Below are 144,179 nucleotides of genomic sequence, written 5' to 3' on the forward strand. Positions count from 1 at the left end.
TTGGACTTGAACAGAGATTATTAGCTGAAGGCACTGCGAATATAGATCTGGGACAGGAAGTCACGCTGATGCAGAATAATGTTGTAATAAATTTTGCTTTGGACACCCGGGGAACTTTACAATTCCAATAAAATGTCACACTGAACAGGGATACAGAAGACACATACTCTGACTCAGGGAGATTTGAAATGAGACCAGAAAACCTGGAAGGTCAAGCAACATCTGTGGAGAGAGAAAATGAGTTAATGTATCAGATCAGTGATCTTTCATCAGAACACAATGAACAAAGCGGCTGTGAAGCAAAATCTCGAAACACAAAATGCCAAATCGGGTAAAGATGCAGATCATCAGCAGAAACCGTGATATCCTTAACAACCAATGACTTGCTGTAATACCTTACCTGGAACACCGACAGCAGCGAGAAGCGGATAGTAAATGGCAAGTATTGGACTGTTTCCAGGAGCGTGCATTCTCAGTGAGAAACGAATTGCTGGAGACAGTAGCTCCAATATGAGTTGTGGCTCATTCTAATGATCCCTTAGTTATACCGAATGTTAATCCCTAGTGAGCCAATCAGATTATGCAATTTTATTGTGAGCTACGGTCATTGAAACAAACAAATTAAGGCAGCCATTTTCGAGTTCACCTTTTCTACATTACAATAACTTCCAATGAATATTGCACCATGTGGCAGGGGAAAAAAGACTTCCATATCTTTCCAAGGAAAATATAATGTAAATCTCCATCTGGACATTCGAAGATGGCATAAAACCATACACAGCATAGAGGTCCGAGTTCAATTCCTGGTGTTTTCTTTTGAACTATGGGGCACAGTCTCAGGATAAGGGGAAGCCCATTTAGGATCGAGATGAGGAGGAATTTCTTCACTCAGAGGGTTGTGAATCTTTTGAATTCTCGGCCTCATCGGGCTGTGGATCCCGAATCTCTGAATATATTCAAGACTGAGGTAGATAGATTTTTGGAGTCTATGGGGAATCTGGGGATATGAAGATTGTGCAGGAAAGTGGAGTTGAGTTCGATGATCAATCATGAATTTATTGAATGGCAGAGCAAGCTCGAGAGGCATAGGGCCTACTCCTGCTCCTATTTCTAATGGTTTGTTATGTTCCTTAATCAGACCCAAATTATCTCAATGGGAGAAAGCAGTTGTGCGATCTAATGATAACTTTTGTCTCCCATCCTGCAATAAAGCAGTCATAGTGTAGTAGGTGGTGCTATCTTTGGACAGAGCACCCCTTGTTCTGCAGCAAACCGTCATACGGCAGAAGGGGTGCGAAAATTATAAAGCACATCCCTCATCATCCGATAAATCAATAATCGGGATGGTACAACGAGACAGACAAATAAGATGTAAACAGAAACGTGTTTTATCAATTAAAAAATGCAATACTCAAATAAACAGGGTTGAATACAGGAAACAGCTAAAGAAAATGATGGCTGCTATCACATCATCAAACACTAATGGACTAATGGTTTGTAGACAACTGTGGCAGTAATGGGATCAGCATTTTTCTTTACGTGGTGAATCAGAGACTTATCAAAGATTGTATTGGGCCACTGAAGGGTGTTCAAGGGCAGGTTTCAAAGGAATCACTAAGAATGGTGGAAATATTACATTTGTACTTTGCATCAGTCTTCACCCTTGAAAATGATTCTCGATTTTAGAATTTAATTCTACTAGTTTTGTTAGCAGCATTACCAAAGATAAAAACGTTAGGGTAAAAATAATTAAGAACTTGAAAATAGACAGAGCAGCCGCGCTGGATGATATCCACCTGATGGTCCTCTGGGAGATAAGACATGAGCTGTGAGAGCTGCTGGCCTGTATTTATAATAGCTCACTGCTCTCTTGAATGGTTCCTACAGATTGGATGGAGACTAATGCAGACCCCATTTTTGAAATAGGTGACAAGACAGACTCGGGCAACTATAGGCCCATCAGTTTAACATCAGTAATATGTAAGATGCTTGAAGCAAACATAAGGGATTTAAGAATACTTGGATAGGGAGGGACATTTTCGGCATACTAATATGACTTCATAAAAAAGAGGTAGTATCTCACAAATCTAATTGTATTTTTTGAAACAGTTACGAAGTTTGTGGATCAGGGAAGCCCAGTAGACATTGTCCACTCAGATTTCCCAAAACATTTTGAAAAATACCGAACAAAAGGCTTTTGTATAAGACCGGAGCCTCTGGTATACGTTGAAATATATTGAGTTGGATTCAGAACTGGCTGGCAGGAAACAGTCAAAAAGTAATAATTGATGGATTTGAATCTGATTGTAGACTAGTCACCCGTGGTGTCCCGCAGGGGTCAGTGTTGGGTATATTGTGTTTTACTATTTTTAATAATGATCTAGATTTTGGGATTGCGCGCAAAACTTTTAAATTTGCAGATGATACCAAGATCTGAGTGAGATTTTGAATTATAGCAGATGCTCGACTGCTTCAGGCAGATCTTAATGTGCTGTTAGATTATGCTCAAGGCTGGAAAATTATGTACAACTTAGATAAGTGCATATTTATGCATGTAGTTAGGGCAAATGTTCACATTCTTACACCCTCCAGGGAAAGGTATTAAAGTTGGCGCAGATAGAAATGGAATTGCGCATTCTAGTACATACATCCTTAAAGTTACATGAGCAATGCCGTGCAGTGATAGTTACAGCAAATAAGGCATCGGGGTGTATCCAAATGACTTTTGATTATAATAGGACGTATACTGTTATGTCCTTGAACAAGGCGTTAATCAGACCGAGCTTTGAATACTGTGTCCAGTTTTGTCCTCCTCACATGATCGGTGATATTGACACTCTGAAAAGAAGAACAAGAGGGTCACGAGGCTATTTCCAAGTATAAAGCATTTTAATTACCAATATAGGTTGAATGAGTTGGTACTCAATTCCTTAGATCAGCGTAGACTTAGGGGGGATCTGATTGAGGTTTATATAATAATGAAGGAAATAGAAGGTTTTCCAACCGATAGTTAATTTCAATTAAATAGGTTAGGTTGGAACAGGTATCACACATTTAAGTTGTATAGGACTAGATCTAGGTTAGATGTCAGGAGGTGGATCTTTTCCCAGAAGATAGTAGATCACTGTACAATCTGTCGTTTCATGCAATGAATGCAGACTCACTGAATTCCTCAAGTGAAAGCAGGATTTGTTTCTGGCTGCGGTAGAGATCACATGTTACAGAAGGGAGGTACTGCAGGGAATTCAAGGCCAGAGTAATCACCTGGACTAGTTTCGATCATCTAGATGGATCAGAGAAGAATTTGCCAAATTTCTTCCCCCAAATTGGCCTGGGTTTTTAATCAGACTTTTGCTACTTCCAGGAGATCACATGGTTTCGGGCGGCGTGGGACAGGCTCAATGGACCAGATGGTCTTAACCTTTCCATCATTGCATGTATGCTCGTATCTTTGTTTGTAGAGTGTCCGTTCTCTTGCAGTAAATCTGTCATATGGCAGTGGGCGTTGCTAAATGTCTACAGAGCGTCGTTTGTCTTGCGTCAAATCAGTCAGAGGGAGGCAGGGGGCGCAACAATTATTAAAGAACATACTATTCCATGCGTTAAAAAATTAAGAAAGCAGTAGGGGGCGCTACAATTATAAACGAATAAAGATATTGAAAAAGAGATAAATTCCTAGATCTAGAGATGGATAGATAGATAGATAGATAGATAGATAGACAGATAGATAGATAGATAGATAGACAGATAGATAGATAGATAGATTGATTGATTGATTGATTGATTGATAGATTGATTGATAGAGTGATAGAAAGAGAGAGGGATAATCTGCCAGATAGGCAGATAGAAAGATAGACAGACAGCCAAATAGATTGATAGTTACATAGATCGACTGATACATACATAGATAGATAGACAGACATACCGACAGACAGACTGATAGACAGACTGACAGACTGACTAACAGATAGATAGTTAGACAGATAGACAAAGAGGGCTAGAAGAATCTATAGATATATAGACAGACTGAAAGATAGATATTGATAGGGCACACAGATAGCTCGGTAGATAGGTAAATATCATGTTGAAAGCAACATATTAATGAAAAGAATGTCCTTGAAGAGAAAATGAGCGCTGTTTGCAGTTCGAGTTGTGTGTGTGGAAAAGTTACAATTTCAAAATCAAGTTATGGAAATCTCATTTTGTACTGACATGTAATGCACTGCATGGTGGGACTGGTGACCAGAGTCTGCAATAACATAATGCAGGAGAGGGGCGAGGGTCAGGAGATGGAAACAGCAGGGTGTATTGACACTTGATAAATGTACATTTGGCACACTGTAATTAAAGAATGTAAACAACTTGCTCATCCAGTCTGAATCAGACCGACCTTCATCTCCTTTCCTTGTTGCTGGATGTGATGCTATGTCTCAGGATCAAGTGGACACTATCGCAACAGTCCTTAAAACCGTGGATGTACATTACGAGTCACATCAGAAATTATATTCAAATGAAAATCAGTGAGGCACAATGCAGGGATACATAATAACATAAAAAATCGGAGCAGCAAGAGGCCATTTGGCCCTGCGAGTCTCTCCGCCCTTCAGTAAGGTAATGGCTGATCTTGTACCTCAACTGCACTTTCCAGCACTATCAAGAATCCCTTGATTCACTTATTATCCGACAATCTATCGACATGTGCATTGAATATACTGAACGAGTATGCCTCCACTGCCCTCTTGAGCAGAGAATTCCAAAGAATCACCCCCCATGTGAAGACATTTCTTTTCATCTAAGTCCTGGTTTATCCTGAGATAGTGAAAGCCTAGTTCTAGCCTCTCCTGCCAGATCTTCCCTGCGTCTACCCCGTAAAGCCCTGGATGAATGTTGTAGTTTTTATATGACATTTTATTCTTCGTAACTCAAGAGGATATAGGAGAAGTCTACTCAATCTCTCCTTATAGAGTAATCGATAGATAGATAGATAGATAGGTAGATAGATAGATAGATAGATAGATAGATAGATAGATAGATAGATAGATAGATAGATAGATAGATAGATAGATAGATAGATAGATAGATAGATAGATAGAGAGAGAGATAGACAGATAGATAGATAGAGAGATAGATAGATAGATAGATATATAGATAGATAGATAGATAGATAGATAGATAGATAGATAGATAGATAGATAGATAGATAGATAGATAGATAGATAGATAGATAGATAGATAGATAGATAGATAGATAGATAGATAGATAGATAGATAGATAGATAGATAGATAGATAGATAGATAGATAGATAGATAGATAGATAGATAGATAGATAGATAGATAGATAGATAGATAGATAGATAGATAGATAGATAGATAGAAAGATAGATAGATAGATCAATCGATCGATATCTACCTGAGCAAACAGGGACTAAGAGGCACCCGTCACCGTGCAGATATTACCATGAGGGTTTCAGACTGAGACACCAGTCGATGTACTGATATGTCCCTGAGGAAGGAAGTCATATGGATACCAATCAATGTCGAGATCTCCCCCTGAAGGAGAGGGAGTGAGAGAAATCAGTCAATGTACAGATATCTCCCTGTGGAGTGGAACTGAGGGACATCAGTCAATATTCTGATATCTCCATGAAGGAGAGGGACAGAGATAAACCGTCCATTGTACAGATAGCTCCTCAGGACATCAGACAGAGAGACACCCGTCAGTGTCCAGATATCTCTTGAGTATGCAGTTATAGCCATGAGGGATAGGGGAATGAGGACAACAGTCGATATATTGATACCTCCATGCTGGAAAGGGATGGAGAGACACTAGCCAGTGTAGAGCTATCTCTCTCAGGGAGAGGAGACTGAGATGCCAGGCACTGCACAGATATCTCTTGTGCGAGCAGGGACTGAGGGACACCAGCCAGTCTATAGAAATCTCCCTGAGTTGGGAAGGGACTGAGAGATACCAGCAGTGTACAAACATTTCTTGAGTGAAAGAGTCTGGGAGACACCAGTCAATGTAAATATGTTTTCCTGCGAGAGAGGTGGGGGTCATCGAGACATCTGTAAATATACAGTTAACATCGGGAGGGAGTGGGACTTAGATATTAGTCAGTGCCCAGATATCTCGCTTTCTCACGTATAGGATGACATTATTTTCAGTATTTCAATAACTTTAATCATATCCGTCCATTTACAGGATGCAATTTCCTCCTTGATGTGTGAAATTATGCATGCTGGAACCTCAGGGATCTCTTGTATCTACTGGTTTCCAAAGATTTCAGAGAGGAACATCATAGAATCACAAAAGTTTACAGCACGGAAGGAGGCCATTTCCTCCCATCGTGACTATGCCGGTCAATCAGAGGCAAACCAGCCAAATCCCACTTCCCATCCTTGGTCCGTAACCCTGCAGGTTACGATACTTCAACTGCACATTCAAGTACTTTGTAAATGTGGTGAGGGTTACGCCCTATACCACACTTTCAGCCAGTGAGTTCCAGACCTCCGAAACGCTCTGCATTAAGAAATTCCCCTCAAATGCCCTCTAAACCTTCTACCAATTACTTTAAATTTATGCCCGCTGTAAGTCGACCCCTCTGCTATGGGAAATAGACCCTTTCTATCTATTCTATCTTGGCCCCTCATAATTGAATACACCTCAATCAGTTCTCCGCTCAGCCTCGTCTGTTCCTAGGAAAACAAATTTAGCCAATCCAATCTGTACTCACAGCTAATATTCTCCACTGCTACCAATATCCTCCTAAATCGCCTCTATACCCTTTCGAGTGCAATCACGTCCTTCCTGTAATGTGGTGACCAGGACTGCACTCACTACTACAGCTGTGGCCTAACCAGTATTTTATACAGTTCAAACATAAACCACCTTTCTTGTATGCTTTGCTTTGCCAAATAAAGGCAAGCATTCCGTAAGCCTTCTTAACCAGCTTATCTACCTGGTCTATTACCTTCAGGGATCTGTGGACATGCACTTTGGACATCCAAAGTCTCTTTGTTCGTCTACACTTCTCAGTTTCCAACCATTTAAAGTGTATTTCCGTTCCTTGATAGCCATCCTCAAATGCATTACCTCACAGTTCTCTGGATTCAATACAAATTTGCACTATTCTGCCCCCCTGACCAGTTGATTGATATCTTCCTGCATTACGCAACTTCCCTCTTCATTACCAACCATATAGCCAGTTTTAGTATCATCTGCAAACTTCTCAATCATACCCCCATATTCAAGTCTAGATCATTGATGTATATCACAAAACGTTGAGATCGAGTACTGAGCCCTGTGGAACCCCACTGGAAAGATCCTTCCAGCCACAAAAACACCCATCAACCGTTACCCATTGCTTCCTGCCTCTGAGCCAATTTTTGGTCCAACTTGCCACTTTGCCCTGTATCGCAAGAGTTTTTACTTTTGTGATCAGTTTGCCATGTGAGACCTTATCAAAAGCCTAGCGAAAATCCATATTCACTACTTCATATGTTTGGCTCTCATCGACCCACCTGGTTAATTTCTCAAAAAGGAGGTAACTTCAACCAGTCAAACCCAGTGAGATCGGATTAACATGGTGGAGAAGCAACTGATAACTTCAACAACAAATAACCTTACATTGCAGTATCAACTGTTTTTGGAGAATATATCTTTAATTTACCCCATATTTTGATCGGTTGCTCTTTATTATTTGCCACAACATCAAATGGTTAGTTTTGAGAGTTGGAACGCAAGTCAACAGATCAGGGTCGGAGATCAACTCATCCAATCAGACTGGGCCCTCGATGGACAACGCCTATGACGAAGTGGCACAGAACAAAACCATCGTCCTTCCCTGTTTCCTTGTATTAGTGCTTGTATCGGGCATTACCGGGACCTCAAGTGCACTGTGGCATATCGTACGAATGAAGAAGGTCTCACAAGCAAGTGATGTCCTCCTTCTGGATTTAATGATCACCGACTTCTTGATTATCCTGGTCTCTATACTTTCTCTTATTCAATTTATCCTTGGAAGCAGATTATGGAGTAATTCCGTGATGTCAGTGCACTCTTGCGTCTAATCAATCTTTATGGCAACGCACTTTTCATGACCTGCATTGCTATTACATAGAAACATAGAAAATAGGTGCAAAAGTAGGTCATTCGGCCCTTCGAGCCTGCACCACCATTCAATATGATCATGGCTGATCATGCAACTTCATTACCCCATTCCTGCTTTCTCTCCATACCCCTTGATCCCTTTAGCTGCAAGTGCCTCATCTAAGTCCCTTTTGAATATGTCTAACCAACTGGCCTCAACAACTTTCTGTGGTAGAGAATTCCACAGGTTCACATTTCTCTGAGTGAAGACGTTTCTCCTCATCTCGGTCCTAATTGGCTTACCCCTTATCCTTAGACTCATGGTGCTGGACTTCCACAAGATCGGGACCATACTTCTTGCAACTAACCTATCCAATCCCATCAGAATTTAGCATGTTTCTATGAGATCCCCTCTCATTCTTCTAAATTCCAGTGAATATATGCCTAGTCGATCCAGTCTTTCTTCATATGTCAGTTCTGCCATCCCGCGAATCTGTCTTTTGAACCGTCGCTGCACTCCCTCAATAGCAAGAATGTCCTTCCTCAGGTAAGGAGACAAAAACTCTACACAAATATCAAGGTGTGGCCTCACCAAGGCCTTGTACAACTTCAGTAAGACCTCACTGCTCCTATATTCAATAACTTTCGCTATGAAGGCCAACATGCCATTCACCGCTTGCTGAACCTTCATGCCAACTTTCAATAACTGATGTACCATGACACCCAGGTGTCGTTGCACCTCCATTTTTCTTATTTGTCACCATTCAGATAATATTTTGCTTCCCTGTTTTTGTCACCAAAGTGGATAACCTCACATTTATCTATATTATACTGCATATGCCATGCATTTGCCCACTCACCTAACCTGTCCAAGTCACCCTGCAGCCTGTTACCATCCTCCTCACAGTTCACACTGCCATCCAACTTAGTGTCATCTGCAAACTTGGAAATATTATTTTCAATTCCTTCGTCTAAATCATTAATGTATATCGTAACTAGCTGAGGTCCCAGCACTCGTCACTGTCTGCAATTCTGAAAAGGAACCGTTTATTCCTACTCTTTGCTTCCTGTCTGCCAATCAATTCTCTATCTACGGCAATACATTACCCCCAATACCATGTGCTTTAATTTTTACACACTAATCTCTGATGTGGGACCTGGCCAAAAACCGTTTGAAAGTCCAAATACACCACAACCACTGGTTCTCCCTTGTCCACGCTACTGGTTACATCCTAAAAAACTTCTAGACGATTTTGCAAACCTGATTTCCCTTTCATTAATCCATGCTGACTTGGACCGATCCTGTCACTGCTTTCCAAATGCGCTGCTATTACATCTTCAATGATGGATTTCAACATTTTTCCCACTACCGATGTCAGGCTAACCGGTCTATAATTCCCTGTATTCTCTCTCCCACCTTTTTTAAAACGTGGGGTTACATTAGCTATCCTCCAATCCATAGGAACTGATCTAGAATCTATAGAATGTTGGAAAATGAACACCAATTCATCCATTATTTCTAGGGCAACTTCCTTAAATACTCAGGGATGCAGAATATCAGTCCCTGGTGTTTTATCGGCCGTCAATCCCATCAATTTCCCTAACACCTGATTCTGACTGCAAGGGAACTATATTTGTCCTAACTAATTTTTTTCTCTTTACATATCTATCGAAGCTTTGCAGTCAGTTTTCATGTTCTCGGCAAGCTTCCTCTCATACTCTAGTTGCCCCCTCCTAATTAAATCCTTTGTCCTCCTCTGCTGAATTCTAAATTTCTCCCAGTGCTCAGGTTTGCTGCTTTTCTGGCTAGTTTATATGCCTCTTCCTTGGATTTAACACAATCCCTAATTTCACTTGATAGCTACGGTTGAGCCAATTTCCCCGTTTTATTTTTATGCCAGACAGGGATGTGTAAATATTGAATTTCATCCATGTGATCTTTAAAAGTCTGCAATTGCCTATCCACCGTCAACCCTTTAAATATCATTCGCCAGTCTATCCTAGCCAATCCACGTTTCATTCCATCGAAATTAACATTCTTTAATTTCAGGAATTTATTCTCTGAATTAACTGTGTCACTCTCCATCTTAATGAAGAATTATATCACATTAAGGTCACTCTTCCCCAAGTGGCCTCGTAGAACAAGATTGCTAATTAATCCTCTCTCATTACACAATCTAGGATGGCCAGCTCTCTGGTTGGTTCCTCGACATATTGGTCTAGAAAACCATCCCTTATACACTCCAGGAAATCCTCCTCCACCATATTGCTACCAGTTTGGTTAGCCCAATCTATATGTAAATTAAAGTCACGCATGCTAACTGCTGTACCTTTATTGCACGCATCCCTAATTTCCAGTTTGATGCCACCCCAACCTCACTATGACTGTTTGGTGGTCCGTACACAAATTCCACTAGCGTTTTCTGCCCTTTGGTGTTCCGCAGCTCTACCCATACAGATTCCGCTTCATCGAAGCTAATGTCCTTCTTTACTATTGCTTTAATCTCCTCTTTAACCAGCAAAGCTACCCCATCTCCTTGACCAATATATTATTTTGTCCACCACATTAGGTCTCATGTCTGGTGAAGGCCTTGATGCTACCTCATTCTAGTCTATTCAATTTGGGTGGCAGTGTTGGCCCTGAGCCTGATAGCCTTTTCATAATGAGAATTAGCAGATAAGGTGTCATGCAAATATATGCAATTATCGTGGCAAATTTTCAGGCAATTTTTTTAAATTAAATTATTTCCGATCCTGATGTTGTTGATCTGCTATACCCTAACCGCAAAAGTAATGATAGAAGTGGGAGCTGAGAAGGAATCTATAGAGCTGATGAAGAAGAAAGTGCTGAAGTACATTCGTGTACTTTTGGTGCTTCTTTTCTGCTGTGACCCTTATCACATCCTTGAACTGTATTTTGATTGTATTTTGAGATTAAGGATTTGCTAGATCCAGCGAATCCATTCCCAGTTTTTTTACAGGGGCAATAGTAAATTTTACAACTGGACCCTCCCTTCATTCATTGCCTTCCTCAATCCCTTGCTGTACATTTTCAGGTCGCAGAGCTGTGAATGGCGATCGCGCTGCTGCACTGTGTAACATGCTCGAAACAGTAACCCACACGCTCACATCAGCAGGGTCTGAGTTAGAGTGTAAGAACTCACCATCTGCTTTTCCACATTAAGTACGGAGAGAATGTGCTGAAGACACGGACATCAGGAGCAACAGTGTTTGTCCAGTTGTTGCGACTGAGCAAACAGGCTACAAATTATAGCAGATTGAACTTGCCTGAAGTGAAATCATTCCAAACTTAGCTTATGTGTCCATCAAGAACGAATGATTACATTTATCTATCAATGTTACGTACTCATAAATTTGTTTTCTGTTGATTTATCTTACCGCGTATCACTATAAGTACCGTTTAACCATATGCATATCTATCCAACCATCCATCAATTTCCATCTTTCTATGTATGTTGCTGTTGATGCATCAATTAATATCTCTATCACAGAATCCTTCTACCATTATCTACATATTTATGTATCTCCATAATATATCTATCTCTCTATCTAACTTTATTTATATGTTGCTATCTAAATCTGTTTATCTCTCCATCTATCTGTATCCATCACTCCTTCTATCGATCTGTCTCTATCGAATATTATTGGCCTGAATTTGCGGTCAGAGCTTTCCCATGGTCGAATGCCTCTGAACGACAAGAAAATACGAACTTAACTGATGGTCACGGAAGTTCGAACACTGGTGCTCCTGGGCCTCTACAGGTACGCATGCATAAACGTCCACATATCCCAGGGGTGCACGCGTTTAGCATGTGACCCTGGGACCATTTGGGCCAGGCCGACCAAACAAAAGGTGAATCCCAGTTATGTTCATGGAGATTCTACTAACTTTTGGAATCAACAAAAGCATAAATAGGAATGTGCCTGTTGGACATGGCCAGAAAAAGCAGCAAACCTGAGGACTGGGAGAAATTTAAAATTCAGCAGAGGAGGACTAAGGGTCAATTTCGGACCGTGGAATATAGATTATGAGAGGAAGCTTTCTGGGAACATAAAAACTGACTGCAAAAGCTTCTATAGATATGAAAAGAGGAAAAGATTAGTGAAGACAAACGTAGGCCTCTTTCAATCAGAATCAAGTGAATTTATAATGGGAAACAAAGAAATGGCAAACAAATTGAACAAATACTTTTGTTCTGTCTTCACTGAGGAAGACACAAATAATGTTTCAGAAATACTAGTTCCTCCTTCTCGATGGTCTATCGAGAAGGAGGAACTGAAGGAAATTCTTATTGGACAGGAAATTGTGTAAGGGAAATTGACGGGATTGAAGGCCGATAAATTCCCAGGGCCTGATAGTCTGCATCCCACGAGTACTTACGGAAGTGACCCGAGAAATAATGGATGCGTCGATGATAATTTTCCAACAGTCTATCGACTCTGGATTAGTTCCTATGGACTGGAGGGTAGTTAATGTAACACCACTGTTTAAAAAAGGAGGGAGAGAGAAAAGGGGAAATTATAGACCAATTAGCCTGACATAAGTACTGGGGGAAATGTTGGAATCAATTGTTAAAGATGAATTAGCGACATTTGGAAATCAGTGAAAGGAGCGCTCCAAGTCTGCATGCATTTAGGAAGGGAAATCATGCTTGAAGAATCTTTTAGAATTTTTGAGGACGCAACTAGTGGAGTGGACAAGGGAGAACCAGTGGATGTGATGTATTTGGACTTTCAAAAGGCTTGTGACAAGGTACCACACAAGAGATTGGTGTGCAAAGTAAAGCACATGGTATTGGGGGCAATGTATTGACGTGGATAGAGAAATGGTTAGCAGACAGGAAGCAGAGAGTCGGGTTAAACGTGTCCTTTTCAGAATTGCAGGCAGTGACTAGTGGGGTGCCACAGGGGTCAGTGCTGGGATCCCAGATATTTACAATATACATCAGTGATTTAGATGCAGGAATTGAGAGTAATATCTCCAAGCTTGCAGATGACACTTAGCTGAGTAGTGGTGTGACCTGTGAGGAGGATGCTAAGAGACTGCAGGATGACTCGGACAGGTTAGGTGAGTAAGCAAATGCATCACAGATGCAGTATAATGTGGATAAATTTGTGGTTATCCAATTTGGTGGCAAAAACGTGAAGCCAGAATATTATCTGAATGGTGGCAGATTATGTAAAGGAGAGGTGCAACAAGACCTGCGTGTCATGGTACATAAGTCATTGAAGCTTGAAATGCAGGTGCAGCAAGTGGTGAAGAAGGCAAATGGCATTTGGGCGTTCACAGCTAGGGGTTTTGAGTATAGGAGCAGGGAAGTCTTCCTGCAGCTTTACAGGGCCTTGGTGAGGCCTCTCTTGGAATATTGTGTTCAATTTTGGTCTCCTAATCTGAGGAAGGAAGTTCTTGCTATTGAGGGAGTGCAGCGCAGGTTCACCAGACTGATGCCCGGGATGGCAGGACTGACATCTGAGGAGAGACTGGATCGACTGGGCGTCTATTCGCTGGAGTTTAGAAGAATGAGAGGGGATCTCCTACAAACATACAAAATTCTGACGGGACTGGACGGGTTAAATGCCGGAAGAATGTGCACGATGTTGGGGGAGTTCAGAACTAGAGGTCAGAGTCTAAGGTTGAGGGGTAAGCCATTTAGGAACGAGATGAGGAGAAACTACTTCACTCAGAGAGTTGCTCTCCTGTGGAATTCTTTTCCGCAGAGAGTTGTTGATGCCAGTTCGTTAGATATATTCAGGTGGGAGTTGAATATGGACCTTATGGCTAAAGGGAGCAAGGGGTATGGAGAGAAGGCAGGAAATGGGTATTGAGGTGAACATAGAAACATAGAAAATAGGTGCAGGAGCAGGCCATTCAGCCCTTCTAGCCTGCACCGCCATTCAATGAGTTAATGGCTGAACATGAAACTTCAGTACCCCCTTCCTGCTTTCTCGCCATAACCCTTGATCCCCCGAGTAGTAAGGACTTCATTTAATTCCCTTTTGAATATATTTAGTGAATTGGCCTCAACTATTTTCTGTGGTAGAGAATTCCACAGGTTCACCACTCTCTGGGTGAAGAAGTTTTTCCTCATCTCGGTCCTAAATGGCTTACCCCTTATACTCAGACTGTGACCCCTGGTTCTGGACTTCCCCAACATTGGGAACATACTTCCTGCATCTAACCTGTCTAAACCCGTCAGAATTTTAAACGTTTCTATGAGGTCCCCTCTCATTCTTTTGAACTCCAGTGAATACAAGCCCAGTTGATCCAGTCTTTCTTGATAGGTCAGTCCCGCCATCCCGGGAATCAGTCTGGTGAATCTTCGCTGCACTCCCTCAATAGCAAGAATGTCCTTCCTCAAGTTAGGAGACCAAAACTGTACACAATACTCCAGGTGCGGCCTCACCGAGGCCCTGTACAACTGTAGCAACACCTCCCTGCCCCAGTATTCAAATCCCCTCGCTATGAAGGCCAGCATGCCATTTGCTTTCTTAACCGCCTGCTGTACCTGCATGTTAACCTTCAATGACTGATGTACCATGACACCCAGGTCTCGTTGCACCTTTCATTTTCCTAATCTGTCACCATTCAGATAATAGACTGTCTCTTTGTTTTTACCACCAAAGTGGATAACCTCACATTTATCCACATTATACTTCATCTGCCATGCATTTGCCCACTCACCTAACCTATCCAAGTCACTCTGCAGCCTAATAGCATCCTCCTCGAAGCTCACACTGCCACCCAACTTTGTGTCATCCGCAAATTGGGGGATACTGCATTTAATCCCCTCGTCTAAATCATTAATGTTCAGCCATGATCTTATTTAATGGTGGTGCAGGCTCGAAGGTCCGAATGGCCTACTCCTGCAGCTATTTTCTATGTTTCTATGCTTCGATGTTCCTACTGACCTGCTCTATCAGTTCCTCTCTACCTGGTTTTCAGAGATCACATTGTAGGTGAGCACCTTAATCGTGGATCAGTTTGCGGAATGGTGCGTAGTATACTAACACTGTGCCCCGCCCCCAGCCCCCCACCCCGGCACCAGTTCCAGCACGTGACTCTCCTGCGCTTTCCGATTCTCTCTCCAACAGCTCACACTTTTGTCGTTGGTTGTTTTCTAGTGACCACGTATATTCTGGCCTCGTGTCTCGATTTCGCTGCTAGCCACCTGTGACGGTATTTTCTGCATCTTCCCTGGGTCCCGATCTCCTTGTTGGTCCGTGCTGTACCTTTCCTGGTCACAACCTACCTGTTGGACCGTGCTGTACCTTCCCTGGGTCCCGATCACCCTGTTGTTCTGTACCTTACTTTCCTCGAGTACCGATATTGCTGTTAGCCTCAGCCTCCGACCTCACTGCTGGTTTGTGATGAACCTTCCCTGGATGCCAACTTTATTGCCTGTCTTGGCTTCCCGACCTCGCTTCTGCGCTGTGCCTCACGACCCTGCAGCTGGTCCGTGCTGTTTCTTCCCAGGGTCCCGACCTTACTGCTGGCCTTGGCTTCCCGACCTCGCTCCTGCACTCGGTCTCCGGACCTAGCTGCTGGTCTGTGCTGTACCTTCCCTGTGTTCCGTACTCGCTGCTGACCCCTGCTAAACCGTTCATGGGTCCTCCGATCCTCGCCGGCCATCGATTCCCACCGGTCCTCCGATTCTCCATTCCCGCCGTCACCCAGCAACTGGTTCCACGTATTTTTACCGGGGTTTTACCTGTTTTCTTGCCAATCGCTGCCCGACTTGGATGGATTGGAGACACCCGGTGTTTGCGCCACACACACCTTGACACCCATGCAGCAGAGCCTCGTCTCCAATCATCTTGCATCCCCTTGCCATTGGACCAAGACTTAGTCTGTCAGGTTTGGTGGTAGCTCGTGTGCAAGGGACACACCTCAGTAATATAATTCATGCAGGGGTATCTTCTAACCTTTAAAATGAAGTTCAGGACCTGAAAACTTTAGGACCCTCATGGACAATCCCAACATTAACAGACCAGAACGTCATACTGCTGCCATTGTCCGGGAACTGAGATGCTTCGACATCGACAACACTGCCCTGAGTGATACAAAGTGGGCAGGACAAGGTCAGCTCAAGGAACTAGGTGGTTGATACACATTCTCAAACGGCACACCAGAAGAATAACACCGTCTCAATGGGGCATACGCACCAACCCTGGAAACTACGGACACGGACAAAGAGGAATTATACTCCAGCCTGGAACAATCCCTGTCCCGACTCCCAACAGGCAACACGCTGATTATTCTTGATGAGTTGCAAAGGACACAGACCTCATGAGAGGGGTGATTGCCAGGGAAGGAGTAGTGAAAACCAACTCCAATGGGATCCTCCTCCTGAGGAATTGCTTATAACATGGTCTTGTCATATCCAACACCTTGATTCGTCAGAATGACTACTACAAGGCCACATCGCAACAACCTCGTTCCAGGCACTGGCATCCGATTGAGGGACCACAAGGATGTCCGCATCACTCATGACATGACAGGAGCTGCTGACTGCTGCATTGACCACCGCCTAATCCGTTCTATTATCTCCATCAATATAGCCTCAAAACAGCAGGGGCAACATAAATCCTGCCGTAAAATATCAACATTGAAGGTCTCAAAGACCTTGCAAAGAAAGTCCTAATCAGCCAACTGCTCACAGCCTACCTAACGACTTCCAATCAACCAAAGCCGCAGAGTGTCCATAGTGCCTGTTCTGCCCTAAATCCACTAAAATTAGCATCTGCGAATAAACACTTGGCTACAATACCAGAAAATATCAAAACTGGTTCGATGCGAATGACCAAGAGATCCAGGAGCTAATAAACCGCAAACGCAAATCATTTCTGAATTGGAAACAACACCACAACTCGAGTGAAAGCAAGCAGTTCTAGAGACAACTAAAGGCTGATGTACAACAAAAAACTCGTGACATAAGAACAGATGGTGGGTGGAAAACGCGCAGGAGATCCAGCAATTAGCTGACAATCATGACGTGCGTGGATTTTTTTTAGCACAATCAAGATCACCTACGGGCCAAGCACACTGTCCGATTCTGCAGAGAACCGAGAATGGAGGAGTGCTCTTCATGGACAGAGAGGCAGTCATTAGCCACATGAAGGAGCACTTTGTGGATCTCCTCAACCAAGCCTCTGTCATTGATGTGAGTGTCCTTGAACCCATCCCACAATATATAACCCGTCACCACATCGGTAAAATCCTGACCCAGCACGAGAGTGAAAAGGCTATCTGACAACTAAAGAACAACAAGACCTCAGGAATCCCCGCCGAAGCACTAACATATGGTGGAGTAATACACTTGGCGCGAATTCATGTCCTCATATCCCTTAACTGGAAGGAGGAGAGCATACCAGGGCCTCTCAAAGATGCGGTAATCGTGCTCATCTTCAAGAAAGGTGACAAGTCCGATTGCAGTAATTACAGAAATCCGCAGGGAATATTATCGCACAAGTCATCCTCAATTATCTCCTGCCAATGACTGAAGAGCTCCTCCCACAGTCGAAATGCGGATTCCACAAACTAAGGGGCACAATGGGCATGATATTCACCGTGTGACAATTCCACGAAAAATGTATAGAGCTACTTCAATCTCTGTACATCGCTTACTTTGCTCTCACAAAGGTCTCCGAATCGGTCAACCATGAGGGATTATGGAGCGTCATTGTTGAAAAAAAAATGTAGTGGGAACCTAATTGGTTAATAAGGGGACCTAATTAAGTAAAGCTAAAAATTAAAAGCAAGTTTGTAAGAGAAAAAAATACGTGCTACGAACATAGGGAAAATGATAGAACTAGAACGCTCAGGAAGATATATCAACTTATCACAGTATAAACCAGACAGTTTGGAAAAATACATTCCAAGGCTAGGTTACATGGGGTAGTAAGAGATTACGGGAAACAAAAGATGATTGAAGAATATCTCACCTGATTCAAAGCAGTTAGGCAAAGAGGAGAAGAGCAAAGATTGATGTGACACTTCACTTATCAGATAAAAAGTGCACAAGGACGTAACGAAGCTTGCTTTCAAAGCAATTGCATTAACCAATTAATATTTGTAATCGTAGTAGGTAGGCGAACATTTTGTGATGCAGCAGGAAAACAACAAATGGAAAGCCTCTACATGGAACTTTATGATTTTGTATGTATTCATAGACAAACTTGTGTCGAGTATCTTTTTAATACTCCATATCAGTCATTCTCAAATTTGGATCTCCTCTGAAATTTGTCACCAACGGATCTACTACAAACACAATATAAGTGCAGAAGGAGGTTAAGCAAGGCTGTGTCATCACAAGGACGCTCTTCTCAATCTTCCTCGCTGCAATGCTTCACATCATCTTTAAAAATCTCCCCACTGGTGTGTAGTTAATCTAATGGACAAGCAGGAAATTGTTCAACCTGTGACGCCTCCAGTACAGATCCAAGGTAGGTCCAGGCTATTTCATTGAATTACAGTATTCAGACGTTGCTTGCTTTTGTGCACATTCGGAGCCCATACACCAAACCTTCATTGACACTTTCACTGCAGCATACGAGAGTGTGGGCCTTTCATTAAGCATCAGTACGACAAACGTTCTCCAGCAACCCGACCCCGCTGCACAGTACTACTTCTCGATTATCAAGATCCATGTCGGGATCTTTGACAATCGGGACCACTTCCCATAACTTGGAAGCCTACTTTCAGCAAGGACAGACATCGATGACTAAGTCCATCACATTATTCAATGTGCCAGTGGAGCCTTTGGTCGTCTGAGGAAAAGAGTGTGCAAACACCAAGATCTCAATCCCAGCAACAAGCAAATGGAGTAAAGTGCAGTCGTGGTATCCGCCCTCTTCTATGCTTCAGAGACATGAACTATGTACTGTAGGCACCTCAAAGCACTGGAGAAGTAGCACCAATGCTTCCTCCGTGAGATCATGCGAACTTATTGGCAGGATAAGCGCAACAACATCAGGGTTCTCTCTCCGACAAATTCCCTTGTATCATGGCATTTAATATGCTCGATCAGTTCCGATAGACGGGCCACATGGCCCACATGTCCGATACTAGAGTTCCGAAACAAGCATTCTACTCTGAGCTATGTCACAGCAGGCGAGGTCGAGGAGGGCAGAGAAAACGCTTCAACGACACCATCAAAGCCTCCTTGATAAAAATTAGCATCCCCACTGACCCTTGGGAATCCCTGGCCCAAGTGGATCAGAAGAATCCTAAAAGGCACCAAGGACTTCAAGTTTCTCCGCCGTGATCAAGTAGAAGCCAAGTATAAAGAGCTGAAGGAGTGAATGACAAATCAAGCACCCCATCCACCAGTCCCTCCAAAAACCCTCTGCCCCACCTGTGAGAGAGACTCTAAATCCAGCATTGTTCTCAGCAGTCACCTTAGAACCCATTTTAGTTTGGAAGCAAGTCATCCTTAACTCTGGGCTCTGCCTAAGAGAAGATAATAGGAAGCCCCTAATAACAGAACTACACACCTGTTAATTATAAATCAAGCAATACATCAAAATGAATTAAAATACAATTAAAGTAAACATTTTAAACAAATATTAAACTTTTTTAAAAATAAATGTAAACGTTTTCAAGAAGTTAAGTTAACATAATAACTTTTAAAGGTTTTATTATGTTTAAATGATTAAAATATATTTTAATAATAACTGCAATCTTACACTGGTAAAATAAAACACTCTGCCTCCTTTTAACAGGTGCAAGATTTTCATGGGCATTCGCTAGGCAAATAGCCAAAATCTCCACCATCAAATGTCCATTTCCCAGGGATGCGGCCGATCTGTCAAGCAAAATCTTGACAGATTGCAATTTCTGGGTTTTCATGCATGCGCATCACTCCCAGAAAGCTGGAACTTGCGTGGCACTTATGGCCCCATTGGCACCATGTATGCATTAAATGCCACGGAAATTCCTGGCCATTATATTTATGTAACTCTATATGTGTCTAAACCGTGTTGGAGATATTCCCACTGTTATGATGCTCATTATTTCTGCGAACCAATCACCAACTTGCCGTACTGGACACTGGGCAGGGGAATGGAGAGGGATTCACAAATGGGACTTGTTCTGGAATATTCTCTTGTCCCTTTGAAACCAAAGCAGGGCAGTACACTGTAGGATATGGGCAAAATGCAAGATCTGAAATGGAGGACTTGAAAGAACCTGCAACGACCATCAGTCCATCCGCTTCACAGCAGCTGTCCAACGTTGTAGAGTTTGCTGACTATACAATGTACCACTTGCTTAAATTGTGGCGTAAATTTTACAAATTCAATGTTAATTTTTTTGATCAGTATGATAATTGATGCAAATTCAAAATAAATGGTGGAGTTTCAGAATAAATGTAACTTACGTTGATTGTAATGTATTATATACATGTTGAGAAAAAGCTGATGTGGCAACCTGGAGGGTCTGGAGCTGCCTTAAGGCGCTAATAGGAATAAGTAGCATTTCTTAATGTGCTGATATGTTGAGAACCTGTGATTATTCCATCACGTGCAAGTCAGAATGACATTTCAATGGATGCTGTAGCTATGTTAGTAACAAGCTATTGTCATCGTAAGGCATGACGTTTCGTTTGGCCATTTGTAAGCTGAACATGTTAAAACTGCAGGCTTAGCAGTTTAGAACAAAGGACAGAAATTTCAACTTGAGACTTCAGATATGGTGGTTTAGAACCACCGAACGTGAGATGTAAATGTCTTGATACTGAAACATTTGAGATAACGGAAAGCATCTTCCAAAGTATACGTGCGAGACTCTGATCGCTTTGGAAGAGACATGGGTGTATACATTAACCAGTCACATGGGCAGAGCCAACGGTTGAACAGCTGCTAGTCACAGACATATATGGATGTTTTTTATCATTGTAAATTGTCAAGCTTACGCTTCCGCACAATCATTTATGAAACCTGATGCAATTGTTTATCGGAGAGAGCCTTTGCTAATATTCTCTCCCCTGCATGCTTGTAATAACGTTTCTCACATCATAGCCTGCCCACGACCCAGGGTAGTTTCTTTCCACATCAACAACTGAGGAGTACTGTGAGGTAGGATGAGGTGGAGCAATTGGAATGATGTAAAACAAAAATCAGAAGCCACTATCAACCAGGACCCAGAGATTGTTTTTCACTCTTGAAGCATGCTGCCAGTGCGTCTGCCGTATAATACCGGAAATTGGGTTTTTGAAGTCCTTTTAATTGGACTCTGGATTTGTGGGACATGAATACACCAGAATTGTAAATTAGGCTATATTTTACTGTCTGATACAAGCATTATTTTGCTTTCGATGATTACTAGTCGAAATCACCTAGCATTTTATATAGTGACCAAGAAACAAGTGTAGTTATCAGTTTAAATGGAGTTGGAAAGGTGAGGGAGAATTAAGATCAGAGATATGCAGAAATAATTCATCAATGATATAGATACAGGAATTGAGAGTAATATCTCCAAGTTTGCAGATGACACTAAGCTGGGTGGCAGTTTGAGCTGTGAGGAGGATGCTAAGAGGCTGCAGGGTTAATTAGACAGGTTAGTTGAGTGGGCAACTGCATTAAAGATGCAGTATAATGTGGATAAATGTGCGGTTATCCAATTTGGTGGCAAAAACATGAAGGCAGATTATTATCTGAATGTTGGCAGATTAGTTAAAGGGGATGTGCAACGAGACCTGGGTGTCATGGTACATCAGTCATTGAAGGTTGAAATGCAGGTGCAGCAAGCGGTGAAGAAGGCAAATGGCATGTTTGCCTTCCTGGCTAGGGGATTTGAGTATGGGAGCAGGGAGGTCTTGCGGCAGCTCGACAGGGCCTTGGTGAGGCCTCACCTGGAATATTGTGTTCACTTTTGGTCTCCTAATCTGAGGAAGGACGTTCTTGCTATTGAGGGAGTGCAGCGAAGGTTCACCAGACTGATGCCCGGGATGGCAGGACTGACATATGAGGAGAGACTGGATCGAATGGGCGTCTATTCGCTGGAGTCTAGAAGAATGATAGGGGATCTCATAGAAACATATAAAATTCTGACAGAACTGGACAGGATAGATGCAAGCAGAATGTTCACGATGTTGGGGGAGTCCAGAACCAGGGGTCACAGTCTAATGATAAAGTGTAAGCCATTTAGGACCAAGATGAGGAGGAACTTCTTCACTCAGAGAGTTGTTAACCTGTGGAATTCTTTTCTGCAGAGAGTTGTTGAGGCCAGTTCGTTAGATATATTCAAGCGGGAGTTGATTATGGACCTTACGACTAAAGGGATCAAGAGGTATGGAGAGAAGGCAGGATCTTATTGAATGGTGGTGCAGGCTCGAAGGGCCGAATGGCCTATTCCTGCACCTATTTTCTATGTTTCTATATTTCTATGTTCCTACTGACCTGCTCCCTCAGGTCCTCTCTAAAATGTTTTCTGTGATCACAGTGTAGGTGAGCACCTTAATCTTGGAGCGGTTTGCAGAATTGTGCATAGAATATTAACACTGTGCCTGCCACACCCCCCGCGCCAGCCCCGCACCAGCACCAGCATGCGGCTCTCCTGCGCTTTCCTATTCTCTCTCCAACCGCACACACTTTTGTCGTTGGTTGTTTTCTAGTGACCACGTTTATTCTGGCCTCGTGTCTCGACCTCGCTGCTCGCCTCGTATCCCGGCCATGCTGCTAGCCTCCTGTGCCAAACTCCCTGATGGTCTTTTCTGTATCTTCCTTGCGTCCTGACCTCCTTGTTGGACCGTGCTGTACCTTCCTTGGATCCCGACCACCCTGTTGTTCTGTGCTGCTCTGTACTTCCTCGCGTCCTGACCTCGCTGTGGGTCTCAGCCTCCCACCTTACTGTTGGTTCGTGCTGTACCTTCCCTGGGTCCCGAGCTTACTGCCGGCCTTGGTTTACCGACCTCGCTGCTGCGCTCTGCCTCCCGGCCCTGCTGCGGGTCCATGCTGTACCTTCCCTGGGTCCCGAGCTTACTGCTGGCCTTGGCTTCCCGACCTCGCTGCAGCATTTGGACTCCGGATCCTGCTGCTGGTCTGTGTTCTACCATCCCTGGATTCTGTCCTTGCTGCTGACCCGTTCTAAACCGTTCCTGGGTCCAGACCTCACTGGTTGTCCGTGCTCACTCTTTCCTGGGTCCTCGCGACTCGCCGATTACTGCCAGTCCTCCGATCCTCGCCGGCAATCGTTTCCCACCAGTCTTCCAATTCTGTAGGCCCGCTGTCACCCGGCAACTGGTGCCGCATTTTCTTTACCGGGATTTTACCGGTTTTCTTGCCAATCGCTGCCCGACTTGGACGGACTGGAGACGCCGGGTGTTTGCGCCACATACATCTTCACCGACTGCCAGTGCGTCCGCCTAAATAATGCCAGAAATGGGGTTTTTGAGGTCCTTTTAATTGGACTCTTGATCTGTGGGACATGAATGCACCAGAATTGTAAATTAGAATATATTTTACTGCCTGATACAAGCATTATTGTTGCTTTAGATGATTACAAGTGGAACTCACCTGGCATTTTATATAGGGCGCAAAAAACAAGTCTAGTGCTCAGTATAAATGGGGTTGGAAAGCTGCGGGAGAATTAGACCAGAAATAATTGCAGAAATAAGTCTTCTCCATTTTAAAGTTATACATGCTGCATTCGTTTCATTATATTATGTTTTGGTTTCATGTTATTACCTTTAGGTAAATAACAAGAGTTAGTGTATTTTGGGAAGGAGAGAAGTAGATTTGTATCGAAAATCGGGCATTGCTTGCTGTCGAGGCGGGGAAGGCTGGGGATGCAAAACTGAGGCACTACAGCGCCACCGCTATCGGGAGAGTGTAATCAAAGCGTGGCACGTTTGCATAAGTAGTTTCCATTATAAATGTAGAGATAGGAACATAAAATGCGAGAAGTTCGCACAAAGATCGCAAAGATATAAGATTTCTATGATATTATAGATAGATATATGGGTCCTGAATTTGAGGTCTGAGGCATACACCCGGAGTACGCCACCGACACGAAAATAAATTGGTATCTCTGGAGCTTTGGAGTCTTCAGGTCTTGGGAGTCAATGCATATATCTGCATAAAGGCCAATGGATCCCAGGGAAGCAGGCGGTTCGGAAGCATTCCTGGGATCACCTGGCTGGGCCAGCCCAACCAATTAAATAGAGGGATTCACCATTACCTTATGGGGCTTCCAATTACAAAATAAATTCCCATAAGCTTGTGAGAAATCTCTCAATAAAACACAATTCTAATAAAAATAACGAATCCCCTGTTCCAAATGAATGAAAAGTCCCTTTTATTAAGCATTTAAAATGTTTCAGGGGCATTCGGTGGGGCGCAGTTGGGCCCTGCACAAGGAAGAGTGTTTTCGGGGTGATCGCAGATGATCAATCAAGATGAATCTTGACAGATCGGAACTTCCGGGTTTTACGTGCATGCGCAGCGCATATGGAAAGTCAGAAGTTGCGGACCCATTCTGAGGACTTACGACGGCGCACGCTGTGCAGACACCATCATCAGCCCGGCTAAATCGGGGCAATTATGAATATTCATCATTTTATTCCAATCGTAAATGGACAGACAGACATATCGATAGATAGACAGTTAGATAGACAGATCGACAGATAGACAGATAGATAGATAGATCGTAAGATAGATAGATAGATAGATAGATAGATAGATAGATAGATAGATAGATAGATAGATAGATAGATAGATAGATAGATAGATGGATAGATAGGTGGAAAGATATATCGACATATATACAAACATATAGTGAATGTTGTTGATATAAATTATGACATATAGAGCAATATATAAGTAGACATGCAGACAGACAGACAGTCAGATACAGAGAACGGTACAGTGATGCAGAGAGATCGATAATACTTTGCACAAATCATTTTAATATTTTAAGAGACTAATGAGTAACCTTGAGTACAGATGGATAGATTGCCATGGTGAATGAGTGTTTGTTTGCTGTTCGTGTTAAGAAAATGGAAAAGGCTCTTTGTAAACATGAGGGTATGGAAATCTCAACGTGCAGTGGCATCTGATCTATAGCAATGTGGCATTGGGTACCAGAGTCTGTAATAATATAATTGAGAAAGGGGGACAGGAGCTGGAGATCTCCCTCTGTACTGACTTCTGATCTACAGCAGTTTAGGACTGGTCCCGGGACTGTTATAATATAATGGGGAAGGGGTGGAGAGGTGGGGGGGGGGGGCGGTTGCCTTGTGTAGTGAAACCTGATAAAAAGTAGTGTGCGATTTGACTAAAATATGTAGACAAATCATGGTGGTGGGAGGGGGTGGGGCAGAGAATTGAATATCAGTGAGTACAGACACTTGAACTACTGAAGGTTGGGACGGGGTGCCAGAGTCTGTAATAATATAATGTCAGAAGATGGAAATCTTAATGAATACTGAACTACTACGGGGCAGTTCAATTAGTACTAATCTTGCCCCATAGCCATTTACATCTTTATTTTTGAAGAATATATCAAGGTAATTATGAAGGTTACTAATAAAATTTGCTTCCACCTCCCTCTCAGACAGTGCATACCCTGTCACAATATCGCGCTGCACAAAAATGCCTCCTAATTTGCCATCTCTTTTAATACCGATTAACTTAAATCGATATTGCCTGGTTACGATCCTTCCTCCAGTGGAAACAGTTCAGTTTTATTTATTCTATCGATATCTTGTCTAATATTGAAGACCACTATCAAATCTCCACGTAATCTTCTCTGCTCAAGGCGTCAGCGTTTGCTCAGCAGTCGCACCCGCACCTCTGACATCAGAAGGTTGTGGATTGAAGTACCGCTACAACGATTTAAGCACATAATGTAGTCTGGCACCCAAGTACATTGTTGAGGGAGTGCTGCACTGTCGAACGTGCCGTCTTTCTAATGAGATGTTGGTCTGAGGTTTTCCCTGCTCTCTGATGTGAATACAAAAGAACCCATGGCAGGGGAATTTTCCTGGTGCTCCGGCTAATATTTATCCCTCACCCACCATCATTAAAGTACATTATATGCTCATTAATCTCATTGCTGTTTGTCGGGTCTTGCACTGCATCGATTGGCTGCTGCGTGCCCTACAATGAACAGTGGCTTCACTTCAAAAGTACTTCATTGATTCTAAAGCGTTTTGAGACGTCCTGAGCTCATCAAGCGCGCTAAATTAATTCGTTATTTATTTCCTTTCCACACGCAAACAAGAAAAAATCTCCTTCCCTTCACCCTTCCCCCACTCCATCAGGGCCTACCCATTGGTTTGAGTAGAAACCTCTTTCCACACACTGCCAAAAGCCAGGGCTACTCTTCGCGGTCTCACGCTGTTAACTGGTGTCCCATAAGTATCTATCCCTGGCCCCCAGATATTTCTCATCTAAACGGCGCCCGTCGGGGCCGTCATCCAAAAACACAATATCACGTTCCACATATATGCTAACGACACCCAGCTCGACCTCACCACTACCTCTCTCCACCCCACCAGTTTCTCTAATTTTTCAGGCTGCTTTTGTGACATACGGTATTGGATGAGCAGAAATGTTCTCCAACAAAATATTGGGAGTACTGATGCCATCGTCTTTGCTCTCGCCACAAACTCTGTTCCATAGCCACCGACTCCATTCCTTTCGCTAGCGTCTGACTGAAGCTGAACCAGTCTATCTGCAATCTTGGTATCGTATTTGACTCCGAGATGAGCTTCCAACCACCTTTGCGCGCCATCACCAAGATTGCCTATTTTAACCTCAGTAACCTCGCTATACACCACTCCTACCTCAGCTCATCTGCTGCGGAAACCCTCATCCATGCCTTTGTTACCTCTAGACTTCACTATTTCAACGCTCAGATGGATGGGCTCCCATCTTACACCCTCTATAAACTTTACCATATCAAAAGCTCGGCTGCCCGTGCCCTAACTCACACCGACCCGTTCCTCCATCACTGACCTTCATTGGCTCTCGTTCCAGAAAAATCTCCATTTAAAACTCTCATTGTTTTTTTAATTCATCCCTTTCTCGCTAAGCTCTGTAACATTCTCCAATACAACAACCCACCGACATCTGTGCACATCTCTAAATCCCGCCCTTTTGCGCATTCTCTTTGTTAATCACTCAACATTGGTGGCCGCACATATAGCTGCGTAGTTCCTCAGCAAAATAATTCCTCCTTAAACTTCTCCACCTCTCGACCTCGCTCTCAGTCTTTAAGACGCTGCTTAAGACCTACATCTTTGACCAAGCTTTTTCTCATCCATCCTAATTTCTTCTTATGAGGCTCGGTGTCAGATTCTGTTTAATAACTCTCCTGTGTAGCACTTTGGGACGTTTTTCTTGGTTAATGGCGCTACATTGACATAAGTTCTTGTTGGTGTTGACAGACGAGGAACGCATTGCTATAACCTTGAATTAGTAGATTGTGGTGTTTTTAAAAAATTAAATGGTTCGGCTCTTTAACATATACATTCAGAGTTTATTGACTGCCAATTTTAGAATTACAACATTCACAGATTCAAACAACATTTCGCAGCAAACAGCAGGTAAAGAAACAGACAATGAGAATTAGTATCTATGTTGAGAACCTGATCGCATTTCTCCTTGATGAAGCAACTAATTAATAAATTGTTTACTTTGACCAAATGCAAGTGTCCACATATAGAATCTGGGATATGAACCAAAATTTTATAGCGGCACAAACTGAAGCCATTCATTCAGATCGGAATTACTGATTGCAATTTTGCCCCTTGTGTGATCCTGTCCCCTCTCTCTCCAGAGCCGTATATAAATATCAATCTAATCCCACAGCCGCGCTCATTCCTCATAGTGCTGTATAAACCGAAACTAATCATACAGCCACTCTCTCTCGGAAGCCCGATACCAATTGCAAACTAACACCAATGCGCCTCTTTCCCCAGATTCATGTAGGAATTCTAATCTAATCCCACAGCCTCGCTCATTGCCTATACCCCAGTTACAATCCCAAACTAAGTATGCTTTCTTCTATTTCCCTATATTCGTCGAACTATTCCACTGCATACTCTCCACAAAGCTCTGTATTACTGAAAAACAAATTGCTCTTTCCCCTCTTTCCCCATATTTCTGCATCAAATCAAAACGAATCCCACTGTCCAGCTCACTCCTCATTGCCCTGTACAAATCCCATACTAATCCGACAGCCCTCTCTCTCCCCACAGCCCTCAATCTCACCCAAACTGCTCCTGCTGCCCCACTGTCTCCCCATAACCCTGTATCAATCCCAAACTAATCGCATGGCCCCGCTCTCTCCCCACAGCCCTGTATCAATCCCACACTAATCACACTGCCACACCCACGCAACATAGCCCTTTATCAATGCCACAAAAATCATACTGCCCACCCAAGCACCATAGCCTTTATCCATCCGAAACTAACCTCAGTGTGCCACTCTCTCCCTATAGTCGTATATGAATCCCAAACTAATGCCACTGCCATGCTCTCTCCTGGCTCTCTTCACGTAGCCTTCTATCAACGCCAAACAATTCCCACTGATCCATCATGAAGGAAGGGAAAAAGCACATGGACCTGCTTCATGCAGTCGCTATTTTCCAATTGAGGAACATGGGTGGAGACTCGGTAAAATCAAGTCCCCACATCAATTCTAACCATATACCATCCCGAAAGACTTATGCCTTCCTATTGCCTCCCCGCCCTGTCTACACACAGCATGTCTTAAATTTTATCGTCTTCCATCAGTGAATTATTTGGTCCCATAACTAGATCTACCGTATGCAAACTGCATGTGAAGCACCACTGCTGGCTTGGAGTCGCCGGAAACGTGACAGTACGTCACCAGCAATGAGGTCTAGTAGTCCGAGGTTCGCTCGTGACTTCCGATATTCAGCAGCAGATTGCTCGTGGCGTTGCCCAGGTCAAATTGATGCATGCAATTTGTTTTCATATACTCAAAATGGCAACACATTTGGGATAGAGACAGTAGAAACGAAGTGGCCTCGTAGTGAGTCTCAGCAACTACAACTACATTTAATAATGCACAATTGAATGAAAAATGTTGATGTAGCAATTTGCAATGGGAGATGGTGAGAGAAAAGCATGATCGAGAGATAGATAGATAGACAGATCGATAGATCGATCGATAGATAGATAAATAGATAGATAGATAGACAGATCGATAGATCGATAGATAGATAGATAGATAGACATACAGACAGATAGATAGACAGATAGACAGACAGTTAGACAGACAGATAGATTGAGAGATAGATCGATAGATAGATCCCTACCGCAGAGAGTTCTTAATGCCAGTTCATTGGATATATTCAAGAGAGAGTTAGATATAGCCCTTGTGGCTAAAGGGATCAAGGGGTATGGAGAGAAAGCAGGAAACGGGTTCTGATGTGAATGATTATCCATGATTTTATTGAATTGTGGTGCAGGATGTAAGGGCCGAATGGCCTACTTCTGCACCTATTTTCTGTGTTTCAATGTTTCTATCTCCCATTTCCTCCCGCCACCCCAATTGGATGTGATTTCTGGGGTAAAATCCGATAGAGATAGACGGGGTACAGTTGACCTCCACCTATTGGGGAACTGGGTAGGCCAATGGTCCTGAGCTATGTTATTACAGTGCGACAAATATTCATATTAGATCCGGTGTCAGTCAACACAGAGATTTTCAGCAGTGACTTCCTCTCACTACATTTGTATATGACTGGTCCCCACTGCCACGGTGCAGTAGATCAGCTGTCAGTACACAATAAGATTTCCATACCCTGATGATAAAGCTCAGCATTTTCTACATTCTTAATCCGAACTACAAAAAGAGATAGGGTTTTATTCAAAATAATTCAGATATCCGTCCATTCACATTCTTGTTCTAATCTTTCAGATTGAACTTTTATCAATCAACCAAATTGTTCAATGCATCAATATCTTTCTATCTATCAGTCTGCCCTATAATCTACATAGAGCTCTATTTGTCTTAATTTCTTAACTAATATCAACAACTCTCTTTATATGTTTGTATATATGTCGGTCGATCTATCTATCTATCTATCTATCTATCTATCTATCTATCTATCTATCTATCTATCTATCTATCTATCTATCTATCTATCTATCTATCTATCTATCTATCTATCTATCTATCTATCTATCTATCTATCTATCTATTTGTCAATCAATATATCTAGCTATTTATCTATCTATCTATCTATCTATCTATCTATCTATCTATCTATCTATCTATCTATCTATCTATCTATCTATCTACCTATCGATCTATCAGTCTATTTATCTATCTATCTATCGATATATGAACAAATATTTTGTCTCGGCCTTCATGGTACACGACACTAAAAACATCCCAATAATAGACAACAAAGTGGAAATGGGGAGGAGGAAACTTAAAACATTTCACTTAAGAAAAAGTATTGGTTAGCATAATGGGACTAAATTTTCACAAGTCGCCTGGAACGGATGGTCCGCATCCTCGGGTCTTAAAAGAAGTGGCTGCAGAGATATTGGATGCATTGTTTGCATTCTACCAAAATTCCCTGGATTCTGGAGATATCGCAATGGATTGGAAAATCGCAAATATAATGGTGCTATTTAAAAAATGAAGACGACAGAAAAAAGGACATTATACACTGGTTAGCCTAGCATTTGTCGTGGGGAAAATGCTCGAATCCTTTCGTAAGGAAGTAGTAGCATTGCATTTGCAAAAGCATAATACATTCAAGCAGAGTCAGCATGATTTTTTTTAAAGTAAATCATGTTTGACAAATATTGTGGAATTATTTTAGAATGTAACTATCACGGTGGATAAGAGGGAATGAGTGGATGTTGTGTATTTTGATCTCCAGAAGGCATTCGATCAGGTGCCACATAAAGGTTACTGCACACGATACAAGCTCAGGGGGTCGGTGATAATATATTGGCATGGACAGAGGATTGGCTAACTAACAGAAAATAGAGAGTCGGGATAAACGGGTCATTTTACTTTGGGACAACCGTAATTCATGGGATGCTACAGTGATCAGTGCTATGGCCTCAACTATTTACAATGAAGATTAACGATTTGGATGAAGGAACCATGTGTAATGTCGCCACGTTTGCTGTTTATACAAACATGGGCGGGAAAGCATGTTGTGAGGAGGACACAACGAATATAAAACGGGATATAGACAGGCTAAGTGAGTGGGAAAAGATTTTGCAGATGGTGCATAATGTGGGAAAAAGTGAAGTTGTCCACTTTGGCATGAACCATAAAAAAGCAATTTAATATTTTAATAGAGAAGGACTACAAAATTCAGCAGTACAGAGGGACCTATTTCTCTATCCCTCTGTGAACAAACATTTGGTTTCGATCTTCACGGTACAAGACACTAAACACATCCCAATAATAGACAATAAAGTGACTATAGGGAGGAGGAAACGTAAAACAATCACTTTCACGAAAGAAAAAGTATTGGGTAAAATAATGGAACTAAAGTTGGACAAGTCGCCTGGAACTCATGATCCGCATCCGCAGGTCTTAAAAGAAGTGGCTGCAGAGATATTGGATGCATTGTTTGCAATTTACCAAAATTCCCTGGATTCTGGAGAGATCCCAACGGATAGAAAAATCGCAAATATAACGGTCCTATTTTCAAAAAGTAAGATGACAGAAAGCAGGAAATTAGACAATAGTTAGCCTAACATCTATCGTTGGGAAAATGCCACAGTCCTTTAGTAAGGAAGTAGGAGCATTGCATTTGGAAAAGCGTAATTCATTCAAGCAGAGTCAGCATGATTTTTTTGAGAAGTAAATCATGTTTGGCAAATATACTTGAGTTCTTTGAGGATGTAACTATCAGGGGAGACGAGTGGCAGTGCTGTATTTGGATTTCCAGAAGGCATTCGATCAGTTGCCACATAAAAGGTTACTGCACAGGAGACAAGCTCAGGGGGTCGGTGGTACTATATTTGCATGGATAGAGGATTGGCTAACTAACAGAAAACAGAGAGTCGGGATAAACAGTTCATTTTACGGTGGGCAACGGTAACTAATGGGGTGCCACAGTGATTGGTGCTATGGCCTCAACTATTTGCAATCTATATTAATGACATGGATGAATGAATGGAGTGTAATGTGGCCAAGTTTGTTGATTATGCAAAGGTGGGTGGGAAAGCATGTGGTGAGGAGGACACAGAGAATCTGCAAAGGGATATAGACAGGCTAAGTGAGTGGGAAAATATTGGGCAGATGGGGCATTATATGGGAAAGTGTGGCAGGAACAACAACAAAAAAATTAATATTTTAATAGAGATGGATTACAAAATGCCGCTGTACAGCGGGACCTGAAGTCTTGAGCATGAAAGACAAACGTTATTATGAATGTAAGGCAAGTAATCAGGATGGCAAATTGAATGTTGGCCTTTATTGCAATGGGGATGGAATATAAACGTAGGAAAGTCCTGCTACAACTGTACAGGATATTGGTGTGACCACACCAACAACACTTCGTACAGTTTTGGTCTCCTTATTTAACGAGGGATATACTGGCATTGGATGGAGTTCAGAAAAGATTCACTAGTTTGAATCCTGAGATAAATGTGGTGACTTATGAAAAAAGGTGGAGCAGGTTGGATCTATACACATTGAGGATTAGAAGAATGAGATGTGAACACGTTGAAACATATAAGTTATTGAGGGTGTTCGACAAGTTAGATGCAGAGAGCATGCTTAACTATCTATCTACCTCTCCGTTTTCCTCTGCCACCCCAATTGGATGCGAATTCTGATGTGAACCTCAATAGTATACAAGCATTGGTAGGATGAGTGTTTGATTCACCCCTGGAACTTGAGGTGAAATGCAAACGCGGACAAGGGGATGAAGGTCTGTTCTATCTAATGGTGGATAGGATGTGTCAGTAGCTCAGTGACTTTCGTTTGGAGACGGGATCAAATTCATACACAGATAGACGGGATATAGTTGTCCTCCCTCTATTGGGGGACTGGTTAGGGCAATGTTCCTGGACTTTGTTATTACAGATAAACACGTGTTCATATTAGATCCAGTGTCAGTTGACACATATATTTTCATCTGTGACTTCCTCACACTACATTTGTACATGACGAATCCCCATAACCACAGTGCAGTAAATCATGTGTCAGTACATACTGAGATTTATATCTCCTGACTTCCTCCCACAGTATTAGTGTATGATTAGATCTCATTGACATTGTGCAGTAGATCAGGTGTCAGCACACAATAAGATTTCCATACCCTGATGATGACACTAAGCATTTTACACATTCTTAATCAGAACTTCAAACAGAGATAGGGTTTTATTCAAAATAATTCACAATTCATCTGTTCACATTCTTATTCTACTCCTTGGGATTCAACATGACATTTGTCAATCTACCAAATTATTTATTGCATCAATACCTTTCGATCTATCAGTCTGTCCAATAATCTACATATTGCACTCTCTGTCCTAATTTATATCAACAACCCTCTCTATAATGTTGTACATATATCGATATATCTTTCCATCTATCTATCTATCTTTCTATCTCTATCTCTTTCTCTCTCTCTCTCTCTCTCTCTCTCTCTCTCTCTCTCTCTCTCTCTCTCTCTCTCTCTCTCTCTCTCTCTCTCTATCTATCTATATATCTAACTATCCTAACATGTATCTATCTATCTATCTATCTATCTATCTATCTATCTATCTATCTATCTATCTATCTCTCTCTCGCTCTCTCTATCTCTCACACACAATCTCTCGCTCTTTTTCTCCATCTATCCATCTATCTACCTTTATATGTACATATCTACCTATCCATCTATCTATCTCTCTATCTATATATGAACGAATATTTGTTATCGGTCTTTACGGTACACGATACTAAAAACATCCCAATATAGAAACATAGAAACTAGGTGCAGGAGTAGGCCATTCGGCCCTTCTAGCCTGCGCCGCCATTCAATGAGTTCATGACTGAACATGCAACTTCAGTACTCCATTCCTGCCTTCTCGCCATACCCCTTGATCCCCCTAGTAGTAAGGACTTCATCAAACTCCTTTTTGAATATATTTAGCGAATTGGCCTCAACAACTTTCTGTGATAGAGAATTCCACAGGTTCACCACTCACTGGGTGAGGAAGTTTCTCCTCATTTCGGTCCTAAATTGCTTACCCCTTATCCTCAGACTGTGTCCCCTGGTTCTGGACTTCCCAACATTGGGAACATTCTCCGTGGATCTAACCTTTCTAAACCCATCAAAATTTTAAACGTTTCTATGAGGTCCCCTCTCATTTTTCTGAACTCCAGTGAATACAAGCCCAGTTGATCCAGTCTTTCTTGATAGGTCAGTCCCGCCATCCCGGGAATCGCCGCACTCCCTCAATAGCAAGAATGTCCTTCCTCAGGTTAGGAGATCAAAACTGTACACAATACTCCAGGTGTGGCCTCACCAAGGCCCTGTACAATTGTAGCAACACCTCCCTGCCCCTGTACTCAAATCCGCTCGCTATGAAGACCAACATGCCTTTTGCTTTCTTAACCGCCTGCTGTACCTGCATGACAACCTTCAATGACTGATGTACCATGACACCCAGGTCTCGTTGCACCTCCCATTTTCCTAATCTGTCACCATTCAGATAATAGTCTGTCTCTCTGTTTTTACCACCAAAGTGGATAACCTCACATTTATCCACATTATACCTCATCTGCATGCATTTGCCCACTCACATAACCTATCAAAGTCGCTCTGCAGCCTCCTGGCATCCTCCTCGCAGCTCACACTGCCACCCAACTTAGTGTTATCCGTAAATTTGGAGATACTACATTTAATCCCATCGTCTAAATCATTAAGGTACAATGTAAACAGCTGGGGCCCTAGCACAGAACATTGCGGTACCCCACTAGTCAATGCCTGCCATTCTGAAAAGTACCCATTTACTCCTACACTTTGCCTCCTGTCTCACAACCAGTTCTCAATCCATGTCAGCGCACTACCCCCAATCCCATGTGCTTTAACTTTGCACATTAACCTCTTGTGTGGGACCTTGTCGAAAGCCTTCTGAAAGTCCAAATATACCACATCAACTGGTTCTCCCTTGTGCACTCTACTGGAAACATCCTCAAAAAATTCCAGAAGATTTGTCAAGCATGATTTCCCTTTCACAAATCCATGCTGACTTGGACCTATCATGTCACATCTTTCCAAATGCACTGCTATGACATCCTTAATAATTGATTCCATCATTTTACCCACTACCGGTGTCAGGCTGACCGGTCTATAATTCCCTGTTGTCTCTCTCACTGCTTTTTTAAAAAGTGGGATTACATTGGCTACTCTCCACGCGATAGGAACTGATCCTGAGTCAATGGAATGTTGGAAAACGACTGTCAATGCATCCGCTATTTCCAAGGCAACCTCCTTAAGTAGGCTGGAATGCAGTGCATCAGGCCCTGGTGATTTATCGGCCTTCAATGCCATCAATTTCCCCAACACAATTTCCCGACTAATAAGAATTAACTCAGTTCCTCCTCCTTACTAGACCCTCTGACCCCTTTTATATCCGGAAGGTTGTTTGTGTCCTCCTTAGTGAATGCCGAACCAAAGTACTTGTTCAACTGGTCCGCCATTTCTTTGTTCCCCGTTATGATTCCCCTGATTCTGACTGCAGGGGACCTACCTTTGTCTTTACTAACCTTTTTCCCTTACATATCTCTCGAAACTTTTGCAATCCATCTTAATGTTCTCTGCAAGCTTCTTCTCGTAATCCATTATCCTTGCCCTCATCAAACCCTTTGTCCTCCTCTGCTAAGTTCTAAATTTCTCCCAGTCCCCGGGTTCGCTGCTATTTCTGGCCAATTTGTATGCCACTTCCCTGGCTTTAATACTATTCCCTGATTTCCCTTGATAGCCACGGTTGAGCCACCTTCCCTTTTTCATTTTTACGCCAGACAGCAATGTACAATTGTTGTCGTTCATCCATGCGGTCTCTAAATGTCTGCCATTGCCCATCCACAGTCAACCCCTTAAGTCTCATTCGCCAATCTATCTTTGCCAATTCACGCCTCATATCTTCAAAGTTAGCCTTCTTAAGTTCTGGACCATGGTCTCTGAATTAACTGTTTCATTCTGCATCCTAATGCAGAATTCCACCATATTATGGTCACTCTTCCCCAAGGGGTCTCGCAAAACGAGATTGCTAATTAATGCTCTCTCATTACACTACGCCCAGTCTAAGATGGACTCCCCCCTAGTTGGTTCCTCGACATATTGGTCTCGAAAACCATCCCTTATGCACCCCAGGAAATCCTCCTTCACCGTATTGCTTCAAGTTTGGTTCGCCCAATCTATGTGCATATTAAAGTCACCCATTATAACTGCTGCACCTTTAATGCTTGCACCGCTAATTTCCTGTTTGATGCCCTCCCCGACATCACTACTACTGTTGTGAGGTCTGTACACAACTCCGACGAACGTTTTTTGCCCTTTGGTGTTCTGCAGCTCTACCCATATCGATTCCACATCATCCAAGCTAATGGCCTTCCTAACTATTGCATTAATCTCCTCCTTAACCAGCAATGCTACCCCACCTCCATTTCCTTTTATTCTATCCTTCCTGAAAGTTGAATACCCCTGGATGTTGAGTTCCCAGCTCTGATCATCCTGGAGCCACGACTCTGTAATCCAAATCACATCATATTTGTTAAGAACTATTTGCACAGTTAATTCATCCAACTTATTACGGATACTCCTTGCATTAAGACACAAAGCCTTCAGGCTTGTTTTTTTAACATCCTTATCCTTTTAGAATTTTGCTGTACAGTGGCCCTTTTTGTTCTTTGCCTTGGGTTTCTCTGCCCTCCACTTTTCCTCATCTCCTTTCTGTCTTTTGCTTTTGTCTCCTTTTTGTTTCCCTCTGTCTCCCTGCATTGGTTCCCATCCCCCTGCCATATTAGTTTAACTCCTCCCCAACAGCACTAGCAAACACTCCCACTCGGGCATTGGTTCCGGTCCTGCCCAGGTAGGACAATAAAGTAGCTATAGGGAGGAGGAAACTTCAAACAATCAGTTTCACTAAAGAAAGATTATTGGGTAAAATAATAGTAATCTGGAAATCTCTCCCCCAACAGCTGTTGAGGCGGAGGATCAATTGAAAATGTCAAAACTGAGATTGATACATCTTTGTTAGGCAAGGGGTTACACAAATGAGGCGGATAGATGATATTGAGGTATAGTATTGTGTTCCTAACACAGATGAGACTTCAGAGGAAGGTTAAAGTAACAGTGACCTCAGTCTTTATTAAGACAATCCAGAGTGAGTAACAGACCTTCGGGGCCAGCTTATATACAGTGCTCTCAAGGGATGCTGGGATCCCTTGGGTCTTCTGGGGATGCGCTCCCTGGTGGCGGAACATGGGAGTGCATGCTTTACAGATGCACAGCATCACTCCCCCTCAAAGTCAAAGTGAAAACTATTTACAAGGTAAGGCGGTCGGGAGCCTTTCTTTCCCTGGTGGACGGCCTTGATAAAAATGTCGGTTCTGGTGTGTTGGCTGCACCCTCGCTTGGCTGGTGTGTTGTTGGCCCTGCAGAGCTGCTGGGTGAGCCTGGCCTTGCTGGGCTGTTGGGCGTGATGGGTTCGATTTCCTGGTCCGGCGTGGCGTTGTTGATCCTTTTGGTGTGTGTTATGCGGTCGAAAAAGGTGGTGTCTGTTGTGGGTTGTTCAGGGCAGTCTATGAACCACAGCCTCGTGTGGTCCAAGTGCTTCTGCAAATTTGTCCATTGGCTAGTTTGAGTACAAACATCCTACTCCCTTCTTTAGCTATCACCCTGCCCGCGATCCACTTCGGACCATGTCCATAGTTTAGCACATACACAGGGTCATTCAGATCAATTTCCCCTGACACAGTGGCGCGACCATCGTTTACATTTTGTTGCTGCCGCCTGCTCTCTACCTGGTCATGCAGGTTGTGGAGAACCAGTGAGAGTCTGGTTTTAAGTGTCCTTTTCATGAATAGCTCAGCCGGGGGAACCCCTGTGAGTGAGTGGGGTCACGTGCAGTAGCTGAGCAGCACTCGGGACAGGCGGGTTTCGAGTAAGCCTTCTGTGACTTGTTTGAGGCTCTATTTGATTGTTTGTACTGCCCGCTCTGCCTGCTCATTGGAGGATGGTTCAAACGGGGCGGAGGTTACATGTTTGATCCCATTGCGGGTCATGAATTCTTTAAATTCGGCACTGGTGAAACATGGCCCGTTGTCACTGACCAGTATGTCAGGCTGGCCGTGGGCGGCAAACATGGCCCTCAGGCTTTCAATGATGGCGGTGGCGGTGCTTCCCGACATTACTTCACATTCAATCCATTTTGAAAAATCATCCACCACCACCAGGAACATTATACCGAGAAACGGGCCCGCATAGTCGACATGGATCCTCGATCATGGTCTGGAGGGCCAGGACTACAAATTTAGTGGTGCCTCTCTGGGCGTGTTGCTCAACTGAGCACGCATGCTGCATTGGCATACACAAGACTTCAAGTCAGAGTCGATACCGTGCCACCACACGTGGGATCTGGCTATCGCTTTCATCATTACTTTACCCGGTGGTGTGCTTTGGAGATCCGAGATGAACGTCTCCCTGCCCGTTTTGGGTAGCACTAGGTGGTTACTGCACAACAGGCAGTCTGCCTGAATGGACAGCTTGTCCTTTCACCGCTGGAACGGCTTGATTAGCTTTTGCATTTCAACGGGTTTGCTGGCCCAGCTCGCATGCAGTACACAGTTTTTTACTCGGGACAAAAGGGGTTCTTGGCTGATCCAAGTCCGAATCTGGTGGTCCGTGATCGGTGATTTATCATTTTCAAACGCTTCCATGCCCATCAACAAGTCTGCGGGCTGCGCCACCGTCAATAAGTTTGCAGGCTGCGCCATTTACACCCCCATGGTGGGCAATGGTAGCCAACTGAGAACAACTGCACAGTTATCGGTGCCTGGCCTGTGGCGGATGGTATAGTTATACGCTGATAGTGCGAGTGCCCACCTTTGTATGCGGGATGAGACATTAGTATTTATCCCCTTGTTTTCAGTGTACAGGGATATGAGGGGCTTGTGATCGGTTTCTAGCTCAAATATGAGGCCAAATAGGTACTGACGCATTTTCTTTACCCCGAACACACACGTTAATGCGTTTTTATCAATCATTCTGTAGGCCCTCTCGGCCTTAGACAAGCTCCTGGAGGCATAGGCGACAGGTTGCAACTTCTCCACATTGTTAGCTTGTTGTAATACACACTCGACTCTGTACGACGACGCATCACATGCTAGCACAAGTCTTTTACATGGGTTATGCAATACAAGCAGCTTGATGGAGCATAAAATATTTCTGGCTTTCTCAAAAGCAATACTTGTTTTTTTCCCCATAACCAGTTCTCACCTTTAGTCAATAACACATGTAGGGGCTCTAAGAGGATGCTTAACCCCGGTAGGAAGTAATCAAAATAGTTAAGGAGTCCCAGGTACGACCGCAGCTGAAGGACCTCCTCCAAGTTTTGTAGGTGCTCGATGGTGTCCCGACCTGTGACCAATATGTCGTCATGAAAAACCACCGTGCGTGGTACTGACTTGAGTAGGCTCTCCGTGTTTCTCTGGAAGATCGCTGCAGCCGACCGAGTTCCAAATGGGCATCTGTGTAGATGAACAATCCTTTTGCATGTTGATGCAGGTGAGGCCATTCGAAGACTCCTCCAGCTCTTGCATCATGTAGGCCGAAGTCAGGTCGAGCTTGGCCAACATCTTGCCTCCTGCCAGCGTCACAAATACGTCATCTGCCTTAGGTAGTGGGTATTTGTCCTGTAGAGAGAAACGATTAATAGTTACTTTATAATCGCCACAAATCCAGACCGTGCCATCACTTTTGAGTACTGGAACAATCGGGCTGGCCCACTCGCTGAATTCTACTGGGGAGATGATGCCCTCGCGTTGCAGCTGTCCAGCTCGATTTCCATTCTGTCCCTCATCATGTGCAGTACCGCTCGCGCCTTGTGGTGAAAGTGTCGTGCCTCTGGGACCAAGTGGCACCTTCGCCCGGAAATGTTTCCAATGCCTGGCTCAAAAAGGAAGGACATTTTTGAAGAACCTGTGATAGCGCTCGGAAGTCATCCCAGTTCCGGTGGATTTTGCCCAGTCAGCTCCTTCCAAGCAGTGTGGGGTCATCCCCCGGGACATTCCAGAGTGGCAGTTCATGCACCGTGCCCTCGTAGGTGACGTTGACCATGGCGCTGCCCAGGACAGTGATACGCTATTTGGTGCAAGTTATCTGTTTCGTGTGGATGGGGCTTAGGGATGGTCTGAGTGCCTTGTTGCACCACAGTCTCTGAAACATCTTTTTACTCAAGGTAGATTGGCTAGCGCCAGTGTCCAGTTCAATGGCTACGGGTAAGCAATTCTATTTTATATTTAGCATTATAGGTGGACATTTCATCAAAAATGTGTGAACCGAGTGTATTTCAGCATCTGCCTCCTCTCTCTGAGGCTCGAAATAGCTTTGATCCACCATGGACCGATCTTCCTCTGCCACGTGGTGGTTAGCACGTTTTGCCGAGCTTGCAGCTCATCTGCAAGCTCGTTGGAGGAGCTCCATTGTTCCACAGCTCTTGCTACCATACCCTTTGAAGCGGCATGAATAGGCTGAATGGAAGCCTCCACAAAGCCGTCAAGGTGGAATTGCCTTGCATTCATCCTTTGTTGCGGGCTCTGAGTCATCTGGGTCACCTGAGGCCTTCTGGCAGTTGCAGACTCGTGGGTTCTGCCCTGTACATTTCTGCTCGAAAACACAGTTCCAGTTAATTTATGAACATTGCTAGCACTTGTGTACTGAGAGATTTGTTTGCTGTTTTCACTGGTGGACATAAACGCCTGTGCTATTGCAGTGGCCTTAATGAGGGTAGGTGTCTCTACAGTCAAAATTTTCATAGGATGGTCTCGTGTCCAATACCCAGTACAAAAAATCTGAGCATTTGCTCCAGGTAGCCATTAAACTTACATTGTCCTGCAAGTTACCTTAGCTCAGCGACGCAGCTCGCCAATTCCTGACCTTCAGATCGCTGGCACATGTAGAACCGATAGCGCGCCATCAACACGCTCTCCCTCAGGTAAAGATGCTCCCAAACCAGTTTACAGTGCTCCTCATATGACATATCTGTGGGTTTCACCAGAGCCAGAAGAAACTTCATGAGGCTGTAGGTCGGTGCCCCGCACACCATGAGGAGCACCGCTCTCCTTTTTCCAGTGCTTCCTTCTCCATCCAGCTCGTTGGCTACAAAGTACTGGTCTAGCCGTGCGACATCCAATTCCCAGTCCTCACCATCCGAGAAATTCTCCAGGATGCCCACAGTTTGGTGCATCTTTGCGTTGGATTCGTATACTCGTCGCCAGTTATTGTGTTCCAAACACAGATGAGACTGCACACAGGGAGGTTAAATTAACAGTGACCTCAGTCTTTATTAAGACACTCCAGAATGATTAACAGGCCTTAAAGGCCGGCTTATATACAGTGCTCTCAAGGGATGCTGGGATCCCTTGGGACTTCAGGGGATGCGCTGCGAGGTGTCGGAACATGGGAATGCATGTTATACAGATACACAACATGCAGGTCATCCAAGAACTAATTGAATGGAGGAACAGGCTTGATGGACTGAAATTCATATTTCCTTCTGACACTCTTTAACAAGGCATGATAAAGGCTCACTAATGATAGAAATGAAAAAACTACTTCACACCAACATTACAAATGATTCCCAAACACAAAAGAGCCCTTGGAATGCCATTCTCCCGACCTTTCTCCTTGGATGGGGGCTGCAAGTGCTGCTTGTACATTTTCATCGCCCCAAAAATCACAAGACACCAGGATATTAATTGTATTTCGTTTCGATTCTAAAATCCTGAGTTGGATTTGTTATTCGTTTTGAGCCAGTGTAAGTTTCGTGTTGAGCTCTTGAACCTGGGGCAGAGTCATTTTTAGAACGGTGATAACGTTTGGGCACAAGGATCTTTAGTCGGGCGTAATGGAACAAGGGTTTTCGGGAGGAGCGCTATTCAGTTCGTAACACTATTGTGCATGAATGTATTTAATGTTTTACGCCGGGTATTTGCTTCACAGCACATTAAAGGTGGCTCTGGATGTAAACACACAGAAAATTTGAAAGATTCTCCCGGGCACGTTGCCAATCTGTTGTCCTTCCAATAACGATTTGTTTAAGCGACAGCGAGTGCTTGATATCTCAAAGGTGATTTATTCTTCTTGGGGGAATGAAGGCTGCATGCTGTTACCCTGATTGTGAAGATGAAGCTTGGCTTGATTTATATTTCTGCTTCACAGAATATATCCAATGCAGAAATCACTCTTCTGCAACCGTCAGTGGAACAGGTCTTACTTGAGACATTATCCTGTGTCGTGTCTAATGGTCCTTATGGAATCAAAGTATCCAGGACTCGAGAAAAGGAAACTTGGAAATCAAAGATTGCCGTCGAAACCGGCGAAGCTCCCAACAGTGTGATCAGCAACATAAACATCTCGAAACAAACCTGGCTAAGCGGTGTTGAGTTCTGCTCCGTGATGAGGCACCATTATTATAGCGACTATAAGAGATTCCATCCACAAGGAAAAGGATGAGCGGAGAAATTGTAGCAACAAGTGAGACGCTCTGACTATTTCCGTGCATGTGCTAATTGGCTCTATTAAGTGTGTTAATGGATTGCTCTGATAATTGAAATGGTAATTCCACTAAATAATCCGACTGGACCCGAAATTATGCACTTAAGTGGAATCTGGATAAGTCCATGAGGGAAAAAGGGAAATATATTTTATTTGTGTTGGATAAAATTAGCTGGACGAGGCTCGTTTGGAGCATAAACAACGATAATGACCAGTTGGGAAGAAAATGCTATGTTATTTTCCAGTCCGACTCCTAAAGGACCCAGAGAGAAGGATTGCATCCCCCTCTGCTCCGTGCTGCAAAGCCAGACAGGCCACAGAGGGGGAAAAGGGAATCCTTTAAAAATCAGCGCAAAGCACATTTCTCTCACATCTAACCACCGGTTCCTTTGTCTCTGGAATTATCCAGTTTATTGACTTTTAAATAATTGTTCTGCAGCTAAAGATCCGCGGGAACCGGCCGTGTCTGTCCTCCTGCCCTCGGCAGAAGAAGTCTCCGTTCAAACTTTCTTTACCTTCAACTGCTTAATGAGAGGTTTATCCCCCCAAGAGATCTTCGTCAAATGGACCATCAATGACAAGCCGATAGATTCCGGCAACTACAAGAACACCGAGGTGATGGCGGAGAACGGCAGCAGCTCCTTCTTCATCTACAGCCTGCTATCCATTGCAGCCGAGGAGTGGGCCAGCGGCGCCTCTTACTCCTGTGTGATGAGACATGAAGCGATCCCCTTCAAGATCAACAACAAAACCGTTAATAAGTCCAGTGGTAAACTGACTTTTGTGAACATTTCATTAAAGCTGGTAGATACGGTGAATTCTTGTCAATGAGAATCTCTCGATTGCATTTAAATTCTTAAATAAAATACTGTAAAGGCCTTTTCTTCCAATTGCGAGTTAAATACATAGCCACTCAATTAATATTGTTTTTCTACCCATTTTTCCGAATGCGGGAGGCTGCTAAACTGAAGCAGGCTATTTACAGGAGTCGGGTCCAAGGCTTGTACAGCCAAAGTTCCCAGCTCAGATAAACCACTGGTTGGAGACAGGGTGAAGCTCTTTCATGACAGCTTTCCTCAATGTAACTTCAGCAAATTTCCTCCCACTGGAGGAATCTTTAACGTTCCCATTTCCGACAAACAAATGCAGCCATTTAGATATTGGCGTCCCTGTTTCTCATGTTGTCCATCCCTTCAGAATTGAGGCCAGTTTTATTTTGAAGCTTCGCATCTTCTGGAAACTGAAAAGAGGGCCAGACACGTACATGAACTGCACCTCCCATTATCACACCAGAAAGAGAGGACAGGGAATGGTTAACCCACTGTCCCTTCAACTCGCCAGCAGAGAGAGGGGAAAGGATAATGGTTAACACCCTGTACCTCACACTCAACCACCAGAGATAGGGGAAGGACAATCGTTAACCCAATGTACCTCACACTCAACCACCAGAGAGAGGGGAAACGACAAGTGTTAATCCAATGTACCTCACACTCAACCACCAGAGGGAGGGGAAAGGACAATTGTTAACCCAATGTACCTCAAACTCAACCACCAGAGAGATGGGAAAGGACAATTGTTAACCCAAAGTACCTCACACGCCCACCATCCGGCCCCCGTCCCTTCCGCAGAGAGGGGAATTCAACCGATCTCTATTCTGTGAACTCAGTAGCAACCAGTAAAATGATAGATTTCAACTCGCTGTCAGAAAACGTTAAACTTGCCGAATATGCATCATATTGTATAATAAATTTTGTTCAACATTTTAGCTTTAACTAGTATTTGGCTAAATCTATATCAGTTATTCGTAAACTAACTGATTGAATTTTAATAGTCAAAATGTAAACTAGTTATTCAATCCTCTGCAGGTTTTTCATGGTTATCTCCAAGATAGATCCGAGGCCCATCGTTGAATTGTTGAAATCCATCAACTGACATCGCATTGCGTCTCACACGGAAACACTTTTACATAGAGCTGGCGAGAATGCCTGTAAACGTGCGTGTGTGTCTTTATGTGAACGTGTGTTCGTTGTTGTGTGTAAATTTGCGTGGTTTTGTGTAAGTGCACACTTCCATACAAACACACTCAGACTTACAAATAAACAAACAATCTTCATACTAACACAGAATAATATAGGTATCCAGAATATAATGCACACTGTTATTGTCACACTCGGTTACTGGTACTCTCTGAAACTTTGAGTAAACATACACAGTCTTACACAAAGTACACAAACACACGCATTAACACACAGATTTACACACGCATAACCACACATATCAACACAAACACACATACACAAATCACACACACAGATACACACGCAGTTACACTCAAACTCACACAGTTGCACATAAAAACACAAACATAGACCTCAACATACAAAAACGCTTACATATACACATAAGGTACATGCACATTGCTACACATAACACGCACACTTATATATGTAAATACACATATACAAAAACACACAAAGACTTACATATAAACATACACACACTTACATAAACACTCGCACAATTATATATAACACACACAGTTACATATTAACATAAACATTAAAACACAAACACAGGGAAAACGAAAACAAGAGATCATGATCCACACATATGCAAACAGTAAAGCGCACAAAACACATCAGGATATAAACATATGTGGAATTCAATGCACTTTTTATATCGGCACAGCATGGAACGATTGCACTGAATAAAAAATTCCTGAAAACATAATTCTCACTTTCTCAATTCCTACACTGAATCCATGTTCTTGTTGGAAACTGATACAAGTTAATTATGTTCAGAACACAGCCATAACAAGTAAATAAACAATATTATAACTCACAACTGATCACTTACCTTGTCTCCTTGACAGTCTCCAAATAAGTAGCTATCTAAACCTATCGTTAAATTATCGATATCAATCAGTAAACCTCCCTCGATCTTACATTATACTATTCCCGAATGGTAGAATGTAGAAAATTGATGCAAGATCAATTGAAGGCAACATTCATATTTTCCAACAAGGACTATATGAGGATCATAAAGGAAGAATGACTGTGGAGGTAGGAACAGAGATAGATGGCCGAGAGTGATTAACATAACACAAGGTATATATTGACAATTAAATTAGAGAACAAAATAATAATTCATGGAAAAGAAAAGAGAATATATGATCACATGATATCTTGGTTTCATAAGCGATCTCGATATATTTCTATCTCTTCATCCCCGTAGATTCCTCAGACCACATCTCGAGTGAAGACTATGAGGATGAGTGCGACAACATCTGGACAACCGCTTCCTAATTCATCATCCTGTTCTTCCTGAGAATTTCCTACAGCGCTGCCGTCACTCTGATGAAAGCGAGAAGATTCAATCAATTCACATCGATCTGTTTGAAGCGGTTTGACAAATCTCTGGATGTTTCATTGATAAAAACCTTGCGATAAATGCCCCATACCACTAGATCTTCACTTCACTCTTTAATACCTCTTTTACAGGTCAACTGAACGGTTGAATTTCGGATGCCGTGGATTTTCCTCTCTGTTTATTAACAACTCTGTGTCCTGAAAATAAATATGTCCATCGTCATTCTCAGAGTAAAATGCTTCAATTAATAGTTCCGAATCTGTAGCTGAGAATATCATAACCGGGATTTCCATCTTTCTGTTTGAAATGTGTGAGATAATCGTGGCCATAATGTAAATATATCTCAGAGTTTCACCGTTGTTTGAATATTTCTTGGGGAAATAAGTCACTTTTCTAGTTCCTAATTCTCAATTATTCCCTTCCTTTTATGTTGATCCCTTATTTTCTCTCCCAGATGCCTGTTACATTTGTACAGATAGCCGGCCAGCTCAGACCACCGGTGTTGTGGTCTCAATGTGCTGTTATATTCACTTTGTGCTACATTTTTGAAAAACTTCTCTACAAATTGTTCTTTGCGAAATTGTTAATAAATCTGGAATGGCGATTGGACTAAGTTGGAAATGTTGTTGAATTCCTTTCTCTGAGGCTCATCCGCACCGTTGCATATCCCATTACACTTTGTTTTATTTCCCTGACTGATATTTTTTACACATCCTGTTTTGGTTTTGTTTCAATCCAAATCCCTTCGGTTTAGGAGCCACTGTGCCACCCAGTGTCCCATCAGAATAAAGACACCTTTATCTCTGCCTTTGTAAGTCAAGTCCCAGAGTGCAATTGACAGCACAGCGACACCGCAGTCCCTCTAACATTATGGTCTGTCACAGTAAATGTCAGGTTCTATTAAAGAGCAAGGGGAGAGGAAGAAGAATGGAAGAGCTGTAGTGGTAGGGGCTTCAATAGTCAGGGAAGCAGACAGTCGGTTCTGCGGCCGCAGCTGTGACTCCAGGATGGTATGTTGCCTCACTGCAGCTAGGGTCAAGGATGTCACCGAACGGTTGCAGGGCTTTCTGGGTGGAGGAGGATGAACAGCCAGAGGTCCTGATCCCTATCGGGACAAACGTCATGGGTAGTAAGAGGGATGAGGTTCTCCAGGCAGAATTTAGGGAGCTAGGAGACAGATTAAAAAGCAAGACCCCAAAACTAGTAATCTCCAGATTAATCCAGTTGTCAAGAGCTAGTGAGTACGGAAATAGGAGAATAGAGCAGGTAGATGTGTGACTGATTGAAATAGTACAAGAGGGAGGGCTTTCGAATCCTGAAGCATTGGAACCGCTTCTGGTGGAGGTGTGACCTGTACAAGCCAGAACGGGTTTCACCTCAACAGAGCCGGACCAATATCCACGCGGGTTGGTCGGGTGGGGTTGCGGGGATTGAGAGGGGTTGATCGTGCTGTTGCGGAGGGTTTAGATTATCTTGGCTTGGGAATAGGAAAAGGATAATAGATTCTCTTTGAAGGGGAATTAATAATGGAGCGCAGGGAAATGGCAGAGACGTTGAACAAATATTTTGTACCGGTATTCACGGTAGAAAACACCAAAAACATCCCAATAGTGGATAATCAAGGGGCTATAGGTAGCGAGGAACTTAATCCAATCACTATCACTAATGAAGTAGTATTAGGTAAAATAATGGGACTAAAGTTGGACAAGTCTCCTGGACCTGAGGCATTATATCTTAGGATCTTTAGAGAAGTGGCTGCAGAGATAGTAGATGCATTTGTTGTAATCTACCAAAATTCCCTGGATTCTGGGGTGGTCCCATCAGATTGGAAAACCACAAATGTAATGCGACTATTTCAAAAATCAGGCAGCTACAAATTAGGAAACTAGACCAGTTAGCCAAATATCTGTCATTGTGAAAATGCTGGAGTCCATTACTAAGGAAGCAGTAGCGGGACATTTGGAAAGCAGGATCCAATCAAGAAGAGTCTGCATGGTTTTATGAAAGGGAAATCACGTTTGAAAAATTTGCTGGAGTGGGTAACGAGCAGGGTCGATAAAGGATAATCATTAGATGTGTTTTATTTGGATTTCCAGAAGGCATTCGATAATGTACCACATAAGTGGTTACTGCACAAATTAAAAGCTCACCTGGTTGTGTAATATATTACCATTGATTGAAGATTGACTAACTAACAGAGCAAACCATACAATAGCCAAGAGATCAGGAGAAATGAAAGGTGGAAGGAACATAGTTATGATTATACATTCTGGGGAGGGTTTCTTGGCAAGATATGCAGTTACTGTTGAAGAAGCTGGTAATGAGCAAGGGAATTGCAGCTGCAAAAATCCCCAACCACCTTTAAAGCTGGAGTAGCAGGAAGAGCTGCATCTGAGTTTCCTGTGGGCGGCTGGGCATGTGAGCCGCTCCTACGCCCGGATGAAACGTGCTGCAATAAGCACTGAGACACCGCCTACTTTTCAAAAGCATCTGTTTGACGGACATTCCACCATTTGTTTCTGACAAACAGTTGGCCATATATGTTTGATGTGCTGTCGGCCGTGTTAGTATGACGTAGCTATGTTTCTGTGACGTCTCATTACATGAACTTATGTTTCTTTACAACCATTTAAATAAAACATGACTTAAATTCCCACAAAGGAAACAATTTTACTTTTTCAATAAAAACTAGCAAATAGGCGACAGAAATAAAGATACAGGCAGCCACGATTAAAGTGTTTGACAGGTTTGAGCCACAATGCCCTTCACACTACCCAGATGCTTTGTCGTTTGGCGAGTAGCACATGTGCGAACAGTCCTCCCATAGAGCACCGCGGCCCGGGGACCACATTGAGCCTTTTTTGGCCGCTTTGCATTGTGAAAGCTCTGTTATTCACGACTCCTTAAATCATTGAAAGGATGTGAGCTAAAGGAACCAGTGAATGCCAATTTATTCAAGCCCCCATAAGGCAATCAGAGCTCTCCGTATGAGCTAATAGCACTTGGTCAGATGTATTTCAGGTTAATCAAAGCATGGAAGTTATATTATTGAGTCAGAGACCGGAAAGTAAGAAGAGCAAATTGTACAAAAATCTTTATTTTCCTCAGAGTCCCCGAAACATACAACTATTTTCTATTTCATATCCTCCCTCATTCGGTTGAGTGATTGCAGGACCACTGTTTTCAAGTTTGGAAAGTTACAGCTGTCTTTAGGTGAAATTTAAAGAAAGTAATGGGCCGGAGCCTTCCACGAGCAGAACAACACGATAAATATCCAGATTTAAAGGAATACACGGGATGAAATCACCCACAGAGGCAGAATATAGGAACTAGAACCTTTCCTATTAAGTAAGCGACAAGCTGACCTTGGAGCTCCTGGAGCTGATCTGAACATCCATCCATCAAGTCAAGGGAAAACAGCTGATCAGAAGCAGAAAGGACAGTTTAGAAGTCAGTTCATTCGATGGTGGTCGATTCACAGGTCGATTTTCGGACCGATTGAATAATGCAACTTGTTTTCTCGGCCGCTCCTGGAATCATTTGGCTGACAATTGGATCCGAGGTTAATTTGGTATATTCTCTGTGTGTCTGAGCGCCTGACAGCGCGCTGCACACTGTGGCTGCATCTGCCCGCGATTCCAACAGGCAGGAGCTCCGCCGAACAGGCCAATGGCAGTTTTTGTACGGTGGTGATGTTGCTTTCCATCTCTGCATGTCTCAGGGCGCTGTAATACACGCCAGCGTCAGTAGGGTGCAGCCCGGAGATGTTTAAGCTGATGAATTTATTCGTGATCTGGAGCTCTGCAGAGAAACGGGTTTGAGCAAAATCTGCATTATTCTCACCACCGTTCGAATATTGCCTCAGTGTAAACGTGGGCTGTGTGTCTGGGTGTTACCAGTAGCAGAATAAATAATACAAGCTCCATGCAGTTTCATAATGCAGCTTAAATCACCATTTCACCCTGTGCCTTAACTCCTGAGGACAGCTGGTGTGTGACAGAGTCTCCTTATTCAGATCTGGGCAACTTGTTCAAACAGGAAAAGGTCAGACCGGGCTGTGATTACAATTCAGTTTCAACCCATATTAGAAATGATAGAAAAGATTAAATAGGTTTTGTCCACAATTATCTTTCAGAAATGTCCCACGCAACCCCGCTGCTGAGTCATCGCATTGTCGCTGCTGCTTTGTAAAAGGGGTTTGTATATTTAAAGACAACCATTCTAATACCCACTCTCAATATTCGTGTGTCGTGTCTCAGGATGCTCTCGGTTGTGCTGTGAGACCGTAGGTGGTGAGCTGGCAGCCAGTGTACGGCAACACTCCGAGCTGGGCTACACTCAGTGTACTTATACGGGAATGGTTTGGTTTTAAACACCAGTGCTGGGAATGAAACCTTTACCTGGTTATTGTGACTGAAATTTGCAGGATTGTTGATGGCTTTGTTTTATAGGGGGAGGGGCGCTTTTTAGCAATTTCTCGTTCGTCTAATTAATGTTCACGGGAGCAGAATGCGGGGAAATTGTACAAAAGGGCAGGGTGATTGGAGGCTGGGTTCAAACGCAGAGGATGAATGTTGGGCGGCTATAAATCGCCAGGGTGTGGTGCAGGGCAGATTAACGGCCCCCGAAGTGAGGTGTTGGACGGCATCAAACCACCAGACTGAGGTGTTGGGCGTGTTCAGAGCGCTAGGGTAGGTGTAACGTGAACCAATAGCCCCAGGGTGAGATGTATGGCGTGTTTAGACCCCCAGGGTGAGATGTAGGGCGCTTTCAGTGCCCTAAGGGTGAGGTGTGGAGCTGGTGCAGAGCACCAGTATGAGGTGTAGGGCGGGTTCAGACCCCTAAGGCGAGGTGTAGGCCGGGTTCTTTTTAATAAAAGATCAACATCAGCATGGCCGGAAAAAATGTCCTTACAACTTTCACTCATATTAGAAATGGATATGGCGCAGAAATCAAATAAATTACAGGCGGATGCGATTTATTGTTCGCCCCGTTAATATCGATCTCTACCATTGGTATAATTAATGGCATCAGAAATCAGATCTCAGTGTGTGTCATTGATTCACATTTTAATGTTGTGTTTTCGATCTGCCACACTCTTCTCGTCACGTGTTCTGTCCACAGTTTACTAACCAAAGCCATCGTTCGATATGACTGATGTCTTTTTTTGATGATTGTGCCCGATGTACCGACCCAACCCATTTGCGGATTTCACACATTAATCTTCAATTCATTCCACAATTTGCACAACTTTTGGAATAAAGCAGAATTTAACACAATGCCCGGGATCTGATCCACAAAATGTATATTGTGACCTGACACCATCTACAGATATTCAGTGAATTGTTCAGATCTCGGGGGAAAGTGTGGGATATTCACTGACCTGATGCAGTTCCTCCTTATGGGAAGCTGGGTTAGAGCAGTCCTGAAATAATATGCCGAGCAGCAGCAAAAGTTTTACTAAAGAGAGAGAGAAGGAAGTTCGTAGCATTATGGATAAAGAGTGGAGACAGGGGAAGAGAAGGTAGAGACAGGCACGGAAGTAGCATCGAAAGACAAAGGGTGAATTGTGGCACCACAGACATGATTTCTGAAGTTAATTTTATTATAACTACGAGTTGAAATCACAAACTAATATTAATCCGCCGTTTTACTCTCGCTGCATAGAGATAAATCACGAAGGAATTATTTTCAAGTGGCAGGCGTTTGTGTTAATACTTTCCTCTTCAACCATCATTTCACGAACTGCCTGTTCCACTGTGCCGTGGTGTCTCCATGGTAACATTAAATAATAGTAATAGTCATCATATTCATCGTCACCATCATCTCAAACAAAATAACCATCATCGCCACCATTACACATTTAACCAATAATAACATCTGGGTTACAGCAGTGAAGGGGAGAATGGATTTTCACTGAGAAAGAAATACTTATTAAGAAGTGATATAATAAGAACATAAGAACATAAGAAATGGGTACAGGATTAAGCCATGCAGTCCCTCGAGCCTGCTCCGCCATGCAATAGATCAATGCTGATCTGATCATGAACTCAACTCCACTTCCCTGCCTGCTCCCCATAACCCATCATCCCCTTTATCATTTAAGTAACTATTTATGTCTTAAATTTATTTTATGTCCCAGTATCCACAGTTCCCTGCGGCAGCGAATTTCACAGATTTTCAACACTCTGAGAGAAGAAATGACTCCTCATCTCTGTTTTAAATGCGCGGCCCCTTATTCTAAGATCATGCCCTCTAGTTTTACTCCACCCCATCAGTGGAAACATCTTCTCTGCATCCACGTTGCCAAGCCCTCTCATACTCTTATACGTTTCGATAAGATCACCGCTCATACTTCTGCATTCCAATGAGTAGAGGCCCAATCTACTCAACGTTTCCTCAGAAGTCACCCACTCACCCACTTAGTGAAGCTTCTCTGAACTGCCTACAAGCAAGTATATCTTTTCGTAAATATGGAAACCAAAACTGCACACAATATGTGGCCTCACCAATATTCTGTACAGCTGTAGCAAGACATCCCGGCTTTTATACTCCATCCCCTTTGCAATAAAGGCCAAGATTCCATGGGCCCTCCTGATCACTTGGTGTACCTGCATACGATCGTTTTGTTTTTCATGCACCAGCACCTTCTCTTCCCGCTGAACTGTGGCACTTTGCAATCTTTCTCCATTTACATAAGAACTTGCTCGTTGATTTGTTCTGCAAAAGCGCTTGACCTCCCACTTCCCAGCATTATACTCCATCTGCCAAATTCTTACCCATTCACTTAGCCTGTCTATGTCCTTTCGCAGTTTTTTGTGCCCTCCTCACACATTGCTTTTCCTCTCATCTATTTATCATCAGCAAAATTGAATACTTTACTCTCAGCCCCTTCCTCCTAGTTGTTAATATAGATTGTACATATCTGAGGTCCCAGCACTGATGCATGCGGCGCCGCACTGGTTGCCAACCAGAGAATGAACCATTTTTCCCGACTCTCTGTTTTCTGTTAGTAAGCCAATCCTCTATCCATGCTAATATATTACCCCAACCCCTTGAACTATTATCTTGTTCTGTAATCTTTTATGTCAAATGACTTCCGGAAATCCAAATACATCACATCTTCTGTTCCCCATTTATCCACCCTGTTCGTTAGATCCTCAAAGAATTCCAGCAAATTTGTCAAAAATGATTTTGCTTCATAAATCCATGGTGACTCTGCTTGACCGAATTTTGCTTTTCCAAATGTCCTGTTACTGCTTCTTTCATAATGGACTCCAACATTTTCCCAACCACAGATGTTAGGCTAATTGGTCTATAGTTTTCTGCTTTTTGGCTGACTCCTTTTTTAAACAGGGATTTTACATAATGATGAGGAGCAGTGCGAGATGGTTCCACATTACATTCCCTGAGTCTGAAGCTATGGGGTCCTGGAAACCCTCTGTCGGAACAGAAATAGAGTACCATGCCCCACTGCCCTGCTGATCCAAACAATGCTAAACAGGGATCTGCAGCAGCAATCTCTCCAATAAAACAGGGCATGCAAGCAGTTTAAGGGCGCCCATGAACAGACTAACTATTTGTACTACGTCGCCCTTCTGCGCATATGCACATTAATGTGTCTGTGTGTGTGTATGTGCGTGTGTGTGTGTGTGTGCGTGTGTGTGTGTGTGTGTGTCTGTGTATGTGTGGCTGAGTGCATGTCTATATGTCTATGGATGTCTATGTGTGTGTGTGAGTACGGCTGTCTGTGCATGTGTGTATGTGTATATGTATGTCTATTTGTCCGTGTTGCCAATGCACTATGCCATCGTTGTATGATCGGCAGGAGTGAGCTCTCTGATCACTTTACAAAGATCATGATCTCTATGTACAGTGGTGGCTGTTTAGAGAGGTAAAAATGGGCGGGAAGAAGAAATCCCAGCCAAGCTGATAAGATCCCCGTCCTATTTGAGTTTTCCACTTCAGGCCTGGTAAAGGCAGTGATGACAGTCTCTTTTTCCTGGAGTTTAGACTGGAACAATTGAAGTGAAACTCTTCCTGTCTCTGATTATTGTCCTGAACAGAGTTTGTGATATTTTGAACCATTCTATAAGATTCTCCAATTCTCATACAACTTCTCGTTTCCATCTACGGGTGCTTCTTCTCTATCTGTTTCTCTGTCTAACCTGCTGTGTGTCTGCTGTTTATTTTCAGGGATGACTAGCGGAGACTCTGTGTCCCAAGGAGTCGGGTCAGAGTTGGGTGCAGATTCAGCAATAAATTGCAGTTACTCTGTATTGGCTACAAGCTATGGCCTGTTCTGGTATAGAAACATAGAAACATAGAAAATAGGTGCAGGAGCAGGCCATTCAGCACTTCTAGCCTGCACCGCCATTCAATGGGTTCATGGCTGAACATGAAACTTCAGTACCCCCTTCCTGCTTTCACGCCATACTCCTTGATCCCCCGAGTAGTAAGGACTTCATCTAACTCCCTTTTGAATATATTTAGCGAATAGGCCTCAACTACTTTCTATTGTAGAGAATTCCACAGGTTCACCACACTCTGGGTGAAGAAGTTTCTCCTCATCTCGGTCCTAAATGGCTTACCCCTTATCCTTAGACTGTGACCCCTGGTTCTGGAATTCCCAAACATTGGGAACATTCTTCCTGCATCCAACCTATCCAAACCCGTCAGAATTTTAAACGTTTCTATGAGGTCCCCTCTCACTCTTCTGAACTCCAGTGAATACAAGCCCAGTTGATCCAGTCTTTCTTGATAGGTCAGTCTCACCTTCCCGGGAATCAGTCTGGTGAGTCTTCGCTGCACTCCCTCAATAGCAAGAATGTCCTTCCTCAAGTTAGGAGACCAAAACTGTACACAATACTCCAGGTGTGGCCTCACCAAGGCCCTGTAAACTGTAGCAACACCTCCCTACCACTGTACTCAAATCCCCTCGCTATGAAGGCCAACATGCCATTTGCTTTCTTAACCGCCTGCTGTACCTGCATGCCAACCTTCAATGACTGATGTTCAATGACATCCAGGTCTCGTTGCACCTTCCCTTTTCTTAATCTGTCACCATTCAGATAATAGTCTGTCTCTCTGTTTTTACCACCAAAGTAGATAACCTCGCATTTATCCACATTATACTTCATCTGCCACGCATTTGCGCACTCACCTAACCTATCCAAGTCACTCTGCAGCCTAATAGCATCCTCCTCGCAGCTCACACTGCCACCCAATTTAGTGTCATCCGCAAATTTGGAGATACTACATTTAATCCCCTCGTCTAAATCATTAATGTACAATGTAAACAGCTGGGGCCCCAGCACAGAACCCTGCGGTACCCCACCAGTCACTGCCTGCCATTCCGAAAAGTACCCATTTACTCCTACTCTTTGCTTCCTGTCTGACAACCAGTTCTCAATCCACGTCAGCACACAACCCCCAATCCCATGTGCTTTAATTTGCACATTAATCTCCTGTGTGGGACCTTGTCGAAAGCCTTCTGAAAGTCCAAATATACCACATCAACTGGTACTCCTTTGTCCACTTTACTGGAAACATCCTCAAAGAATTCCAGAAGATTTGTCAAGCATGATCTCTCTTTGACAAATCCATGCTGACTTGGACCTATCATGTCACCATTTTCCAAATGCGCTGCTATGACATCCTTAATAATTGATTCCATCATTTTACCCACTACTGAGGTCAGGCTGACCGGTCTATAATTCCCTGCTTTCTCTCTCCCTCCTTTTATAAAAAGTGGGGTTACATTGGCTATCCTCCACTCGATAGGAACTGATCCAGATTCAATGGAATGTTGGAAAATGACTGTCAATGCATCCGCTATTTCCAAGGCCACCTCCTTAAGTACTCTGGGATGCAGTCCATCAGGCCCTGGGGATTTATTGGCCTTCAATCCCATCAATTTCCCCAACACAATTTCCCGACTAATAAAGATTTCCCTCAGTTCCTCCTCCTTACTAGACTCTCTGACCCCCTTTTTATCCGGAAGGTTGTTTGTGTCCTCCTTTGTGAATACTGAATCAAAGTACTTGTTCAATTGGTCTGCCATTTCTTTGTTCCCCGTTATGACTTCCCCTGATTCTGACTGCAGGGGACCTACGTTTGTCTTTACTAAACTTTTTCTCTTTACATACCTATATAAACTTTTGCAATCCGCCTTAATGTTCCCTGCAAGCTTCTTCTCGTACTCCATTTTCCCTGCCCTAATCAAACCCTTTGTCCTCCTCTGCTGAGGTCTAAATTTATCCCAGTCCCCAGGTTCGCTGCTATTTCTGGCCAATTTGTATGCCAATACTATCCCTGATTTCCCTAGATAGCCACGGTTGAGCCACCTTCCCTTTTTATTTTTACGCCAGACAGGAATGTACAATTGTTGTAATTCATCCATGCGGTCTCTAAATGTCTGCCATTGCACATCCACAGTCAACCCCTGAAGTATCATTAACCAATCTATCTTACCCAATGCACGCCTCATACCTTCAAAGTTACCCTTCTTTACGTTCTGGACCATGGTCTCTGAATTAACTGTTTCATTCTCCATCCTAATGCAGAATTCCACCATGTTATGGTCACTCTTCCCCAAGGGGCCTCGCACAATGAGATTGCTAATTAATCCTCTCTCATTACATAACACCCAGTCTAAGATGGCCTCCCCGCTAGTTGGTTCCTCGACATATTGGTCTAGAAATCCATCCCTTATGCACTCCAGGAAATCCTCCTCCACCGTATTGCTTCCAGTTTGGTTAGCCCAATCTATGTGCATATTAAAGTCACCCATTATAACTGCAGCACCTTCATAGCATGCACTCGTAATTTCCTGTTTGATGCCCTCCCCAACATCACTACTACTGTTTGGAGGTCTGTACACAACTCCCACTAACTTTTATTGCCCTTTAGTGTTCTGCAGCTCTCCCCATATAGATTCCACATCATCTAAGCTAATGTCTTTCCTAACTATTGCATTAATCTCCTCTTTAAACAGCAATGCTACCCCACATCCTTTTCCTTTTATTCTATCCTTCCTGAATGTTGAATACCCCTGGATGTTGAGTTCCCAGCCCTGATCATCCTGGAGCCACGTCTCCGTAATCCCAATCACATCATATTTGTTAACATCTATTTGCACAGTTAATTCATCCAGCTTATTGCGGATACTCCTTGCATTAAGACACAAAGCCTTCAGGCTTGCTTTTTTAACACGCTTTGTCCTTTTAGAATTTTGCTGTAAAGTTGCCCTTTTTGTTCTTTGCCTTGGGTTTCTCTGCCCTCCACTTTTCCTCATCTCTTTTCTGTCTTTTGCTTTTGCCTCATTTTTGTCTCCCTCTGTGTCCCTGCATAGGTTCCCATCCCCCTGCAATATTAGTTTAACTCCTCCCCAACAGCACTAGCAAACACTCCCCCTTGGACATTGGTTCCGGTCCTGCCCAGATGCAGACTGTCCGGTTTGTACTGGTCCCACCTCCCCCAGAACCGGTTCCAATGCCCCAGGAATTTGAATCCCTCCCTGCTGCACCACTGCTCAAGCCATGTATTCATCTGCTCTATCCTGCGATTCCTACTCTGACTAGCACGTGGCACTGGTAGAAATCCCGAGATTACTACTTTTGAGGTCCTACTTTTTAATTTAGCTCCTAGCTCCTTAAAATCTTTTCGTAGGACCTCATCCCTTTTTTTACCTATGTCGTTGGTACCAATGTGCACAGCGACAACTGGCTGTTCTCCCTCCCACTTCAGAATGTCCTGCACCCGCTCCGAGACATCCTTGACCCTTGCACCAGGGAGGCAACATACCATCCTGGAGTCTCGGTTGCGGCCGCAGAAACGCCTATCTATTCCCCTCACCATCGAATCCCCTATCACTATCGCGCTCCCAATCATTTTCCTGCCTTCCTGTGCAGCAGAGCCAGCTACGGTGTCATGAACTTGACTGCTGCTGCCCTTCCCTGGTGAGTCATCCCCCCGAACAGTACTCAAAGCAGTGTATCTGTTTTGCAGGGGGATGACCACAGGGGACCCCTGCACTATCTTTCTTGCACTGCTCTTCCTGCTGGTCTTCCATTCCCTATCTGGCTGTGGACACTTCTCCTGCGGTAAGACCAACTCACTACACGTGATACTCACGTAATTCTCAGCATCGTGGATGCTCCAGAGTGAATCCACCCTCAGCTCCAATTCCACAACGCGGATCGTCAAGAGCTCGAGGCGGATACACTTCCCACACACGTAGCGCCCAGAGACACCGGAAGTGTCCCCGAGTTCCCACATGGTACAGGAGGAGCATATCACGTGACCGAGCTCTCCTGCCATGTCTTAACCTTAGATACCCTTAAATTGGTAATAACAATGCTAAAGTTCACTTACTGATATAAAAAAGAAAAGAAAATTTACTCACCAATCACTAGCCAATCACTTACCCCATTGGCTGTGACTTCATAGAAACATAGAAACATAGAAAATAGGTGCAGGAGCAGGCCATTCAGCCCTTCTAGCCTGCACCGCCATTCAATGAGTTCATGGCTGAACATGAAACTTCAGTACCCCCTTCCTGCTTTCTCGCCATAACCCTTGATCCCCCGAGTAGTAAGGACTTCATCTAACTCCCTTTTGAATATATTTAGTGAATTGGCCTCAACTACTTTCTGTGGTAGAGAATTCCACAGGTTCACCACTCTCTGGGTGAAGAAGTTTCTCCTCATCTCGGTCCTAAATGGCTTACCCCTTATCCTCAGACTGTGACCCCTGGTTCTGGACTTCCCCAACATTGGGAACATTCTTTCTGCATCTAACCTGTCTAAACCCGTCAGAATTTTAAACGTTTCTATGAGGTCCCCTCTCATTCTTCTGAACTCCAGTGAATACAAGCCCAATTGATCCAATCTTTCTTGATAGGTCAGTCCCGCCATCCCGGGAATCAGTCTGGTGAACCTTCGCTGCACTCCCTCAATAGCAAGAATGTCCTTCCTCAAGTTAGGAGACCAAAACTGTACACAATACTCCAGGTGTGGCCTCACCAAGGCCCTGTACAACTGTAGCAACACCTCCCTGCCCCTGTATTCAAATCCCCTCGCTATGAAGGCCAACATGCCATTTGCTTTCTTAACCGCCTGCTGTACCTGCATGCCAACCTTCAATGACTGATGTACCATGACACCCAGGTCTCGTTGCACCTTCCCTTTTCCTAATCTGTCACCATTCAGATAATAGTCTGTCTCTCTGTTTTTACCACCAAAGTGGATAACCTCACATTTATCCACATTATACTTCATCTGCCATGCATTTGCCCACTCACCTAACCTATCCAAGTCACTCTGCAGCCTAATAGCATCCTCCTCGCAGCTCACACTGCCACCCAACTTAGTATCATCCGCAAATTTGGAGATACTGCATTTAATCCCCTCGTCTAAATCATTAATGTACAATGTAAACAGCTGGGGCCCCAGCACAGAACCTTGCGGCACTCCACTAGTCACTGCCTGCCATTCTGAAAAGTACCCGTTTACTCCTACTCTTTGCTTCCTGTCTGACAACCAGTTCTCAATCCACGTCAGCACACTACCCCCAATCCCATGTGCTTTAACTTTGCACATTAATCTCTTGTGTGGGACCTTGTCGAAAGCCTTCTGAAAGTCCAAATATACCACATCAACTGGTTCTCCTTTGTCCACTTTTTGATTCCTTTCTACTTCTATTTTGCTTTCTCTCCCGCTGTAGCTGCAGCGGTACGCTGGCTCTCGCTCTCCCGCTGTGCCTTTTATAGGCCACTCCCCTCTCACCAACTGCCGCTGGCTCTCGCTCTCCCGCTGGGCCTTTTATTGGTCGCTCCCCTCTCACCAACTGCTGTTGGCTCTCGATCTCCCGCTGGGCCTTTTATAGGTCGCTCCCCTCTCACCAACTGCCGCTGGCTCTCGATCTCCCGCTGGGCCTTTTATAGGTCGCTCCCCTCTCAGCAACTGCTGTTGGCTCTCGCTCTCCCGCTGGGCCTTTGATAGGTCGCTCCCCTCTCAGCAACTGCCGCTGGCTCTCGATCTCCCGCTGGGCTTTTGATAGGTCGCTCCCCTCTCACCAACTGCCGCTCTGCAGTATCTCCACCAAGCCCCCCAGTATCTGATCGGAGCCGATAGTTAAGGCATTTGAACACTTCAGCAGGAATCTCAACCGGACACAAAGAACTTTTCACTTATCCATGAAAGGCATTTAGATCAGGAACAGTGCCGTGTATTACTATGTGCGATTACCCACAGTGAATAAGAATCCCTCGGGCCTCATGCATAAACAGGGCACAGGTCAGCAAATGTGGGCTCTGGAAAAATGCCAGCGATTGAATCCTACAGAGTTTGTTGAGGAAATAAATGTGAAAGTACAACCTGATCCGAGAGTTTTTCTTCAGTTAAAGTCATTGCTGTCAGTGTTGGGAAACGTGAAATATCTCTAGCATTTTATTGTACCATCAAATTCAGACATTTCCACTCCAGTACTACACAACCCTGCAGATCTCTATGATTACTAACAGGCTCAATCTGTGAAAGTAAAAGTCCTGGGTGATGCAGATCTGACATTTGCGTCTTTCAAAAGCGATCTAATCTCTAAGTCGGCCTCGGGGGCGGGAAAATTCAGAGCTTCTGGGATGCTAATACCACAAGTAGTGACTGATTGAAATCAGCTCTTTACTGGTATCGTATCCCGGTTTTACTATTATCGTGTCCTAGTGGCTTTAAGACTGTAACTATTAATGATGCTGATGAATTGGACGAAATTCTTTAATACTAGGGCTTGAAATTAATTTGGAATTATTTACTTTTTCACCTTAATTATGGCGAGATCTATATATCTATTGATAGAGACATTGATGTCGACCGAAAGGTATACAAAGCCAGAAACGCAGTCCGATTGACAGAGACACGGTGCAGGAGTTTGAGACAGATAGAAAGACACACAGGCACTGACTGGGAAGGAAAGAGTTTGGAGGGAGCCATCAGTAATTGGTCCTCAACTGACAGTGATTCATCCACAGCTGGCGTTGGATTTGAGAGAACATCCAATCCAAGCCCTGAGAAACGCACCTCAGTTTTGAAATAAATGATGACTGCCGCTGATTTGGGTTTGCTCTATATTATCAGACCAAAAACGGCAACATATTTAAAACATTCAATTATTGTATATCGAAATCTAAACTAGACACCATGTGTTCCCCATGTTCACTACTGATAATAATTGCCATGCTGCCCGGTGAGTCTATGTTTAAAGGGTCAGTTTGTGTTCCATGGGTTATATTTACTATCAGACTTTTAACACATTCTGTATTTTGTTCCAGGAAGGAGTGGCGAAGATTCAGTGTCCCAGCATCCGTCTGAAGTAATGATTCAGGAGGGTCAGACCTTAAAACTGAACGGTAATTACTCAGCAACGTACACTGCCCCAATTCTCTTCTGGTATTTCCAATATCCCGGGGAAGATCCGAGATATTTACTGAACATGTACGGCAAGCGGTCTCCTGATTTCCCAGGATGATTTTCTGCTGCTTTGGACCAAGACTAGTAAACAGTTCCTTTAAATATATCCGGGGCTCTTGTCTCTGAATCTGCCGTGCATCACTCTGCGCTGACCCCCACACTGCTGCACGGGCGCAGTCAGTCCGTACAAAACAAGCAATGGAATTTAATTACCTCTCACTGAATCAGCTCTAAGACCCGGCATTGGGATGTTACAATAGAAATCAAACAATAAAACGAAAACGCTCGATAATATATAGCTGGGTAGATAACTAACCAGATAGACCGGCAGATATCTAAATACACAGTCTCTCTCACTCTCTCTCTTTCTCTCTCTCTCTGTCTCTCTCTCTCTCTATCTCTTCACCCAATGATCCCTTCCTCCTTTCTTTGAAATTATCATCAGATGCAGACAAAAGTGTTAATTCATGCTGCGGCGTCTGCAACGAGTTTCACTGCTCAGTAACGGCGTTGTAATGATTAGTTTCGCAGCTGAATGATGAAATAATTGGACACTAGCGCTGTTCCAACCATCACCCGAATTCCAGACTGCAATTACTCCAACAGGTTATCAAGATCGCGAAGTGCATAAAAAAGTTAACTCTGATTATTACTTTAAATGAAACCGCGGAAGTAGAACCTGAGGACGCAAGTTCAAACTATGAAAGGTCAGCTTAGGACTGATGCTGAAAATTCTTCAGACGCAATATGATTTACCTAGTTTCTCTTTTATTCTTTCTTCCCCTCCCCCTTTCAGTGCTCCATAAGAAACTTTTCATTCGGAACAATCGCCAGTTCTGATGAAGGTTCATCTACCTGAAAGGTCAACTCTGTTTCTCTCTCCACAGATGCTGCCTGGCCCTCTGAGATTTCCAGCATTTTATTTTTTATGTCAGATTCTATCATCCGCAGTATTTTGCTTTTGTATTATGATTTACCTGTTGGTGTTCGCGCCATCGCATTCTGCTCAAACCTGCCAGTGACTCTCCATTTTATTGAGGTTAAAGAAGTTCTTTTAATTTACCACATCATTGTGTTCAAATCCTTCATGGCTCGCTTCCCGTCTACATCCCCCTTTTATCGGCTATGCTTAGTGGTAAAGGTCAGCAAACAGCTCCTTTAATGGGAAGCTCCCGCACAGCTGCCAGAACAACATTAATTGTTTCCTTCACTGCTCTCGCTTTACAAATTGACCCTGTTAAAGAGGTAACATAGACAGATTTTTGAGCGATAAGGGAATAAATGGTCATGGGGAGAGCGCAGGGAAGTGGAGCTGAGTCCATGATCCGATCAGCCATGATCTTGTTGAATGACGCAACAGGCTCAAGGAGCCAGGTGGCCTAATACTGCTTCTATTTCTTGTGTTCTTATAACATTTGCCACCTAGCTACATACGGAGATATTAGGGCAGATATTTAGGGGTGGAATTCCAGAGTTTAGGGCCGAGGCAGGTGAAGACACGGCGGCTAATTTTGGAGCGATTAAATTGGGATTGCACAGTGGCCAGAATTGAAGGAGCAGACAGGTCGTGGAGGGTTGTCGGTTTCAACAGTCTGAAATTAGGCAACTGCATCTTAAACCTTTCCTTTCGTTATTAATTATAGGGATATGGATTTCACTGGCATGTCAGCATTTATTGCCCATCCCTTGGTTTCCACTTGAGAAATTGCTGGTGAGCCATCTGCTTTTCGAACCACTGCAGTTCTGCTCCTTTCAAGCGTTTGATACAACTGGGGGGCATGCAGGGCCATTTCAAAGAGCTAAATCACGTTGAGTATGGGACTGGAATCACTTTTGGGGTAAGGACGGCTGATTTCTTTCCCTGACGGGACATTAGTGTACCCGTTGGGGTTTTTGCCAAAGCCGATCACTTTATGGTCACTTTTCTGATACCAGCCTCTCATTTATTTTTTAAAAATCGGAATTTAAATTCCCAAACTACGCAGGTACCATTTTAATTCGTGCAATAAACTGCTTCGCCCAGGACTCTGGATTACAAATGGAGTAACATAACGAAAATACCGCTGCAACTTTTTTAAGGCGTAATGTTCTCTGCCTCAAACACTATTTATGGCAAAATGTCCCATGCTCCAACAACTCCCACGCTCGCGTCCATGCAAATATTTTTCCGAGCTTCTGTCACTCTCTTGTTAATATGTTGAATTTTATGACCTTTCTTTACCGATTCCCACAAGCAGAGGAATCAGTCTTTTCATCTTCTCTCCAGTAAAGCTACTTTACAACAAAAACTCGATTAGATCGCTTAAACTTATTAGCTTCAATCGAAATCTCAAGTCTCCAATCATAAATGCAGTTACAATTGCTAGGTTCGTCTTTGTCCATATCAGTAGTTAAAGCTTCCAACTTTAATATGATTTCTATAATGGGCCATCTTGCTCTACAGATATCAATCTTACAGTGGAACAACCAGCCCAGCAGTAAGAGTACTAGACCAGTAACTCGCAGTTCGTAAGTTCGAAGCTCCCCAAGCCGTGAAACTGATGTAAAATACAGCTGAAAATATGTGAGTTGCCAAAAGGAAAGTAGGATGAAAGCTGACGGATGGTTGTTAAAAACCACAATTGGTTGAATAATATCTTTCATTGTAGGGAATCTGTTCCTCACTTAACCTGCTTCTCTGCTAATAAACTCAAGGCGCCTGGGGATTGGCTAGTAAAACCTCGCTGTAGTCATTCACCTCCCAGGAACAAAGAACATTTTGAGCCCTAAAAATTTAGTTGTCCGAGTACAGCAATCACTAAAAGCTAGCGGACTGGACAGCTACACAGGCTCTCGTATGGACTGTTCAGCCACCAAAGAACTCACTTCCGGAGTGGAAGCAAGTCTTTCTCGATTCCAAGGGACTGCCTATGATGATGATGATGATGATGATGATGAACACATTTAACACAGAATTTGACAGATTTTTGATCGATGAGGAAATAAAAGGGTCAGGGGGAGCAGGCAGGGAACTGAGTCCATGATCAAATCAACCATGATCTTATATATTGTGGAGTAGGCTTGTGGGGCCAGGTGGCCTCCTCCTGTTGCTATTTCTTATGTTCTTGTGTAACTCCGTGCTTCGAATCCGAAGCTCCCCTGTTTACCCTGGCACCCAGAAGAGCAGATACAGGACATTGAAAAACTAACTCCTACAAGACGATGGAAACCTACTTCTGCCGATGGCATCTCCGGCCAAACCCGGAAAAGATTGTCACCTCGGCATTCCACCTTCACACCCATCAAGCATACCAAACTTTGAAAGGCTCCTTATGTGGAATAGCGGTAAACGATGCCAAAAAAAACCCTCCTATTTAGGATTCACGCTGGATCACACGCTGTCATATAGACAACATCTCCAGTGCCTTGGCAAGAAACTGAAGAGTAGAATGAACATGATCGAGAAACTCGCCGGAACCACATGAGGATCAGACCCTCAAACCCTCCCCCTCCCCCCGTACTACAGCACTCGCACTGGTTTACTCTGCAGTGGAGTTCCGCTTTTCGGCTTGGATATCAATTTCGGTTGTTAAATCCGTTGATGTCCAGCTGAATTCTACTATGAGAATAATCACCGGTACGCTTTTATCGACACCAACACCTTGGCTCCCCGTGCTTACAAACATTGCACTACCACACACACGTCGCAAATAATTATTCTCCAGAAAATACATGCTGATACAAAAATATGCTGATCCAGGCAGAATTGAACAATCTGCTACCAACCCGTCTTAAATGTAGAAGGCCATTTTGGGGCACTACCAAAGCCCCTCAACGATCTCCCCTCAGCCTTAACGACCGATGGCCAAATTCCTGGTAGAACTGAAATGGATTCCTTATAGTAAACCCCACAGTACATCCTGTAGAATCTGAACTTCATCACAAAGAGTGCGGGACCATGTAACTGCCTCAGAACTGGTCATGATAGATGCAGCCTCCATCAATATAGGAGAAATATTAATGCAACCTCATCAGGCCACAGTGGAGCTACAAAGCAGACTCAGGAGCACATTATTGAGTACTTGGATACTGACATTTGTAATTTGATACTACCTAACGAATTAGAGGAAGCATACGGAGAGAGAGAGAAGCAATGGGAAATCAGATAGAGAAACACTGCGACATTCAGAATTAGAGGGAAAACGATAGGTATTTAGATAGAGAGACACTGAGAGTCAGACAGGGAGAAAAACAGGAGTGATCACATAGAGAGACACGGAGACAGTCAGACAGGGAGAAGATCAGGCGTAGTCAGATAGTAAGACATTGAGGTAATCTGACAATGAGACAGAAACAGTGGGTGATCATACAGAGAGAAACTGAAACAGTCAGGCACAGACAGTAACAGGGTGTAATCATAGAGCGAGAGACATTGACATAGTCAGACACACAGAGAACAGGGACTAATCAGAGAGGGCAACAATGTGACAATCAGACAGAGATAGAGAGAGAGAGGAGTAATCAGATAGAGACACGCTGAGGCAGTTAGATTCAGAGAGCCAGTCGCAAATATTAATCAGATAGGGAGACACTGAAATAGCCAGACAGAGAGTGAGAAGCAGGGAGTAATGAGATAGAGATATACTGCGACAGTCATACAGAGATAGAAACAAGGGGCAATCATATAGAATCTCACTGAGACACAGTCGGACAGAGAGCGAGAGAGACGCAGGATGTATTCAGGTAGAGAGACATTGAGACATACAGAAAGAGAGAGAGAGAGAGAGAGAACGAGAGAGAAATAGAGAGAGAGAAATAGAGAGAGAGAGAAAGACAGAGAAATAGAGAGAGAGAGATAGAGTGAGAGAGATAGAGAGAGAGAGATAGAGAGAGAGAAATAGAGAGAGAGAGAGAGAAAGAGAGAGAGGTAGAGAGAGAGAGAGAGAGAGAGAGAGAAGCAAGGGATAATCTGATAGATATACACTGGGAATGGCAGACATAGAAAGAGACTCTGAGATACAGACAGAGAGAGAAAAACGGGTTAATCAGATGGATTGTAACTGAGACAGTCAAACAGCGTGAAGCACGGAGTAATCAGTTAGAGAGACTCTGACACTGTGAGACCGAATGATAAACAGGGATAATCAAATAGAGAAATACTGAGACAGACAGACACAGAGAGACACAGTAGTAAATTAGATAGGTTTACAGCCAATCATAGAAATATAGAAAATAGTTGCAAGATTAGACCATTCGGCCCTTCGAGCCTGCACCGCCATTCAATACGATTATGACTGATCATTCCCTCAGTACCCTTTTCCTGCTTTCTATCCATACCCCTTGATCCCCTTAACCGGAAGGGCCATATCGAACTCCCTGTTGAATATATCCAATGAACTGGCATCAACAACTCTCTGCGGCAGGGAATTCCATCGTTTAAAAACTCTCTGAGTGAAGAAGTTTTTCCTAAATGGCTTACCCGTTATCCTAAGACTACGTCCCCTGGTTCCGGTCTTCCCCAACATTGGGAACATTCTTCCTGCATCTTAGCTGTACAGTCCCGTCAAAATCGTATACGTTTCTATGAGATCCCCTCCCATCCTCCTAAAGTCCAGTGAATAAAGGCCCAGTTGATCTTGTCTCTTCTCGTATGACATTAATGACAGAAGGAGGCGTTAATTGAATAGAGAAACACCGAGACAGTCAGACACAGAGAGAGAGAAACAGGGGTTAATCAGATAGTGAGACAGTGAGTCAGGCCGAGAGGGAGAAGCAGGTAATATTCAGATAGAGAGATATTTTGACAGAGAGAGAGAGAAAAATGGTCAATCAGAAAGAGAGGTACTGTGGTAACAGACACAGAGAGAGAGAAGGAGGGAGTATTCAGAAAGAGACGCTGAGACTGTCAGACACAGAGAGAAAAACAGATGAATCAAATGGAGTGAAACTGCGACAGACAGAGATAAAATCAGGGAGTGATCAGATTGTGAGACTCTGAGACAAAAAGACCGGAAGACAAACAGTGTTAATCATACATAGATATACTGAGACAGACAGGTAGACAGACGAGCAGCGGTAAATTAGATAGTGACACTGAGAGAATCAGATACTACGAGACAGAACCAGGGGTTAATCGAATAGAGATATTGAGATAATCAGACAGAGAGAGGGAGAACAGGGGAAATCAGACAAATACATTTCGCTACAGTCAGGAGGATAGAGAAACAGGAGGTAATCAGATAGAGGCAGTGAGACAGTCAGACAGAGAGGGTGAAGCAGGTAATATTCAGATAGAAAGATATTTTGACAGACAGACAGAGAGAGAAACAGGGGATAATGAGAAAGTGAGGTACTGAGGTAACAGACACACAGAGAGAGAAGGATGGAGTATTTAGATAGGGACACTGATAGTGTCAGACACAAAGAGAAAAACAGATTAATCAGATGGAATGAAACGGCACAGTCAGGGAGATAAAATCAGGCACTGATCAGATATGGAGACTCTGAGACAGAAAGACCGAAAGACAAACAACGTTAATCATATAGAGAGATACTGAGACCGAATTACAGAGAGAGAAACAGGGGTAAATTAGATAGAGTGAGACTCAGACAATCAGATACTACGAGACAGAAGCAGACGTTAATCGAATAGAGATACATTGAGACAATCAGGCAGAGAGATAGAGAGAACAGGGGTAATCAGATAAAGAAATTTCGATACAGTCAGGAAGATAGAGAAACAGGGGTAATCAGATGGAGACAGTGAGACAGTCAGACAGAGAGGGAGAAGCAGGTATTATTCAGATAGAGATACATTTTGACAGACAGACAGAGAGAGAAATAGGGGGTAATCAGACAGAAAGAGAGACAGAGGCTGTCAGACAGAGAGATAACAGGAATTCGTCAGGTAGGAAGACAATGAGGCAACAGACAGTGAAAGAGAAATAAGGGTAATCTGATCGATATACACTGATGTAGTCTGAAACAGAGAGATCACAGATGTTAATCAGACATTGAGACAGACAGACAGAGAGAGAGAGAGATAGAGAGAGAGAGAGAGAGAGAGAGAGAGAGACAGAGAGAGAGAGAGAGTGAGTGAGAGAGAGAGAAGCATGGAGTAAACAGATGGATAGACATTGAAACACATAGACGGGGAAAGAGAGAGGGGTTAATCAGATAAATAAATACTGGGACAGTCAGAAAGAGAGCAACGTAGGGTAAGCAGATAGAGAGACACTGAGATAATCAGACAGAGGGAGTGAAACAGGAGGTAATCAGATCGACAGACACTGAGACAGTCAGAGAGAGCGAATGAGATAAGGGGTAATCAGACAGAGAGACAGAGAGACAGTGAGAAAGTCAGGAGTGAAAAAAACAGGGCGTGATCAGATAGATAGACAATGATAATTCAGAAATAGGGAGAAAACGGGGGTTAAACTGATAGAGAGACATTGAGAAAATCAGGCACAGGGTAAAGCAGGGCTTATGAGATACTGAGCGAGATAGAGAGATAGAGAGACCGCTATGGAGAGAGACAGAGATAGAAAGAGGTATATAGATAGAGAGATACAGGTATAGATTTAGAGAGAGAGAGAGAGAGAGAGAGAGAGAGAGAGAGAGAGAGAGAGAGAGAGAGAGAGAGAGAGAGAGAGAGAGAGAGAGAAACGGGGATAGATATAGCATAAGACAGACACAGGGATAAAGAGATACAGAGTGATTCAGAGAAACAGAGAGAAAGAGAAAGGGAGAGCGAGAGTTAAAGGGAGAGATAGAGAGAAAGTCAGACTGTCAGAGATACAGATATGTATAGACATATATATATATATAGAGAGATACAAATTATACAGAGGTAAAGAAATCGAGAGAGATAAAGAGAGACTGTAAGGGGATAAAATACCATCACTAAAGTGGGAGTGGACAGACGGACAGATGGTCACTAAAGTGGCTACTGAAGGTAGTGAATTGATCTAACACATGGTCTAGATTGTAGGCCTTATCAGTATTAGGAGGTTCTGAGGAATCAGGAGTTCCTCTGTCTTACGGTAGGGATTATAATATATATTAAATTGACCAGTTGTATGAAAAACTCACTTATGTATGTACAGCACGCTTATACTCTCGCTTTTTATGGGTTTTCAGTCGCGGAAACAGCAAATTGTGCTTCACAGTAAAGTGTGATGAACCATTCGTTGTGTTAACCTTAATAAAGACTGAGGGAAACATACATTCAGTACAGAATAACACATCCATCAAAGTCAGTGGAGAATTAACAGTTTGAAACAAGATTGGACAGCATCTCAATCTCATGAGATTCTTAAGGGAACTCGAACATTTTCACTAGAATTCTCTTGGGAACAGGATAAGAAAGTATGTATTTGGGAACAAGATAGCAAATCCTGGGAAGCAATTTCAATTCACACTTCATGAGGAATTGAGGCAAATTTGACACCACAGGATAACACATTCCAGAAGAGTGACATGTGATGCAAGATGGAGAGGTGGGGAAGCACTACTCAGAGCCAGTCTGACAAGGGTCGACACGTCAATGTAAGTTCGTTGATAGCAGTATGCCAATCGATGTTTTTTTTAAGACGGGCGCACACCTCTAAAATTGTAGAAGTGTATTTGCAAAACCTCTGTTCTGGGAAGGTCCATCCATGAAAACTTCCCCTGCATGCTTGAATACAAACCAGTTGAAACGAAGTTTCGTCTGAGTGATTCTGTGGTCGCTATACGGGCGGGTAGGTGTCGATTCCTTACATCAGGGAGTCCACCTTGAGTAAGAGAAGTTTTCCTTCTACACCAACAGAGACAATGATACAAAGAGGTTGAGAGATACAGCGATTGAGCAAGCGGTACAGGGAGCGAGAAAAAGAGATAAAGAAAGAGAGAGCGAGAGAGATACATAGATAGATAGACTGATACAGAGATACAGAGAGAGATAGAGAGATGGAAAGAGAGAGATAGAGAGAGAAAGAGAAAGGTACATAGATAGAGAGACTTATACAGAGATAATGAGAGACAGAGAGCAATGTAAAGAGAGACAGAGAGAGAGAGAGAGAGAGAGATTCATGATTGTGCTTCTTGATAAAGATCTTCACTCCAAACTCAGTATCATGATTTCAATCCTGTCTTCTGACGCTGATTCGTCCTGTTTTTTTGAATGGACAATGAAAGGTTGACAATGTTATAAAACCCATCAGCACCTGTCAGTATGTGCTAGAAGCTTTGTTTTCCACTTATGGTTTGCAGAGATCTGTTCCCGAGGTGCCATTCAGGTATTTGTTTCCAGTTGCTCTCCTGTTTACACTGAGGGTAGGCTTTGCGCAATGCATTGAGCTGTGTGTATGTGTTACTGGCATTTATGAAATTGCAAGTGTGGGTCCAGCCTCTATTGCTTGAGTGTTGTTTATTCTGATAACATGATGCCTTTTACTTGCTAATGTTCCTTATCAAGTCCAGTGAGGAAATAGTGTCCGTGTTTCAGGACCCACCGAGTAACACCTTGGGTGACGGGCAAAGTTTCACTTTGAAGTGTAATTATCCGACATCACCTCCTCACCCTTCATTTTTTCTCATGCATTCAGCAGCCAGAGGCAAATCCGCAATAAATACTGCAAAGCTCGATCTAGAAATAATGTAACTGCCTTTGGGAAGTGTCTGCTGTAGTTACATTAGACAATGCCATAGGAACGGTTCCTTTAAACATTCAATATTGCCAGGTGTCTGACAGCGTCATTTATTACTGTTCACTTGCTCTGTGCACAATGTGCATGGTTGAAAGCCGGCTTTTCCCATCTGTCAAGCTCCAACTTGACAGATCCTCCACATCTCAGCAGCCAGCACATTCGCATCGGCAAGATTGCAAATGTCCTGAAAACTTGAAGCTGATAAAAGCACGCGCAAAGCCTTCTTTTATAGGCATAAGAGTTTTAAATCATGAAACTCATAGAAAAATAAAATTTAAAATACATTTTTTGTTAAAAGCCCTGCCCACTGAGGTAAGTTTATTTTAAACCGGAAATAAAAAAAACTTTTTTTAAAATTGGAAAAAAAATTTTATTGGACAAAAATAGCTTTAATTTAAATAAATATAAAATATGTGGTGTATTTTTTCTTTTTTTTCTTTTTGTTTTGATGTTTTGCGGGTGTGTTTCTCAATCAAAATAACCGGAAATCCAACTTATGGAGTTCCCGTTATTTTAAATGAGAAAATATTGTACCTTGATTGGCTGCCCAGGGCCATGTGATTCCAGCTCAAGATTATGGAAGTTGAGACGTGCACGCCTCTGCTGCACAGCGTGGAGGCCTTAGGCCTGAATTGATGGTAGTCGCAGCAATTGCAGGTAGTTGTGCAACTTTTAAAATTTTTTAGTCGATCGCCTTCGGGAAGACCTCGACTGGGATTTCTAGGCCATTGTTAAACATAGAAACATAGAAACATAGAAAATAGGTGCAGGAGTAGGCCATTCGGCCCTCCAACCTGCACCGCCATTCAATGAGTTCATGGCTGAATATTCAACTTCAGGAACCCATTCCTGCTTTCTCGCCATACCCCTTGATCCCCCTAGTAGTAAGGACCTCATCTTACTCCTTTTTGAATATATTTAGTGAATTGGCCTCAACAACTTTCTGTGGTAGAGAATTCCAAAGGTTCACCACTCTCTGGGTGAAGACGTTCCTCTGCATCTCGGTCCTAAATGGCTTACCCCTTATCCTTAGACTGTGACCTTTGGTTCTGGACTTCCCCAACATTGGGAACATTCTTCCTGCATCTAACCTGTCTAACCCCGTCAGAATTTTAAATGTTTCTATGAGGTCCCCTCTCATTCTTCTGAACTCCAGTGAATACAAGCCCAGTTGATCCAGTCTTTCTTGATAGGACAGTCCCGCCATCCCGGGAATCAGTCTGGCGAACCTTCGCTGCACTCCCTCAATAGCAAGAATGTCCTTCCTCAGGTTAGGAGACCAAAACTGTACACAATACTCCAGGTGTGGCCTCACCAATGCCCTGTACAACTGTAGCAACACCTCTCTGCCCCTGTAATCAAATCCCCTTGCTATGAAGGCCAAGATGCCATTTGCTTTCTTAACCGCCTGCTGCACCTGCATGCCAACCTTCAATGACTGATGTACCATGACACCCTGGTCTCTTTGCACCTGCCCTTTTCCTAATCTGTCACCATTCAGATAATAGTCTGTCTCTCTGTTTTTACCACCAAAGTGGATAACCTCACATTTATCCACATTATACTTCATCTGCCATGCATTTGCCCACTCACCTAACCTATCCAGGTCGCTCTGCAGCCTCACAGCATCCTCCTCGCAGCTCACACTGCCAAACAACTTAGTGTTATCCGCAAATTTGGAGATACTACATTTAATCCCCTCATCTAAATCATTAATGTACAGTGTAAACAGCTGGGGCCCCAGCAAAGAACCTTGCGGTACCCCACTAGTCACTGCCTGCCATTCTGAAAAGTACCCATTTACTCCTACTCTTTGCTTCCTGTCTGACAACCAGTTCTCAATCCATGTCAGTACATTACCCCCAATCCCATGTGCTCTAACTTTGCACATCAATCTCTTGTGTGGGACCTTGTCGAACGCCTTCTGAAAGTCCAAATATACCACATCAACTGGTTTTCCCTTATCCACTCTACTGGAAACATCCTCAAAAAATTTCAGAAGATTTGTCAAGCATGATTTCCCTTTCACAAATCCATGCTGACTTGGACCGATCATGTCACCTCTTTCCAAATGCGCTGCTATGACATCCTTAATAATTGATTCCATCATTTTACCCACTTTCGATATCAGGCTGACCGGTCTATAATTCCCTGTTTTCTCTCTCCCTCCTTTTTTAAAAAGTGGGGTTACTTTGGCTACCCTCCACTCCATAAGAACTGATCCAGAGTAAATGGAATGTTGGTAAATGACTGTCAACGCATCCACTATTTCCAAGGCCACCTCCTTAAGTACTCTGGGATGCAGTCCATCAGGCCCTGGGGAATGTAAAGATTGCAGTTGCGACTGTGTTTGCTGACAGACATTTCGATGTACCACATGGTCGAGACCGTGGCTGTGACTGTATCAAAACCTAATGTGCAGCGTCAGGAAAACATTGTGCCAATTTGGAACAGTAATAGGAGGGCAGACCTTCCAGTGATGAAGTTTCTTCTTGAGAACTTAACTTTGGTATTTTTTGCCCAGGAGCGCACACTTTAATAGGTTTAAAGTCCATGTTAAGAAAATACACAAAGGAATTTATTACACATTTGTTCGTGTTCCTTTGTGAACTTTACTGACCTGACGATTTGCCAGATCATTTTGCATTATCCTTTGATTTCCACAGGGTAAAAATGGAGAAGGAAGTGGCCTCGTGTCAGACCGAGAGATTAAATCTTGAGTAGAGTGGGCCTATATTCTCTGGAGTTTAGAGGAATTAGGTGATCCCATTGAAACGGGGACAATTTTAACAGGGCTTGGCAGCGTCGATGATAAGAGGATGATTACCCGCGCTGGAAATTCTAGGACTAGGGGTGATAGACCCAGCATAACTGGTCGGCCATTTAGGACTGAGATGAGGAGGGATTACTTACTCAGAGGATGGTGAATATTTGAAATTTTTATCTTCCCGGGGGCTGCGGAGGCTCAGTCGTTGTATATTCGAGACAGAGCTCAATAGATTTTTGGGCTCAAAACGAATATGGGAATGGGAAGTGGAGATGATGTACTAGTTCAGCCATGACCTTATTGACCAGCAAATGAGGCTGGAAGGGCCACATGACCTACACCTGCACATATTTCTTACGTTCTTATGTTCTTAAGGGGAAAATAGTCACGGACGAAGGGGACAGTCTTGAAGGGAGCGGTAGTGCAAAGCTGGCAATAGCGAATCGGCTGCACATTTTACAAGGCCGACAAAGACCAATGTCATGACAGAATGTCAGGCCGAAGAAAAGAAAGACACCAAGATATAATCCGAGTAGTAATTGAAGCCGACTCTTAAAGCTTTTCTAGTTTACTAAATTTACAATTCGATTGCAAAAATATTTTGCCGCATGCTTTAACTTCTCCCTAAATTTTTTCTGTGTCACTGTATAAATACACGTGTTGGTGCAGCAACTTTGGAGCTGGAGCATGTTTCTACTTTCCTGGCGAATGAAATTGGGTTCATTGAAATTGGAACCTGCGAAATAAGATCCGTTTGTAATTTTCACATACAAGAAATCTACAACATACGTCATCCATAACAGGATTAAACTGCCCGAGACGGTGAAGAGTAAAATGATGGACTTTCTCCGGCTTTCCATCTCTGGGTCACTCTCGTTCTTTCCATTGATGTGGGTTCGGAGCCTCCTGCGGGCTCTGTTGGCTGCTACAATGTGTCTGACGGTCAGAGCATTCAGCAGCAAGATCAGGAAGAATGGGAGGCCTGTATTGAAAAGACGAGCAAACCAATCATACGCTATCCACACGAGTGAAGTGTAGAAGGTTGATTTAATATTTCAAAACTACGGGACCTTGTTGATTATATAGAGCGGTTCGTATATAAAGTACCAAGGAACGCTTTTTAAACAGCTCATTAAACAGACCGTTCCTATAACCACAGCCGCTGTTTTCTCGGTGCAATAATTTGTTTTCAGCTTCTGGCAACAAATGGCTACAAATCGATCAAAGGTGAAAGCGACCGTTAACCAGACCGAACTCTCCGTGGCTGCATAAATTACCACAGGACTAAGAGTACACGCCGGGGTCAGGGACAAAAAACTACCTGGAAAATAAATGCCACAAATCCGATTGAATATCACAGCTGTGATAATGACCAGAAGATCCGTCACCGCTATGGACACAAGGTACCGAGTGGTACATCTGGAGAGACCGCACCTTCCTTGGGACAGGATCACAATTGCCACTAAATTAACTGAGACTAAGAAGAAAGTTAACATTGAGAAGCTACCAGTCAAAGTCTCAGCAAACACATAAGTGTGACAGTTATTCTGTGACATTTTGAGACTTCATCCAACCACAGCAGAACACCGTTTACAAAAGATACCCCAAAAATTATTAGTGCGTTTCCAGTGTCACCTGTATCTCGACATTTTTCCCGATAATTAGTTGTCAACTGTAGGATACAGTATAATGTAACAGGAAAGTAACTTACAATACAATCGTCAGTATTAATAAGTTGGTATTATGAGAATGTATTATTTGATAGAGCCGACCACGGTTTAGATGAGACCATTGGGATACTACAAGAGAATACTCAGTAAGCAGGAGGATTCATGTTAATGCAATTTAAGGAGCATCAAAGGGTATGTGTAAGATTTCTCGCTTGTTTGGAGCTAACACGCCTCCAAACTGTTCTCGATTCTGTTGACTTCTGATCTTTATAACCAAACAAACTCTATATATTCTACATAAACACAACTATAACCCCAGCGAGACTGGAGTGTCTATGGTGCCACATTTCCATTTACAGGTGATGTGGCACATGACAACAGAAACACGACATGAGAATAATCTCAGAATTGATAGGTTCAGAGCGACTGATCTCACATCTAGGTGCATAAATCGGCGAAAGCTCACGGAGCGAAATTGCCCTGCACCCTGATTGGGGTGGTAACCAGCTGGGGTTGGGACATCCTGCGCCCAGTATGGAAGTCCCGCCCCGGTTGCAGAATTTGGCTTATTGCCGCTCAAATGAAGTGGAGTGCAAACTCGTGCGTTCCACTTATTTTAGTGGCGGTACCAGCAGCGCTAACAGGGTGAGTAGTGCAGTGCTACACAGATGCTCCACATAACGCTGCTGCGGTTTAATGCCCCTACCCTTCGCCTAAAGGGGAGGGCCTCTGTGCACTTTTCACGCCTCTGGTGGTCTCCACTAAACCACCAGGACTGCGTGATACTGGTCCTGCAGCCCGGCACCCAAAAGAGAATAACGGGCCCCACGATGGTGGCTAGGACCATGAGAACATAACATAAAAAATAGGAACAGAAGTAGGTTATACGGCCCCTCGAGCCTGCATTGTCATTCAATAAGTTCATGGCTCATCTGATGATGGACTCAACTCCACATCCCCACCCGCTCCCCATAACCCCTTATCCCCTTATCGTTTAAGAAACTGTCTATTTCTGACTTAAAATTATTCACTATCCCAGCTTCCACAGCTCCCTGAGGCAGCGAAGTCCATAGATTTACAACCCTCTGAGAGAATAAATTCCTCCTCATCTTTGTTTTAAATGGGCGGCCCCTTATTCTAAGATCATACCCCCTAGTTCTAGTCTCCCCCATCAGTGGAAACAGTCTCTCTCCATGCATTTTGTCAAACACGATCATAATCTTATACGTTTCGATAAGATCACCTCTCCTTCTTTTGAACTCCATAGAATATAGGGCCAACCTTCTCAGCCTTTCCTCATAAATCAACTCCAGAATTCTCGGAAGCAACCTAGTGAAACTTCTCTGAACTGCCTGCAAAGCAATGATACCCTTGCGTATATATGGAAACCAAATCTGCACACAGTGTTCCAGGGGAGGCCTCACCAAAACGTTTTTATAGCTGTAGCAAGCCTTCCCTGTCTTTATACTCCATCCCCTTTGCAATAAAGCCCAAGATACCATTGGCCTTACTGATCACTTGCTGTACCTGCGTACTATCCTTTTGTATTTCATGTTCAATTACGCCCAGGTCCCGCAGTACTGCGGCACTTTGCAATCTTTTGCCATTCAAATAATGACTTGCTCTTTGATTTTTTTATGCCAAACTGTCTCACACTTTCGAACATTTTACTCCATCTGCCAAATTTTTTGCCCACTCACTTCGCAGTTCAATGTTCTTTTGCAGATTTTTTGTATCCCACTCACACATTTGTTTTCCTCTCATCTTTTTATCGTCAGCAAACGTGGCTACGTAACACTCAGTCCTTTCTTTCAAGTCATTAATATAGATTGTAAATAGTTGGGGTCCCAGCCTGATCCCTGCGGCACCCCACTAGTTACTGGTTGCCAACCAGAGAATGAACCATTCATCCCGACACTCTGTTCTCTGCTGGTTAGCCAATCCTCTTTACATGTCACAACCAAGTGAACTTTATTTTGTGCAGTACCCTTTGACCATGCCAGAGGGGGACATGTAGTGCTAACCCGAGAGTTGTCAAAACGAGGAAGATGATGTCGCCGGGCTCTGGCGACATTACCTTTAACTTCTTGCTGCAGCGCGCGCCAGCCTTGCGGGAAGCGTTCTCCAAATTCCCGTGCAATTTACCAGGAGCCAGGAGTGTCCCCCACCCCTTGCGAAAATTGTCTTTTGCCCCGTTGGCACCCCTGGAGGCACTAACGGGCCTCAAAAATGGGCAATTTGACCCCATCAGTTATCCTTTTGCACTCCGTGCTGAGAATTATCCTGGGTTGATCCATAGTTCTTATAAACCGGTGGGTATCCTACTAGTAAGTGTAGAAGTATGACATACTTGCATGTTCTGTCAATATTAATAAAGTAAAAAAGTTCGAGAATATGTGTGGTTATAGATTTTCGATATATATATGCAGATAGAGAAATGGGAGGGGGAATGTGTGCGCGAATGCTCTGTTCAAGAGATGATGGATCCTTATACTTTATCAAGAGTGTAGCATTGGCTGCGTTTCATTTCGATTTACTTCAATGTTTAACACAAACAGCGATCATTATAATGGGCAAAGTCGATGAAAATAGATTGGTGTGCAAAAGGGGCTGGGATTGCCTGCGACACATTTTTTGCCTGGCAGCAAAAGTAGGAATTCACCCCAGTCCTACAATACTGATTCAGTATTATTATTCCTAGTTAAATAGAAACCGTTACTGAATTTGAGGAAAATAGTTGGTTGAAGATTTGGCGATTTTTTATAGTGTAAAGTGAGCAGCTGTGTAACATCAAACTAAAGTGCTATTACGCCCTTTATGCCGGAATTGTGTAAGTAAATAGTTAGCAGTTTCTATTAATGTAATGAAATAAATTCGCACAAACATTTGCCAACATGTAAAAATGGAAAGTCACTTTCCTTTAGTCACCAAGAGCAAGCAAAAATATGTTTAGCATATTATTATTCAAGATTGCAATCGATAGATTTTTGCATATTGGAGGTATCAAGGGATATGGTGATAGTACGGGAAGGTCGAGTTGAAGTCGAAGATCAGTGCTGTCCCTGTGATTTTGAAGCAACGGCCTCATTTACGCCAGGCCGGCAATTCGGGTCACCAAACGGGTGTCCCGATGCTGCTCCTGGGTTGAGATCTCCCAATATCCGGACGCTACATGTCACGTGAATTTCCTGTTCATCACTCTTTCTATCTCAATTTTTTCTCAAAGATTTGTGTCACACTCAAGTAGATGCGAACATATTTAAATGGAAATTTCATGCAGCTTATTCTTTTATATCAAATGTTCATCTATCACTAAAATATTATAGCTTCTCTTTGCAACTAAATATAATATTTACAAGACAAAAACATCAAACTTATTTATAGTTTATTTAATTACGCGTGGCTACTAATGTACACTTTTTAAATAAATCTTAGCCAAAACTTGTTTTGTTCTACTGGCCTACGACTTGGCCCTGTGCCCAACGCTCACCCTAATGACCGTTTCAAGACCTGTTCCAGCTTCCCCGATGAATGTCGACCCCTCTGACTCCCTCAACGTTCATTATGTCTTAAACACTGGTCCTATGATCCATGTTAAATTCTAATTCTGTCTGCTCAGCCTTAACGATTTTCTTGTCAAAGCCATCACTCCTCGGTTATCTAGCCCGGTTTTATGCTGAACGCGCAAGCAGCATGTCTTCCATGCCATCTTCCTTGCTCATCCACTTCTGGCCATCAGGAGTGTCTCAGAATCGAGCATCGCGAAATTACCCATTAACACTAAGCAGCCATACCTGAACAACGTTCTATCCAGTAAATAAACTATTCACCTTATTTGATAGTGATACTGACTCTCTCAATTAATAATTATTGTATAAATTAAACATAATCACTTAAGTTAACTTACTCGATAAATGTAATCATTGATTGAATAATTGATTTAACAGCCTCACTTTTTAAAAATTCTATCCGATACATGTGATCGTTCTCGTCTGATATCTACATTGGTTTACAAAATGTAGTCTGTATTCAGTTTATATTCAGTCTTTCATTATCAGCAACGCAATCATTTCTGCTAGGAAACCCACTAGAAGCCGACGAAAGATCCGATTTAAAGGCCAAAATTAGCGCATTATGAGAAATAACAATCAAAAGTGGGTAACAAAAATGAACCAAAACCCTCTGAAATGAAACTGCAAATGTTGCAGCTCTGAAAATAAACCACTGAGATGGAAATGCACAACAACTCAATCAGCATCTATAAAGAACACAGAAAGAACCTGGCTTCGGTTACAGGCCCTTCACCAGAAATGATAAATTCCTCACCAATGACCTACACATCAACCCTTACATGTCGAATGTTCCTTACAACCGGGGACCCATCTGTTACTCATGTGCAACTTTTCAATGTTGTCTTTTCATGCACACTGTACGACAACGAAAATATTGAAGATTGCAATCCCCAATAATAGAAGCAACTAATTAAATGGGGATAAACCCCGAGATTTTACCTCTAGTGGAATAGAAAATAAAAGCCAAGAGATAATAATGAAACTATATAATACAAGAAATTGCATTTATATTGCGAATTTAACGTAGTAAAGCGTCCCAAGACGCTTCACAGGAGTATCATACTGAGCCAAATATACGGAACGATAACCAAATGCTTGATCAGAGAGATAGGTTTAAGGAGCGTCTTTCATGACGAGAGAGAGATAGCACGGTTCGAGGGAGAATTCCAAAGCTTAACGACTAGGGAGCTGAAGGCATGGCCACCAATGGTGGAATGAAGAACATTGGGGATGGGGGATAGGCCATAATTGAAGGAATGCATTCATGATCAAAGATGGTAGGGCTGAAGGAGGTTACAAAGTCTGGAGGTGTGGTGCAATGGAAGGATTTGGCCAACGGTGAGAACGTTCAAATCAAAGCGTTGTTCGACCAGGAACTCGTGTAGGTCAGCAAGTACAGGGCATGATGGATGAAACGGATGGTTGGAGTTAGTATACGGAAAGCATGGTTAACGAGATTTAGTTAAGAATACGGTATAAAGTATTGCAGTATAGGAAGGATAGTGAGGCAATAGAGAGAGAAAATCACGCGATGCTGATTGGCATGATGGTATACAAATATCAATAAATCTTCCAAAATTGTTTTTTTATTGATTAGAACCCTAATTATGGGATGATGTGATAGAAATGTTTCAAATTATGAAAAGATAGGACAAGGGAGCGAGAAACAGACTGCTTGCATTGATTGAGATATGTAGAACGTGGAACACAAAAGGTCGATCCCAACTGAGCAGCTTGGTGTTGGAGCTGGAAATGAAAATCGATCAGCTTCCATAAGGACAAGTGATCAGCGATGCCAGTTTTAGGTAATAGCTGCAAATTGCAATCCTACCTCAATATTGAAAGTCAGGGCCGAAGAATTAATCTCAGGTGTTGGACACTGAATGTCAGGCACTGCGTATACCGGACGATATATACACCTGGATATTGTAAATTGCCTCCGTCCTGAGCAACACGGGAATATAAAAATCAGAAGGAACACTGGGGTGAAATTAGTGACGGGCTGTAGCGAATAGGTCACCTGTTATATGCTCAATCGTAATTTCTTCTCCTTCGATGTCAATGGGCAGATAACCGGGATAATTGTAAAACTGTTTACTGATTACCTCTACCATGCAAGACCAATTTCACCCATAATCATTTCAAGCAGGCACATCTTCATTTCAAGAGGTAGTGTAAAGCGGCTGATAATGAACCTGCAGCTCGTTTTATGGCCGCATTTTCGCCTACCTCAGTGGCTCCGTGCAGGTTCCGATCTCGCTGCTGGCTCCAGCCAGTTATGTAGATAAGATTATCCATTGATTAAGCTTGTTAAGCCCGCCCAGAGCATTGCTCGGGCGGTTTGAAGGAAGGGGGCCTGATGACGTCATTTGGAGACGCGTCATCAGACGGTTTCCTGAAAGGGTCCTTTTCGAAATTGAATTTAATAGTTGTGCTCTGAGTGTTCCACAGCATTGAATTGCTACAAACAGTGACACGCACTGCAGAATGGTGCACGGCTTCACCCAGGCTCTCCTATGCAGCACAGAGAGACGTTTTCGTTACTTACTATGGGCAGGGGCGACCTCCCCAGGAAACCAAATCAACACGGTTGCACATTGCAGTGGAATCAAAGGCAGTGATATCGTCAGCAGGACCAGACTGCAGTGGTGCAAATCTTTCCATGATCTAAGTGGATCACACCCTTTATTGCAAAGCCATTCTCAACCTTATCCTGCTGTGCCACTCACCACAGCCCCATCACTTCCTGCACATTCTTACGCACATCAACTTTCCTTGCACATCCACCTATCCCTCTCTATCTACATTATAACTTCTCCATCTCGCTAGCCACGCCCCATACTCACCCTCATCCTGTTGCAATTATACCAACTAACAACACACAAGGGTAGGCATGTGTGGTTTAGCCAATGATCATACAAGGTTTCTGTTAATGTGCTGTCAAACATTGACACCTTTAATTTCATCACTTTGTGTTCTTGGACAGATTTATGCGCATCTTCAGATGTGATGCTATGAGCTGTGTGAATGTTGAAACATAACGGTACCCCCCGCAATGGCAACGAGTGTGAAAGCTGTGGCTTGGGCACTGTAACGACGCTGTATGATGTTCTTTTGGAGTGGTGTCAAAATGGCGCATTATGTGACAGGCAGGATGTACAGCGTCTGCTGAAGTAAATCATGGTCAGGCCATCCCTCCCGTCCTGGTCAGCAATATGGCCGAGTTCTGATGCCCTCTCTCCTGTGCAGCATCAGTTGATTGCGGAGAAGGATGTTGTTGTTGGTGCTGCTAGTGTTAATTGTGATTATGGTGCTGGCGCTAATCGTGATGGGATTCAGAGGAGCAAGGTGAGAAAGATTTAATTGCCAAAGGCTAATGTAATAGATGGCAAGTGACCTTGAGAGGACAGAAGTGATCTATCAATGGTGAGAGATTGTTCCAATGAGGTGAAACTTCCAATGAGAGATTGTTCCTAGGACGTGCAACGGCCACAAAGTTCAATGTGCCTCCCAAACCCAGTCAGCAAGACGTTTTAATCTTGAAATACAAACAGCTGTGAGATGGGAGTATTACAACATATTTGTAGCTAGCAGGTAAAGAAATGAATTCATGGTACCAGATCGCCCGATGTCCTGCTTCCCGAGCCGTGTGAATCTCATTGAAAACCTGGCAAAATGGGAAGTTCAGCTCAACATTATTTTTAATATACTCTTAACAAGGTCACAATGATCTAAATTGCCTCGCCTGCTGCAGCGTGGCGGGTCTGCTGAGAGTTTACAGACCGGACATCTGGGAAAGTAGCATGGTGCTCGGTCCCAACCCACTGTCAATGTTTTTATTTTGATAGCTGACTCTCCACCGATCCCGTCCTCTGAGCGCTGGCAAAACTCCAGCATCCCAATTTGTATTTCTATTGAAGTCACACAATACAAGGTGTACTAATACAAAATAATGTGTCGGTAGACAATACAAGGTGTACTCACACAATATAAGCACTACTCACACAATACAAGGTGAAATCACACAATACAATGTATCCTCACAAAATACATGGTGTACTGACACAACACCAGATGCATAAACTGACAATGCAAGTTGCAGTCACACATTACAATGGATTCTCACACAATACATGATGTACTCACACAATAGAAGCTGTACTCACACAATAGATAATATATTCACACAATACAAGATGTACTCGCACAATAGAAGATGTGCTAACACAATACAATGTCTACTTATACAATACAATGTGTACTCACCTGCTTTAAAGTGTACTGCCACAATACAATATATATTCACACAATACAAGATGTACTCACACAATACAGGGTGTACTCACACAATACAAGATGTACTCTCACAATACAAGATGTACTCGTTCAATAAAATGTGTACTCACACAATACAATGTGTACTCAAATATTCCAATTTATTCTCACACAATAAAACGTGAATTGGCAGATTACGGGATGTACTCACACAATACAAGGTGTATTCACATAATGCAAAGTGTAATCACACAATACAAGCTGTACACTAACAATACAAGGGTAATCACATTACAAGTTGTAATCACACAATACAAGGTGTAATCACACAATACAAGGTCTATTCACAATACAAGATGTAATCACACAATTCAAGGTGTATTCACAATACAAGGTGTAATCACACAATACAAGGTGTAATCACACAATACAAGATGTATTCACACGATACAAGGTTTACTCACATGATACAAGGCATACGCACAAAATGCGAGGTGTACTCACAAAGTGCAAAGTGCTCACAAAATACAAAATGTACTCACGAAATACAAGGTTTACTCACACAGTACAACGTGTACGTACACAATACAAGATGTACTCATGCAACTCTGATTGTCCTCGCAAAATACAAGGTGTGCACACACAATACAATGTGTAGAAACATAGAAACCAGAGAAAATAGGTGCAGGAGCAGCCCATTCGGAACTTCGAGACTGCACCACCATTCAATATGATCAGGGCTGATAATGCAATTTCAGTACCCCATTACTGCCTTCTCTCCATACCCCCTGATCCCTTTAGCCGTAATGGCCAAATCTAACTCCCTTTTGAATATATCCAACGAACTGGTCTCAAAAGCTTTCTGTGGTAGAGAATTCCATAGGTTCATGATATTCTGGGTGAAAAAGCTTCTCCTCATCACGGTCCTATATGGCTTACCCCTTTTCATTAGACTGTGACACCTGGTTCTGGACTTCCCCAACATCGGGAACAAAGTTCGTGCATCCGACCTGACCAATCTCGTCAGAATTTTATATACTTCGATGACATTCCCTCTCATTCTCCTAAATTCCAGTGAATATAAGCCAATTGATCCAACCTTTCTTCATATGTCAGTCCTGCCATCCCGGGAATCAGTCCGGTTAACCTTCGCTTCACACCCTCAAAAGCAAGAAAGTCCTTCCTCAGATTAGGAGACAAAACTGCACACAATACTCAGGGTGTGGTCTCACCAAGGCCCTGTACAACTGCAGCAAGACCGTCCTGCTCCCATACTCAAATCCTCATGCTATGAAGGCCAACATGCCATTTGTTTTCTTTACTGTCTGCTGTACATGCCTGCCTATTTTAATGACTGATGTACCATGATGCCCAGGTTTCGTTGCACCTCCCCTTTTACTAATATTTCACGATTCAGATAATAATTTGCCTTCCTATGTTTGCCACCAAAGTGGATAAGCTCACACTTCTCCATATTTTACTCAATCTGCCATGCATTTTTCCACTCACTTATCCGGCGAATTCAACCTGCAGCCTCTTAGTATCCTCCTCACAGCTCACACTGCCACCCAGCTTAGTGTTATCTGCAAAGTTGGAGATATTACCTTCAATTCCTTCGTCTAAATCATTAATATATATTGTAAATAGTTGGGGTCCCAGCACTGAAACTTGCGGTATCCCACTACCCCTCAAAATTAAACCCTTTGTCTTTCTCTACTGAATTCTAAACTTCTTCCAGTCCTCAGGTTTGCTACTTTTTCTGGCCAATTTATGTGCCTCTTCCTTGGATTTAACAATATCCACAATTCCCCGTGTTAACCACGGCTGAGCCTTCATCCCCGTTTTATTTTAATGCCAGACAGGGATGTACAATTGTTGTAGTTCATCCATGTGATCTTTAAATGTCTGCCATTGCCTATCTACCATCAACCTTTTAAGTATCATTCGCCACTCTATCCTAGCCAATTCATGTCTCATACCATCGAACTTACCTTTCTTTAAGTTCAGGACCCTAGACTCTGGATTAACTGTGACATTATCCTTCTTAATGAAGAATTATACCATATTATGGTCACTCTTCCCCTCGCATGACAAGATTGCTAATTAATCCTTCCTCATTACACAAGACCCAGTCTAGGATGGACTGCTCTTTAGTTGATTCATCGACATATTGGTATAGAAAACCATCCCAAATACACTCCAGGAAATCCTCCTCCACAGTACTGCTACCAGTTTGGTTACCCAGTCCATATGTAGATTTAAGTCATCAATGATAACTGCTGTACCTGTATTGCACGCATCACTAATTTCCTGTTTCTTGCCATCCTCACGCTCACTACTACTGTTTGGTGGTCTGTACATAATTACCGAAAACATTTTCTGACCTTTGGTGTTTCGCAGCTCTATCCATATAGATTCCACATCAGTCAAGGTAATGTCCTGCCTTACTATTGTGTTAATCTCCTCTTTAATCAGTAACGCTACCCCACCTGCTTTTCCTTTCTGTCTATCCTTCCTGAATATTGAATACCAATGGATGTTGTGTTCCCAGCCCTGGTTACCCTGGAGCCATGTCTCCGAAATTCCCAATTACATTATATCCGTTAAAAGCTATCTGCACTGTTAATTCATCCACCTTATTATGAATGCTCCTCGCATTGAGACTCAAAGCCTTCAGGCTTGTTTTTTTAAAACTCTTTGTCCTTTAGAATTATATTTTAATATGTCGCTTTTTGATTTCTCTGCCCTCCACTCTTACTTTTCTCCTTCCTATCTTTTGCTTCTGCCGCCTTTTTACTTCCCTCTGCCTCCCTAAATAGATCCCCATCCCCCTGCCATATTCGGTTAAACCCTCGTCAACAGCACTAGCAAACACACCACCGAGGACCTCGGTCCCGGTACTGCCCAGGTGCAGACCATCCGGTTTGTACTGGTCCCATCTCCCACAGAACCAGTTCCAATGTCCCAGGAATTTGAATACCTCCACCTTGCCCCAGTCCTCAAGCCACGTATTCATTTGAACTATCCTGCTGTTCCAACTCTGAATAGCACGTGGCACTGATTGCAATCCTGAGATTCTACCTTTGAGGCCCGACTTTTAAATTTAACTCCTAGCTCCCTAAATTCAGCTTGTAGAATGTCATCCAGTTTTTTACCTGTATTGTTGGTACCTATATGCACCACGATAGTTGGCTGTTCATCCTCCCCCTCCACAATGCCCTGCACCCGCTCCAAGACACCCTTGACCCTTGCACCAGGGAGGCAACATACCACTCTGGAGTCTCGTTTGCGGCCGCAGAAACGCCTATCTCTTCCACTTATAATAGAATCTCCTCTCACTATATACCTTCCACTCTTTTTCCAGTTCACCTGCGCAGCACAGTTACCCCTGCTGCCATGAACTTGGCTGCTGCTCCCTTTCCCTGATGAGCCACCATCCTCACCAGTATCCAAAACTGTATATCTGCCCTACCTTCCTTCCCCTGCTCTTCCTGATGGTCACCCATTCCCTATCTGTCTGTGTCATCTTTACCTGCTATGTGACCAACTCACTAAACATGCTATCCAAGACATCCTCAGCATCGCGGATGCTCCAGAGTGAATCCATGCACAGCTCCAGTGCCTCAATGTGACCTGACAGTAGCTGTAGCTCGACACACTTCACGCACACATAGTAGCCAGTGTCCCTGACTTCCCACATACCACAGGAGGAGCAGGACACGGCACTGGGCTCTCCTGCCATGACTTAACCTTTAGATTAACATAATTTGGCAACAATGCCAAAGGTTTCCTACTGATAAGAAAAGAAAAAGATAAAGAAAAAATGCTTACCAATCAACCAGCCAAAAACTTACCCACTTGGCTGTGACATTACCCTTCGATTTCTTTTTACTTCTATTTTGCTTTTTGATTTTTGACGCTACACCAGCTGTTCCTGCGACTGCTCTTCCTGACGATCTGCCGCAGAACTTTTATCCGCCTCGATCCTCCCACTCCATCTAGCTCCTCCAACTGATGCTCCTCCCGATCAGAGAGCAAGGTTTACTCACATAATACATGTTGTACTTATACAATACAAGCTGAAATTACGCAATACAATCTATTCTCACACAATATAAGGTGTACATACACATTACAAGGTTTACGCACACAACACCAAGGTGTACTCACATAATAAAAGGTGTACACATACAGTAAAAGAGGTGCTCATACAATACAAGGAGTACACATACAACAAAAGCTTTACTTTCACAATACAAGATGTACTTACACGATAAAACGTGTGCTCATACCATAAAAGTTATACTCACACGATATAAAATGTAAACTCACACCATAATATCAATACTCACACTATATAAGCTGTATTCATACAACAAAGTCAGTACGCACACAATACAAGGTGTGCTCACACAATAAAAGCTTTACTTATAAATACATGGTGTACTCCCACAATACAAGATGTAGTCACGCAACACAAGCTGTACTCATGCAACACAAGTTCAACTCACACAATATATCGTGACTTCACACAATACAAAGTGTACACACAAAACAACATATACGGACAAATGTTAATCTGTACTCACACAACACATTGCATACTCACCCGATACAAAGTATCATCATTGGCAGTGCGTTGAAACGAGGATGACTTGCTTCCACGCCAAAAAGAAGGATGAGTTCACAGATGTTTCAATGAAGAACCTAATATTCCAGGTTCCAAACTACATCCTGACGGGTGGAAGATGCTTGTGCATGGATTTTTTTAACGTGTGGTGGCCGTTACACACCAGCCGCTACACGGGCTTGACAGAGCTAGGTCTTATTCCAGTGGCAAGGGTTATCCTAGATGTGCTCTGTTGCACGGACCGAGTGTGCACACATATCACTGTGTGGTCTGGCCCGCGCTGCCCAATGGCACCGAACCCATGCCTCTGTAAGCTACAAGGCTCCGGACTCAGAGCTGGAGAGTGGGATTAGGCTGGATAGCTCTCTATCAGTCTGCGCAAACACGATGGGCCTAAATGGCCTCCTTCCGTGCTGTAAATTTCTATGGTTATATAATGAGAAATAATTTACAGTTTCGGGGGTCGATAACCAGGTGTTTAAAGGCCATTCATTTCTCTCTTTCCATATCGCTGTTAGTTAAAGGAACACAGATTGATTTCCCCTCATTATGCATCTTTAGTTGTGAAACAAAAATCCTTCCTGTTAATAGAGAACCACATTCTGCACTGGGGGAGACGGCGGGTAGCTTCAGCCTTTAAAATTCTCCTCCTCTTGTTCAAATCCCGCCAACACCTCGCCACTCCCTATCTCTGTAACCTCCTCCAGCCCACCAACCCTCTTAATGAAGGAAAACATTTTCAGTGTCAGACGGCTCGGTAGCCAGAGGACACCGATTTAACATGATTGGCAAATGAACCAGATGCCACAAGAGCGAAAAACATTCAGTAGCGAAATGTTATGGCCTGGAACGCACTGCCTGTAAGGGTGGTGGAGGCAGATTCACTCTTTACGTGCAAAAGAGATAAATATTTGAGTTGCAAAGATTTGCAGGGTTATGAGGCAGAGCAGTGGAGTGGACTAATTATACAGCTTAGGATAAGCAAGAGAGTAAAGAATGTTCCAGAGAAACTAGAACTGTCTGTAGAGAATTTATATCTTGGGCAGGCAGCACAGTCGGTTGGAATGCACATCCTGGGCAGTCAGCTCAGTCCCATGGAATGCACATCCTGGGCAGGCAGCTCAGTCCCAAGGAATGTACTACCTGGGCAGGGAAGCTCAATCCCACGGAATGCACATCCTGGGCAGGGAAGCTCAATCCCACGGAATGCACATCCTGGGCAGGCAGCTCAGTCCCATGCAATGCACATCCTGGGCAGGCAGCTCAGTCCCATGGAATGTACATCCTGGTCAGGCAGCACAGTCCCATGGAATACACATACTGGGCCATGTGGGAACATCTGGATGACCACGTTGCGCGAAGTGTCGCCAGCTCCCTAATTGCCTGTTTGATGCCCTCCCCAACATCACTACTACTGTCTGGATGTCGGTACACAACTCCCACTAACGTGTATTGCCCTTTGGTGTTCTGCAGCTCTACCCATATAGATTCCTTATCATAGGGGTGCATTTTGAGCACCGGGTTTCGGAGCTTGAGCAGTTGCTAGCGTCAATGCAGTCTATCCGCGGGGCTGAGAGCTTCGAGAATAACGTATTTCAGGAGGTAGTCACCCAGCAGCTTAAAATTGTGCAGGCATAGAGGGAATGGAAGATCGTCAGACAGACAAGGAGGAACTGGCATGTAGGACAGGAATCGCCTGACTCATTAACCGCTTTTCAGTTCTGGTTAATGAGGAGCATGATGGTTGCTCTGGGGAGTGAAGCCAGTGCCAAGTCCATGGAACCATGGGTGGCTCAGCTGTACAGAAGGGAAGGAAGAAGAGTGGAAGAGCAATAGTGGTAGGTCATTTGATACATGGGGAATAGACAGACATAGAAACATAGAAAATAGGTGCAGGACTAGGCCATTTGGCCCTTACAGCCTGCACCGCCATTCAATGAGTTCATGGCTGAACATGCAACTTCAGTACCCCATTCCTGCTTTCTCGCCATACCCCTTGATCCCCCTAGTAATAAGGACGTTTGGAGGCTGCAGACGTGACTGCAGGATAGTTATTGCCTCCCTGGTTCCAGGGTCAAGGTTTGTCACTGAAAGGGTGCAGGACATTGTGAGGGAACGGGGGGGAGGGGGTGAATAGCAGAAGTCGTGGTCTATATTGTCAGCAATGACAAAGGTCGAAAGAGGGATGACGTCCTTCAAGCAGTTTTAAGGGAGCTGGAAAGGAGACTAAAAAACAGGATCTCAAAAGTAGTAATCTCCAGATTACTCCAAGTACCACGTGCTAGTGAGTACAGAAATAGGAGGATCGAGCAGGTGAATATGTGGCTTGAGACGATGCAGGAGGGAAGACTTTAAATTCCTGTGGTATTGCGACTGTTTCTGGGGGCGGTGGGACCTGGACAAGCCAGTCGGGATGCACCTGAAAAAAGCTGGGACCTAGATCCTCTACAAGCTGGGAGAGCCTCAGCTCGTTGGTGGGAAAATTTTTGGATAAAATGCTGAGGGATAGGATAAATCTTCATTTGGGAAGACACGGATTAATCAAGGACAGTCAGCATGGATTTGTTAAGGGAAAGCCGGGTCTGTCTACCGATTGACTCTCCGATATAGCCCCTCAAAAAATTTAATGAGGGCAGTGCATTTGAATATGTGTATATGAATTCTAGCAGCGATTTTGATAAAGTCCCACAAGGCAGACTGGTCACAAAAGTATAAGCAATTGGGATACGAGGCAAAGTGGCAAGTTGGATCCAAAATTGGCTCAGAGTCAGGAAGCAAAGGTTAATGGTTGATGGGTGTTTTTGAGACTGGAAGGCTGTCTCCAGTGGGGAATCCATAGGGCTCACTACTAGGTCCCTTTTTTATCAATAATTTGGACTTCAATCTATAGGGTATGATGAGGAAGTATGCAGATGACACACAAATTGGCCTTGTGTTTGATAATGAAGAAGAATGTTATAGACTGCAGGAAGATGTCAATGGACTGATCAGGTGGGCAGAATAGTAGCAAGTGGACTTCAATCCGCGGAAGTGTGAGGTCTTGCATTTGGGTGGGCTAACAAGACAAGGGAATACACAATGAATCGTAGGATACTGAGAAGTGTAGATGAATAAAGAGACCTAGAAGTGCATATCCACAGACCCATGAAGGTTTCAGGACAGGTAGACATTATAAATACATTAAGAGGATAACTAGAGAAAGAATGGGGCCTATTAGAGACCACAAAGGAAATCTGTGTGTGGAAGCAGAAGATGTGAATATAATTCTTAATAAATAACCTGCATTTGTTTTCACAAAAGAGAGGGGCGATGCAGATTTTGCAATGAGGGATGAGTGTGAAATATTGGACGAGGTAAACATAGTTGGAGAAGAAGTATTAAGGGACTTAGCAGCTTTGAAAGTGGATAAATCCCCAGGCCCAGATGAAATGTATTTCAGGCTGTTAAGCGAAGCAAAAGAGGAAATAGCAGAGGCTCTGACCATCATTTTCCAATCCACACTGGCTACAGGTGTGGTGCCAGAGGACTGAAGGACCTCTGATGTTTAACCTTTGTTTAAAAAGGGAGACAAGGATAGATCGATTTATTAAAGGCCAGTCAGCCTAACCTCAGTGGTGGTAATTTTTTTTGGAAAAATCCTGAATGACAGGATAAATCTTTATTTGGAAAGACATGGATTAATCAGGAACAGTCCGCACGGATTTGTTCAGGGAAGGTCATATCTGACTAACTTGATTGAATCTGTCCCCTCCTCCAGGTCATCTATGCATATTGTAAACAGTTGTGGTCCCAGCACCGATCCCTGTGGCACACCACTAACCACCGGTTTCCAACCCGAAAAGGACCCATTTATCCCGACTCTCTGCTTTCTGTTAGCCAGCCAATTCTCAATCCATGCTAATACATTTCCTCTGACTCCACGTAATTTGATCTTCTGCAGTAACCTTTTGTGTGGCACCTTATCGAATGCCTTTTGGAAATCTAAATACACCACATTCATCGGTATTCACCATGCTCATTTCTCCTCAAAGAATTCCAGTAAATTAGTTAAACTTGATTTCCCCTTCATGAATCCATGTTGCGTCTGCTTTATTGCACTATTCCTTTCTAGATGTCCCGCTATTCCTTCCTTAATGAGAGCTTCAAGCATTTTCCCACTACAGATGTTAAACTAACCGGCCTATAGTTACTTGCCTTTTGTCTGCCCCCTTTGTTAAACAGAGGCGTTACATTAGCTGCTTTCCAATCCGCTGGACCTCCCCAGAGTCCAGAGAATTTTGGTAGATTATAACGAATGCATCTGCTATAACTTCTGCCATCTCTTTTAATACCCTGGGATGCATTTCATCAGGACCAGGGGACTTGTCTACCTTGAGTCCCATTAGCCTATCCAGCACTACCCCCGTTGTGATAGTGATTATCTCAAGGTCCTCCCTTCTCACGTTCCCGTGACCATCAATTTCTGCAATGGTTTTTGTGTCTTCCATTGTGAAGACCGAAGCAAAATAATTGTTTAGGGTCTCAGCCATTTCCACATTTCCCAGTATTAAATCCCCCTTCTCATCTTCTGAGGGACCAACATTTACTGTAGTCACTCTTTTCCGTTTTATATATCGGTAAAAGCTTTTACTATCTGTTTTTATGTGTTGCGCAAATTTACTTTCGTAATCTATCTTTCCATTCTTTATTGTTCTCTTAATCATTCTTTGCTGTCGATTAAAATTTTCCCAATCTTCTAGTTTCCCACTAACATTGGCCACCTTATACGCATTGGTTTTTAATTTGATACTCTCCTTTATTTCCTTGGTTATCCACGGCTGGTTATCCCTTCTCTAACCGCCCTTCTTTTTCACTGGAATATATTTTTGTTGAGCATTATGAAATAGCTCCTTAAACGTCCTCCACTGTTCCTCAATTGTGCCACCATTTAGTCTGCGTTTCCAGTCTACTTTAGACAACTCTGCCATCATCCCACTGTAGTCCCCTTTGTTTAAGCGACTGTAATATAAATAGAGACAGGGTCTCGTGTAATGTAAACGGAGACAGGGTCTAGTGCAATGTAAGTAGGGACAGGGTCTAGTGTAATCTCAGCAGAGACAGGGTCTAGTGCAGTAATACATTTTAAATCTCCGGCTTGTGGTTACTGTCCGTCCTACCAGTGGTAAAGTTTTCTAACTATTTACTTGATTAAAACTCCTCATAATTTTGATCGCCACTATTAAATCTGCCTTAACATTCTCGGATATAAGGAGCACCGTCCCAGTTTCCAGCTGTTCTACTGATGCACCTCATGAACATCCAGATGAGGATTCGCTAAGATTTGATCCCATTTTACAACAGTGCCAGAATATCATCCCAGGCAAGATAAGAGCATTATCCCCAGGAATTAAACCGATTGTGTAAGACTCGTCTCAGGCACTGAACTTTGGACACTCTGAACTAAATGACAACATCTAAAAAATTAAGCTGTGACGTGCTAAAGCCCCGGTACAATGGGATCACTCTCACCTCTGAGTGAGAAGGCTGTGGGTTCTCAACCCCTCTCCACAGACTGAGCACATAATCTCGGCTGGCACTCCCGGTACCAGTACCGAAGGAGAAGGGGAGGGGGGGCTATATTGACGGTGGAGCAGTCTTTCGGATGAGACGTTACATCTGCTGAGTCTTCGCTTACAGTTGGATGTAAGAGATTGAATGGCACAATTTTAAATAGCAGGGGAGTTCACCCCGAAGTCCATGACACATACTTATCCATTAACCAGCATCGCTAAAGAACAGATTCTGTATTATTATCACATTATGTTTGTGGGAGCTTTCTGTGTGCAATTTGACTCCACGTTTCCTGCATTACAAAAGTGACTACACTTCAAACGTACTTCATTATAAAGCACTTTTGGACATTCTGAGGACGTGAAAGTCGTGAAAGTTATTTCTAAACGTCAACATTTAAAATACACGTTGCAATGGGTGACTCCTCTGTTCGCTGTTTTAACTTGTTTATTTTAAGTGGCTGGAATCTTACGCTAAATGGACATCCAGTGAATTACTGATCTGTTCAGCGAGATTCCATTGACATTGGTAGCAGAATTTTCAGAATTGAATTATTAATTTTAATATGTTCCCTTTGATATAAATCACATCTCTTCTAATTGAACAAACCAAAAACCGATGTCACAGCTGGAGATATTTCCATTTCTTTGTACCAACTACCAATATTCATAAAATAAACCCGTGCTGTGAGTTAAAACTAATCAGTAAATGACTTTGTGGATCTGCTTTTGCTGCCATGAACACTTCATGGAAACCTGTGAGGTGTTTATGTAAATAAACGCAGAAATAGAAGTCCCAGATTAGAATAGTGAACGACAGAATAGAAATAAACAGAGAAAGAAACGCTAATGTCTCAACGGATTCCAGCAACAATTGATGTTTGGGATATTTATTTTCAGTTATTGGTGAACAAATCAACGATGTTATCCGCGGCCAGAATAGGGAAAGATTCTAGTCAATGTATATAGTGACAGCTCAAATGTATTCGTGGCAATTCTCTGTATCCCCTCCCTCTCTGCCTCTCTCTACTATCCCCACCTTTTGCCTTGCCTCTAAAGAATGCGTCATTATTTTTACCTCACAATAAGAAGTCAATGTCAAACAAAAATATTCTCTAAGGTCTATTTCCAGGCCTCAAACCAAATTGGTGGGTGTGCGGAGAGGCAGCTTTATAATAAAATATATCATGTGAACTCAATGATCTTGGGTGTTTGATGTGACTCTGTAGCGGGAACTTTACTCTGCATCTAACTACGTGCTGTACCTGCCCTGCGAGTGTTTAATGGGACGGTTTCGAGGGAGCTTTTCTCTGCATAGACCAGTGATGTACCTGCTCTGGAAGAGTTTGATGGGACGGTGTAGAGGGGGCTTTACTCTATAGCTTACCCGTGCTGTACCTGCCCTGGGAGCGTTTGATGTGACGGTGTAGAGGGAGCTTTATTGTTTTTCGAATCGTGCTGTACCTGAGCTGGGAGTGTTTGATGGGACAGCATCGAGGGAGCTTTTCTTTGCATAGACCCGCGCTGTCCCTGCCCTGGGAATGTTTGATGGCACAGTGTGACATCACTATCGCAGAAAATTGTTTTTGTCAGTGCAACTTCCTGTATATTGCATTTCGTGTTTACCTCTTTGACATCATCACGTCAGCAACACGTAAACAATGGGTGACCTCATTGTTTACAACAAAGCAGCGTCATGGACGTGATTTGGTCGCCATAGCTTCATCGGTGCGACGTCTGACCCTCAGCCAAATGGATTGCTCGATTTGACCTATATAGACACATCTATACCCCAGGGTCTAGTGCAGTAATAACCGAGACATGTCCAAGTATAATATAGACAGAGAGAGGATATAGTGTAATATCTACAATGACAGGGACCAGTATAAAATAAAAACACACAGCGTCTAGTGTAATATAAACAGAGACATGGCCTAGTGTAATATAAACAGAGACAGTGTCTAGTGTAATATAGAAAATAAAGTGGCTAGTGTAATATAAACAGAGACGATATCTAGTGTAATATAAAAAGTGCAGGGTCTAGTGTAATATAAACAGAGACAGTGTCTAGTGTAATATAAACAGAGACAGTGTCTAGTGTAATGTAAAAAATACAGAGTCTAGTATAATATAAACAGAGACAGGGCCTAGTGTAATATAAATAGAGACAGGGTCGAGTGTAATATAAATAGAGACAGGGTCTAGTGTAATATAACCAGAGACAGGACCAATCTATTATAAAGAGACAGGGGATAGTATAATATAAATAGTGACAGGGTCCAACATAATATAACAAAGGATAACGTGCTCTAATACTAACTAATACATGAGATATTGTAGTAGAAACATTGACATTTTCTAGTGCAATATAAACTGAGACATATCGAGTGTAATATAAAGAGAGACATGAACTAGTGAAATATTGACAGAAACATGGTGTACGGTCATATAAACAGAGACAGCGTCTAGTTCAGTAGTAACTGAGAATGGGTCTAATGTATTATAACGGAGGGTCCAGTACTGTGATAACTGATACAGAGCCGAGCATAATATAAGCAGAGACACGGTCTAGTGCAGTGTGACTGAGACAGTATCCACAGTAATAAAATTGATCCCGAGACTTGTGCAGTAATAACTGAGACAGGGCCTTGTGCAATCCGAAAAGAGAGATGATCGAGTGTAGTTATAATTAAACAGGGTCCAGAGTAATTTAAACATATAGAATGCCTGGAATAATTTGATGGTAACATTCCAGCCATGCGAATCTTCATGTCTGTCTGACTGTCTATCTGTCTGTCGTTCGGTCGGTCGGTCCATTCGTCTGTCCGTCCGTCCGTCGATTCGTACTTCTATCCATCTATCTGTACTTCTATCTAATATTACACTAGAACCTGGCTCTCTTAAGACCCTGTCCCTGTTAATATTACACGGGACCCTGTCTCTGTTTATATTACCCGTGTCCCTGTCTCTGTTTATATTGTACCAGACCCTGTCTCTGTTTATATTGCACTAGACTCTGTCCCAGTTTATATTACACTAGACACTGTCTCTGTTTATATTAGTCTCGACCCTGTCTCTGTTTATATTATAATGGACCCTGTCGGTGTTTATTTTATTCTGGACCCTGTCCCAGTTTATATTGCACTAGACCCTGCCTCTGTTTATATTACAGTAGACTCTGTCTCTGTTTTTATTACACTAGACCCTGTCTCTGTTTATATTACACTAGACCCTGTCCCAGTTTATATTACACTAGACACTGTCTCTGTTTATATTGTACTAGACCCTGTCTCTGTTTATATTACACTAGACCCTGCCTCTGTTTACATTACATTAGACCCACTCCCAATTCATATTACACTAGAGACTGTCTCTATTTATATTAGTCTAGACCCTGTCTCTGTTTATATTCGACTAGACCCTGTCTCTGTTTATATTACACTGGACCATGTTTCTGTTTATATTAAACTAGACCCTGTCTCTGCTTATATTACACTAGACCCTGTCTCTGTTTATATTGTTCCAGACACTATCCCTGTTTATATTACACTAGACTCTGTCTCTGTTTATATTACACTAGACCCTGTCTCTGTTTATATTGTACTAGACACTGTCTCTGTTTATATTACACTAGACCCTGCCTCTGTTTACATTACACTAGACCCTCTTCCAGTTCATATTATACTGGACCCTGTCTCTGTTTATATTAAACTAGCTCCTGTCTCTGTTTATTTTACACTAGACCCTATCTCTCTTCATATTACACTAGACCCTGTCTCCGTTTATATTAAACTAGACCCTGTCTCTGTTTATATTACACTAGACACTGTCTGTGTCTATATTCTTCTTAACACTATCCCTGTTTATATTGGACTCGACCCTGTCTCTGTTTATATTAAACTAGACGCTGCCTCTGTTTTTGTTACACTAGACCATGTCTCTGTTTATATTACACCAGACACTGCCACTGTTTATATTCTTTCTGACACTATCCCTGTTTATATTACACTAGACCCTGTCTCTGTTTGTATTACACTAGACTCTGTCTCTGTTTATATTACACTAGACCCTGTCTTTGTTTATATTCTTCCAGACACTATCCCTGTTTATATTACACTAGACCCTGTCTCTGTTTATAATACACTAGACCCTGCCTCTGTTTATATTACACTAGACACTGTCTCTGTCTATATTCTTCTTAACACTATCCCTGTTTATATTGGACTCAACCCTGTCTCAGTTTATATTAAACTAGACCCTGTCTCTGTTTATATTACACTAGACCATGTCTCTGTTTATATTACACCAGACACTGCCTCTGTTTATATTCTTTCTGACACTATCCCTGTTTATGTTATACTAGACCCTGTCTCTGTTTGTATTACACTAGACCCTGTCTCTGTTTATATTACACTAGACCATGTCTCTGTTTATATTACACCAGACACTGCCTCTGTTATATTCTTTCTGACACTATCCCTGTTTATATTACACTAGACCCTGTCTCTGTTTGTATTACACTAGACCCTGTCTCTGTTTATATTACACTAGACCCTGTCTCTGTTTTTATTCTTCCAGGCACTATCCCTGTTTATATTACACTTGACCTTGTCTCTGTTTATAATACACTAGACCCTGTCTCTGTTTGTACTACACTAGACCCTGTCTCTGTTTATTTTACTCCAGACCCTGTATCTATTTATATTACACTGGACCCGGTCTCTGTTCATATCACACAAGACCCTGTCTCTGTTTATATTCTTCCAGACACTATCCCTGTTTATATTACACTAGACGCTGTCTCTGTTTATAATACACTAGACCCTGTCTCTGTTTATAATATACTAGACACTGTCTCTGTTTATACTACATTAGACCCTGTCTCTGTTTATATTACACCAGACACTGCCTCTGTTTATATTCTTTCTGACACTATCCCTGTTTATATTACACTAGACCCTGTCTCTGTTTATAATACACTAGACCCTGTCTCTGTTTATACTACACTAGACCCGGTCTCTGTTTATTTTACTCTAGACCCTGTCTCTATTTATATTACACTGGACCCGGTCTCTGTTAATATCACACAAGACCCTGTCTCTGTTTATATTCTTCCAGACACTATCCCTGTTTATATTACACTAGACCCTGTCTCTGTTTATAATATACTAGACACTGTCTCTGTTTATACTACATTAGAATCTGTCTCTGTTTATATTACACTAGACCCTCTCTCTGTTTATATTACACTAGACCATGTCTCTGTTTATATTACACCAGACACTATCTTTGTTTATAATCTTTCTGACACTATCCTTGTTTATATTTCACTAGACCCTATCTTTGTTTGTATTACACTAGACTCTGTCTCTGTTTATATTCCAATAGACACTGTCTCAGTTTATATCACACGAGACCCTGTCTCTTCTTATAATACGCCAGGCATTGTCACTGTTTATATTATCTTCGACACTGTCTCTCTTTTTATTACACCAGATCATCTTTCCTTTTCAAATATATATTGATTTCCCTATTTGAAAGTTATAATTAAATTTGCTGCCATCACCCTTTCAGACACTACATTCCAGGTTATTACAACTCGCTGCATAAAAAATCTCCTTATCTCCCGTCTGGATTTATTTTTTCATTCATCTTAATCTTTGTGTTCTGGTTACCGATAGACCTGCCGATAGAATCCCCACCTTACTATCAACTCAATGAAACCCCTTCACAATTTTGAAAACATCTGTTAATTCTCCCCTAAGCATTCCTTGCTATAATAAGAATAAACCCATCCTCTCTCGTCTCCAGAAAACTGAACTCCCTCATGCCTTGCACCAATCTCCTCTGCATCCTCGACAAGAGCCCGACAATCTTCTTAAAATTTGGATTGAAAAAAATTCAATCTTTATTTGCCCTTCAGATTATTTCTAAGGATACATGCTCCCTTCAAATTTGAGTGACTGAGAAGCATTAATTATATTGTTTTACTTGTTTTGACAAAATGGACGGTGACTGAAATGCTCAGCAACATCCGTCTCCACATGACTCATGTATCAATATGATCATTGTCGCCACCTGCTGATAAACGACATCTACTGCAAGCTCCAGAGCTTACTTCAAACATGATTCATAACACCCACAACAATAACTTGCTTGAACGTTTACCCAGATGATTTTTTTTAGAACAAACCACAAGAGGTGCAGATGATCAGGAAGTATCAAGGGCGGAATTAGCAAAATTATTATTGCAAATTCACCTTCAGCTCATCATACAGAGCGGTCAGATTAGATAAACTTCCATAATGAATAAAAACCTCACAGGAAAAATGGTGCAACCGTGGCTAACAAGGGAAGTTAAAGATAGTATTAGATTAAATTAACAGCCATGGAATGTTGACAAAAAGAGTAGTAAGCCCAAAAATTGGGAAGATTTTGGAATTCTGCAAAAGATGCACATGCAACTGATAATATGGGAGAAAATATAAAATTAAATAAGCTATCAAAATCTACAAACAGATTGTTAGAGCTTCTACACGTGTATAGAAAGATGACTTAAATTAGCGTACTTTACAATACAAAGGTAGATAGGACAGTAAACAGTGAGGAAGTAGTAAGGAGGCTGCAAAGGGATATTGACAGGTTAAGTGAGTGGGCATGAACATGGCAGTTTGAGTATAATGTGGAGAAGTGTGAAGTTACGCACTTTGGTAGGACAAATAGAGCCGCAGAAAATGTTTTGACTGCTGAGAAACTGGGTAATATTGTTATTCAGAAAGACCTGGATGGCCTTGTACACGAATCACAGAAAGCTAACATGGAGCCAAAGTGAGCAATTAGGAAAGCAAATGGTAAGCAACATTTTATTGCAAAGGGATTGGAGTATTAGAAAAAAGAAGCCTTCATGCACTTATATAGGGCCCTGCTGAGACTACACCTGGTGTATCGTGTACAGTTTTGTTCTCCTTATCTAAGGAAGGATGCACTTGCCTTGGAGGGAGTGCATCTCAGGTTCATCAGACTGATCTGATTCCTGGGACGGCGGCGGGGGCGTGAGGCTGTTCTATCAGGAGAGATTGAGTATTTAATGTCCATATTTCCTCGGAAATCACAACATAAGAACATAAGAATTGGGAGCAGGAGTAGGCCATATGATTCAGCGAGCCTGTTCCGTCATTCAACGGGATCATGGCTGCTCTTCTACCTCAACTCCCCTTCCCTGCACTATCCACATATCTTAATGGAAACATATGCAGGGCTTCAGGGAAATGGCGGGGGATTGGTCAATTATACAAAGTACGTCAAGTGTGGTCTAACCATGTTTAGCATAACTATTTCACGTTTCAATTCTATCCCTCTAGAAATAAACCCGAGTGTAGATGTTCTTCTTTTTATAGCATTATTAACCTGCGTCGCTACCTTTAGTGATGTGTGTATTTGCATTCTCAGAGACCTGTGTTCCTCCATCCCACATAGATTCTTATTTTAAACGTGATAAGTGACCTCCTTATTTTTCTCACCAAACTGTAATAACTCATACTTGTCTGTGTTGAAATTAATTCGTCAGTCCGTGTATTCTTTTAATTAGTTGCAGTGTTCCACAGTATTTAAACGCCGACCCGCCCGCCCCAAGTGCATTGGTAAAATTTAGATATTGTGTGTTTGACTCCAAAATCTAAATTGTTAATATAAGTTGTGAACAATAGTGGACCCAGCACTGATCCTTGTGGGATCCCTCTTTCTATCTATCTGTTTATCTATCTATCTATCTATCTATCTATCTATCTATCTATCTATCTATCTATCTATCTATCTATCTATCTATCTATCTATCTATCGATCTATCGATCTATCGATCTATCGATCTATCTATCTATCTATCTATCTATCTATCTATCTATCTATCTATCTTTCTATCTATCTATCTATCTATCTATCTATCTATCTATCTATCTATCTATCTATCTATCTATCTATCTATCTATCTATCTATCTTTCTATCTATCTATCTATCTATCTATCTATCTATCTATCTATTTATCTATCTATCTATCTATCTATTACAGGGTTATGTGCAGTACTGATACTCCAGCTGACTGCTGCTAATGACATGACGTCTGAGACTTTGGATATATTTCCTTTCCTGCAATATGTGAATAGCTACACACATTTACACAACGAAAAAATTTTACTTAACACCAGTTCTGTTATTGGGTAGATGTGTATATAAATAGGTCTTTTCACAACGTAAATGTTTTGAAGTTGGCTTCCAGGCATGCGGTCAGTAGAGAGAAAACTGACCTTTGATGGAGTGCACAGAACCCCAGATGCTTCCTGAAAATGACACTGGTGTTCGAGGCTCGCTGACGGCAGTCGGTTGGGTTACTGCCAAATATTGTGCGGGTCAGATTAGCGTGAACAAGAATGAGAGAAAGATGGTATTTAACTATTTAAATATTACATTATTCAGTCGAACTTTTAAAATAAGAAACATTTTACATCGTATAACATCTCAAGAATGATTTTACGTAAATTGCATGCTCACAATATTACAAAACAGGATCGGAAAATAATGAATTGATACACACAGTACCTAATGAAAACTATTTCCAAATAAAGACCATTCTAAATCTTTCAGTCGATTTATTCAGTACAGCATGAAGTGCTGGAGAGAGGTTTAATGTCCTCACCCCACACTGTAATGAGATGAGTGGGATTCGCAAAGTAACTAAAACAGGTTGAAGTGCCTTGAATATTCTCACAGAGAAGTGCCAGCTGCACTTCTTTAATATTCTCACAGAATTTTGCGCCTGGTCTAAACTAATGTCTCCATTATTCGTGATCAGTAGCCGCGCAGTGTGCAGTGTAATTTGAACTGATTTGGATCGCTGAACAAGCCCTCTCACAGCCCGGCTACCAGTGGGTGGTGAAAGGCCCAGATTGTGATCTGTTTCTGCTGGAGATGAAGCATTTATTCCTGTGATATTCTGTAACATATCACTATGTCCTGATAGACCGTGTTCCTGTTACCCATGTCTGTTACACATTCGGTCGCTATTAAAGTTAGCTGCAAGGATTTGGATGTCGAGGTTTGCTGATCACATTATCGATTCTGATTCACCAGCTTCTCTCATAAAACGCTGGTCTGAAGCGGGCGGGCCCCACTTTCTTATGTGTCTTCGTCAACTCACTCCTTAATCATCAGACAAGCGGACTTATTTTACAGCTAAATTTTACAGCTAAACGGCTGCCTTAGAATCACAGACTCAGGGGCAGTTAGTGAAATGCAGTGAGAGACAATTGTATAATGTGAGGAGTATGATCTCATCTCCAGAACAAAAGTGTAGCTTCAGCCAAGTACACTGTAAATAGAATCACATTACCCATCTACCGCACTCGGGTACATAGAGTGATATCAATTCAGATTATAGGGGATACTTTACTGGTACAGTTGCATGGATAGATAGCGGGAGATGTAAAAGCACAAACTGGCCGTGTGTTTAGATCCTGATAATGTAATTCAATCTCAAAGATTTACATCCCCTGTGAAAGAGTGAGGAATAAAGGGATTTAATTTACAGTCCAGTTGTGAGTCCATTCTGTTGGTGATGTGGAAAGAGTGACGTGGATACAGAAACCGCTTCTATCAGGGAATCAATGGGTGGCGCCTTTAACCTCGCCCCCATCTCCCGGGTATTTAGCTGCCGGCCACTGGGAGCGCAATCCAACAGTCTGGGAGTGGGTTTGCTCAGTGAGTTCTTGCCGGAACCAGTCACCACACATTGCCAGGTGGATGAGGTCGGCGATTGCTTTCGTTTTGTTGCTGGCTTTACTTTCCCGTGAGTCGTTTTTATTGTCCAATTCTCTCATTGTTACTGTCTCAGTGATAGTCTCTCTATGGAATTTTACAGAGTCAGGAATCATTTCTCGAGGATTGATCCTCGGGGTATTTTGATTATTTTTACTGGTGTCCAGTCGGATGTGGTGTTGACTCAGCCCGAGGCAAAGACCAGGATTTCCTGAGGCTCCCTGAGACTGACCTGTAAACCAGCGGGTTCGATCTTAGCGGCTATGGCATGAACTGGGTCCGCCAGGTTCCCGGACAGGGGCTGGATTGGCTGGTTTACTACTACACTCCAGCGAGCAACAATAACGTCCCAGGGATTGAGAGCCGATTTACTGCATCCAAAGACACTTCAAACAACATCTTCACGTTGGACATGAAGAACATGAGGAGCGAAGACACCGCCATCTATTACTGTGCAAGGAAGGACTACGGGAGTGGGTCACGGTGCAATACAGAGCGAGCTCTCCATACAAAAACCCCAGACAGGGAGTTTGCTCAAACCTGCGACCATTACCACGCCAGGAGCGTCGAAGGAACTGAGGCTTAAATAAAAATAATTAGAAATAAGTTATATATATATATATATATATATATATATATTTAAATGTATAACAGTTTTCTTCTTTATTACTATTGATTGCCATGTTGAACATGCACAGATGCTTCAGAAGTATTCCAATCATTTTTGTAAATATAATGAACGGTACAAAATGAATTATCTCGCTGATTCACTCTTACGATAGTCGGAATCGGGTTTTTAGAGCTGGGTGGAATTTAATCTCTGTATTTTACAGTTAACAGTCCGCCGGAGTATTTGACACAACGTGTCTCACTGTGTTACGCAATGGGCTACTGGGGACAAGGGACCATGGTGACGGTGACTGCAGGTAAGGAGCATTCACTGATTCAGTAACACTTGTATTTGTGTCTTTATTTTATATTTCTGTTTATTTTAATAATTATTTCGTTCACTGAAACTTGGGTTCGGTGGATTTTGTTTTGAGATTTTTTTGCAATTATCAATGTGATTCTGCTGCAAAGTGATTATAGAATTCAACTGTTTCTCCACAGAAAATGTTGTTCATGTGATTTGGTATTTATTTGCTGACGAGACTGTGTGTCGAGGTTACTTTAAATACCTTATGATCATTACACTGTTTGACGTTTCTGCAATGTTTAATCTTGGTGACCTCTGATTGCTGGAGTTTTTCTGATCGAATGCAAACATTGTGTTTGAATGTGTTTAAAAGAACATTGTCGGCACAAAACAGAAAGCTTAGAGGTCAGTAAATAACCTTAAGATCTTTTAAGTTTTTTCATGAAAATTACATTGTCATCTACTGACCGAATGTTCCCGAATGATCAGATTCAATACGTGAGTTGTAATTAAGAACTAACAAATTAACATATTTCCAGCTGGAACACATTTAAATTAACATTATTATAACGTAGTAATATCACCAATTATTATTGAAATACGCTATAATATCAAAATTAATGTATTTAACATGATCCGTCCAATCACAATTCTCTGTCAGTATTTTATATTTCTGTTGAATTCAATCTTTCGTTATTTCAGTGTTAGGCGGGTTTGGTGATTGTGTAATGAGATTTTTTGCAATGATACATTTGATTCTGCTGAAAGGGTTTATAGAATTACGGATCTGCTCCATGAAAGGTTCTGTCGAGGGATTCCGCCCCTCAGCGATGTGATTTAGTGTTGATCTGCTGAGGAGAGTTTGTGCCTGTGTTACTCAGAATACCTAAAATTAGTGAAGCTGTTTGGCGTTTCTACAATGTTTAATATCGGTGACAGCAGCAGGTTTCTGATCGAATCCAAACACGATATGTATTTTGAAACTGTTTGAAAACAGTCGGTAGGCAAAGAACAGGACGGGTTTAGACATCAGAAATTATTGAAAGGTATTTTAACATCACAATTATTGAAGTGATAATTATATATTCAACTATTAATCTATGTTGACGATGCTGGTATATTAATATGTGAAATGTAACTAGTTGCCATCTACATAATTAACTTATTCAGGTTGTAGTTGGATTAAATTACTATTAACCAACCGATTATAATGCAATAATATCTCTGAATGTTATTCAAATATGCTATAAGTCCAATGTTCATTTACTTAATATTATTCGCCTTCAAAAATCCTGCTCTACACTGGGCACCATTAAGGGAAGCAGAAACTTTTAGAGGCTGGATACAGTTATTAATTATGCCTTTAATTATTTCATTAACAACATACTGATTCCACCGCTGTGTTCAGTTTGAGTCGGGAGTTCAATTACTTGCTACCTCTTGTTTACACAGATGAATGACTGAGTGCAATTAATTATAACTTAAAGCCGTGTTGCAACTTCCATTTTATCAATTTAATATATCTGCCGGGGTATGACATTCTCACTGTGTAGCAGAAATTTGTTATTGAATCAATATTGTGTGTTGTTTGATAGAATTATCACTAAGTTAATCTTGAACACTTTGCAAGAACAAAAGCTGAGAGACAGGCGTCGCTGGCAGTCAAAGAATTGTTCATGTAATTATATTGAAATTCAAGGCAGGTTCCGACTGCGTATGGCTGGAGACAGCAAATAATCCATTGAAATTCAAGCAGATTAATTTACTTACAAAAGGTTCATCTTATTTTGAATTTAAAACAAAATCCTATCTCCCAAAACGCTGCTGTATGCGGAATAGAACGGTAGACAAAGCACAAATCATATCTGAGAGCTATGTTTAATTCTTATTAATATTAAATTGATGAACAATGTCTCTCCTCCATTTGCTCATTCAGTTTCAGTGCCCCAGATGGTCTGAATGAATTGTTATCCTCTAGTTTTACACTGACCATTCTGGAAACTATTTTCAAGAAGTAGCAGTATATATTTAATCATTAACTTACGGGCATTTTGTGAATAACTGGAGTATTCAGCCATGAACTCATTGAATGGCGGTGCAGGCGCGAAGGGCCGAATGGCCTACTCCTGCAGCTATTTTCTATGTCTCTATGAACTTTAAAAGATTGTCTGTGTTATTAAGTAGCGGAGGCTCTGCTACTGACTGCAAACTGCAAGGATGGATTTTAATTAATAAAACCATTTTTGGGGTTTAAGATTGAGGAGAATATTTCAGCTCGAGATTCCAGCATTAGTAAACAAGCGGTTTACAGCCCATCGGAGTTGTGACCCCGGCTGGACAGAGAACTATTTAAATTAGACCACCCCCAAATCCATCATGTGAAATGTTCTCTGCGAATAGACGCAGTTTATGTTACATTAGAAACATGCAGAGTTTAAAAAGGTGTCGGTCGAGAGCGGGACATTAGTAGAACTGCCTGATTATTGTCAATTATTCAAATTTGATTCCATTTAAGTAAAAATAAGGTATATTTCTGAGTAGTTATGTATTAATATGCTGCTTAATATTGTAATATTGATTAATTGTTATGGTAAGTTAAGTAAACCATAATATATCACAAGTTATCAGGCAGAAAAGGTTTTAGAATTATTAATAATTACTTGTATTTGTATGGCTGAAATTCAAGCACATTAATTTAATTTCAAAAGTTCCAGGTAGGTATGCTTCTGAGGAGGAAGGGCCAGACTGGCACTCAGATTATTTTCAATATTCAGCTAACATGAACATTAAATTAGAATGTAACATCAGTGCTAATTCATTAAAACATAAGCGAGCCCTTACAATTGTGTTGCATACTGGTCAGTATTACAATTATTGCAAAATTTCAAGGGTTGGAGATAATGTTTAATTCATTCATATATTAATTTAGAAAACAATACATTTATAACTCGGCTGTGCTGAGTTCGACAAGGTGTCGCTGCAGATTTTAGTGAATTAATTTCCTGTTTTTCCGCGATGATTTTACAGGTTATATTTACTGATGAAAATATATAAAATCAGTGGCTGATTAGGTATCACTGGATATGTCTCCTGGATTGTGACATTCTTACTCTGTCACCGAGTCCCGTGTGACAGGCAGCAAATTCCCGTGGAATGTGAATTATTTCCAGATACTTGCTTTCAGGGAAGTTAATTTTTACACGGTTTACAAGATAGTTGACAGAGATGGGGAAATGGCTGGATGTTGAAGAGTCTCTCAAATTAATATCAGATTAATTTCAAAGAATCTGCAGCGTTGAGGTGGTTGGAAATTGAAAAGAAATAAACTAGAAATCAAACAGCTTCATTGAAATTAACAGATTGAACTGGTCTCTCTCTGCCTGGAGCACCCTTGTTGCACCGTTTGTGTCTGTTCTGTTTCTGTGCGCCTGCTCACTGGGTGAGAATCAGGAGTCCTCCTGACGGGTTGTAAACCTTCTGGGTTGTGATCCTGTATTGCGGGCAGTGTCACTAATTCAGTTATTTAAGAAACTGGTATATGTGAGAAACGGGAAAGATTGACTTTAAGGTTGAGGAGTCGCCGTAGAGATGAGATCAGTAATCCAGATTGTGACAGTCAGAAGGAGCAGTTCCGAAACACCACGGGGAGACAGTCGAAGGAGTTTTAATCAGTTTCTAACCCGGTTGTACCTGCCCTGACAGTGTTTGATATGACAGCTTTACTCTGCAACTAACCCGTGCGTTATCTTATCTGCCAATGCTTGATGGGACATTGCAGAGATAGCTTTAATCAGTCTTTAACCTTTTCTTTACAAGGACGTGGAATTTAATTGGGTCCTTCAATATAGAATGATCTTCTATTTAATCAGAGCTTTGGAGGGGTGGTGCGCTTTAATGGGACAGTGTTTTGGAAGCTTTTCATTGTACTCGTCATAATTGTGCTTAATTAATCGGTCAATTTGATAACGCATTTTATGGGGAGACATTTCGTAGCACATCTCTGCAGTACTTGAGCTGGGAATGTTTGACGGGATAGTATAGATAACATATTACTCTGTGTGCAACACTTGCTATACCTGTCCTGACCCACATGGCAGCATAGCGGGAGCTTTGCTCTCTTATCCGTGCTGTATCTGACCTGAGAGTGCTTGGTCAGGCAGTCTTCTCGGCACCGTTATCAGCGTCTAACAGATAGCAGATAAACTGCTCAATTTTTAATGAGTTATTAATGTTTGAACATTTTGAGCATCAGATTACTAATGAACATGATTGGCCTGATCCTCAGCTCACTTTCAGAACAAACAGTTTCAGGAAGTGAATAACGCTCCAGAAAGCAGCGCCTGTTCTGATCTGATGGGAGGTTACAAGTTATTTCCACAATTAAAATAGAGAATATCGAAACTCCCACTTCAAATAACCATCATGGGGACCTCATGTTTAGAAAAATTATGTTGTCCAATTCTTCCTGAGAAGGTTAAAGGCAGGGACAAACTGTGACGAGATGCAGCTATTGGCCTGGGTCACAACACAAGGCACACAGTAACTGAGCTGCAATTCTGTGAAACATTTAAAGAGAGAGAGTCAACCTGCAATAAGTCATCATTCGCAATGAATTTAAGCCTTTCTAACAGCATGTGATTGACTAATTTGCGTCAGATTTATAAGATCCCTTTATTTTAAATATCCTCTTTTATTATAACGAACAATAAAAATAGATCTGGTATAGGTGTCCAAAATATGAAGTGTTTCCTTCCATGAAATCTAGAAGAACTATTCCCACTGACTCGTGTAGACTGATAGCATCTCACAGCATTGGAAGAGGCCATTCAGGCATCGTGCCTGTGCCGGCTCTGAAAGAGCTGTCCAATTTAGTCCAACTCCCCAGAGTTTAACGTGCAAATGAGTCCTCCTGACGTACTGGAGATACTGCCTTGTGCATTCCTGAAATTACCAACCCTCTGTGTGAAAAAAATCACCTTAATTTCACCTTCTGATCTTTTCACAATTATTTTAAAACGGCGACATTTGGTTACCCACCTACTTTCCAGCGGAACAATTTCTCCCGACTTAGTATATCAAAACCTGACATAATGTTGAATATCTCTCTTAGGTCTCCTCTTAACCTCTGCTCTAAGGAGAATATTCTAGCTTCTCCAATCTCTCCACACAACTGAAGACCCCATCCCTGGCATCATCCAGGTAAAAGTCTCCCCCCTACGCTCCCCAAGGGCTTGACATCCTTCCTACATTGTGGTGACAAAATTGTACGCAATAGTCCAGCTGAGGCCTAACACGTGATCTGTAAGCTTAGCATAACCGCCTTGTTTTTGTAGTCAATGCCCCATTTACAAAGTCAAGTATCCCATACGCTTTCCTAACAGCCTTACCAGTTTGCCCTGCCCTCTTCAAAGATTTGTGAATATGTACATCCAGATCTCTCTATTCGTGCATCCCCTCAAAACAATACTATTTAGATTATACTGCCTCTCCAACTTCCACCCAATGTGCATCGCTTCTCAATGATTCGCATTTAATTGCAATTGCCATGTCCCAACCTATTTCACTGGTCCATCTGTCTTCTCATGGAGTCTGCTGCTATCATGCTCACTATTGGCTACGTTGCCAGGTTTTGCATCATTTTCGAACTTCGAAATTGTATTCCCTGTAACCAAGTCCATGTTATTGTTATATAACAAGAACAACAATGGGAATTGAAACGGGCCATTTAAGAAGTAAACTTCAAATTAACCGGATTTTGGAATGGTATTTTATTCGGATTATGAATGGAGTGACAGGAAGCAGGCTACTCAAGAGACATGCATATAATTGAATGGAATAGTGCTCAGATCACAGTGCGCTGAAGGACATCGCTCTCACTCAAATACTGAGAAAATAAGGAAGACATTCGTCTCAATCGCGGTTCATTTACAACATGCTTCTTAGAAACTAGACTATGGAAATGCTACCTGTTGAATTATGTGGTAGGCAAGTTTGGAGGGTATTTTGCTAACGTCCTAAACAGGAATTCCGCTGCTCCTTTGAAGTGCAGTCACTGTTGTTTTGTAGGGATACACCACAGGCAATGTGCACAGAGCAAATTTCCCCAAACTGCAATTAAATAAAGGACAAAAAATGGTGCTCATTGAGAAATAAATGCAGGCCGAAATAACAGGAACACGTCTCTGTTCTGCTATTGCACGATCCAATGAAGGCTTCTTTATTGACGAGTTGTGTAAAGGTTCTTGTTGTGTAATGTGATAGAGCTCGGTGATAGAGTGGTGCGTTCCTGACCAGCGCATTGACAGGTGCTTACGATAGAACTGACAGAAGCTCAAATGCCCGTGTAGCCTTTGATGGAGAAATGGTGGAATTAGTTTATTCTGCAGTCAAATTTCGATTTGTTTATTTCTTTTATAAGCACGGATTACAGAGTCTAACTTGTTCAATGGGCCATTCCTTCCCAGTAACACCGTCTCCCCCACCCTCTGCGCCCTGCTCTCCTCCTGTGAACAACCCAGCACCGATGGCTCCATCACGTAGGGCTGTTTGGTGATGGACGACTCCCCTGACATCATCAGCCTTTTCTGGAAGGAAGATAAAGAGCCGACCACGACTGGATTGAAGACCTACCCGTCATTGCTCAAAAAGAATTGAACCAACACCCTGAGCAGCCAATTAACCATCACCGAGTCCGAGGTGGGGAGCAGCACAATCTGCTGCGAAGTTCGACGTGGTGGGTCGCTGTGGAACATCACAATGTCAGGTTAATGATGTGGGATACAGGGCAAACTGTGATAAGGTGAGAAGTTATGTTCAACTTGTATAGAAACTTGTTTAGACAACACTTAGAGTACTGTGCATAGTTCTGGTCTCCATATAATACTTAGAATACTGTGCACAGTTCTAGTTTCCTTATCACATTTAGGTTTTAGTTTACAATTCTGGTTTCCATCTCATACTTAGAATACTGTGTAAAGTTCTGTTCTCCATATCATACTTAGAATAGTATGCACAGCTCTGCTCTCCATATCACACTTAGAATACTGTGCATGGTTCTGGTCCCCATATCGCACTTACAATATTATGCACAGTTCTGGTCTGCATATTACACTGAGTATACTGCGCACAATTTTGCTCTCTGCAAATGCCAGGTTAGTGTGGATCTGACAGCAAAGAACTTGTTAAAATATAAGGAGACTTTGCCTTTCTTAATCATTTATTTTGCAAGCAATGTCAATAAAATGCCTTCTCGTGAACGTCCTGAACGGATCATCGTTCCTCCAATTGTTCTCCTCTTGCTAAGTTCCACTGAAGAAATCATCTGCAGCAGATATGTAAGCGCCATGTGTTCAATCATCGAATTAAGGCCAAAGTCACTGACCGTGAATTGGCTGAAGAGTGGACAACTCCTGGATTCGGGCTTCATCACCTCTCCCGCCTTTGAGATGAACGGAAACGTTTTGACGGCCAGTCGTCTGACACTCCCCGACAGGGAATGGTTCACCGGCTCGGTCTACACCTGCCAGGTCACTCATGAAGGGGGCACACAAAGCCCTAACTTCAGCAGATCTTAGGGTAAGAGGCACAATCCAGGGAGGTTCCAGACCATTCTGAGCGCTGATTGAAATTAGTAGAAAGCAGAGGAATATTCCTAATTCCCAATCATGCAGTTTGTGTATTCTTGTGATAAAATTTTGCCTTGAAACAGCGCCTTCAGCGACCACAGATTGAACCAAAGCGCTTGCCAGGCAATGAATTAAGTTGTGAAATGTGGTCACAGTTGTAATGTACTAAGTGCGGCAGTCATTTAGTGCTCAACAAGCTCCCACAAACAGCAGTGTGATAACGACCATTTTTTTTGTTTAGTGTTATTTCTTGAGGGATTAATATTCCCAGGCCACCAGGGAGAACTCCTCTGCTTTTCATTGAAATAATTCCAGGGGAACTTTTACCTCCACCTGAGAGGCTAGACGTATTCTTGGTTTAACACATGATCCGAAATACGGCACCTCCGACAATGCACCACGCCCCCAGTACTGCACTGAGAGACTCAGCTTACATATTGTGATCAAATATCTGGAGTGGGACTTCAACCCACGATATTTTGGTTCAGGATTCCTCATTGCTCAGGATTTATTAACCTCGCCAAAGAAGCTTTCCCCTTGCTCTGGTGTCAGGCAGTGAGTGAAGTGTCCTTAGTCTCAGGTATATCCTGAGTTACCTGATCATATACGGAATGGCAATAGGAGTCTGGAATCCTTCACTGCTAACTGTCCAGGAACCCACTGCAAGAATGGGCATCTACCCTATTCAGAGTACTGAGCCCAATTCTGGGCTCCGCACCTGAGGAAGGATATACGTGGAGGTGCTAAACTGCAGGTTTACCCGAATTATACCGGGGCTAATAATGTAAAATGATCAGGTGGTGAGAATAGAACGTTAAGAGATGGTCCAATTGACGTGTTTAAGTTGATAAATGGAATTGTATCGAGTAGATATAGAAACATGTATTTAGTTTGATGGGAGAGTCCAGAACAAGTAGCAAAACCTTAACATTAGAGTTAGGCCGTGCAGAGGTGATGTCAGAAAGGATTTTCTAACAGGAAGAATATTGCAATTCGGGATTTCCCTCCCCAAAAGCTGCTGACACTTGCTTTCAATTGAAAAGTTGAAAACTGAAATTGATAGATTTTTGTTCGGCAAGTTTATCATGGGTTACATAACCAAGGCGTGAAGATGGTGTTGAGTGTTGATCAGCCATGATCTAACTGGATGGCGGGACAGGATGGATGGGCTGAATGGCCTTCTCCTATTCCTATGTTGCTATTAATGCCCTGAGGTCATAGTGCTTTCTGAATCTCTCTCACCAGACATGATAAATGTTCAGTAATTACAGATATTAACAAACTACCTCACATCATTACAAATGATTCCCCACCACAAAAGATTCCTTGCAACTCCATTCTCCGGACCTTGCACTTCTCCTCTGACGGCGGATGTGACTGGTTCCTGCACATTTTCATCGCAACAAAAATAGCAGCAAAAGACTAGAAACTTAACTTTGTTTCCTGTTGTCCCATAAATCCTGAAATTAATTTGACACTGGTTTTGAACCAGTGTAATGCTGGTGTAGACCTCTTGAACTTGGGGATATTCGGGCTTCAGCTATTATAACCAGTGGAGATGCACTTGGGTGCAAGAATCTATAGACGGGCGTAAAGGAGCAAGGGATTTCAGGAAGAGCGCTATTCAGTGCCTATCACAATTGCGTCCCAATGTATTCCCATTTTACGCCAGGTATTTGCTTCACAGGCCATTACAGGTAGCTCTGGCTCAAATACACAGGAAATATTACAGATTCCCCGGAATCGTTGCCAATTCATTGTCCTTCCATAACGACGGTGTTCAAGCAATAGCGAGAGGTTGATATCTCAAAAGTGAGTTATTCCCCTTGAAAGAGTTAAGACTAATTATTGGTGTCCTGATTCTGAAGATGCGGCTTTTCCTGACTTTCATTCCTGTTTCGCAGTGGATTTCCCATGCAGCGATTAAAAATCACTCTTCGCCCACCGTCACTGGAACAGGTTTTACTGGAGGCGACGGTGACCTTAACGTGCGTCGTGTCTAACGCTCCTTATGGGCTCACCGTGACCTGGACACGAAAAAACGAGTCTTTGAAATCAGAGATTGCCGTCCAACCCGGAGAGGATCCCAACAGTGTGATCAGCAACTAAAACATCTCGACACAAGACTGGCTGAGTGGGAATAAGTTCTACTGCGTGGTGAGCCATCAGGATATGCCGACTCCTCTCAGAGATTCCATCCACAAGGAAAAGGGTGAGCGGGGAGATTGTTGCAATAAGTAAGACACTGCGACAATTTCGATGCGTGTGCAAGGGCCAATTGATTATATAAAGTGTTTAATGGCTACTCTGATCATTCAGGTTGGTAATTCCACCAACTCAGCACTCTGGGACCTGACATTATGTATTTTAGGGGAAACTGGATAAGTCCATGAGCGAGAAAGAAATAGAACGGTATATTATTAGGTTTAGATGAAGTGGGCTCGGAGGAGGCTTGTGTGGATCACAACCACCGGCATAGACCAGTTGGCCAAATCTCCTCGTTCTGTGCATTAAATTCTTTGTCATTTTCCAGTCCAATGCTTCAAGATTTCAGAGAGAAAGATTACGTTCCCTCGGATAAGGGATGGAAAACCAGAGAGGCAACAGAGGGGAAAAGGAAAAGCGTCAAAATTCAACGCGGTGTCCATTTCTCTCACATCTAACCACCGGAAATTGGCTGAATTTAAATGAGGAAGGCGAGTTGTGGGCGTTGGTCTCACAGGCCACCAGTGAAAACGGGAGGATTGGAAGCCGAGTGAGGAGGTCGCGGATCCTGGATCCAGGAGGTAGGTGTAAGGGCAATTACCACCTGGGAGCAGCAATCCCCACCTTGCTGTAACTGCTGAGATTTACACAGTGTGTCAAACCGGACCAACGACTGTTAAACACCAAATGGTGGTTAAAATAGAGGATTCAAGTCTCATTTAAATATATTACTCAAATATAATATTACAACTGGAAGTAGGCGAGTTGAGGTAGGGATTCTAATTTTTACCAATTTAACAACCTCCACGCCCAAAACCCGCCCGCTGTATTGGGTTGAAATTCCCCCATTGTCTCTGGAACTATCCAGTTCATTGGCCTTTGTTGTTACTGTTCTACAGCGAAAGATCCGCGGGAACCAGCCGTGTCTGTCCTCCTGCCCTCAGCAGAAGTCTCTGCTCAGAGGTTGGTCAGCCTCACCTGCTTAGTGAGAGGTTCTCCCCCCGAAAAATCTTCGTCAAATGGACCGTCAATGACAAGCCGGTGGATCCCCGCAACTACAAGAACACCGAGGTGATGGCGGAGAACGGTAGCAGCTCCTTCTTCATGTACAGCCTGCTATACATTGCAGCCGAGGAGTGGGCCAGCGGCGCCTCTCACTCCTGTGTGGTGGGACATGAAGCGATCCCATTGATAATCACCAACAGAACCGTCAATAAATCCAGTGGTAAAGCATTTTCCTTGTTCTGATGGACACCTTCATAAGAACATAAGAACATGAGAATTAGGAACAGGAGTAGGCCATCTTGCATCTGGAGCCTGCTCCGCCATTCAACAAGATCATGGCTGATCTGGCCGTGGACTCAGCTCCACTTACCCGCCCGCTCCCCATAACTCTTAATTCCCTTATTGGTTAAAAATCTATCTTTCTGTGAATTGAATACATTCAATGAGCTATCCTCAATTCCTCCCCTTTGCAGATAATTCCACCGATTCACAACTCTGTGGGAGAAGAAATTCCTTCTCAACTGAGTTTTAAATTGGCTCCCCTGTATTTTGAGGCTGTGCCCTCTAGTTATAGTCTCCCCGAGCAGTGGAAACAACCTCTCTGCTCTATCTTGTCTATGCCTTTCATTGTTTTAAATGTTTCTATCGATCACCCCTCATCCTTCTGAACTCCAACGAGTAAAGACCCAGTCTACTCAATCTATCATCATAAGGTAACCCTATCATCTCCTGAATCAGCCTCGTGAATCGTCTCTGTACCCCCTCCAAAGCTAGTATATCCTTCCTTAAGTAAGGTGACCAAAACTGCACACAGTACTCCAGGTGCGGCCTCACCAATACCCTATACAGTTGCAGAAGGACCTCCCTGCTTTTGTACTCCATCTCTCTGGCAATGAATGTCAACATTCCATTCGCCTTCCTGATTACCTGCTGCACCTGCAAACTAACATTAATTGCCGGTGCTTTTAGTGTCCCCCTCCCCTTTTATAGGGGGCACTTGGAGAAAAAATATGTTTTTGTGCCAAAAAAAACTCCCCAAAAAATACCACAAAAAATAAAAGGGCCTGTAAATGTTTGGTGTTTCCCCCAGATCGGGGGGGGGGGGCACGGTTTAATGTTTTTTGTTTACTCCCAAAAAGAGTTTCATGCACAAGGACCAATGTTGGAGCTTTGGAGGCGTGGCCTATGCACTTGGAGCCTGGCTGCTTTGAGAGAAGGAACTCCCTGCTTTAGCTTCTGTCTGGAAGGCCTGGAGTGAGCCCTGAGACCAGCCCAGGAACAGGAGGTAGGAAGGGGCTTCATTAGCATTCATCTAGAGTGAGAGGATTAGAGCAGAAGACTGCAACACCTTCATTATTTCAACAAAGAGTTGGAAAGAGGTGGAAAAAAGAACAACAACTTACCAGTGTGGAAGGAGGGAAAGACTTCTTCAGCCAAAGGTGGGTGTGTTTTGGTGCATTCACCAAATAGACTTTGTTGTATCGGTGGGGGGAGGAAAGAAGACCAATCGAGGGCCAGAACACCGCGGGGGGGGGGTGTGTGTGGAAGTGTGTGTGGGGGTCTTGCCTACAGCTAGGCCCACACACCACTGAAGCACCCCTCACCCAATTGCCTAGCCTGGGATAGCTGGAGCTACCAGGCTGAAGAAACTGAATCACCCTAATTAACATCGTTGGGAGTGTGTACCTGTGTGGCTCCAGCTGCCCCAGGTGAAGACATCTTCTCCCCCCAGCCGAAGATCACCCCAAAGACTGTTTTGTTTGCCATCTGGGGAGTGCACCCACCCATTACTGTGAAGGGAGACCTGCCCTTGCAGCCTCCCTCTTTCCCACACCCCATCACTCTGTCTCTCTCTCTGTCTCCCCCCTCTCTCTCTGAGAGCCTTTCCTCCCAATTGGGAAAAAAAGACAAGAACAATTAAGACAACTGAGCAGAGGGAGCAAGGCCCCTCCCCAATTGCAAATTAGGGGAGAGGTGTGCCTCTTTCAGAGCTCCCGCTGTTAAAAACTTAAACAAGGCCAGTTAAGACCATTAAGGCCTGTGACTTTGGGGTGGGTGTCGCCCTTAAAGTGACCCCGTGATGGCGACACCATCCACGCTGGTGGCAGGGCCAGCTAGGAATTATGCGCAGGCGGCGTCCACATCCACGGCGCCTCCTGCGCCTCCTGTTGCCCTGCCACCATTCAGACTGATAACTAAAAAACACGGGGTCAAGGGCTACACTCACCCCACAATGAGCATTGAGGAGTGCGTGCGGGCGATGGCTGGGGTAGTCGGCCCCTCGGCCATTGTTGCAGCCTCCAAGATGTCTGGGAAGGCCGTGTTCTTCCTGGGGTCGGAGCGACCGGTGTCCCTGGCCCTTGAAAAGGGGCTCACGGTGGGCGGGACTTTCCTGCCAGTGGACCCTCTCGAGGTCACCACGCAGAGGGTCATCATTTCAAACGTCCCGCCCTTTGTTCCCGCTGAGCTCCTCCTCCCTCACCTACATCAACTGGGGGAGGTAAGGTCAGGGATCAACCCCATACCGCTCGGCCTCAGGGAGACCAGCCTGCGCCATGTGTTCTCCTTCCGCCGCCAGCTCTTTGTCTGGCTGGCGCGGGAGGAGACGACGGAGGGGAATTTTAATGTGGTGCACGAGGGGACTGCCTACCGCGTCTTCTGGACGTCGGACGGCGTGCGGTGCCATGCCTGCAGGGAGGTGGGGCATGTTCGCAAGAACTGCCCCGCCAACAAGGCTGCCAAACCACCGAAGGCGGCCAAGGCTGGCGCCGCCGCCACCCCTCCCCCTAGTAGCATCCACTTGCCGGGAGCCATAGGTGCGCGGGCATCATCGGGGGCCTTTGTTTTCACGGCCGGAAAGAAGGCGCGGAAGAAGGCGAAACATCCCCTCGGTGCGCCAAACAACTTGTTTACCGCGCTCGGCCAAACCCCGTCACCGGCGAGCGCGGGGTGCCCTGAGCCCGTGCCCGAGCCCTTGACTAGTATCACCGAGGCGTTCGGGCGTGGGCAAGACAAGAAAAAGGGGGGAGTGGAGCGGGAGGCCTCGGCAGACATGGGGGTCTCCATGCCTCCGCGCACCCCCAGGAAAAAAAGGAGGCGCCGCTCCAATGAGGTGGAGGGAGAACAACATCCCTCCGCGGAGGAGTCGGTGCCCGTCGCGTGTCCCGCGTCCCCCACCAGCGCCCCCGAACTGCGCTGTAGGCGAGAGGAATCTGTCCCCGGGGAGGGTGAGGCAGTCGAGGCTGCCCAGCCGCTGCCTCCCGGGGATGATGTGGAAGATCTGCCTGTCGTGGGGGGCGTGGGGCCAGCGGAAGAATCCGTAGCCGCCGGGTCGAGCGTCCCGGGGACTGAGGCGGGCGAGGCCGAAAAGGCCGAACCTGAGGCCGCCCAGCTATTACCCAACTTCCCCCGGGATTTGCTCGAGTCGGCAGAAGCTGACACTGCAGACAACTGTAATATACATCCACACGCTGGGCCGGGGGGAGGCGGCGGGGAGGGGGAAGAACAACAACCCTCGCCCCCTACTTTGGAGCTGGGATACTTGGTGGACCTGGAGAATTTCCTAAACCAGGTCTCTCCGTGTTCCCCGGCTCCTGGGGCGGAGGAGGAACCGCTTCCGCTGTCGCTTCCCGACCCAGCACCACTTTTAAAAATGCTCAGTGGGGACTCCTCTGCCGATGATCCTGGGGGTGGGATCGGGGCAGAGCCAGGGTCGGATGGAGTGGCCGGGCCGTTTGCCGTACCTCGTGCGGTCGATGGGCCGGCTGCTGGCGGCGACCTCCCGGAGGGGGACGGAGACTCGGTGGGGGACGCAGGAGAAGATCTAGAGACCATCGCCAGTGAGGCGGTGGATCTGCTCGCGGCCGCCGCTGAGACCCTCCTCATTCCTGTAAAGGAACTCCGGGACTTTTTGGTCCAGTGCCGGGGTCGCCGCGACCAAGCCCATCTGGCCCGGGAAAGATGGTCCGAGCCGGGGCTGCTCGTCGCTTCCGTCCGCACCGCAGCTAAAACCATGGCCGCGGGCGGGCCCTTATCAAAGGCGCAATGCCTTGAGCTGCGCCGGCTCAAAAAGTTCCTCGCTGGGCTGCTGAAGAAGTGGAGGTCAACAAACGACTCCACTCCCCCCCACAATAGGTTAGGTAGAGGTTGCACTATGCTCTAGTCATGAAGATAACCATAGCCAGCCTCAACATCAACGGCGGCAGACAGGCACGCCGTAGATTTGACAATTTTTCCCTCTGCGGGAGGGGAAATATGCGGTGGAGCCTTTCCTGCGCCTCTTGCGGACGAGGTTGACGGGACTGGCTCTGCAAGGGCCGGGCGTGGAAGTCGTCCTCTCGGCTTACGCCGATGACGTGCTCCTCGCGGTAGAGGATCCCGCTGACCTGCGGAGGATGTGTGAGTGCCAGGAGATTTACTCGACCGCGTCCTCCGCCAGAATCAATTGGGAGAAATGTTCCGGACTCCAGGTGGGTCAGTGGCGGGAGGAGCTCAGGCTTTTTGCCTGGAGCACGACCCATCTCCTCTATCTGGGAGTCTACATTAGCCCCGACGAGGAAGTGTGGGTGGCGAACTGGCAGGAGCTGGAGGCCAAGGTCGCCGCTCGCCTAGGCCGCTGGACAGGACTGCTCCAAGTGCTGTCCTACAGGGGTCGAGCGCTAGTCATAAACCAGCTGGTGGCCGCTATGCTGTGGTAGCGGCTGGTCACTTTGAGCCCTCCCCCTGCGTTTGTCGCCAAGATACAGAAGAAGCTGGTGGACTTCTTCTGGAACAACAGGAAGCACTGGGTCCCTGCCGCGGTCTTGAGTCTCCCGCTTGGGGAGGGTGGTCAGTCGTTGTTGTGTGTCAGCGCCCAGCTCGCGACTTTCCATCTTCAGACACTGCAGAGATACCTTTACGAGAGCCCCCTCCTAGGTGGTGTGCTCTGGTGACGTATTTATTTCGCCAGCAGCACGGCCTCAACAACAACACGCAGCTCCTGTTTGTGAGTGTGGGGGCGTCAGGACCGCCCTCCGGGAGCTGCCTGTCTTTTACAAGGAACTCATCAGGGTCTGGAACAAAGTCTCCAGCAAGCCCAGCTCTGCACCGGCTGGAGTGGCGGCCGTCCTGCAGGAGCCGCTGCTCGGGAATCCTTACCTCCACGACCGAGGTTTTTTGTGGCGGTCGGATGAGAGGGCTGTGGCTGGTGAGGTGACGAGTGTCAGGGACCTGCTCGATGGCGGAGGAGCGGGCTGGATGGCGCCAGACACGCTGGCGCGGCGCCTAAATTCTGCCAACGTCCGCCACGCGGCCGATGCCATCGAGTCGCTAAAAACAGCTCTGGTCCCCGACTCCGTTTGGTGCATCGAGGAGGCTCAAGCACGTGGGGAGATCCCGTCCGAACTGACCCCCGTCCGGACAGAATTCCTCATTGGCGCCAAACCCCGGAACCTCCCTCGGGGGCCGGCGCCTCACAACTTGAGCCGCCTCGGGGAAATCCCATCCGTGCCTTTCAGTTCCGCGCGGAGGGGTTTCCTGTCGGGCTGCTCCTGCACACTCTCAACTTTGCCAACCTCGCCTGCCGTCCGGACACGCCATGGCGTACCATCTTGCCGTCCGGAAGAGGCGGGGGTCACCGATGGAGGGCACTCTACGCAGGCGTCCTCCCAGTATTTATCGGGGACTTGGCCTGGAGGGTGTTGCACGGAGCAGTCCCGTGCAATAAATTATTAAGCCGGTTCACGGGCTCCCAGGCCGCCTGCAATTTCTGCGGTCTGGAAGAGTCCGTGTTCCATGTTTTTATTGAGTGCACGAGGTTGCAGCCCCTGTTCCACTATTTGAAGGGGCTGCTCCTGAAATTCTGGCTGCACTTCAGTCCCACACTCCTGATCTTCTGGCACCCTGTGCGGAGGGGAGCGGGTAGGTCCGAGGGCCTCCTCGTAGGAGTGCTCCTGGGCACAGCCAAGGGTGCCATCAGCCGGTCCAGGCAGCGGGCGGTCGTGGGGGTCGTTCAGCCAGTCTGCCTGCCTCTCTTCCGCTCTTACATCCAGTCCAAGCTGTCCTTGGAGATGGAGCACGCGGTGTCCACCGGTACGCTCACGGCCTTCCACGAGAGGTGGGCACCGGAGGGACTGGAGTGCATCATCACGCCCGGCAACCAAATTTTAATTTGACTTTAGGTGTTTAATTGCCGGTGCTTTTCGTGTCCCCCTCCCATTTTGTAGGGGGCACTTGGATAAAAATTCAATTCTGTGCCCAAAAAAAAAAGGACATTGTAAATGTTGGCGTTTCCCCCAGATCGGGGGCACGGTTTAATGTTTTTTGTTTACTCCTAAAGGAGTTTATGCACAAGGAACAATGGTGGCGCTTTGGAGGCGTGGCCTATTCACTTGGAGCTGTGCTGCTGAGAGAGAAGGAACTCCCTGCTTTGCTCCTGTCTGGGAGGCCTTGAGTGAGCCCTGAGACGAGCCCAGGAATAGGAGGGGGAAGGAAGGGGCTATATTACCATTCTTCCAGAGGGATAGGAGGAGAGCAGAAGACTGCAACAACTTGATTAATTCTACAAAGATTTGGAGAAAGGGGGAAAAAACAACTGTGTGGAAGGAGGGAAAGACTTCTTCAACCAGATGTGGGTGTGTTTTGGTGCATTCCCCAATAGACTTTGTTGTATCGGTGGGGGGAGGAAAGAAGACCTATCGAGGGCCGGAACATCGCGGAGGGTGTGTGTGTGTGTGTGGAAGTGTGTGTGGGGGTCTTGCCTACAGCTAGGCCCACACTCCACTGAAGCACCCCTCCCCCATTGCCTAGCCTGGGATAGCTGGAGCTACCAGGCTGAAGAAACTCAATCACCCTAATTAACATGGTTGGGAGTGTGTACCTGTGTGGCTCCAGCTACCCCAGGTGAAGACATCTTCTCCACCCACCCGAAGACCACCCCAAAGACTGTTTTGTTTGACATCTGGGAGTGCACCCACCCACTGCTGTGAGGGGAGACCTGCCTCGCAGCTTCCCTCTTTCCCATCCCCCCTCTTCCTCTATCTCTCTCTCTGTCTCTCCCCTCTCTCTCTGAGAGCCCTTTCCTCCTAATTAAAAAAAAAAAAACAATTAAGACAACTGAGCAGAGGGAGCAAGGCCCCTCCCCAATTGCCAACTAGGGGAGAGGTGTGCCTCTTTCAGAGCTCCCTCTGTTCAAATATTTAAACGAGGCCATTTAAGACCATTAAGGCCTGTGACTTTGGGGTGGGTGTAGCCGTTAAAGGGACCCCGTGATGGTGACCGCATCCACGCCGGTGGCAGGGCCAGCTAGGGCATATGCGCAGGTGGCAAGCGCTTCCACGGCACCTCCTGCGTCTCCTGCTGCCTGCCACCATTCAGACTGATAACTAAAAAACACGGGGTCAAGAGCTACACTCACCCCACAATGAGCATCGAGGAGTGCGTGCGGGCGATGGCTGGGGTAGTCGGCACCTCGACCATTGGCGCAGCCTCCAAGATGTCTGGGAAGGCCGTGTTCTTCCTGGGGTCGGAGCGGGCGGTGTCCCTGGCCGTCGAAAAGGGGCTCACGGTGGGCAGGACGTTCCTGCCGGTGGACCCTCTCGAGGCCACCGCGCAGAGGGTCATTCTATCGAACGCCCCGCCCTTTGTTCCCGCTGAGCTCCTCCTCCGTCACCTACACCAACTGGGGGAGGTAAGGTCGGGGATTAACCCCATACCGCTCGGCCTCAGGGAGAACAGCCTGCGCCACGTGTTCTCCTTCCGCCGCCAGCTCTTTGTCCGGCTGGCGCGGGAGGAGACGACGGAGGGAAGTTTTAATGTGGTGCACGAGGGGACTGCCTACCGCGTCTTCTGGACGTCGGACGGCGTGCGTTGCCTTGCCTGCAGGGAGGTGGGACACGTTCGCAAGAACTGCCCCGCCTCCAAAGCCGCCAAACCACCGAAGGCGGCCAAGGCTGGCGCCGCCGCCACCCCTCCCCCTAGTTGCGTTCGCGTGCCGGAAGCCGTCGGTGTGCGGGCATCGTCGGGGGCCTTTGTTTTCACGGCCTCCGGCGGGGGGGAGGGAGAGCGTCCGGCCGGAAGGAAGGCGCGGAAGAAGACGAAACATCTCGAGGCGAGACCCTTCGGTGCGCCAGACAATCTGTTTATCGCGCTCAGCCCAACCCCGTCACCGGCGAGCGCGGGGTGCCCTGAGCCCGTGCCCGAGCCCTCCATCAATACCGCAGAGGGCTTCGGGCGCGGGCATGATAAGGAAAAGGGGGGAGTGGAGCAGGAGGCCTTGGCAGACATGGGGGTCTCCTTGCCTCCGCTCACTCCCAGGAACAAAAGGAGGCGCTGCTCCAATGAGGCGGAGGGGGAACAACATCCCTCCGCGGAGGAGGCGGTGCCCGCCGCGTGTCCCGCGTCCCCCACCAGCGCCCCCAAACTGCGCTGTAGGCGAGAGGAGTCTGTCCCCGGGGAGGGTGAGGCAGTCGAGGCTGCCCAGCCGCTGCCTCTCGGGGATGGCGTGAAAGATCTGCCTGTCGTGGGGGGCGTGGGGCCAGCGGAAGAATGTGTGGCCGCTGGGTCGAGCGTCTCGGGGACTGAGGCGGGCGGGGCCGAAAAGGCCAAACCTGAGCCCGCCCAGCCAATACCCAACTTCCCCCGGGATTTGCTCGACTCGGCAGAAACTGACACTGCAGACAACTGTAATATCCATCCACACGCTGGGTCGGGGTTGGCGGTGGGGAGGGGGAAGAACAACAACCCTCGCCCCCTACTTTGGAGCTGAGGGACTTGATGGACCTGGAGAATTTCCTAAACCAGGTCTCTCCGTGTTCCCCGGATCCTGGGGCGGAGGAGGAACCCCTTCCGCTGAAGCTTCCCGACCCAGCACCAATTTTAGAAGAGCCCAGTGGGGACATCTCTGCCGACGATCCTGGGGGTGGGATCGGAGCAGAGCCAGGGCCGGATGGGGCGGCCGGGCCGTTTGCCGTATCTCGTGCGGTCGACGGGCCGGCTGATAGCGGCAACCTCCCGGAGGGGGACGGGGACTCGGTGGGGGACGCAGGAGAAGATCTAGAGACCATCGCCAGTGAGGCGGTGGATCTGCTCGCGGCCGCCGCTGAGACCCTCCTCATTCCTGTAAAGGAACTCCGGGACTTTTTGGTCCAGTGCCGGGGTCACCGCGACCAAGCCCGTCTGGCCCGGGAAAGATGGTCTGAGCCAGTGTTGCTCGTCGCTTCCGTCCGCACCGCAGCTAAAACCATGGCCGCGGGCGGGCCCTTATCAAAGGATCAAGGCCTTGAGCTGCGCCGGCTCCAAAAGTTCCTCGCTGGGCTGCTGAAGGAGTGGAGGTCAACAAACGACTCCACTCCCCCTCCCACAATAGGTTAGGTAGAGGTTGCCCTATGCTTTTGCCATGAAGATAACCAGAGCCAGCCTCAACTTCAACGGCAGCAGAGAGGCACGCCGTAGATTTAACAATTTTTCGCTCGTGCGGGAGGGGAAATATGTGGCGTGCTTCCTGCAAGGAACCCACACCGTTCTGGGAGACGAAGCCACGTGGCTCCTGGAATGGCAAGGAGAGGTCCGCATGAGCCACCTCACTACCACTTGCAGTGGGTTGGCCATCATGCTGGCCCCGCGTTTTCAGCCGGAGATCTTGGGGGTCGAGGAGCCCGTGCCAGGCCGCTTGCTGCACATAACGGTTCACCTGGGGGACGTGCCGCTCCATCTCGTGAACGTGTACGCCCCTCAGCCCGGCCCGCAGCAAACGCGCTTCTTCGAATAGGTGTCCACTCTTCTTGGCTCCGTCGACGTCGGCGACTGCATTGTCCTCGGGGGGGATTTTAACTGCACCCTCGAGGCGAGGGACCGCTCCGGTGCCCCGCAGAGCATGACGGCGATGGAGAAGTTTAGGGACCTGATCGGGTCCTTCGACTTGGTGGACGTCTGGCGAAATCTCCACCCCGACTCCAGCACCTTTACTTGGGTGAGGCCTGGAGTTGGATGGTCTAGAGTCGACCGCCTTTACGTGTCTCGGGCGTACGTTTCCTGCGTCCCGGCGGCCTCCAAGCGGCCGGTGCCGTGTTCGGACCACCACCTGGTGTGGGCGGAGCTCGCTTCGCTCCGCGCGAGGACGGGGTCCGCATAGTGGTATTTTATCAACCAGCTGCTGGAGGACGTGCGGTTCCAGGACTCGTTCCGTCGATTCTGGGCTGACTGGAGAAGGAAGCAGGGGGGCTTCCCCTCCTTGAGGCTATGGTGGGACGTGGGCAAGGCTCACGTCCGCGTCTTCTGTCAAGAGTACGCGAGGGGGTCGACCAAGAGGCGGGCGGCCAGGTTCGGGCGCCTAGAAAAAGAGGTGCTCGAACTGGAGTCCCGTCTCGGTCAAGTCGTCCAGGACCCGGCCCTGCGGACGGTGTACGAAGCGAAGACGGCCGCGCTGAAGGACCTGCAGCTCGTCAGGTCCCGAGGCGCGTTCGTGAGGTCGCGGATCCGGTTCCTGCGGGATCTGGACCGTGGCTCCGCCTTTCTTCTACTCGCTGGAAAAAAGAGAGGGTGTCCGTAAGCAGCGCTTGACGCTGCTGGCCGACGACGGCTCTCTCGTCTCGGATCCGGAGGGCGTCAACAACAGGGCCCGTGAATATTACGGGGCCCTGTTCTCTCTGGAGCCGTCCAGCGAGGAAGCGCGTAGAGTTTTGTGGGAGGACCTGCCGAAGGTCAGCCCGGAGGGCGCCGAAAATCTGGAAGCTCCGCTAAGCGTGGCGGAGCTGACCGGTGCCCTCGACTGGCTCTCGAGGGGAAAATCCCCGGGGCTGGACGGGCTGACCGTGGAGTTCCACAGGGCGTTCTGGGACGTCCTGGGGGGCGACTACGCGCGGGTCCTGGGGGAAAGTCTGGCGACCGGGGAGATGCCCCTCTCTTGGCGCAGGGCAGTCATCGTCCTGCTGCCTAAGAAGGGCGATCTCCGCCTCCTTAAAAACTGGCGCCCGGTCTCCCTCCTCAGCACGGACTACAAAAGCATCGCCAGGGCGATGTCTGCTTGCCTTGGTGCCGTGCTGAACAACATGATCCACCCCGACCAGTCCTACACGGTCCCGGGCCGGACAATCCACGATAACATCCATCTGGTCCGGGACCTCATCCATTGTTCCCAGGAGGCTGGTCTGTCGGTAGCCTTCCTATCCCTCGACCAAGAGAAGGCGTTCGACAGGGTGGATCACGACTATCTGCTCGGAACTCTGCGCGCTTTCGGCTTCGGGACGCATTTTGTCGCCCGGATCCGACTTTTGTACACCGCCGCGGAGTGTCTGATTAAGGTTAACGGGTCCTTGACGGCGCCCCTTCGCTTTAGGAGAGGGGTGCGCCAGGGATGCCCCATGTCTGGCCAGTTATACGCCGTCTGCGTGGAGCCTTTCCTGCGCCTCTTGCGGACGAGGTTGACGGGACTGGCTCTGCAAGGGCCTGGCGTGGAAGTCGTCCTCTCGGCTTACGCCGATGACGTGCTCCTCGCGGCAGAGGATCCCGCTGACCTGCAGAGGATGCGTGAGTGCCAGGAGATTTACTCGGCCGCGTCCTCCGCCAGAATCAACTGGGAGAAATGTTCCGGACTCCTGGTGGGTCAGTGGCAGGTGGACTCCCTGCCGGAGGAGCTCAGGCCTTTTGCCTGGAGCACGACCCATCTCCTCTATCTGGGAGTCTACCTTAGCCCCGACGTGGGAGCCTGGCCGGCGAACTGGCAGGAGCTGGAGGCCAAGGTCGCCGCTCGCCTAGGGCGCTGGACAGGACTGCTCCGAGTGCTGTCCTACAGGGGTCGAGCGCTAGTCATAAACCTGCTGGTGGCCGCCATGTTGTGGTACCGGCTGGTCACTTTGACCCCTCCCCCTGCGTTTGTCGCCAAGATACAGAAGAAGCTGGTGGAGTTCTTCTGGAACAACAGGAAGCACTGGGTCTCTGCCGCGGTCTTGAGTCTCCCGATTGGGGAGGGCGGTCAGTCGTTGGTGTGCGTCAGCGCCCAGCTCGCGACTTTCCGTCTTCAGACCCTGCAGAGATACCTTTACGTCGAGCCCCCTCCTAGGTGGTGTGCTCTGGCGAGGTATTTCTTCCGCGAGCAGCACAGCCTCAACTACGACACGCAGCTCCTGTTTGTGAGTGTGGGGGGCGTCAGGACAGTCCGCCGGGAGCTGCCTGTCTTTTCTGCGGTCGTGCCGTGCAATAAATTTTTAAGCCGGTTCACGGGCTCCCAGGCCGCCTGTAATTTCTGCGGTCTGGAACAGTCCGTGTTCCATGTTTTAATTGAGTGCACGAGGTTGCAGCCCCTGTTTTGCTATTTAAAGGGGCTGCTCCTGAAATTCTGGCTGCACTTCAGTCCCACACTCCTGATCTTCTGGCACCCTGTGCGGAGGGGAGCGGGTAGCTCCGAGGGCCTTCTCGTAGGACTGCTCCTGGGCACGTCCAAGGGGGCCATCAGCCGGTCCAGGCAGCAGGCGGTCGAGGGGTTCGTTCAGCCAGACTGCCTGCCTCTCTTCCGCGCATACATCCGGTGAAGGGTGTCCTTGGAGATGGAGCACGCGGTGTCCACCGGTACGCTCGCGGCCTTCCGCGAGAGGTGGGCACCGGAGGGACTGGAGTGCATCATCACGCCCGGCAACCAAATTTTAACTTGATTTTATATTTTTAAGTTAATTTGTTTTAATTGCCGGTGCTTTTAGTGTCCCCCTTCCCTTTTATAGGGGGCACTTGGAAAAAAAATTGATTCTGTGCCCCAAAAAAAAAAAAAAAAATTTAAAAAAGGGACTTGTAAATGTTGGTGTTTCCCACAGATCGGGGACACGGTTTAAGTCTTTTGTTTACTCCTAAAAGAGTTTGATGCACAAGGACCAATGGTGGAGCTTTGGAGGCGTGGCCTCTTCACTTGGAGCTGTGCTGCTGAGAGAGAAGGAACTCCCTGCTTTGCTCCTGTCTGGGAGGCCTTGACTGAGCCCTGAGAACAGACCAGGAATAGGAGGAGGAAGGAAGGAGCTTCATTACCATTTATCCAGAGTGAGAGGAGGAGAGCAGAAGACTGCAACACCATTATTATTCCTACGAAGAGTTCGAGAGAGGGGAAAAAAAAAGAACAACAACTTACCAGTGTGGAAGGAGGGAAAGACTTCTTCAACCAGAGGTGGGTGTGTTTTGGTGCATTCCCCAAAAAGACTTTGTTGTATCGGTGGGGGGGAGGAAAGAAGACCAATCGAGGGCCGGAACATCGCGGGGTGTGTGTGTGTGTATGTGTGTTGAAGTGTGTGTGGGGGTCTTGCCTACAGCTAGGCCCACACACCACTGAAGCACCCCTCCCCCATTGCCTAGCCTGGGATAGCTGGAGCTACCTGGCTGAAGAAACTCAATCACCCTAAATAACATCGTTGAGAGTGTGTACCTGTGTGGCTCCAGCTGCCCCAGGTGAAGACACCTTCTCCACCCACCCGAAGACCACCCCAAAGACTGTTTTGTTTGACATCTGGGGAGTGCGCCCACCCATCGCTGTGAGGGGAGACCAGCCCTCGCAGCTTCCCTCTTTCCCACCCCGCCTGACTCTTTCACTCTTTCTCTGTCTCTCCCCTCTCTCTCTGAGAGCCCTTTCCTCACAAGTGAACAAAAACAAGAACAATTAAGACAACTGAGCAGAGGGAGCAAGGCCCCTCCCCAATTGCCAACTAGGGGAGAGGTGTGCCTCTTTCAGAGCTCCCTCTGTTCAAATACTTAAACGAGGCCATTTAAGACCATTAAGGCCTGTGACTTTGGGGTGGGTGTAGGCCTTAAAGGGACCCTGTGATGGCGACCCCATCCACGCCGGTGGCAGGGCCAGCGAGGACATATGCGCAGGTGGCAACCGCTTCCACGGCACCTCCTGTGCCTCCTGCTGCCCTGCCACCATTCAGACTTATAGCCAAGAAACACGGGGTCAAGAGCTACACTCACCCCACAATGAGCATTGAGGAGTGCGTGCGGGCGCTGGCTGGGGTAGTCGGCCACTCGGCCATTGTTGCAGCCTCCAAGATGTCTGGGAAGGCCGTGTTCTTCCTGGGATCGGAGCGGGCGGTGTCCCTGGCCCTTGAAAAGGGGCTCACGGTGGGCGGGACATTCCTGCCGGTGGACCCTCTCGAGGCCACCGCGCAGAGGGTCATCATATCGAACGTCCCGCCCTTTGTTGCCGCTGAGCTCCTCCTCCCTCACCTACACCAACTGGGGGAGGTAAGGTCGGGGATCAACCCCATACCGCTCGGCCTCAGGAAGAACAGCCTGCGCCACGTGTTCTCCTTCCTTCGCCAGCTCTTTGTCCGGCTGGCGCGGGAGGAGACGACGGAGGGAAGTTTTAATGTGGTGCACGAGGGGACTGCCTACCGCGTCTTTTGGACGTCGGACGGCGTGCGGTGCCATGCCTGCAGGGAGGTGGGACACGTTCGCAAGAACTGCCCCGCCTCCAAGGCCGCCAAACCACCGAAGGCGGCCAAGGCTGGCGCCGCCGCCACCCCTCCCCCTAGTAGCGTCCACGTGCCGGGAGCCGTAGGTGCGCGGGAATCGTCGGAGGCCTTTGTTTTCAGGGCCTCCGGCGGGGGGGAGGGAGAGCGTCCGACCGGAAAGAAGGCGCGGAAGAAGACGAAACATCTAGAGGCGGGTCCCCTCAGTGCGCCAGACAATCTGTTTACCGCGCTCGGGCCAACCCCGTCACCGGCGAGCGCGGGGTGCCCTGAGCCCGTGCCCGAGCCCTTGACCAGTATCACAAAGGCGCTCGGGCGCGGGCAAGAAAAGAAAAAGGTGGGGGTGGAGCGGGAGGCCTCGGCAGACATGGGGGTCTCCCTGCCTCCACGCCCTCCCAGGAACAAAAGGAGGCGCCGCTCCAATGAGGCGGAGGGGGAACAACATCCCTCCGTGGAGGAGTCGGTGCCCGCCGCGTGTCCCGCGTCCCCCACCAGCGCCCCCAAATTGCGCTGTAGGCGCGAGGAATCTGTCCCCGGGGAGGGTGAGGCAGTCGAGGCTGCCCGGCCTCTGCCTCCCGGGGATGACGTGAATGATCTGCCTGTCGTGGGGGGCGTGGGGCCAGCGGTGGAATGCGTAGCCGCCGGGTCGAGCGTCCCCGGGACTGAGGAAGGCAGGGCCGAACAGCCCGAACCTGAGCCCGCCCAGCTATTAATTATCTGCCCCCTAGAGTCGCTCGGCCCGGAAGAAACTGAAAATGGATTAATTTTAACGATTCTGTAGACGCTGGGCCGGGGGGTGGCGGCGGGGAGGGGGAAGAACAACAACCCTCGCCCCCTACTTTGGAGCTGGGGTACTTGGTGGACCTGGAACATTACTTTGACCAGGTCTCTCCGTGTTCCCCGGTTCCTGGGGCGGAGGAGGAACCCCTTCCGCTGTCGCTTCCCGACCCAGTACCAATTTTAAAAGAGCCCAGTGGGGACTCCTCTGCCGACGATCCGGGGGGTGGGATCGGGGCAGAGCCGGGGCCAGATGGAGCGGCCGGGCCTTTTGCCATACCTCGTGCGGTCGACGGGCCGGCTGCTAGCGGCGACCTCCCGGAGGGGGACGGGGACTCGGTGGAGGACGCGGGTGAAGATCTTGAAGCCATCGCGAGTGAGGCGGTGTATCTCCTCGTGCCCGCCGCTGATACCCCCGTCATTCCCGTAGAGGAACTCCGGGACTTTTTGGTCCAGAGCCAGGGTCGCTGCAACCGAACCCATCTGGCCCGGGAAAGATGATCCGAGCCGGTGTTGCTCATCGCTTCCGTCCGCGCCGCCGCTAAAACCATGGCCGCGGGCGGGCCCTTATTAAAGGCTCAAGGCCTTGAGCTGCGCCGGCTCAAAAAGTTCCTCACTGGGCTGCTGAAGGAGTGGAGGTCAACAAACGACTCCACTCCCTCCCCCACAATAGGTTAGGTAGAGGTTGCCCTATGCTCTTGTCATGAAGATAACCAGAGCCAGCCTCAACTTCAACGGCGGCAGAGTGGCCCGCCGTAGATTTAACAATTTTTCGCTCCTGCGGGAGGGGAAATATGTGGCGTGCTTCCTGCAAGAAACCCACACCGTTCCGGGAGACGAAGCCACGTGGCTCCTGGAATGGCAAGGAGAGGTCCGCATGAGCCACCTCACTGCCACTTCTAGTGGGGTGGCCATCTTGCTGGGCCCGCATTTTCAGCCGGAGATCTTGGGGGTCGAGGAGCCCGTGCCAGCCGCTTGCTGCACGTAACGGTTCGCCTGGGGGACGTGCCGCTCCATCTCGTGAACGTGTACGCCCCTCAGCCCGGCCCGCAGCAAACGCGCTTCTTCGAAGAGGTGTCCGCTCTTCTTGGCTCTGTCGACGTCGGCGACTGCATTGTCCTCGAGGGGGATTTTAACTGCACCCTCGAGGCGAGGGACGGCTCCGGTGCCCCGCAGTGCATGACGGCGATGGAGAAGTTGAGGGACCTGGTCGGGTCCTTCGACTTGGTGGACGTCTGGCGAAATCTCCACCCCGACTCCAGCACCTTTACTTGGGTGAGGCCTGGAGTAGGATGGTCCAGAGTCGACCGCCTTTACGTGTCTCGGGCGTACGTTTCCTGCGTCCCGGCGGCCTCCATGCGGCCGGTGCCGTGTTCGGACCACCACCTGGTGTGGACGGAGCTCGCTTCGCTCCGCGCGAGGACGGGGTCCGCGTACTGGCATATTAACAACCAGCTGCTGGAGGACGTGCAGTTCCAGGACTCGTTCCGTCGATTCTGGTCCGACTGGAGAAGGAAGCAGGGGGGCTTCCCCTCCTTGAGGCTATGGTGGGACGTGGGCAAGGCTCACGTCCGCGTCTTCTGTCAAGAATACGCGAGGGGGTCGACCAAGAGGCGGGCGGCCAGGGTCGGGCGCCTAGAAAAAGAGGTGCACGACCTGGAGTCCCGTCTCGGTCAAGTCGTCCAGGACCCGGCCCTGCGGACGGTGTACGAAGCGAAGAAGGCCGCGCTGAAGAACCTGCAGCTCGTCGGGTCCCGAGGCGCGTTCGTGAGGTCGCGGATCCGGTTCCTGCGGGATCTGGACCGCGGCTCCCCCTTCTTCTACTCGCTGGAAAAAAGGCAGAGTGTCCGTAAGCAGCTCTTGACGCTGCTGGCCGACGACGGCTCTCTCGTCTCGGATCCGGAGGGCGTCAACAACAGGGCCCGTGAATATTACGGGGCTCTGTTCTCTCTGGAGCCGTCCAGCGAGGAAGCGCGTAGAGCTTTGTGGGAGGACCTGCCGAAGGTCAGCCCGGAGGGCGCCGAAAATCTGGAAGCTCCGCTAAGCCTGGCGGAGCTGACCGGTGCCCTCGACCGGCTCTCGAGGGGAAAAGCCCCGGGGCTGGACGGGCTGACCGTGGAGTTCCACAGGGCGTTCTGGGACGTCCTGGGGGGCGACTACGCGTGGGTCCTGTGGGAAAGTCTGGCGACCAGGGAGATGCCCCTCTCTTGGCGCAGGGCAGTCATCGTCCTGCTGCCTAAGAAGGGCGATCTCCGCCTCCTTAAGAACTGGCGCCCGGTCTCCCTCCTCAGCACGGACTACAAAATCTTCGCCAGGGCGATGTCTGCTCGCCTTGGTGCCGTTCTGGACAACATGATCCACCCCGACCAGTCCTACACGGTCCCGGGCCGGACAATCCACGATAACTTCCATCCGGTCCGGGACCTCATCCATTGTTCCCAGGTGGCTGCTCTGCCGGTCGCCTTCCTATCCCTCGACCAAGAGAAGGCGTTCGACAGGGTGGATCACAACTATCTGCTCGGAACTCTGCGCGCTTTTGGGTTCGGGACGCATTTCGCCGCCCGGATCCGACTTTTGTATGCCGCCGCGGAGTGTCTGATTAAGGTTAACGGGTCCTTGACGGCGCCCCTTCGCTTTAGGAGAGGGGTGCGCCAGGGATGCCCCATGTCCGGCCAGTTATACGCCGTTTGCGTGGAGCCTTTCCTGCGCCTCCTGCGGACGAGGTTGATGGGACTGGCTCTGCAAGGGCCGGGCGTGGAGGTCGTCCTCTCGGCTTACGCCGATGACGTGCTCCTCACGGTAGAGGATCCTGCTGACCTGCGGAGGATCTGTGAGTGCCAGGACATTTACTCAGCCGCGTCCTCCGCCAGGATCAACTGGGAGAAATGTTCCGGGCTCCTGGTCGGTCAGTGGCGGGTGGACTCCCTGCCGGAGGAGCTCAGGCCATTTGCCTGGAGCACGACCCATCTCCTCTATCGGGGAGTCTACCTTAGCCCCGACGAGGGAGCCTGGCCGGCGAACTGGCAGGAGCTGGAGGCCAAGGTCGCCGCTCGCCCAGGGCGCTGGACAGGACTGCTCCGAGTGCTGTCCTACAGGGGTCGAGCACTAGTCATAAACCAGCTGGTGGCCGCAATGTTGTGGTACCGGCTGGTCACTTTGACCCCTCCCCCTGCGTTTGTCGCCAAGATACAGAAGAAGCTGGTGGACTTCTTCTGGAACAACAGGAAGCACTGGGTCTCTGCCGCGGTCCTGAGACTCCCGCTTGAGGAGGGCGGTCAGTCGTTGGTGTGCGTCAGCGCCCAGCTCGCGACTTTCCGTCTTCGGACACTGCAGAGATACCTTTACGTCGAGCCCCCTCCTAGGTGGCATGCTCTGGTGATGTATTTCTTCCGCCAGCAGCACGGCCTCAACTACGACACGCAGCTCCTGTTTGTGAACTTGGGGGGTGCTAGGACCGCCCTCCGGGAGCTGCCTGTCTTTTACAAGGAACTCACCAGGGTCTGGAACAAAATCTCCACCAAGCGCAGCTCTCCGCCGGCTGGAGTGGCGGCCGTCCTGCAGGAGCCGCTGCTCGGGAATCCGTACCTCCACGACCGAGGTTTTAGGTGGCGGTCGGACGAGAGGGCTGTGGCTGGTGAGGTGACTAGGGTCAGGGACCTGCTCGATGGCGGAGGAGCGGGTTGGATGGCGCCAGACACGCTGGCGCGGCGCCTAAATTCCGCCAACGGCTCAAGCACGTGGGGAGATCCCGTCCGAACTGACCCCCGTCCGGACGGAATTCCTCATCGGCGCCAAACCCCGGAACCTCCCTCGGGGGCCGGCGCCTCACAACTTGAGCCGCCTCGGGGAAATCCCCTCCGTGCCTTTCAGTTCCGCGCGGAGGGGTTTCCTGTACGGGCTGCTCCTGCACACTCTCAACTTTGCCATCCTTGCCGGCCGTCCGGACACGCCATGGCGTACCATCTTGCCGTCCAGAGGAGGCGGGGGTCCCCGATGGAGGGCACTCTACGCAGGGGTCCTCCCACTATTTGCCGGGGACTTGGCCTGGAGGGTGATGCACGGAGCAGTGCCGTGCAATAAATTTTTAAGCCTGCAATTTCTGCGGTCTGCAAGAGTCCGTGTTCCATGTTTTTATTGAGTGCACGAGATTGCAGCCCCTGTTTTGTTATTTAAAGGGGCTGCTCCTGAAATTCTGGCTGCACTTCAGTCCCACACTCCTGATCTTCGGGCACCCTGTGCGGAGGGGAGCGGGTAGGTCCGAGGGCCTCCTCGTAGGACTGCTCCTGGGCACGGCCAAGGGGGCCATCAGCCGGTCCAGGCAGCGGGGGGTCGAGGGGGTCGTTCAGCCAGACTGCCTGCCTCTCTTCCGCGCACACATCCGGTCCAGGGTGTCCTTGGAGATGGAGCACGCGGTGTCCACCGGTACGCTCGTGGCCTTCCGCAAGAGGTGGGCACCGGAGGGACTGGAGTGCATCATCACGCCCGGCAACCAAATTTTAACTTGATTTCATATTTTTAAGTTAATTTGTTTTAATTGCCGGTGCTTTTAGTGTCCCCCTCCCCTTTTATAGGGGGCACTTGGAGAAAAAATATGTTTTTGTGCCAAAAATAAACCTTGTAAATGTTGGTGTTTCCCCCAGATCGGGGGGCACGGCTTAATGTTTTTTGTTTGCTCCTAAAAGAGTTTCATGCACAAGGACCCCCAGGTCCCTCTGCATCGCAGCATGTTATAATTTCTCCCCATTCAAATAATATTCCCTTTTGCTGTTTTTTTTCCCTCAAGGTGGATGACCTCACACTTTCCGACATTGTATTCCATCTGCCAAATCTTAGCCCATTCTCTAACCTATCTAAATTTCTTTGCAGCCTCTCTGTTTCCTCTGCACAACCCGTTTTCCCACTAATCTTTGTGTCATCTGCAAATTTTGTTACACTATACTCTGTCCCCTCTTCCAGGTCATCTATATATATTGTAAACAGTTGTAGTCCCAGCACCGATCCCTGTGGCACACCACTAACCACCGATTTCCAACCCAAAAAGGACCCATTTATCGCGACTCTCTGCTTTCTGTTAGCCAGCCAATTCTCTATCCATGCTAATACTTTTCCTCTGACTCCACGTGCCTTTATCTTCTGCAGTAACCTTTTGTGTGGCACCTTATCGAATGCCTTTTGAAAATCTAAATACAGCACATCCATCGGTACACCTGTATCCACCATGCTCGTTATATCCTCAAAGAATTCCAGTAAATTAGTTAAACATGATTTCCCCTTCATGAATCCATGCTGCGTCTGCTTGATTGCACTATTCCTATCTAGATATCCCGCTTATTTCTTCCTTAATGATAGTTTCAAGCATTTTCCCCACTACAGATGTTAAACTAACCGGCCTATAGTTACCTGCCTTTTGTCTGCCCTCTTTTTTAAACAGAGGTGTTACATTAGCTGCTTTCCAATCCGCTGGTAACTCCCCAGAGTCCAGAGAGTTTTGGTGGATTTTAACGAATGCATCTGCTATAACTTCCGCCATCTCTTTATCCCTGCGATGCATTTCATCAGGACCGGGGGACTTTTCTACCTTGAGTCCCATTAGCCTGTCCAGCACTACCCCCCTAGTGATAGTGATTGTCTCAAGGTCCTCCCTTCCCACATTCCTTTGACCAGCAATTTCTGGCATGGTTTTTGTGTCTTCCACTGTGAAGACCGAAGCAAAATAATTGTTTAAGCTCTCAGCAATTTCCACAATTCCCATTATTAAATCCCCCTTCTCATCTTCTAAGGGACCAACATTTACTTTAGTCACTCTTTTCCGTTTTACATATCGGTAAAAGCTTTTACTATCCGTTTTCATGTTTTGCGCACGTTTACCTTTGTAATCTATCTTTCCTTCCTTTATTGCTTTCTTAGTCATTCTTGTCAATGAGAATGTCTCGATTGCATTTCAGTTCTTAAATAAAAAACAATAAAGGGCTTTTCTTCCATCGTGAGTTAAACACACAGCCACTCAATTAATTATGTTTCCTATTTTGACCAATGTGAGGGCTTTTTATCTGAAGTAGGGTGTTTGCAGATCTCGGTCCCAAGGCTTGTACAGCCAGCGCTCCCAGCTCAGATACAGCATGAGTTAGAAACTGGGTGGAGTTCTCTCATTACAGGATTCCTGAAGGTAACTTCAGCTGAGAGGGAGTAAAGGGTAATTTTAACTCACTGTGCCTCTCACACGCACCAGCGTGAGGAGAAAGGGAAACGTGTAATTCATGTAACCCCCACTGCCCCTCCCGCAGGGAGATGGGAAGTGAACCACTCTCTTTTTAATGCACTAAGTTGCCATCGTACATTCTAACCCATGATCTAAACATTTTAAACTTGCCATATGAGTATTATATTCTGAAATAACTATTTATTCCACATAATATTTTTAAATAGGCTTGGGGGTGCAACAGTCCCTGTTAATTGTAAACTAACATGTTGAATTCTAATGGGCCATGTCTAAACTGGTGACTGAATCCTCTGCGGGTTTCTCACAGTTGTGTCCCTGATGTTGCTGAAGCCCATCGGTTGAATTGTTACATTCGTTCGGCTGATGTCACATTGCGCCTCACACAGAACACATTTACACAGAGCGGAGGAGAATACATGTGAAAGTGAGTTTGTGTGTGTTCATATGTAAGTGTTTTGATGATTTTGTATAAGTTTGTGTTTTTGTGTAAGTGCACAATTACACATGAACACACAAAGACTTACATATAAAGACATACTAACAACCTGAAACATAATATTATACATAACTAGAATATAATGAAAACCATCATTGTCAAATCCAGTTATTGGTACTCTCTGAAACTTTGAACAAAACAATAATACACGTCAATCGAAACGTACACTAACACAACGGAAACTTATACACACTTACACAAGCATAGACACACATATCAATCCAGACACGCATACACAAAACACACTTACACACACTTACACACATATCAACACATACATCAATCTACACACACATTTACACAAAGCACACACACAATTACACACACATAAACACACACATCAATCCACACACACACTTACACAAAACACAAAAACAGACTTACACACAGGTAAATACACACGTCAATCCACACACAGACTTGCACAAAACACACACACACTCGTAAACAAATGCATCAAATTAAATACAGATTTACACAAAACACACACACGCCTACATGCAAACACACTATTGCACTTATACACACACATCAAAACACACACTTACACGAAACATACACTCACAAACAATCACCAAACATGAACAACATTGAGACATAACCATACACTTACAGGAAAACACATACCTCAACACACTTACACAAGCATGCACATGCCTATAAATCCAAACACAAACTAACACAAAACACACACATACACACACTTACATGTGAACACAATGTTACACGAAAACTCACACACACTTACACCTCAACATAAGCAAACATTTCGACATAACCACACATATACACTTACAAACATGAACAAAGCATAATTTTAAAATTGAGTCATTATTATTTTATCCATTTTTGTAACTGCTGATAAAGCTTAATTTAGAAATAGAAAGATCAAGGCCAAAATTATTAATCAATAACATAAAGGTATACATTGCGTACCAGTTCTTGTCATATTTTTGTAAAGCCAAGCTCAGTAATGAATTCTGTGTGACCATGGTCTGTATAATTGTTCTCAGAGAAGTGTTTCCTGCCACAGAGAGGGAGGGAGATAGAGATAACACAGAAAGTCAAAGGCAGTAGATAATATGATCTACTGTAAGGCTACAACAGCTGTAAATTTTCACAGCTTTTGAATGGGAGAAAAATGGTATAAAGTAACAGCTCTTCTACTCAGAAGGCAGTGCGAATCAAGCGAACAGGAGATGAGGAGTCGGCTCCACGGTCAGCTCGAGAGGACGATATCGAGAATTAGACTGTGACTATAATTTGTTAAGTATTACTTTTTGTAACAGAATGTAATTTACTTGATAAAACACTGTTTTTACTCACTATACCTGTATTAAAAGTATTTGGTATGATCTGAACAAGAGTCTCCCAGTTTGAATTAAGTATATACCCTGGAAATAGCTGAATTGCTACAGTTAGCAAAGCGGCAAAAAGCTGCTCATTGGTTAAAAACTACATCTGGCGACCACGAAGGAACAAAACAAAGAGATATTGAACAAAATGCAATATACTCAATAATCAAGTTAATCGGGAACTCTTGTAATTTTTTCTGTCCATTTGAAAACAAGTTCTTGTGTGTCACCAGCAGATGCAAGGCAGATCAAATCTTGTGTAAGGTTGATTTACGTCAACTGCTAGTGACTGTTATCTTCATTAAGGAAGCTTACTTAAAAATTATTAATTTTCAGATGCCGGAGGAGTGTCTCTTGGAAGAGTATCAGAAAAAGTTAGAAAAAAGATGTGACGAAACGCAAGTGCAGACACTGTTGGTAGATTGCCTAGGGAAGAATCCGAATGTATCCCTTAAGGATACGGTCACTTTCATTGATGAACAGATTAAAGCTAAGAAATGGAAGCTGGGTAAGGCGATGAGTCTAGTCACCTGTGCAGCTTCGTACTTCGCAGGACGTCAATCAAAGGTCAAGAAAGAATTAGAGGATAAAATATCAGAACTGGAAAAAAAAATTCGGCTAAGAATGAAGAATTGCAGAAAATAGATTCAGACATTAAACAGAAAATTGTGAATTTGCAGAGTCAATTTGCCTCAGCTACTGCAGTAATGCTACAGCAGCGTATCAATGCAATTCACGTAGGGGCTGCAATGTAAACAATTAGGAAATCTTGAGATGTAAAATGAAGTTCTAAGCAGAGAGAATAAACGTCTCACCAAACAATTAGAGGACTCATGGGGAACAATGATAGAGGCTTTGCATCGACCCCTTCAAGGGATAAATTATAAGGTTGCAAATCGGAGCTCAGAATTATGATGAAGTTCTTGAACTTATAATTGCTACGTCGGTAACACGTGCTTATGTAGGTACAGCGCAAATGTATAACGCATTGAACTGAATCCGTAACCTCTGTAATACTTAAACAGCCGGTCAGCAGTTTTTTTACGTCCCTGAGGAAGAGATAAATAAGCAAGTACAGCCACTCTGACCGTCGGATAGACTGGGGTAGAGGGTAAAATGGAACAAAACAATGAGGAGAGATGGACTATTGCATTTACCACTCAGAGACCGTCGGATAAGAGTCGACAAATCAATGTAACTCCGCTGATATCAATAGACCTATCGATGATTTTGCAGGAGGATAGCTCCTCTCCAAAACCTGTATAAGTTATGCTTGAAAACTCTTGTATTTCGGAGGTTCCACGACTGAACCTTCCCTTGCAATTGCTGGTAATAAAAGCCAGTTGATCCTGGGATTTCGTGTGTTCACTTCCGTGGTCGTTACACAGTGGGAGAAAGGTGAGGTGTCGATGAACTATATCAGTTCGTCCACGTCGAAGAGGAGAAGTCTCCTTTTTAACCCCAACATTTGGCGTCATGAACCGGATGCAGACCTTCCGACCTGGATCACGTGACAGCTAAATGGTAGTGACCATGTTTTTTTTACCACATGCAGCTGTAGCATTGACGGGGAAGGAGCTAATTTGTATAAAGAATTTGAAGGGGTCAGCTGTAGGACAACTTATAACGAACCACAGATGGCTGAAAACCAAGGGTGGGATAGGTGTATGCCTGAGAAAGAAGGAATGCAACCGCAGGGGGAGTGGACCCCAGTGATCGTTAGAGGAAATATAAGGCGTATGTCCTGAAGCATGACGTGGTAATCACACAGTGAAGCTGGTATTGATCGTGTGCAGCGCAAACAAGAAGGAATACAACCTAAACTGTGGGGTGGGACCCCAGGATCCTAGGAAAACTGGCCAGTGGGATAAAATGCGAGCTGAGATAAATGGAAAATTAATAAAAGAAAAGAAAAATGTTGGATATCAAATTGAATTTACAAAGGACAGTTTGTTTTTATCAAAAGATAGAAATTTGACCTTGAAAACTGCAGAGAAACAAAGATGTTGAGCAAAATGGACTGGAGGAAGATCATCAAAATACAAAACCTAATTTGAAGAAACGAGATTTAAATTGGCTGTGAAAAGGATATTGGTTGAAATATAAAAACTTATGAGTTAAACCCGACAACGCTTTGTGCCGAGGAAGAGAAACAAAGATGTTTAACTATGGACTGGAGTAAGGTCATCAAAAAATGATTAAGTTCAGATTCAAAAGGGGGAAAAGATCTAAGCTATGTGAACTCAGCACAGAAAGAAAAACTGGGAATTACAGGATTCTTAAAAAGGTGGACCGGCACCGAAGTTTAGATTTTGTGCCGAGAGAAAATAAAACACAAGATTTGCTCAGTGAACGGGACTATAAAAAACCAAAATGCTGGATTGTATATAGCTTGCGTGGAAACTGGATTTCTGTAAACAAAATAGCTATTAAAATGTGTGGTCTCGCTTTAAATCAATGAAAAACTCGTTGGCACGTATTTGAATTGGGTGTGCAGAGAAATTGGAGTTTAATCTAAAATGCTGCCTTTCTCGCTGAGAAAGTTTTATTTTGACAACTTTACCAATAATTTCTGCTATTTTAACGGATTCCTAATTTCTTATCAAGTTTTGAAAGCACAAAGAGTTGTGGTAATATTTTCAGATGGTTACTCGAAGTCACGTAATGACGCCAGACCTTCTTACAAACCTGTAGTGGAGTTAACCCTTTCCATTGAAAGATATTTTATACTGGACATTATTAGTTTGGATTTCTTAATAAAAGAAAAAAGACTCACCTGACAGACAGAAGAAATGTTGGGATATTCAGAATGAAAACAAAACGAAGAAAGCCTATGTAATATTACTCACCTGCTACAGAGGACAGATAGATACTTAAACACATCACATTCAAGAGTTAGAAGCTAAGATAAATAAGCTGGCAGAGAAAAAGACAGGACCAGATGGATAGTGCAGAGCACAGCCATAGCACCATCACCTACGGTAATAGAGATAATGTAACCCAAGGTGGGTAAGTGCAGTCCACAACCCCAACCTAACAGTCAATCAGACAGGGATAATGTGTTTGGAGTAGAGGTGGCCCCGGCACCTGATAATGGCTATTTATCAGTGGCACTGATATGCACGACCACCATTCGCTCCAGCGGATGTAGAGCAGCCCACATTGCCATACAGGAGGTGCCCCTCAGCCCACAGGAGACAAATTCTATTGAAGAAGTTACTACGCGCTAAAGCAAAATAGTAGAGATACAGAACTCTGACAAAAGACTGGAGTAGAATACTGTGACTCAAAAGGCAGGGAAAAGGGTTGGGGAGTACGGGGAACGAAAGTGGATTGAATACAAAAACCACTCTGGGGCTGATGACCGCAACAGAAATGATGCAGCATTCTTGAAAATGTTTAAGGATGGACTAGGAAAGGCATATCAAAAGATAATTAAGTGAGTATTTAAGACAGGAGATGATTATGATGAAACTATGATGAGGCTCTGAGGCTTGCGAGGGGAAAATGAGTAAATATCTATACAGACAGTCGATATGCTTTCGGAGTAGAGCATGATTATATGATAGCCTGGAGCAGACGGTGATACACGACCTCAGGAGGAGGACCGATTAAACATGAGGAGATTGGGAAACATCTAGTGGAAGCCTCCTTCCTACCCCAGGAGTGTGCGATAATAAAGATCAAAGCACACGTAAAAAATAATGATCAGTATGAACAGGGGAATGCATGGACAGATGAAGCAGCAAAGCGAGTGGCAGGTACACTGGCCGGGGAAGCCCAAGGCAGAGCATGTACAATTGGGCCTGAGGAAGTAAATATGCTTGAGGTACAGGGAGAGGCCACTCCGCAGGAACAGGAGGGGTGGAAGCAGAGATGGCCAAACAAGGGACCGACGGGATATGGAGAAAAGATGGGAATGTGGTGGCCCCGGAATGCATCCAGGGGAGCCTATTAAATTTATCCCACGGGTATGTCCATACAGGTAGAACAAACATGATAAACTTGATGTCCAGATGCTGGTGGTGGAAGGGAATATCTAGAGATATAGAGGACCTCTGCAGAAGGTGAGTGATATGCGCAAAATGCAACCCAGGGGGGAAAGTAAAGGTCAGAATGGGACATCAGCCCCGACCGAAGGGATTCTGGGAAAATTTGCAGGTAGATTTTACTGGACCATTATCCAGCAACAAGGGGAAAACATACTGCTTAGTTATAATAGACACGTTTATGAAGTGGGTAGAAGCTTTCACCACTAGGAATTGTTCAGTAGAAACCATGGCCAGGATCCTAGCAAACAAAATAATGGCACTGCAGCTGAACTCATATCAAGGTACACACTTCACAGGGAAGATAATGAAACAGGCGTGCGCTTAGGGATTAGGCAAAAACTATCCCACATCAACGAGACTGGAAAGGGATGGGTAGACAGGATACCCCGAGTATAAATAAAGCTCAAGGCAACCCCTAGTCGAACGACAGGAATGATACCTTTGAACTAAAAAAATATGGAAATCTGTAATGGAACTCTGTAAGCAGTTACATGATTTAGAGTCAAAGATTCGAGATCAGCAAATCAAGGATTTAGAGAACGACACTGAGAAACAGAAGTTCCAAACACCCCAAATAGGCAGTCAAGAGATTACCCCAGAGAGGTTCCGGATCGCATCCAAATGGATCGGTCTCTATCAGGTAATCATGGTAAGTTATGGTACTTATAAGGAGTATCGGCAAGTGGAAACACTGGATCCAGTTAAAAAAGCATGGTCACTAACTAACCAGTGACGACCGGAAAATATTGCTTTTTGCAGGACTCGAGAGCTCGTGGAAATAACGTGGAGTGAGGCAGCCTCATATCAGGGACAACAGACTGAGGGATGGCAAGGCCTGTATTACAGGGACTTGGGCGACATTAGTTTAATAAAACATCAAAAACACTGATGGTGACGGACGGAACAATAGTCGAGTTAAATAACGGGCATAAAACAACGTTACAAGGAAACAAAACAACATTGGGGATGAGCCAATAATATAGAACCATAATTAGTGGGAATAAGACCGCGGTGTGTTTTTAATCAGGAGGGACAAACATACTGCACCCGGGGAAGGGGGTGCAGATTTCAATAACATCTATGAATGGTGGTGGAGGGATATCTCCAGAGATAGACCCACCAACACGGCCCCATCCACTAGTTTAGCAACAGTGAGCATGACCAGGGCCTCGACCATCACACCCCCAGCGCCACAAACCTGTCCAACTGTGAACACTGGGGCAAAAGAGAAATTGATAAGGCAGACCAAGGATAAGATACACTTCAGGGTACGTCAGCGAATAATTACTGTATTCCTAAATTTAAAAAATAAAGCTACCCCAACATCTGCGGGTTAAACAGTGTAAGCCTGTATAGAAACATGATCCTTCGAGCACTTAAAGGCGCTGAATCCAAAACCATGAAGTTTAATGTGGAAAGAGGGTCAGGTAAAAAAAAAACGGGTCAGGGGAAAAAGAGGGATACTAGAAATGGTACGAGGCAGGATACACGGCAGGATAC

General features: G+C 45.0%; 3 pseudogenes; 2 read left to right on the forward strand and 1 right to left on the reverse strand.

Moving 5' to 3' along the window:
• LOC139255697 (probable G-protein coupled receptor 139) overlaps positions 1-470 on the reverse strand; it is a 2,881-nt pseudogene extending 2,411 nt beyond the window's left edge.
• A 41,994-nt stretch (positions 471-42,464) lies between these two features.
• LOC139255694 (Ig heavy chain C region, membrane-bound form-like) lies at positions 42,465-46,285 on the forward strand (annotated as a pseudogene).
• Positions 46,286-47,731: 1,446 nt separating this feature from the next.
• On the forward strand, positions 47,732-111,178 carry LOC139255695 (Ig heavy chain Mem5-like; annotated as a pseudogene).
• The last annotated feature ends 33,001 nt before the right edge of the window (positions 111,179-144,179 follow it).

This window comes from Pristiophorus japonicus, unplaced genomic scaffold, assembly GCF_044704955.1.
Source record: "Pristiophorus japonicus isolate sPriJap1 unplaced genomic scaffold, sPriJap1.hap1 HAP1_SCAFFOLD_621, whole genome shotgun sequence".
NCBI lineage: Eukaryota > Metazoa > Chordata > Chondrichthyes > Pristiophoridae > Pristiophorus > Pristiophorus japonicus.